This window comes from Physcomitrium patens, chromosome 7 (assembly GCF_059467195.1).
Source record: "Physcomitrium patens ecotype Gransden chromosome 7, ASM5946719v1, whole genome shotgun sequence".
In the NCBI taxonomy this organism is placed as follows: Eukaryota; Viridiplantae; Streptophyta; class Bryopsida; order Funariales; family Funariaceae; genus Physcomitrium; species Physcomitrium patens.
The window spans coordinates 3,245,456-3,371,620 of NC_143416.1; the positions used below are offsets into that span (position 1 = coordinate 3,245,456).

At 34.3% G+C, this 126,165-nt stretch overlaps 7 protein-coding genes, 2 long non-coding RNA genes and 1 pseudogene across 33 annotated transcripts; 6 read left to right on the forward strand and 4 right to left on the reverse strand.

Annotated features, from left to right (window-relative positions):
* Positions 1–856: 856 nt before the first annotated feature.
* On the forward strand, positions 857–5,287 carry LOC112285235 (uncharacterized). Of its 5 annotated transcripts, none has more exons than XM_024525930.3 (8): positions 857–1,143; positions 1,687–1,864; positions 2,306–2,547; positions 2,698–2,873; positions 3,088–3,229; positions 3,604–3,864; positions 4,025–4,130; positions 4,610–5,287. In XM_024525930.3, the coding sequence occupies exons 3-8, from the start codon at positions 2,320–2,322 to the stop codon at positions 4,942–4,944; spliced, it is 1,248 nt and encodes a 415-aa protein (XP_024381698.1). In that variant the 5' UTR covers positions 857–1,143; positions 1,687–1,864; positions 2,306–2,319; the 3' UTR covers positions 4,945–5,287. The 5 variants fall into 5 exon arrangements, with proteins under 5 accessions (XP_024381698.1, XP_024381697.1, XP_024381702.1 ...); XM_024525934.3 differs by having other exon boundaries at positions 886–1,143; positions 1,762–1,864; XM_024525931.3 differs by lacking the exon at positions 857–1,143 and adding an exon at positions 1,203–1,585.
* A 3,203-nt stretch (positions 5,288–8,490) lies between these two features.
* LOC112285121 (glutamyl-tRNA reductase-binding protein, chloroplastic) lies at positions 8,491–11,289 on the forward strand. The gene is made up of 5 exons (XM_024525664.3): positions 8,491–9,170; positions 9,784–9,864; positions 10,143–10,253; positions 10,380–10,529; positions 10,878–11,289. Exons 1-5 carry the CDS (start codon positions 8,670–8,672, stop codon positions 11,097–11,099), a joined length of 1,065 nt encoding a protein of 354 aa, XP_024381432.1. The 5' UTR covers positions 8,491–8,669; the 3' UTR covers positions 11,100–11,289.
* Positions 11,290–14,564: 3,275 nt separating this feature from the next.
* Positions 14,565–15,405, reverse strand: LOC141045603 (uncharacterized). The gene is made up of 2 exons (XR_016504087.1): positions 15,170–15,405; positions 14,565–14,982 (listed from the first exon to the last, which is right to left on the reverse strand). It is a non-coding gene; the product is annotated as an uncharacterized LOC141045603 (long non-coding RNA).
* A 168-nt stretch (positions 15,406–15,573) lies between these two features.
* LOC112285057 (serine/arginine-rich splicing factor RSZ21) lies at positions 15,574–18,187 on the reverse strand. Of its 7 annotated transcripts, none has more exons than XM_024525551.3 (6): positions 17,792–18,187; positions 17,153–17,241; positions 16,614–16,839; positions 16,399–16,443; positions 16,008–16,136; positions 15,574–15,872 (listed from the first exon to the last, which is right to left on the reverse strand). In XM_024525551.3, exons 1-6 carry the CDS (start codon positions 17,878–17,880, stop codon positions 15,821–15,823), a joined length of 630 nt encoding a protein of 209 aa, XP_024381319.1. In that variant the 5' UTR covers positions 17,881–18,187; the 3' UTR covers positions 15,574–15,820. The 7 variants fall into 7 exon arrangements, with proteins under 7 accessions (XP_024381319.1, XP_024381317.1, XP_090107832.1 ...); XM_024525549.2 differs by having other exon boundaries at positions 16,008–16,139; positions 17,792–18,186; XM_090251706.1 differs by lacking the exon at positions 17,153–17,241 and adding an exon at positions 17,005–17,093 and having other exon boundaries at positions 17,792–18,154.
* A 19,018-nt stretch (positions 18,188–37,205) lies between these two features.
* On the reverse strand, positions 37,206–43,354 carry LOC112284946 (uncharacterized). Its single transcript, XM_024525350.3, has 13 exons — positions 42,460–43,354; positions 42,241–42,340; positions 41,188–41,244; positions 40,513–40,568; positions 40,137–40,371; positions 39,722–39,808; positions 39,406–39,480; positions 39,186–39,269; positions 38,997–39,061; positions 38,522–38,789; positions 38,173–38,261; positions 37,764–37,878; positions 37,206–37,642 (listed from the first exon to the last, which is right to left on the reverse strand). The coding sequence occupies exons 1-13, from the start codon at positions 43,140–43,142 to the stop codon at positions 37,601–37,603; spliced, it is 1,956 nt and encodes a 651-aa protein (XP_024381118.1). The 5' UTR covers positions 43,143–43,354; the 3' UTR covers positions 37,206–37,600.
* A 7,256-nt stretch (positions 43,355–50,610) lies between these two features.
* On the forward strand, positions 50,611–55,468 carry LOC112284502 (importin subunit beta-1). Of its 3 annotated transcripts, none has more exons than XM_090251709.1 (6): positions 50,611–50,696; positions 50,970–51,037; positions 51,328–53,127; positions 53,500–53,736; positions 53,884–54,305; positions 54,608–55,468. In XM_090251709.1, exons 3-6 carry the CDS (start codon positions 51,361–51,363, stop codon positions 54,804–54,806), a joined length of 2,625 nt encoding a protein of 874 aa, XP_090107835.1. In that variant the 5' UTR covers positions 50,611–50,696; positions 50,970–51,037; positions 51,328–51,360; the 3' UTR covers positions 54,807–55,468. The 3 variants fall into 3 exon arrangements, with proteins under 3 accessions (XP_090107835.1, XP_024380113.1, XP_024380112.1); XM_024524345.3 differs by having other exon boundaries at positions 50,976–51,037; XM_024524344.3 differs by lacking the exon at positions 50,970–51,037.
* Positions 55,469–61,883: 6,415 nt separating this feature from the next.
* Positions 61,884–69,283, forward strand: LOC112284657 (NAD-dependent malic enzyme, mitochondrial-like; annotated as a pseudogene). Its single transcript, XR_016504326.1, has 20 exons — positions 61,884–62,024; positions 62,938–63,161; positions 63,514–63,608; positions 63,726–63,846; positions 63,994–64,137; positions 64,368–64,496; positions 64,790–64,850; positions 64,988–64,995; positions 65,281–65,387; positions 65,753–65,837; positions 65,875–65,976; positions 66,091–66,190; positions 66,514–66,579; positions 67,044–67,116; positions 67,206–67,292; positions 67,423–67,471; positions 67,764–67,835; positions 68,195–68,257; positions 68,602–68,722; positions 68,927–69,283. The product of XR_016504326.1 is annotated as an NAD-dependent malic enzyme, mitochondrial-like (transcript).
* Positions 69,284–84,405: 15,122 nt separating this feature from the next.
* On the reverse strand, positions 84,406–90,031 carry LOC149988523 (uncharacterized). Of its 4 annotated transcripts, none has more exons than XR_016504093.1 (5): positions 89,595–90,031; positions 88,150–88,324; positions 87,681–87,771; positions 87,207–87,311; positions 84,406–87,010 (listed from the first exon to the last, which is right to left on the reverse strand). It is a non-coding gene; the product is annotated as an uncharacterized LOC149988523 (long non-coding RNA). The 4 variants fall into 4 exon arrangements; XR_016504092.1 differs by having other exon boundaries at positions 84,406–87,019; XR_016504091.1 differs by having other exon boundaries at positions 84,406–87,019; positions 87,192–87,311.
* Positions 84,915–87,348, forward strand: LOC112284307 (uncharacterized). The gene has a single exon (XM_024524006.2). The coding sequence runs from the start codon at positions 84,915–84,917 to the stop codon at positions 86,172–86,174; it is 1,260 nt and encodes a 419-aa protein (XP_024379774.2). The 3' UTR covers positions 86,175–87,348.
* Positions 90,032–93,314: 3,283 nt separating the features above from the next.
* Positions 93,315–107,457, forward strand: LOC112284659 (uncharacterized). Of its 9 annotated transcripts, none has more exons than XM_073535103.2 (36): positions 93,315–93,470; positions 93,826–93,909; positions 94,182–94,253; positions 94,355–94,411; positions 94,507–94,758; positions 95,169–95,255; positions 95,358–95,651; positions 95,893–95,964; positions 96,440–96,619; positions 97,038–97,236; positions 97,415–97,513; positions 97,691–97,845; positions 97,987–98,047; positions 98,202–98,258; positions 98,580–98,761; positions 99,007–99,167; positions 99,312–99,588; positions 100,068–100,334; positions 100,554–100,823; positions 100,945–101,014; positions 101,148–101,260; positions 101,731–101,799; positions 102,000–102,119; positions 102,561–102,656; positions 102,854–103,033; positions 103,387–103,624; positions 103,727–103,818; positions 104,153–104,281; positions 104,366–104,459; positions 104,656–104,831; positions 105,042–105,177; positions 105,453–105,560; positions 105,690–105,921; positions 106,049–106,163; positions 106,331–106,432; positions 106,648–107,457. In XM_073535103.2, exons 1-36 carry the CDS (start codon positions 93,315–93,317, stop codon positions 106,969–106,971), a joined length of 5,376 nt encoding a protein of 1,791 aa, XP_073391204.1. In that variant the 3' UTR covers positions 106,972–107,457. The 9 variants fall into 9 exon arrangements, 7 of the variants coding, with proteins under 7 accessions (XP_073391204.1, XP_090107836.1, XP_090107838.1 ...); XM_090251710.1 differs by having other exon boundaries at positions 105,702–105,921; XM_090251713.1 differs by having other exon boundaries at positions 93,414–93,470; positions 94,512–94,758.
* Positions 107,458–126,165: the final 18,708 nt, after the last annotated feature.

Here is a 126,165-nt window from a genome sequence, read left to right on the forward strand (position 1 = left end):
ACTTTTTGTAGCATATTTTGTCTCATTAATTTTAAAAATGGCATATACTATTTTTAGTTTGTTATATTTACTTGGTTAATTTTTCGTTTTCATTGCTCTTATTCTTCCAAATATGTATTGTGTTTTGCACTGCTTCACAATTTTTTTAGAGTAAGTAAAATGTTTTCACAAACCTTTATTCTTAACTGGATTAACAAGTAAGCTTTTAAAAACAATTGTGTGGCTTCATCTGCAATTGAGTACAAGTTCAAAAAGAAATTGTCTTAAAACCGAGCAGAGATTCATTTTAAATTGAAACAATTGGAAACACAAGAAACATTTTCAATTTCAAGTGATATTCCACAATGTTTTGTGCCATTTCCAATTAGTATTCAACTGTTTCTTTTAAATATGACCTCCTTTTCAAAGGGCATTAGTTTCCTAAACCCTAAACCCCTCTCATAGTTGTTTTAATCTGCAATAAAAAAATACAAATTTTACAATAGTCAATTAAAAAATTCTTTTCATATATATAAAATAACCAAAAAATTTAATCATTACACTCAGATGAGAACTAGAAAAACATAAAACATTATAAGAAATAGATATAATTAATTAATTAAGTCCAATTATTGATTTGTTTCCACTTAGGGCAGTGGGTTCGTAGGTCTTAAGCTAGAACTGCACGTGGACCTTACAATCGCCGCACGCCCGCCATCTGTGGCACAGTCAGTGTGAACGGGGACATCAAGCTATTTGAAGTGTCAGCTCCGCAGTTTTGGGATCTGGTCCGAGGTCCCCAGGCAGGGAGGGTGGGGGGGGTCTTAACACTTGGCCCTCCCAAGTTAGGGTTCCTCCTCATGCGACACACACACTCTCTTCTTTTGTTCATGGTCCTCTTCGTCCTCGTCCCACCCCCCCCCCCCTTCACACTCATTTCTCCCGCATTTTGTCCTGTTTTTTTCTGAACTAGTTACAAAGCTGCTATTGAGCAGGACCTTTCCCTCTGCAAAATTTCATTGATAATTGTGCGTTTAGCTGTCAGATTGTTTGTTTGTTTGTTTATTTCTGTTTTTTTGTTTTTTGTTTTTGCCATTTTAGAAGACGGCTTTGCTTCCTCCACGAGCCCATGAGGGCGGAGGCGCGTGATGGAATTGCGAGAAGGTGATTTCTCCTTTATATATATACTCAGTTTTTAGTCTAGATTATGATACACGGTTCGGGTTGGACGAGTTGCGGGGACGGGGTGGGGCGACATCAGTTCATTTTAGCGGGTGTCTGAAATAGCAGGAGTTTCTGTTGTGTATTTCTTTTTCTTAGGTCGTTCAGCTGTGTGGCAATCATTTCTTTGGTTGTGTTTAGAAGCTGTTTGGCTGGGAGGTCACATTCACTATTCCTTTTTATTTTATTTTATTTTATTTTTTTAATCATCAATAGCACTCATTTTAAGTGCGCAAGGAAAATTGGAGGCGTCATGCCTAGAATTTGGCATCGAGATGGTGGTTGTTCTTCTATCGATAGCCGTCTTGTATCAGTCACTACTTATGGCACAATTCTAGCTTCCGTTTTCCTGTTCTCCTACAATTCTTGGACCAGCGGCCAACAGGTCTGGACTGAAATAAAAAGTGCTCGTAGTTGTTCTGTAGGTCTATTGATCTCGTGAATGATGATTCCTAAAACCCTCATATATGTACCTTGTACTTGCAGCTCAATGTTTAATTTTCAGTGCTTCTCACTGTGCAAGAAGTTCTGATGCAACGTCTGTGAATAATATCATTCTAGCGAGCGTTCTTTCAGTGGAGCCTTTCTCAAGACACTAAGGTGCACGTCGTAGGGATTGGGTATCTGTCCAGCGAGCTGATGTGAGACATTCTTTCTAAAGCAGGTGCAGTTCGTAATGCAGCTTAAAAGTAGCACATTTTCTTGCTTGTCAGAATGTTGTTCAATTTTTGAATTTCTGCTTTCTAGAGGAGATTCATAAGATGGTTTTACACGTATTGCCTTTTGTGGTAATCCTTTTTTTGCTCATAACTCAGGTTTACAGAACACCGTAGGCTCTGTCCTAGCAATAGGATCGGGATGTTCCTCTCAAAATTTTATTTTGAATTACTTTTGTTGGTTCTCTCGAAATACTAATTGGTTAAGTAACGTCCTGTTTACAATTAAATGCAGCGAGCTGTGAAATCCTCAACAGTTAGGTGATTCTGGAACGTTCAACTTAGAGGCCGGTGAACCCTATTTATCTATTGAGTAAACGAAAAGTATCTTATTTTAGTGTATATCATCTTCGTACGTTTTTAGCTGACATTCGTGAGGATATTGTCAGGAACTGGGTCTCAAATGTCATCCTCGATACGGGAGAGCTTTTCTTCCGGCAACGTGGTATTTGGAGGACTCGCTGGTGCAAATTCCGAGGGACTTGCAAATGAAGAGTTTGGCAGTCCTGAAGCCATTTCTCCTAGTAGAGATGGCACAAAGCTTCTTCGCACCGGTCTCCAACCGTTTAGCGTAAGTTCTGCACGAGCGATAGAGGGGTTCGACATACGATCACGACCTTGGCTTGAAGAGGTTAGCCTTCATCGTCGTATCTCCTTGTGTTTTGGTAGTCTTGTCGCTGTGGCACAGTAATCTTGTTCCAAAAGTTCGTAGTATAAGTTATGACTGCAAGTAATTTTCGATGGGACTCATAAGTTGATGAATTGTCAAGGCGAATCAAAGACCAGAAGCGGTGATCTCGATCTGGATAGAGGGGAGCGCGGTGGAGAAGTGGAAGTGAAAGTAGGCGCTGTGTCTCCGCCAGTCGAAGATGGTGATTTTGAGTCTCCTCCCACCACACCGAGGTCAACTACCAGTTGTAGTCCTTTTTTGGAGTGTCCAAGTACTCCTCTTCTCAAGTAAGTTTTTACAATTTGCACAAGTTGAGTTATTTACGCGTTTTTATTAATCAAAATTCGGGATTTCTGGAATTATAGCATTTAGGGTGATTCCTTTTGGAATACAGAGCGATAATGTTTGATATCGTCCTCAAGCATATACTCGTATTCAAGTTGTATAATACAGCTACTCAAGGTTGCTTCTGTTGTATGTGCCGTAACACACAATGTACAGGAGGAAACAGCTCTCTAGGCAGCAGAGTCTTAGGGACACCAAGTTGCTTCTGACTACACATCTTAAGAGAACGGCCAGCATATTTATGTTTGACAAGCACTTCGAATACCTTCGGGAAATTGGGCGCGGATCATTCAGCACGGTTGGTGGATTTTTGATATCCTCTATTTCATTTGATTTCAACTACGTGAGCGTAGGGATATGTTTACGTATTGTACAAGAATATGTCAGATTGTATGCCCTCAAATATTGATCTTTTGATCGAGAGGTATTAAACTTCTTGATATTGGTATGACGTACTGCTCTGTAGTACGCCGGACGTAGCGTTCAGCTCTGACGCCACTTGTAGACGAGTCCCTCATTCGTATGTCATCGCCATTTATTGCAATTTCCATATTCATCCTGCATGCTCACATCTACGATGTTTGGTATGTGTGACTAATCCACCGAGTCACTAAGCACGTTATTTGGATCATCATTGGAGGTCATTGGGATTGATTGATATGTGGATTTCAGGTTTATGAAGCTCGAGATAGGAAAGGTGGCGCACTGTGTGCAGTAAAAATGAGCAAAAGGGAATTTTTTAGTCGTGTGGATCGAGATCGATACATGCGTGAGATTCAGAGTGTTTCGTGCCTCCCTGAACATCCGAATGTAGTGAATTATTTCAGAGGTTGGCAGCAAGATTCCCACTTCTATATACAGATGGAGCTTTGTGAGGCAGGCAATCTTCGCATGCTCCTTGACGCGTTGAAAGAGCCTTTGGATGAACATCAGGTATGGCTGTTCCCTATGTGGAGTATTTGTTCAGGGTTCTTCACTTCAGCAATTCATTGGGTCGAAATTCTGTGCAGGTGTATCAGTAGCAATTTATACAGTCGAGGCCTCCATGAGTTGTGTAGGAAGTCGAATTGTATTGATGAAATTTTCCATGCAGGTGTGGGAGTACATAGGTCAATTGGCTTCAGCTTTGAGTCACATACATAAGCATGGAGTACTTCATCTTGATATCAAGCCAGAGAATATTTTCATAGATGGCCAAGGTAAAAACTGCCTTCCTGGTACAGAGTATTGTCAGTCCTGTGGATTTTAGCGTCTTCGTATTCGCCTTCACAGGTAGTTTGTACCACTGTAGAATAATGTAAGCTCAAGCAGATTTCCTTGCATATCGTAGTCTGCAACGTCTATAGTAGATACGTCTTAACCAGGATTACTGTAGCAGCAGTTGACAGATAATGTAAATTGGAGGTCGTGTTTGACTCCGTATGTAATGCTCTCTGTGATGAGTTAGTTGTAGTTGACAGAACCAGGATACATCTGCATGCATCTGTGAGATAGCTTTGCTGTCAGAATCGTTCAGGGTCGATTTCTATTTAGTTACAGAGCATACATTAGCATTTGGACGTTCATTTTGGTTATAAAGGTCGATCCATTGGTTGCTTATTAAGGTCGCTCTGGCATATTTTGACATGTAAATGCACAGAATACCGTTGGACTGACTACCTTCCTTTATTGCTTGTAGGAAACTTGAAATTAGGCGATTTTGGCTTAGCAGTACCATGCAATATGTGGGATTGGGAAGAAGGCGACGGGGGATACTTAGCACCTGAGCTACTTCAAGAAGAAGAGCCCAGTCCGATGGCTGATATTTACAGCTTTGGTGCCATGGTTTACGAGTGGGTTACAGGTTTACAGCTACCTCGATCTAGACCTGCTTGGGAAGATATCACTAGGATGCCATCCTGGCGGTCTGAAGCTCTTTGCAAATTGGTGCGAGCAATGTTGAATCCGGATCCTTTGAAGCGACCAAGTGCGGAGCAGATTATTTCATATCGAAAAAATCAACCTGCTGTTTAGAAAAATATTTGGAACCAGTGCATTGTTTGTGGGTGTAAATATTATTAGTAGAATTGCAGTTATGAACGGTGGGTAGGAATACTTGTAGTTGCCACTGATAGCTGCAGCTGTTAAGTATCCCAATAAATTAAATCGGCAGTACACTACCTTTTGACTACTGGCAACTAACTCTTATGCATTGCCGGCTTTACACTAGGGCTGAGGTTTGCAATTTACAATCTCAAAGATAGCCAATGAGATCCCAAAATTGTGCGTATCCTCAATATTTTTGTATACTGATTGGCATGACCGTGTAGACCCGAAAGGAATCGGAGTTCGACAAAATAGTTTGTCTTCGACTTGAGGAATGTTTTTCGAGCATAGATTGCATACTGGCAGCTGCCCTTCATGAAGCCCTTCGTGTGTATTCCTTGTTTTGGTTCATGGGATTGGAATGTCCTTTGAAATCACTGTGAACATGCCATTGATTTGTTGGTTCACTTGGGTTGAGTTGTACCTCTTTTACCTCAGTGCAATCAAATTACCCTTTCATCTCTATGCTAAAGCTCCTGATAATCCTTATGTTTCCATTAGATCCACACAGTCAGCAAAGATTCTCCTTGTAATAGGAGGTGAAACACACAGGGTGCGCATCACAAACCGTGAAGCTTGCAGTTTTAATTAAACCGATTAAGAAACCGATATTGCAAGCTTCTATTCTTGTTTAAAGGCTTAGAATGATCCTATATGTAATCTAATCACATTTGACAATATTACCACCTTAATATTTAACATTTAGAATAATTCTATGATCTTTTTATTATAGTATCAAAATTTATTATTGCGACATGTATTGTGGGGACTAGTAAAACTTTACAATGATTAAATAATAGCAACCTATACATGCAACACAAACCACAATCTATACTAATAACATATTTGATTTCTTAGTGACAATTATTTAATAATAATTGACATATTCAATAAACTTGTTTATTTAGTATTTAATAAACTTTACTTCCAACTTTATATCATAAAATTTAAGAATCATATTTTAAGTACTTTGGTTAGTTTGGATTAAGGTAAAGATGGTCTTTCTATACTTGTTCAAGTTCTGCAATTACAATACTTTATTATGGGCTTAATTGTTCTCAGTAGTATCTCCATTTTATAACATTTCTTGTAATGGACCTTTCTGCCTTATTTAGTATTTTTATTTTTAGCTATAGTTAAACATTGAAAATACAAAGACTTATACTTCACAATGATATTAGAATTGGCACTAATAATAAACAAAAACAACTCTTGAGATTTAATAGAACTCATTCAAATATATTAAATTTTAGTTGGATCCTATTTCTAAATTGGATATCAAAATATTTTAAAATAAAAATTGTCATGTTACCAATTTAAGACCAATCCAAACTACAAATAAAACAAAACAATCTTGCCTTGTCCTACTTCTTTTGGAACCTGGATAAAGATAATCCATAAAAATATAATGTTATGTGACTTTCTTTGACAACTATACAACATCTAACAAAAATAAAAATTGGAAGTATTTTCTCTCTGAATAATTTTATTTAAATGATTCTTATATTTAAACACGTCTAAAAAATTTGGATACAAATCATGATCTTTTCTTTCTAAGATAATTATTCTATTATTAGATTTACTTTTAGAAAACAATTAAGCCATCACTCTCTCATTATAATTTGATTTTTTAGAGAAAGAAGGCTCTACACATACCTATTTTTTATACCATTGTTAATAAACTACTTGTTTTAATTTCAGCATGGTCTAAGGAACTTATATTCCTCTAAAATAACAGCCATTTTAATTTTAATTTTTTTTTCCCCTACCCTAAACATTGGCTCTTTTGTGTTTTTATTTTATTAGATGTCCATTTAAGGTAGTTCTAAGTGTTTTATAAAATACAATCAATATTTTTATTGCACTTTAATTGATTAAGTTTTTAGAAGTCCTAAGAGTTATGTTAAAATCTGTTTATTTGGGGTCACAAAATTGTTTGTTTGGTATTACGAATTCATCTTAATAAAAAGCTGTATAGTACTCAATTCTACCAAAAAAAAATTTAAAATAACATGGTCATAGTTTATATCTATTTATTTTATATTATTGTTTTTTAAAAATATCTTTTGATATCAAATAAACCTTAATCAATGCCACAATTTTGTTATTATTGTTGTCTTTAATTATTGATTTCTACTTCAAAACCTTAAATTCATAACAATGAAGATAAAAAATTCAAGAGTTTCTTAACTACTAGGATAATGCAAAGATACTAGAAGGTTTATAATTGAGATAAAAATAAAACTCGAGAAAAGAATTAATAAGACAACATCTAGACTTTGTCTTACTTTTGTCTATACTATTTGTGTAGTTTAAAATATAGCCCAAGCATTAAATTTAATTTAAAAAAAAAATTACATTCTACGAAAATTAGAATTTTATATATGTAATATTACTTCTTCTAGAACAAGTTTAATAAAAAAATATATAATCTATCTATGTATCTATCTGTCTACATTAAAGATTGTGTCTCAAGTACATTGTCATTATGAATATTAATATTAATAAAAAAATAAAAATAAAATAACATTTAAAAAAATGATACTTATCATGACAGATTGAATCAAAAATATTTGTTATGTATTTTACGATAATTTTTGCATCTATTATAATGCATTTACAAACTTTGGTAACAGATTTTATGTCTACACATTGATATTACAATTGTGCTAACATGTTAAATGTTTTTATTTTGCATATCTTATTCTTAATCAATTATGATATTCCTCTAATTTTATATTATAACTTTAATCTTTTGATAATCTTACAATGTTAGATATTAGAAGACATGGAAATTTTATATTATATAATATACAATATCAGAAGACATGGAAATTCTCATAATGCAAAAAAGAGAGAATAAATAAAAGTCTAATAGGTGCAGCACAATAGACTAGGTCATATTTAATAGTAAGCATCATACAAAACCATTGAAACACTTTAACACTCAAAATCATGTTGATTGAGCAACATTCCAAACCCCAAAATTTAGTTAAATAAAGTGATTTTTTAAAATGACCCATGTATTTACTAAATCAACCCATCCATCATTATTGGTTGAAGATCCAACTATTTTTTCATTGGTTTTTGATCAATGCAGATCCAATAATGCAGACTTTTTTGATGGTGGTTAGAATGAGTGGGACGATTTAATAAATGCTTAGGTTAATTCAAAAATGCCCTAAATAAATTACATCACAGTATACTCTAGAACATTAAAAAAAAACAGACAATTGTAAACAAAACCAAGCGATTGATTATCCAAACGGAGGATATGATTGGTAGTTGACCCTTCATGCGATGACGTGGAACTAGGGGGAATCTACCAATGCGATCCCACTGGGCTGACAATCTGATGAACGAAAACATAGAAACATTCCGTTACCGAATCATTCATCCGCTCCAGAGCGGGGAGAGCGGCCCTGGAGGGATTGAAGGATGATGAGATGAGGAGGCGTGGTCCAGTCGATGAGCCCAGTCCGCGCACCTCGCACCCAATTCCTCGGGCCCCAAATCCTGGTCGCGCGAGAGATTGATATTGGCCACGGGCGTGTCGCGATTGAAGCTGTTACGGTAGATAGCATTCGGTAGAGAGAAAGAGAGCGATAACAGTGCGCTGTTCCGAAGCATAATTTGCAGTTGGAGCGGTGGTCATGGAGGTGGTGGCCAATCCCGCGAAGCTTCGAGCATGGCTGTCTTGTGGGGTCGCTGCCGTTGCGGAGTCCAAGCAGTTGGGTCGCTCCTCAACGACGAGAGTGGCGTCGAGGAGATTGCTGCCGGTGAGTTCCTTGATCTCGAAGCCGCTGCGGGAGCAATGGGCAGGCTCTTGGGAGACAGAGAGAGGAGGGAAGAGCAGGAGGCCACTGGCCGTGGCTGTAGCAGTCGCGGAGGGTGTCGTGGAGGAGGAGGAGAAGATGAGGGAGAAAGAGGAGGTGAAGAAGCTTTTGCGGCCTACCCCGGCTGAGGGTGCCAGGACCGTCATGGAGACTTGTAAAGAAGGGACGTTGTCAACGCTGTCCGAGGATGGATGGCCTTTGGGAACGGAAGTGAGGTTTGCCGTGGACACAGATGGAAACCCCGTTCTGCGCTTGCAACCTGGCGCGACGCATACCAAGCACATCTTGAAGGATAGCCGGTGCAGTTTGCATGTGCAGGTAAGTAGTTGGGCAGTGGTCATGAAATTAAATTACGTGAGTTATAACCAAGGAAATGAGCAAGGCGAAAAGTTGTCGATTATTTAGAATTTCGCTTAATTGCCTTCGGTAGAATAGTATTGTATGGCAATGACGATTGGTACGATGCTACGGCTTATGAGCTATATTCGACTGTCGTGAATTATTTTCGTGGCTGAGCCGGAGAATTTTATTGAGGCTCCAAATGCTGCGTCGAGTTTTCACGCAACAGTGGTCTATTTTCTTAGTATAAATAACGTTCGCTCCCGTTGTGACCTAAACTGCGCACCGCTGGGTTTCGAACTTTCCTGCTCGTAGCGTTTGCAATTCGAGTATCTCCGAGGCCAGTATTCCCTCAATGTGGAGGTTACGGAAACAAACTGTGGCTCATCATCAATCTACCTCCTGTGAGGATGTTGAGAGAATTACTTTTGGCGCTCTTATCTCAGCTATGTTGGATATCTTGCAGTTAATCAGGTCTTGGTACCAGATGATAAACCCTGGTACTATTATCTTGATTTTCTTGTGTGGAATCTTAGGGAAGTGATTTAGTTTTGCGCTCAAGCTCGTGGAATTTGTTTGTTGGGATGGGCAGTTGGAACAACCAGGCCGTCGAAAGCCCCAGTGTACATTGCAAGGTTTCATTCGCAAGATTGAAGACATTAAGCTGAAAGAGGTAAGTTGGCTTATATTGTATGCATACATTGACATGTTCGGGAATCGAATTCAAGTCTACTTTTATAGTCATAGTTTGAGTTATTGCATGTATTGGATTTTAATCTGCCACCGAGTGATGCTCAAGATTTAGTTCCAAGAATCTGTGTACCCAATATATTAGAGCGGATTAGGTATTTTGTCTTTCCAACCACTGATTGGAGTATTGTGCCACACTTATTGTTCTCGAGGCCGGCTGTGAAGCACTTGTTGATGATTTTGCATCTGCCTGTACTGTAGAGGCTTGAAATTGCTTGGGAGAGACGGTTTGCCTCAGAACAACATACCGCGGGTGACGACTTATATGTTATGAATGTTGAGCAAGTACTACAATCTCCGGACATGGGTGAGGTAATGGCCAACTTACCTTTTACTGGCATAGTTGAGAGTAACTGAACTTTGGTCAGATCGCTGATGAAACATGCCACACGCTCTAGCAACTGAAGCCCACGCGGCTTTGTGAATTACGGTTTTCAGGAGGAGATTTGGGTTTCCGGACCAGATTACTGGGCTGCTGCAGCTGATCCATTGAGGGAGGTTGCTAAGCGCATTGTGGAAGACATGAATAGGAATCATTGGGAAGACATTCGTCGATTTTGCAACGTATACGCAAAGCTAGATGCCGAGGTAAATGTCTTTTAGCTTGTATCCGGATGACGTCGTAACCATCTAATCGCACCAGAGAATTAAAAGTAATTGTTTCATGGTTTAAAGGTGGTTCGAGTCTGAAGTTCCTGTTCTGCAGTTGAAGAAGCACAGTTTCCCAGAGTGTTTGATTTGGTGTTTTAGCTATCTTCTGATTGTCGATTAACATTTTGTTGAGTGGTTGTAGGCGTTGTTTTTCATGGACGTTTTGTATAATACCCGTCATACTTAAATGTTACAGACGAAGGCTGTTGAGTGATGTCAATTACCCGAGAAATATAGATCTTACAGATCCAAGATTCTGATTTTTTTTTGCAAATAATGTTGCAGCTTGAGGAGGCAAGCATGACATGGGTGGACAGGCTTGGATTCGATTTACGGGTACTCACTAAATCACCGCAGAACATTCTAGAAATCCGGATTCCATTTACACGTGAGGTTACTGATGAGAGAGATGCAAGATCATCTCTTACAATTATGGCCCAAATAGCTTGGGAGCAGGAACGAAGTGTCACTCCCTCTGAAGTTGTATTAGCCACTGTTGAGTTATAGTTTTGTTTCTCCTCCCTCGGAAATTTTGTCCTGAAAGTATGCTTTAGTTAGAGATTTGAAACTGTTCTTGCGATTTCTATCGACCGTCTCCTAAGATTAAGAACCTTCATTATCCAATATGAAAGACTTGGCAAACGTATGCCATGTAGTACTGTCAATCAACAGAGTGTTGATTTCATTCCCCGAGCAATTTCTCACTATGCAACTATGAAATGAAACGAAGTCATTGAGTATCTGGTTCATTCATATCTCGGAAGATGCGAAGGACGACGCTGGCCGGCTTCAAGTCATTATCTTGGCAGATAGTGAAAGCGAAAATTATTGACATCCCAGTCGGCTCAAGGCAAGTGATGGTTAGCATATTGGCTTGTCTTTTGTTACCTTAATGACTTGATGTGGACTTAAACGCGTATACATCGGGCAGGCAAACCAAGGAAGGCCGCTGATGGGATTCGCTACAAACCGTGCCTCATTCAAGTGCCTGTGATGGAGGCTCTAGAATGGAATTGTTTCTTAACTGAGAACGCTGGACACTTCACTGGGATCTCTGGAACCGTTGCTCTCTAGATTCATTTTAGAATGCAGAGAGCAATGATTCAAGGATGTTCTGATCTTGCATTATGGTTTCTCCTTCGATACTTTCTGAAATACAACCCATTACCTTCCAATCTTCTCTTTATTTCCTTTCATCTGAAGCCGCCGAATCAAAATATACCTTCGTAATGGACTTTGTCTGCCTTCTATAGATTAATGCCTTACAATGCATCAGAGAGAAGCGTAAACCTGCCTATAATCCGGATTTTTGTTGTCTCAGTTTTTTAAATAGCGTTTTCGAATGCTGTACCTCTCGTACTATTAGTCCCCTCTTATGGAGACTTGTCTCCGGCAATTTCCTGTGTACCTTTCTCTGTGATTCTCTCATTGAGTTTGTATCACACATGAAAATGGCTTAAAATAGTGGAATGAGGATTTTGGAAGAGAATGTGTAACAATATATTTTGATAAACGTCAGTAGTGGAGCAATAGTTAAAGTGTTGTTGATGTCTTTTATTGGTCCTTTGAATTCAGAGCACCCATTAACGGCAACTTTCAGTTTCTTTTATTACTTTATTTTCTATATATGCAAAAATTGTCTCAAAACAAGGGAATGGTACCTAGAGAGGGTAACTTCAAGCAATGTGCTTGCTTTGAAGACCCACTCTTCAAGTTTTTAGTTAATATTCTTCAAAATGTATGCTTCATCTTTTTTCCATCTCTAAAGGATATTTTTTTTGATGGTTTCTACGTGTTGGCTCTCTTTCATTTTTTTTTTTATTTTGTTTTTTGATGGTTTCTGCGTTTTGGGTCTCTGTCATTTGTTTTTATTTTGTTGTTTGTTGTGCTAAGTTTGTATATTTAAACACCCTTTAATATAAGGGATCAAAATAACACAATGATTAGTAGATTTTTTTAAACATATATAAGAATCAATTGTGAATATTAAAACACAAAAATGATATGAAGAGTATTTGGAAAAAGAAACATATATAAGCTAATGAAGAAATAGTAGATGCATATAATTTTAATGCCATAAAATTATTTAACAATGTGATCTACATGTGATCAATGATATTTTATTAAATGCTCTAAACATAATAAATAAGCAATTGTTTTTAGTCCATCTGGTTTTGTCAATACAAACAACAAATGTTGTACCAAAAATATATTGCATTGCAAATTAATATAGTTCATTTCAGTTATTTTTATTTTTTTAAAAGATTGTTGTTTTGCTCATGATTTCATAAGTTTTGTGAACATCAAAGGTAATAGATTAATCTTTATGTTTAAAATTAGCATTCTAGGATTGAGTATTATGGTTGGATTTTTCAAAGTTAAAAAATATAAAGTATTTATAATTTATAATACTCTAATTTATCACTTTTATTTTTTCTTAATTGTAGCTTTTCTTGGTTGTGATAATATTGCTCTTGTATTAGCATTGCAAATTGATACCAATAAATATTTAACATTAGATAATATTGGATGTATTGTCATAGATATACCTATTTATACTAATAATTACTTAGATAATATGAATAGATGAAAATAGGTAAAAGTAGGTTAATTTGATAATATCTTATAGAAAAACTTCCTAAAAACTTCATAGACACAGTTTTACCTTTAGACATGTCTATAGGTGATTGATAGGTTAGATAATTGGTCAACAAATTAGCTACATGTTGTGCATGTTGGTACCTTGCAGTGCAAGCTAACCACATGGTACATGTATAAGAAACTTGCCTTGTAAGTTAAAACATGTGTCTTACAACTTGGACATGTATGAGAGGTCCTATAAAACGTGCCATGTAGCTCCTAGGTATTTACTATATATATATATATGCAAAGAGTGAAGCCTTCTTCACTTTTGTTATTTTCTTTCTTACTTCTAATCTAATTTCAAGGGTTTCTAATTTTCTTATCGTTTGGCAATAGCCATTCCAATTTCTTTCTTAATATATATATACATTTTATTAATTCTATTTTATCATCTTTCTTTGAAAAATTTTTTTGTTTACTTGCATTTATTGAGTTCTTGTCCTTGACATGTAGCTATGCAAGAGTTAGTTGATTTTAGAAGTATTATATCTTTGATAAATGTACATAAAACTAAATGCCTTAAGTTGGAGTAGATTTAGCTATAGTAGTGTGAATTAATAAAATCTATTAAAAATAAAATGAATACTCATGTTATCATCATAAATCACAAATTAGATCTACCATAACAAGTCAATATTTTATAAGAGAAACCAAGATCTTATACAAAATAATTCTTAAAAGATACCCAACAAGTATGTTGATGGAATTGAGGAGGAGGTATTGCATATAATTATTATTCTTAAAAAACATCTTGAGGTGAATATGATTTCTAATAAAAAGATATTTGAAAGTCTACTTAAATAACTAAATTTTTGATGGTCTCAATCACAATTTGACTCACTTCTTAAAAGATATAATTTACTTTGATTAGATTAGGAAATTGACTCTTGCATCATTGTGGTACATAAATGGGTTTGCATCAATAAAAGGTGGTATCACTTAATTGTGATAAATTGGTGCTCCTTCCTAAGTATATTGCAGACGTTATGATGAGCGAATTGTTTTGCTTGAAATAATTAGAAGAAAGCACAAGTAGAATCTTCTTATTTTCGTCTTATCAATATCGAAATTTGTTGCTACTTAAACATTGCGACTGAAGGGGCCTTTACAAACACACCGATTTCCTCTAGTGAAGAAGAAAATTATCCAACTTCTGGAACAACAGTAAGATTTTCGACATACAAAACCACTCTGATAGGAAGTAAGGTCCCTTATTTACAGTACGACATAAATGCAATCATTAAGTAATGTAGCCATCTAAAGATAATGTAGACCTGTCTTTCTTTTTTTGACTCATTAAATCTGATTAATAAGAATGCTCGTTCAGAATAATGGTAGAATTGTTCCAATAGATAGTCATGCAACTTTATATTATGATAGCAGACATAATAGTGAACAGTTCGAGTAATACGTACATATTCATGTATATTTGGTCAATTAACTTCGTAGTTTATCACGACTAGGTAGTGCAACCTAAGACACACCCAAGTAACTTCAACCCTAAGGAATGTACTCTCGACACAGCAGAAACGTAACTGGTTGGATAGAGCTTAAAGAAACGGGAAGGTTTGAAGTCAGTTCGTCAAGAAGAAGAGCAGACCTCCAAATAGACTGGCAAAGAAGTAGCTAAGCGTAGAGGATGCAGAACAGTTCGTGATGAGAGACTTCGAGTATCCTTCATGAAAACATCTCCTGGCGTGTTTAGTCCACGTAAGAGCATTAAGAAGAAAGAAATCTTCGTCCAGCCCTATTAATGCAGTTTTAGTACATTATTTTATTCCATAAACATGTCAGCTAATTCAGTGAGGGTTGAAGCAATGGTGAAGGTGAGAAGCCCAGAAATCTATGAGAAAAATCAGATGGTTTTCGCCATAGCTTATAGCCATGATACGAAAAGCCTTATTGTTACATATACGTGAAACAAAACAACTTACTTGGACTGAGAAGCGAGCTGGTGATAACAAGAAGCCACAAGCAGATTTCAAAAACCTTTCCAGAAGCACCAACATTGCCGGATGAGCCGAGCAGACATGTGATGAAAACGATGCAGGAAAATGACACCCAAAGGACTGAGGGAAATTTTGAAGTATATCGCAGGAGCCAGGAGGAAGAGCAGAGCAGAATAATGTCGTGCCATGCCGTTTCAGGCAACCACACCTCACAAAACACCAACAAATGGCAGCCTCGGTAAGTTGAACATCCTTATGTCTTGACAAAGAAGGATTTTAAACACTCAATGAGTTACCACAAGTTGAACCGACACATGTTCGATCCATGGACAAAACCAATAAAACAATGAAAACCACAGAAAGCATCCAAGGTTGGAGGCAGCTGAAGCTTTGACACAAGGTAGTTCAATTGAAGCAGCCAGCAAAATCAAAGGGAGGTCCAAAGCTTTTACATGCCTAATATCGTGAGCTCATGGCAACTCAAAAATTAGTATCAAGCCCACCTCAACACACGCTCTAGGACCTGCGAGGGCGTGGAAGTGCAGACACCAGATGCAGAAAAGACTTTTTCTGACAGAACAACTCCTCGACTTCAGGGGGGCATAAATTGCAGCATAAACCTTCAGATAAATATCTTCAAGGACTTCTGCTCCTGCTCCTACGGCGGTCACGGGCTGCTATCGGACTCCTGTACATGCGATTAATTACAGAACTTTAAATATTAGAAGCATATTCTATGTTAAATCGTATAAAATATAACAATAAAAATGTTCAATTTATGAAATGGTGAAACCTCAAGAAGACAAGACCAAGTTATACATACCCATTGGCGACCGGGGATCCGCGGCGGTCACGTCTAGGTGGGGGCGATCGACTGGGGCTTCTACCTCGGCGAACCGGCGAGACACTTCTTAGGCGTGGTGAGGATTTGCTCCTTCCTCGAACCTGCGGACTGCTAAAAACAGAGAAGAAACAATAAAATCAGACGCCTGAAATAGTAGGCACGACACTGTAATGGAAACAACCATTAGAAATCCAAAACACGCTACTGGAATAGTAGGCAGAACACCTGCGGACAACCAACAATGACTGGATACTACTAAAGCATGGTCAAAAAATTGAAGCAATAATAAATCGTATACAATGATTCGGTACTTGTATCACATCGAGGTAAAACAAGTCATCGATTTACTTGAATCATCGGCTCAACGTACCTCCGGCCACCATAGCCATAGCTTGGACTGCGACGATACCGTGGGCTAGAAGAGGATGTGGAACCATTGTTCACCGTCAGATTCAGATTCAACGAAAATAAAGAGGAAAAGAAAAGAAGTAAAAAGAAAGGAAGCAAAACTAGAACATAGGAACAGCAAATGACCTTCTGTTCCTTCTGATCTATTTGTCATACAAGTAAGAAGACTGGAGATACCTTCGGCCACCATAGCTTGGGCTGCGACGATATCTTGGACTGGCGCGAGGGCTTTTACCACGGCCTCCACTACCCAGACCTCCAGCCCCTATACGAAGACGACATTCTCTTGCAAAATGGCCAGGCTCTCCACATTCGTAGCATTTCATGTCATCCCCTCCACGACCACGAGGCCCACCGCCTCCGCCTGAACTCCGAGAGAGCTCAACTCGCCAACCATTCTTACCTATGAGGTAAAATCCACACATAAACATCACGATCTGCATGAAGGAGACCCATCACCATATTTTGCAATCGCTTTATTGCTCCAAATCCATCTAGAAGGATCAATGTCCTGCGCCTGCCGGGATCCCTATATCTCTTCAGAACCTCTACCTGGCTGCACGCTTACCGTCAAGAGCCCGAATTGCATCCCGTGCATCTCGTATATCATCGAACTCCACAAAAGCAAAACCCGCCGGCTTCCGGGCTACCCATACACTGTGTCACCAGATACATACAATGTATCAAAACCATGACAAGGCAAAACGTGAACATACCATTCAAGGCACGAATGGCATCATCTGCATCTCTTCGATCTTCAAATTCGATAAAAGCAAAGCCCGGTGGTTTGCGGCCGACCCATACACTGAAATCCATAAGTCAGACACGAGTAGCTTTCAGAAGCAAATTCTTAACATACAACATGAATACTCCATCTTGTCAGTGAGTTGAACTCACAACCATCGAAGAGTGAAGCGTAATTTATATCTTATATGAATTTCATTACTTACAAGCTGAGCAATACTCCTGACATTCGACTCATCAGCATCAATTTTTGTGACGCAGACCTTAATTGATTAAATTATGTAAAAATTATCTCAATAGACCTTTCTCTGGTGTGAACTTTTATTGCAGGTTGAAAATATTAGGACAGTCTAACCCCCCCCCCCCGCTCCTCGCATACCCTGAATATAAGAGACTCATAGAACTACATAAAAGTGTGCCATCAAAAACTACAAACAAACACGCAAAGCTCCACAACTCAACTTGCAGTAAAATTCTTATACCCGACAATAACGAAAAGGAAAAAAGAAAGGAAAAGAAATGCATCACCTCCTCCCAACCAAACCCTCGTCACTAAACATAAAAATAAAAACTAGAGACCACTTCTTTGCCAAAGAAACATCACAACAAACCTGCGGAGCACGCCGTAGACACGAAATTCGTCCTCCAGTTCCCTCTCGGTTGCCCGCGGATCCAGGTTGCCGACATAAACACGCGACATGATGCGCGAATCGGCCAACAGGAATGGCCCTGCTCAACGCTACAACCAGACTTCAAAAAACTCCAAGAACGGGGCGAGAGAGGGAGGCGGGAGGAAGAGAAGAAGAAGACGGCCTCGGTGGAATGGCCGGATCCGAGACAAGAGCCCGACGGCAAACACGAGAGATTAAGTCAGAGGGAGCAGATGGTTTCCAAAGGAGCAATGCAAGTGAGTGCGGGGCCGGAAATCAAAGGGCCGACAGGAAAGCAAGCGAGCAAAAGTTCGAGAGACGAGAAAGCCAAACCCTAACCCTCCATAACAAAACACAATCTGTCTCCCTCCAATTTTACCATAAAATTGAAAGTGGGTTTGTCGAGGCTTTACCGCGGTTGTGTGAATATATTAAAGGTCCCTTTTCACACTAGAACGAGGTCCGTCTTCTCTCACGTCTTTCTTCATTATGGAGAATAAGATTTCATCCATGTTTGGATGAATGTATAAATAAGGTTGCTAATTATTTGGATTTTGGAATAATGTACAATAGAATGTCCAAAGTTTTGAATAATCTCTTTTTTAAAATTGCATATGTCAAAATTCATAATTTCTTTGAAGTGATTTCTATTAATTAAAATTTGATATCAGTATTTGTGCATTTGCAAATTAAAGTTGACCTCAAATTAAAGCATTATAAAAAAAAATTACATTTTTATTTTGATTTTAATTATTTTTAGTTCTTAATTTATAGTAAATATCTTGTATGTTAAATTTGGATGGATTTATTTGTATAAAATTAGAAATACTTCATTCTTATCAAAGAAAAAAAATTATTCTTAATCTTATACTTTTGACTCTTCTTTTTCAAATATATAAAAATCTAGTAGGATTTTAAGCTATGTCAATAAAAAAAACCAAGCTTTGCATCAATACTCAATAAAATTATGTCTATTTAAAAATAAAAATCTTCTACTGTGGCAAAGAAGTCTTTATGTTAATATTTAAAAAGATAAAATAGAAAATATTAGAAAATATCTAGAGTTGCTTTTAATGACCAAAGTGTTGACATGTTATAGGTGGATAATAATATATGGATGATTAATAGAGAAGAGACAAGTAAATGAAGAAAATGTGGTTGACTTGTATCGATATGAACTGTGTTTGATCTTTTTTACTATCTAATAAGCCATTAAAATAAGATATTACTATTTTAAATTAATGATACTTCAAAGAAAATATAATTAATACTTGAAATTCGTTTTATTATTCAAAAAAATGGTTTATTGAACAATTTTTGTCTTTTTAGAAGTAATTTTTTCTGTGGTCTATATCGCAGGTTGAAATGTGAAAGAAAATTAAAAAAAATGTTGGCTTGCAAACTAATTTGTTTTAAAGAAAATCAATGGATATGAAGATGTAGATTTGTTTTTTTAAATATACATATTTAATATATAAAAAATATATTTTTATAAAATAAACAATCATTATAGTTTTTCCTAAAATCATTGATTTTAGATGTATTCTAAGGTGAATTTAATATATATATATATATATATATATATATATATCATTACAATTGATTTTAAATTATCATTGATCTTTAAAAATAAAAAAAAAACTAAGATAATACTTCTTAATTCATAACTACAACAAGAAAAAATAATAACAATAATGATATCACTTGCATAAGGATAAATAGAGATTGTAAAAGACTGTAAGATTAAAAAATAATATTGCTAACATAATTTTATAATAATAATATTATTAATAAATAAGGATAAAGCCTTGATAATCAATTAAAATTATAAATTACTTAATTAAAAAATGTCATAATTAAGTTGCAAATGTTTCTTGAAAAAATTATATATAAATACATGTGAGTTCATAAAATAATAATGCTTCTCAATTCTCTATATTAGAAATTTTTAGAATATGTCTACTCTTAACAACACTCTTTTAAGAGTGGTGGTATCATGGTCACAACTTCTATCCACTTACTACCAATTTCTTTTTTTAAAACTTCTTAAAACAATTTTTTAAAAAAATTTAGAAAAATAGTTATTTTTTGATATCATTTCAACATATTAAAGAGACCTTTGGAACTCTAATAGGAAATAAGATGCTTAAAGTTCAACAACATGGTAGGCCAAAGTTTCTCCTTCTAGGCATATTAATCAATATCGTAAGAAATAAATAAAACCATTTTTTGCTCTAGCACAATTCAAACATATTTCAAACAATCCAAATAGTAGTTAAGTTTGGATTGATTTGTCTTCATTAGTAAATCAAATATGCAACTCTTAAAACCATAAAAGATTGCTTTGGTGCATATTATAGAAATTAAAAGATTGAATTATGGCTAAGACAATTAAAAACTTATTTCTCAAATTCTCACAAATTTTTCTTTTGATTAGATGCTAACAAATATTGTAAATTCATTCATTTTTTGGATGAATAAATTTTGTATTGCTCTCAGAAGTTTATAATGTTTTTGAAAAATAATTTAAAAGAATTTTCAATAATTGATGCCTTAACCAAAAGAGCTATTTCTATTAGAGTTTGATTTGTGAAATTATAAAAGATAAAAAATCCACGTCAAATCTTAGATGAATATCATTTTTATTAATAATATACTTACAAGTTCTTTACCTTTTTTATACTTATAATATATGCTTATTTACAAAGAATTATATCTATTAATATAAAAATAACTATTTATGAGTTATATCTTAATTAGTATATAATATAATTATATATATATATATATAATATTTTTAATAATATAATAATTAAATATGTATAATATTAATCAACTTATTAATCTTTTTGTCTTTTTATATTTTTCTATTTTTTAAGACATCAATATTAACTTAATGAAAGTGACAACTCAAACTTTGTAGTTGGATATTATTTAAAGTAAAATACAAATAATGATGTTTGTATGCAAAATGCTTGTATACATTAATTTTATACTATTTTAACATCTTGACCATACATTTTTATTTCTTTGTGTAACATTTAATTTTTTATGTATAGCAAGCTAATACATATGTGAATTTTTAAAAATATTCTTTCTAAGATGCATATCAAATATACATTTTTTTGATACATATGCAAATAATGATATTTTAAAGGTATATTTTGATAATTATTTATTTTTTAAAATAAATATTTGTGCCAATGATTATAATGCCAATCAATTTGGTGGTGTTCTTGAGTTGAATTCACTAATTAAGATTTTTTTTAAAAAAATAAATTTAAATTATTATTATTTTTATTTTATAATAATATATTTAAAAAATTCTTTAAAACTATAAAAAGTCTTAGATTATTGAAAATTTATATATCAAATATAACTTCCAATTAAAGATGGATCAAAGTTATTGCCATAGATATATTTCTTAAAATTAATCCTACATAATTGATAAAGATATTGAAATAGGACCAAACTATCTCAAAAATCCAAGATCCTTCTAATCCACAGCAACATAAAGCCTTATTACAAAATAGGATAAAACAAATAAAAAAAAACTAAACAAAACTAAACAAAATAGGACATGAAAGACAAAACGGAGCAAATGGAAACAAAAACATATCAAAACAAAACTAAACAAAAAGATATAGAACCAAATTTTACTAAGAAAAAGGATCTGAAGCCATACTTGACAAGATGCTTTAAAAGGCCTTGACCAATCCTATTTATATCTCATCCTACCACCATGGACTTTCTAAAATATTCCTAAGTAGTTGACCTCATTTAGATAACCGCCTTAAACTCCTTTTTTAGAAGGTTCTATGGTGGACTCCATCTAGATAACCATCTTAAACTTTTTCTAGAAGGTTCCACGGTAGGTTCTATCTAGTCTATAAACCTAACCCCAATTCTAGAAACTTCCATGGTTCTAATTGTCTATACAATTATCTTTATCTATATCATATTACAGATATATTAAAAACAATCATGGTTAGATGTAATCATTGAGGCGTGAATTTTAGATTTAGAAAGCAAAGACATATTATCAAGGACATGAATTAGAAGTAATTAAAATCTTGATTCACTCTTATGTCATAAAAAAGAATAGATATTCAATCAAAAGTAGTATAATATTAGAATTAGAATGGTTATTATAAAAAATAAAAAGCCTAGAGACTCTTAAAACTAGACTAAGGACAAGAAAGGACTTGACAAGAGTGTTATTCTTGTTTCCATATATATTATCTAACTAGAAGCTATATGTCAATGTTTTGTAGGACCTTTTACACATATTTAGCTTCTACGACAAATTTCCTACATATTTGCCACATGACCAACTTTAACCACAAGTCGTTAACATGTGCAACATGTGGCTAACTTGTTGGCCAAGTTTTTAACCTATCAATCAACTACAAATGTGTATAAAGCCAAATTTTCATCTATAAAGTTTTTAAGAAGTTTTTTCATAAAATATTATTAAATCTACCTTCATTTATCTTCTACTTATTATTACTTATTTAAGTAATTATATATTTCTATGATACATTTGTAAATTAAACACACAATGCATATGTTTATCTTAAAGCAAAGCTTTAATCAATGTATTAATAGTCATTTTTTTGTTAAAAAATAATTTAATTTAAAAATTTAAAGTAATTTTTTTAATAAGATAATATTAAATGTTATCATAACTATTTGAGGATAATATTTAGAATTTTTACTTAGATAATTATATTTTTATTGTTGTAATAGACTATGTAAGAATATCACTAGAAAAATCTAAATTTAATTAATAATTCTCATAACAAAACAAATTCAATTGTATATTTAGATTCTATTGAGGATAATATAACATCTTTTTTCTTTTATCTAAAAAATAATAATAACTCAATATTAAATAATAAATATCTTTATTTTTAATCCAATCAATATTGAAAATACCATGGTAGTTATTGACTTGAGATGTATGTTGATATTTAATATCAAATTTGAATATTATTTTAATATATTATATTTTTTATTACAATAAGTAATTGTAAAACATCATACTTTTATATTAAATTTTTTAATTTTATTTTATTTATTTGGTTTCATATAAACATAAAAAATCATAATAAATTCATCATTCAATATAATTAATTTAAGAGAAAATTAAATAGATCTAGTTTTGTACTAAATCAACCTATTAATGATTAAGAATATAAGAATCATGATGAATGTGATTGATTTTTATTGGTTTTGGATCTAGTAGTGGAGAAATGAATATAGAAGTCATTTATTTTTTTTTTTAATTATTTTCGTGATGGTTAGGATGATTTTTTTTCCTAACGACCTTTGTATTTGGTTTTTTTTAAAACCTTGTTGTTGTGCAGATATAAAGTAGCTTCCACCTAAATTACTATTCCCTCGACTTGTTATTGTTGTTGGTGTTTTTCTTTTTGTTTTTTGTTTTTGCCTAACTCAACACATATAACAATGGTTGGTCTGCAACACACTCTTCAAAAAAACCAACTGAATACAACCTCGCACCAAGATTGCATCTATCTCCCGAATCAAAATAATCCAAATAGAGAATTCTGCTACTCGTTACCTTAATGTCGACGTATCTGTCCAAGATGCCTATTGATCCATTGATTGAATGTTGTTATCTATTCATTGTCATGTTCTTCACTTTAAGAGTTGATGTAGAACTTGTATTTTGTAGAATATTTGATAGTACAAATCGATAAGCTCGTGCAACTTTAGAAATTCCTACTTTTGCATACTTGAGATTATACGTGATTCTTATGAAAATGTTGTCTATGATATTGTACTTCCATAATATCTTTCTACTTTCTATTTCTATTGATAATGAGGCAACATATTTAAAATATTGCCCATAAGATTGAAGATGGTGCCATCTCAAACTTTTATGCATGTGGTAGAGTGGATTGCATGTGCATAAAAATTATTTTAACTTGCCAATATTTTAATCTATCTATCTATTTATCTATCTATACATACTTTTTAAATGGTGTATCATATTTAAAGATATAACATTTTATTTGTTTATTTTAGTCATTCATGCTTGTGCATCACTTTATTTTAATTTTCAAAGAACTATATAGATTTGGATATTATTGTTTATATAAAAATAATATTGCAAAAGAACTCTCAAAATCATTTCAAATAATTTAGTACAATTGAAGTTTATCTATATTATGATCTAATTATAATCCATTGACCACTTTATTAAATAATTATTCACTATTATTATAATAAAATAAATATTAAATACATGCAATCAAGCATGTGTTATATTTTTAAAATATATATTTTTTAAAATAAATAATAAATAGGTTTTTTATTTTTTATTTTTTATTTTTTGAAAAGTTAAAAGAAACATGAATTGAGTATTGAAAGTTGTAAGGATAATAATTGTCGTATAAATAAATAAATAAAATTGTCCAATTGAATTGACTAAGAGGAATGGCCCTTCTCAATGCTTCAACTAGACTACAAAAACTCTAGGAATGGGGCAAGAGAAAGAGAAGGGATGGAAGATGAAGCAAAGATGAAGACGAAAAAAATAATCAATTTTGTTTCTTATAGCTTTATGATTTTGTTTCTATTTTACAATGTCTATAGTTTGAGTCAAAGTTCCAAAAAATCTATTTTTAAAATTTGATTACTTAAAAAACCATAATTTCCTTGAAGAGATTTCTATCAATTAAATTTATTTTTGATATCAATATTTGTAGATTTTTAAATTAAATTTGGCCTATAATTAAATTTTTATTCACTAATATAAATATTTTGGTTTTGATTTTAATTATTTTTAGTTCTTAATCTATAATAAATATCTTGCTTATTAAAGTTGAATGTATTTATTTGTATATAAGATAGTTTTATGCATATCTGCATAAAAATACTTTATTCTTATTAAAGAAAAAAAAAAAAAAAAAAAAAAAAAACTATTCAAAATCTTATACTTTTGACTCTTATGTTTAAATATATAAAAATCCAATAAGATTTTAAGGTATATCAATAAAAAAAACCAAGCTTGCATCAATTTCTAATAAAATTCTATCTATTTTAAAAAAAGTCCCAATATGGCAAAGAAGTATTTATATTAATATTTTTAAAAATAAAATAGAAAAAATTAGAAAATAGCTAGAATTACTTTTATTGACTAAAGTGTAGATATATAAAAGATGGATAATAATATATGAATGATTGATAGATAAGAGACAAATATATGAAGAAAATGTGATTGATCTATATACATATGAGTTTTATTTGATCTTTTTTACTATCTAATGAGCCATTAAAATAAAATATCTCTACTTTTTTAAAAAACAATGATGATTCAAAGCAAGTATCTTTAATATAACTGAGATTTTTTTGTTTTTCAAAAAATGATTTATTAATTTATTTTTATTTTTTATAGAAGTAATTTTTTTATAATCTACATGGTATGTTGAAATCTAAAAATAAATTAAATGATTTTTTGCTTGCAAACTAATTTGCATTTAAGAAAATCAATGGTTTTAGTTGTGGCAAAAATTTTCACATATATACATTTAATTTATGAAATACATATTTTATAAAATAAATATTATTAATGTAATTTGTTCTAAAATCATTTATTTTAGATGTGGTTGTATTTTAAGTGAATTTGTTATTATTATTATTATTATTATTACTATATACATCAATTTGTTTTACAAAAATCATACTATTTATTACAATTGGTTTAAAATAATTATTCATATAAAAAAAACTAAGATAATATCTCTTACTTTATAATAATGACAAGAAAAAATAATATTAATAATAATATCACTTGACTAAGGATAAATAGATATAATAAAAGACTAACTTTAATGTTATAAAGTTTCAACATTCAATAAGTATGATAAAAGATATTTATATATATATATATATATATATATATAGAATACATATTTATTACTGTATACATAAAGAATGTAAGAATAGAAAATAATATTGCTAACATATTTTTATAATAATAATAATAATAGAAATAAGAAAAATATAAATAAAGTCTTGATATTTAATTATATTTGTAAATCACTTGATTAAAAAATGCTACAACAATTTGACAACTTCATTGTATTGGACCAATGTAAAGCAAAATAAACTTAGAATCATCATGAAGAATAGGGTGATAAATATTTAAATTATAGTCAATAATAGATATAATAGAGACTTATCAAAAAAAACATATCAAGTCTTATCTTAAATGATAAAATGCAATTATAATGATATCAAAGTCCAATGGATAGATGTTGCAAAAGTTTCTTAAAAAAACTACATATAAATATATGTGAACTTATAAAATAATAGTGCTTTTCAATTCTCCATATTAGAAATCTGTAGAATATGTCTACTCTTACCAACACTCTTTCAAAAGTGGTAGTACCATGGTCACCACTTCTATCCATTTACTACTAATTTCTTTTTCTTAAAGATTTCTTAAGAAAATTGCTTTAAATTTAGCAAATACTTATCTTTTGATATTACTTTAATATATTAAAGAGACCTTTGGAACTCCACTAGGAAATAAGATGCTTAAAATTCAGCAAAGAATGGTTTTATTCTCTGATAAAAATCTATGTCAAATTTTAGATGAATATTATTTTTATTATTCACAAAGAGCCACATCTATCAATATACAAACAACTATTTATGAGTTATATCTTAATTAATGTATTATACTATTATATATACATCTAGCACTTTTGCAAATATAATAATTTAAAATTTTTTATTTTTAATTTTTTATCATCCACTCTAATATATATATATATATATATATATATATTCTATAGCTAATATATAAAGGTTTAAGAGATGACATATAAATTATTTCTTTTGTAGTTTTTTTTTAATTATCATAATTATTATTTTTTATTGTTATAGGTAGTTAATGCTCTTATTTTTTAAAAACTTTAATGAAAATAATAGTTGATATTCTTAATTAACCCATTATTCTTTGTGTCTTGTATCCTAAATATTTTTTAATATGCTAACATTGACTTAATCAAAGTGGCAACTCAAACTTTAGAGTTTCACATTATTTAAAGCAATTATAAAAAAGGTGATGTCCCCAAGCAAAATGCTTGTGCACATTAATTTTACACTAGTTTAACATCTTGTACTATGGATTTTTATTGCTTTGGGTCAAGTTACTATGGATAATATGGAGTATATTCAAATTGTGGCAGAATTTGATTTGAATGCAAACCAACCTACTATGGATAATTTGGAGTATATTCACATTGTGGCAGAATTTGATTTGAATGAAAGTACTGGCGATGATATAAAAGGAAATTGAAACCAAAATTTGCCTTCAATTAGTGATGCAGAAGATGATGAGTTTACATTAGAAGTTAAACAACCATCTATTATATATTTAAATGTGGCATCAAATGCACACAGAGCACCATCACTTGTGCACCTTACTCTTTTGAATTGCAGCAACGACGACGATGACGACCTCGTCATTCCAGTCATCGTGGGCAAAACGACAGGGCATGATTGACAATTGGACTGTCTCCTTGACGACTGAGCATACAGAATGGACGCGTCGTGGCGACTTGGCGGGGGTGGTGGTTGTTGCTGGGTGGGTGGATAAAGGTGGCGGGAACTGAGTCGGCGGCGGACTTTGGTTCCGCATGTGAGTAACCCATGTCTGATTTTGGTTCTTCCAATCCCAGAGCCCATTCAATCTCGTCCCGTCTGTTGTTGTTTCCTGAGTCCTGGATTCTCTAGCTTGTGCAACTACACTGCTCGGAATCAAGTCCCAAAAACAAGAACAGCACAGTGTCGCTCTAGCCAGGAAAGAAGCTGAAAATGGAGAGAGCGATGCCTACACAGTATCCATGGAAACTTCTGAACACTACAGCGTGACCTCCGGTCCTCGAAGATTGCAGACCAGAGCGAGACGTGCCTGGGTAGCTTACCTCACAAATTCACTGTCTGGTCGTCGCAGCCGTGAATGAATCTCCGACTTAGCAGGGAATGAAGAACCAGGGTGGTGGGGTGGACTTATACCCTAGCAGCTACCCCTTGGTGCTCTTGAAGCCTCCGCTGTGGTCGGTGACATTACAGTTAATCTGAGGGGAGATTTCCGATGTGATGTAATGGATTTACAGATAAGCCATCAATCACGGCACGTTCCAGCAACAATCCTCAATATCTCCTCACCATCTGCTGATTTACATTTGCCTAAATAGAAAGAAAATATTGCGGAGTCATGCTGGAACATGGCGGGATTTTTTCGTTTTTTGTACAAATATAGAAATCGACAAGACAGAATGGCTATCAGATCATCTGTTGTACAGCCCAACTCCAGGACCAGTTCTGGATCATGAGTTGACGAGTGCTTTTTTGGATAGGCATCACAATGATTCCATACTTTCCTATTGTGCCTGGTGTTAGCAGGAGTTGGAGCAGGTGTGCTAGAAATCCCCTGTCTATTTAGGTGAAAGTACACACAAGCCTTACCATGTGAAAGTAAATTACACGTAATAGAATTTAAGTCTTCTATTCGGTACTAAGTTAATATCTAATATTCTAGAGACAGTAGTTGATTTTATTGTTTCTTTTGATTATGGGCAGCAGCCATATGGGTGCTTCAATGTGACCCTTGGAACTCAGAGAGCTGAAATTGTGGGGTCAAAATGACAGTAGAAAAGTAGTAAAAGAGGAAAGAAGGTGAAGAACTTTTCAACGTGGGTAGGGCCAGACTACCTTCTGTCAGTGTGTACATTATACAATTTATGGAGGTATTTGCATTATTCTACACAATAAGGAAGTCTTCTCATTGGCCGAAATCAAAGTAATCAGCAAACAGAAACCAGCAAATAAATCCTGCAGAACCTACGGAGAGACTTCCAAGTTAATATTGTTTCTGCTATTATATATATATATATATATATGTGCTAGATGAACCCATGTTGTTTACACGGATAGTTTTTGTTGTGGTTGATAATACTTGGAAAATTCCAATAAAATTACGTTATTCCAGAATTTTGTTCATAAAATGATATATGAAATGTACTAGAGAAAGTTCCCTGTGAGCTCAAACACAACACTATCTAATTTTTTACTAGTGACCACATTCTTTATCCATCTTGTGTCCTTTAGAACAAAGCTGTAACTATTTTATTTGTTTTTAAATATTAAGATCATTGCATAGAATTTTAATTATTTGCTAGAATCCAACACTACCAGAATTAAATAAAATGTGGTCTTTCAGCACAAATCTGTGTCTTAATAGACCCTATTCAACTTTCCTTTAAAAATTGATTTTCCTTCAATTGTACTCTACTCAAGAAGTTGCAATTAAAAGAGTTCCTCCCTTCTTTTGGAACAATCATTACTTAAAAATAGGATACATATTGCTATTTTAAATGTTGTTGTGCATAGTAGTAATTACACATTTCAAAAATTACACAAAAATTTTCTTATGTAATTTTTTGTGTAATACTTTGCAATGCAAAGAACAATGAAAATTTTGAAATGCAATGCAATGTAAATACACATAAAATTTTTGAAATTTTGAAATATTTAGAAATACTCTCATTCTATAATGCAAAGTTTGGTAATATGATTTAAAAAGAATGGAGAGCATGGTTTTTGAAATCTTTGAAGTTTTGTTAATTTTTTCTTTTAATTTAAATTGTAAACTTATTCTTGTTCTATACTCTCACTTACAAATTCTTTGACAAAAGCTCAAATATAATGCACAAATATCCGTGGTATAAAAAATAAAAACTTTTGATAGATGTCTATTGCAAGTGCAGAGTGCAACTTCAAAAAAATACAACAAAACTACAAATATGCCTTCTTCTCTATCAAGGACCAAACTTTACCTTCAATTACATTGCGTGCATACAAAAAACAACACATTGCTAAACTCGTCCTTGTTTAGTTAAACTCTAGTATATCACATTTTATTAATCATGTTTATAATGGTTACACCATACCATAGCCCTTGACCATCATAGCATGCTTGTGTTATCTCCAAGATTTCATTCATGAATTGATAATCTACAATTCCAAAATTCTTCCTTTCTAAAATGCAACATCCAATGATAATATCCTACAACAAAAATCATTGATATCAATATCCTAACTCCTAAGTTCTATACTACCTACGCCTTAAGTCAAAATCTACAACATCAATCTCAATAAGTAATACTTCAATTGACATAATTGTATCAAAATTAAAGTATATACAAAAATATGGTTATCAATGTCAAACAATAATTCGAAGGACTATGAAACCTCAAATATCCAAATTATAAGAGAAAGAAAGAGAGAGAGAGAGAGAGAGAGAGAGAGAGATGAAAGGAAGGAGGGAGGATTTAAGATCTAGTGTTAAAAAAAAGACATAGCTCTTAGAATTAAAGCTCAATAATTGGAAGAGCACCAATTCACTTGAATGCATGTTTTTTTTGCCACCGTAATTTATAACGCCATATGAACTTTGTGAACCTCCTATGATTGCCTTGTGATCCTCCTATGATTGCCTTGTCATCAATCGTAAAACGCTCTATAGACTCAAAACTTATGAATCAGATGTTAGCATGGAAATTTTCTATCTATGATGGTTGAGCTTGAAACTTATGAATTTTGCCTTGACATTTATACATGGTCAGCTAATGATCAAGATCAGCACATGAAGATAACATGCATGTACATAATGCCTTGAAATGACTATCTAACTCTACACTTCTCATGTAAGTCAATTAACACAAAAAGTTACACAACTTGATTTTTACTTTGCCTACATTGAAAAGGAACCATGTACTCTAAGACATAAAGAAGTTGGTACCTAATAAATTGCTTGATTTATAGTGAATACATCTGATCATTGAAATAAAAAAAAATAACATAGAAATCAACAAGAAGAAAGAATCAAATATAGCTGCAACTCATTGTGAATAATATTATCTTGATTTCTACCATAGGGGCAAAAATGAATAAAATGGCATTCACAAAGTAATGCACTATGGTTTCTCTTCCACACCTATGGTTATTTGTTAGTGGAAAGCTACCTATTTACTCTAAAATCTCTCAACTAGAAAAAAAATAAAAACAATAGATAACAATAACAATGATTGTTTGAAGTAATCCAATAACAACAATTGTTTGTACTAGTCCAAGAACAAAATATCTAATATTTCCTTACAAACTTTGCCATTAACATCACTTTTCTTCACTTCATTTACAATAAGTCAATCACTAAAATAAAATCTTGATTAGTATATAATAAATCTAATAAATGTGAATAATATGGCTTTGCCATCAATTCAATGGAGGGTAGAAAAATTTCCTATGAAATGTCTTGTAGAAGTCCTCAATCAATAGTAAAATGCAAGAATGAACTAAAAAATATGTTTTGAATTCCACAAAATATGAACCTTTTTGATAAAAATAAAGATCCATTTATGTGGTGAATAAGAGTTACTCCTTGTCTCCTTGAGCTATATATATATTTATAAATTGTACCATTATATAGCTATATTTTATATAATAATCATATTTTTAAAAATGCATTGATAACAAATGGATTAAGAAAAAGGATCAAAATCCACGCTGGATACATATTCTACAAAACTAGTATTTGCTTATCAGTCAATGTGCACAATGAAGGGCAGAGTAGAGAATTGTACCAAAGTATAGCTACACTTTGGTAGAAATTGGCATATTGTTAACATTTAGACTACATGCATGTCATTTGGCAACTATCTTGGAGTTTGATAATTGTCATTCTATCCTTGAATAATTACAATACAATGTTAGAATAAAATAGTATTTTATCATAACAATATTTTTTTACAATTAAATTATTATATTCTATTTTGATTTAATTTTTACTGATTTTGTTTATACATTGTAGATTTAAAATATATGAAAAAGAATAAAATGCTATATTAACATGTTTAAAGTTATTTTGATATATGAACCAATGAATTTCATCATATTCTATTAAATGTTTGTGCACATAACCTCAATCATAAATATATTATTATTCATAAAATGGTTAAAAAGAAGATTTTAAAATAAAAAACGTCCATTTAAAGCTGCAAATTTTATAAACATTCAATGACTAAACAAAAATTATGATCATATTTTCTAACTCTTAAAAAAATCTCTTATTTATACGACTTTATTAGCCATTGGGCATGCAACTTTACACTTTTCTATCATACTATCACATTTACATTTTTGTAAAAAAAGCACTTTATGTTATAAGAATATATATAGAAAAAAATTATAAATATATATATATATATATATATATTTAATACAATTATTTTATAAAAAAATTATTGCAAGTATTTTATTAATATAGTGAAACTATAAAAATACATAAAATTCAACTTTAATTTATTTAAGAAATTTTATTTAAAATTTGCAATAACTATTGTACAATCTATCATTTTAATAAGTGATGATGAATCAAATATGAAAATATGAAAATTATTTCTTATTTGACTAATAATTACTCCTTTCTTACAAAACTTTTTTGGCTTTATCTACTAGCACTTTGTACTCTTTTAACTACAAAAAAAAAAATTATAAAGGATTTTAATAATATCATTCCATGCTATGGATCAAATCCTTTAGTTCTTCAATTCACTAATATTGATATGGTATCAAGGACAAGAACTCGACAAAAGTAAATAAACAAGTGAGACTCTTTCAAAGAAATATGATAAAATAGAAATAAAGAAGTATGTATATTAATAATGAAACTAGAATAGCTATTGCCAAAAGACAAGGAAACTAGAGACTCTTGAAACTAGACTAAAAGCAAGAAAAGAATTGTCAAGAGTAAAGAAGACTTCATTCTTACTTCTATATATACTATCTTCCTAAGATCAATATAGCGACATTCTATAGGACCTTTAAAAACGTGTTGACTTTGCATGATATGTATTTTAACTTGCAAGGCAAGTTTTTTATATGTACACCACATAATTAGCTTGTTCTACAAGCTACCAATACATATCATACATAGCTAGCTTGTTGACCAAGTTTCTAACCTACCAATCAACTACAAATACATATAAAGTCAAAACAGTGTCTAAGAAGCTTTTAAGAAGCTTCTCTAGAAGGTATTATAACATTAACCTACTTTTACCTACTTCTATCTATTCATATTACCTAGATAATAATTATAGTAAATATATATATATATATATATATATTCATGACATATAGATAAGAAGTGGTGTTAAAAAGATAAAAATTTTAAAAATGACATAAGGCAAAAGATAGTATATTGCAAAAATTGACTTATAAGTTAATATACATTGCCGTCATCCTAACTTCTAATACAAACTTAAAAGACTATAGGACAATAAGTTAAATCTTTATATTTAATCCAACTTATATCTTCTTTGTTGAATTAGTAAAGTATTATTAATGTAAAAAAGTTTTAAAAAATAAAGTTTTTAAGTTCAATTACAAGATATAGTAATGAAACATTGCATGAAGCATATGCTAGGTTTAAAGATTGATTTTTTATATATGAGGTATAATAAAGAAATGAGTAATTTTATATTAATATAATATATTAGATAAAGAAATTGAAATCATAGTATAAAGTAAAGTTGTGATACTTAGAGTGTCACCAATATTGAGGTTTGTATTTAAAACATCTAAAAAAACTCAGATTAACTTATTTGAAATAAAATTTGTAATATAATTCTTAACCAAAGAATTTAAGTAGGTAGAAATATAAAAAAAAAGAAAGATGAATCTTCTATCTTATTAAAGTGAATTTCAAACCAAGTGCTTTAATTGTAGAAAATTAGAATATTTAAAGAGGAATTTTATACTAAATCAAAAGATAACTTATGTAGGATCATATTGTTTTAGATGTAGAATAAAAGAATGTAGTCCAAAAAAGTATTGAAGTTATATCTAAGATTAAAGTTCATTGTTCCAAGAGGTAAGACCAATTCCAAAGTTGGTTAAAAACAAACAACTCTTAAAGAATCCTTCAAAGAAAAAGATAATTCTTAGAAGGCTAAGTTTACTAAATTAGAAGCAAAAATAGCAACAAATGAGTGTAGCAACTCAGGACGGAAGCATTCTTTTTAAAGAACAATAGAAAATATCTCTAAATTATTTTGCAAAGGATCATGATTACATGTTATATGGTATAGCAATAGCAAGAAGCAGACCAAGTCTTTAAGCATATGCTAGGTTGATAAGTATATAGAAAAGCATTAGATTTATAAACACAACTTTTGATGTTAAGAACTTTCAAAAATTGGAGGTTTAAGGCTTGTTAAGGACAACTTAGAATTTTTTTTGTTAGACCATAAATACATCATTAGATGGAATAAAAAAAACTACAAGCATTATAAAGAAAAAACTTATTTTGGAGCATTAACAAGATGATATCATGGATGTTAGTTTTATGAAGGTAAAAGCAATATTTATGGAAAATAAGTCCTATTATATCTTAATAAGGGCCATTGTGATATATCCAGTGGAATTTCTCTTAGACTTTTGAATAGAGACCACCTTCTATAAGCCAAAATGGCAAATAGAAGATAGATAGAAGGCTCAAGTGCCAATTTAATTTATTTGAGTTCTTATTAATAATATGGTTGATATCTTTTGTTTTTTAGGACTTGTAAATAATAAAAAAACTTTAATTCAAAGAAATATTTTAACAAATATAATTTATTCTTAACACAATGAGCTAAATTGAGCACATTAAAATAAAAAAAAGAATTAAAAGAGTTTGATGACATGAATGTAGAGCCTTCATTAATAAAAAAAAATCTGCATATAGTACCATTAAAGATTTATAACATGTTGCTACAAACACAATTCAAAAGTTGTAGTAAGAAGTTGTATTTTTACAAAATAAAGAAAAAGATGACATTGATATAATCAAGGATATGGGGCCATCCTTGGATAGCTTTACTATATATTAGCAACCTTTAGAAGAAGGCATTACTCTATTGGAATTATTTAAAAAATCATCCATTGAATTAATAGCCATTTTTTAAGCTAGTATTAAAGTGAAATGATATTAACATATACACAATAATAGCTTAGTAAAAAGACTAGCCATATAATATATACACAATTTAATTAAGTGATTTCTATTGTTATTTCAAAGATATGTTAAAAAAATAAATATTATTTTATCAAGTCATATTTCTAGAAAAGAAATTACATGACATAGGTCTATTAATTTAATTATTTTAAGGTGGTCTTCTCAATGAATGTCCTAATGAAAATATTCTTCATCATTAGAACTATATTTTTTATAATAATATTTTTTAATATCATCATTTATTTGAATTAATATTATCTTAATTTTTAAATTATTTCAATCAATATATAATTAGTAAGATCTTCTTGGAATAAGTCTTTGTAAGATTTGTGCAATTACTAAAGATTTCTTCTATTCTCTAAAGATAAGTTTTTGCTCTTTATCTCATATCTAAAGTTGATTATTACTTATTGACATGGTCAAAACTATTGCATTTGCACTAAATATCTTTACAAATTTTCTATATTAGTTTTGAAGTCCCAAATATGCATGCAACCAACCTATATCATGTGGTCTTGATATATATAAATATATTATAACTTATTTCTTTTCAATTATCAAATCCAATCTTCTTTGATATATGATGTGTCCAATATACTCTACCTTATTTTTGTAGAATTAATACTTTCTAAGATGTAAATTCCATCCATATTCTTTAAGTCTCTTAATAACTTCTTATAATTGATTTTGAAGTTCCTTGTAGTTCTTGCTAACTATAATAATATTATCCATATAGCATTTTAGAAAATCAAAATCAATAAGAACTTTATCCATCATATATCAAAATTTTATAAGAGAATTTTTTTTTAGTCCAAATGGCAAGAATTTCTATTGGTAAATGTGGTCTTTTGCTTCTTATACTCTTATAATAGAAGTTGGTGGTACCCTAATTCAAGCTCTAAAGTGCTAAATAGTTTAGTTTGACCAATGGCTTCAAATATCTATTCAAAGGTGGACATAGCATATTTATTTTATTTAACATGCCTATTAACCTTTCTATAGTTTCCAAACATTTGTTTCTTAATCCAATTTCAATGAATTTTCTTTTTAGTTGGCAGGATTGTAGCAAATGTATATTTACAATAGTGAAGTGCAAACTGTGCCAATTTGGATTCAAATAACTCTTAAGTACAATCTCAAATCATCTTATTCTCTATCTTGCTATATTTATAAGGATTGCAATAGATAGCAGTGTTATTTGTGAAATGAATTTTCAGAATTTGATCTTCAAGTATATCCAAATTATGTAAATTGAAGCCAAATACTCTTCTTAATTAGAACTATATTTTGTGTGATATTTGTTCCATGGAATGGCATATGAATTGTTTTAATCCAACAACAGATTGGTCATGTTCAAAGCATGCCAAGATGGGTGGGCATTCAAAACACTTGATGATTCTCACTTAGATTATCTTTTAAATCTTGCAAATTGGATGTTTCAAGGTTTGCCAATGTGAAAAGGAATTCAACATAGGCAAAGAGGGCAAATAAATGGAGTATTTCCAATCTACTTACTATATTCTGTATATAATTGAAGTCTTGGGTATTTTATTCCTTTCAATGCATCTTCTTTGTTTATATAAGTGTGATGATGGTGTCTTACACATTTAGTCATGATGGCAATGTTGTAATAACCACAATTAAGTTACAGTTAAATACAAACATTTATATATATATATATATATATATATATATCGCCATTGTTAGTTGTCAACCATGCAAATTGCATATATAAGGTATTTGCTTTAATTGGTCTTCAGATTATCAGCTTTGGCTGTATAATGTGGTATTTGCACAATGTGTTTGCACGGTTTCTGGGCCAGAATCCAGTGCTTTAGTAATAAATCACGCTATGTACAGCCCAGAAACCACACTAAAGGTTTGAGGCATGTACAATAAAAAAGCACATGTACAAACTGCAAAATAATAATCTTTACATAATTTTCTCTCTAAAGCTCAAATCCAAAGTAAATGAAACGTAAGCTTTAAGAACATGAATAAAAACAAAGGGGGTGACATATCCACTTCCCATTCTTGATATATCCACTGCCTTAACCCTTTACCAACAACATTTCTGACGTATCCACTCACTAAATTCTAACTCATATCAAGAAGTGTTAATTTGCGCAAAAGTATTCAAGAGAGTTCACATGAGGTTTAGAGGAGATTGGTGAAGATCTTACTCGTTGAAAATACTTAGTTATGAGATAGACACAGTAAGTGATAATTGTTTCATACGAATTCCTCAAAAGTAATGCAACCTCTGAATACACGAAGTAAAATTCTAAATCCAAGTCATCAAAGTTACATTTCCACAATATAATGAGAAAAACTTGAAACCATTATAGTTCATAATAGAAAGTGTCTAAATTTAAAAGCACACTCTCCAACAAACCTGGAGCTCTTTCTACTCTCCAACATCTCTATCCCCATCTATGCGTTCCAGAATTGGCCACAATTGGAAAGAACATTTAACAAGATGCAAGTGCAACCAAGATACTCAAAACTATGTCAAACGTTTTTACTTAAAAGGTTGGCAAGTTATCAAATACTTTTCGGGCCCAATTCGGACGCAGATGCAGCGAAGTATTCAGGACACCACGCATGCTACGAATTCAGCATTCCTTGAAAGAGGCCATAATCGGGTCGCCACATCAATCACTCATGCTGATCTATCTGCTTTCAGGAAACTTCGTTTGGTATGCCAGTGCGCTCTGCGATCAAAAGCTCCTAAGGTTAATAACCATGGTCATCTTAACGCACTCCAAAACGGCAGCTAACAATCAAAACTCTGTCAAATCATCTCGCAACATGTCAATCTGGAAGAGGACTCACCAGGTATGTTGCGGTAATCATTTTACCAGCAAACCAACGCCCGTGCAAAGCCCGTTGAGCAGCCATTGCCGCGGCAATTGAATCAAAGCACAAGTAAACATGACCAGCGCTATTCCTGAACAAGATACCAACAATACAAGTCAGCCAACTCAAATATTCTCGACACACATGTAAACAGTGATATACGACCACATGAACATTGAAATCTAGAATATATGTCGTAAATGCTAATGATTATTAACACTCATAAATGCGATTCTGACTGCTAGTAGACGACGTGAAAAATAAAGCGATGACCACTGCATCTGAACAAAGACAGACCAAAAAAGTATACCACGAGAAGAATTATACGAGACCCTTCACAAGACCAGGAGTCAAAAGAAACAACTAGCGTTGACAAATGACTCACTTGTCAACAAAGATATGCTTCACAACACCAAACTTTGAGCACTCCTCTTGTACGTCATCCTTGATATCCATGTCAAAATCCGGGTCGGACTGCATGACAAGTACACATTGTTAGTCGAGATGATTTTAGAAACCTATCGATCCATCAGATCTATGAACACAATTAAAGGACACACACAACCACCGAGTTAGAGTTCGCATATCAAATTAAGAGCAGGTGTAAGCTCTTGATGCACACAAACAGCAACAAAAGAAGGTGATAAGTTTTTAAAATACACAAAGCATCGATGTCTCGTACAAGACTGAATATTTGACTCTCATTCACAGAACTGAAGCACAGTAGGACTAACCTCGGTGCTCGGGTCAAACATATTCTTGAGCAGCAGATATTCACTCGGCTGCCCAATCGCATCAACTGCACCAGTTAAGGAGGGCATTGCGAGGGCAGGTGAACTGAGAGCAGCAGCAGCCCCTAATCCCGGGGCAGCGCCTGCTAAGACCAGTGGATTCTGAACAAAAAAAGGAGGCCTCGCTAGAGGAGTTACAGTAGGAGGTACAGCTGTTCCAAGGAGGCCAAGAGTTGGCGCAGGCGCTGCTGGTAGGGTAGAAGCAACACTGCTAATGTGCACAAAAAATCCGTCGTGAGTGATATGTTGGATCGCAAGTATTCATGTACAACAATTGAGAAAACTAGACTTATACAATGATATGCGAAATGAAAACCACCACTAAATAAAAAGATGTTTTTAGAGTGAAACACTCATTAGAGTACCAAATACTGATTTCAGTATTAAAAATGCAACAAATAATGACATAAAATACTACCTCGTTCCAGTTCCACTCCGATCAAGCTTCTGCATAAGGAGAGCTCTCGAACGAGCATTCAAGGACTGCAAGGAACGTTGCATGGACACAGATAACATTAGACAACCGTCAGGAGCTCATAAATGCACAGTAACATGATGAAAATTGAGTGACAACAGATTTCAACGTTGCTACAAAACATAAACTCACCAGACCACCTCCCTCATCATCATCAAGTTCTCCAGGATGCACTCCCATATCCTCCATACCAATCTGGTCTGAAACGGCTGACACCTGATGAAGAATCACATAATAAATTATCAGGATTTTGAATATTGTAAAAGATGAGACGAAGGGCACAACATATATGTTCTTTAGCCCAACAGAAAACCAATCGAAGATTAACACTTATCAAAGAATAAAATGTGACCTTGATTGGACGTCCTGCAAGCTCCAACCCGTTAAGATTCTGTTGCGCTGCACGAGCATCTTCCAGCCTTGCATACTAGCAAGAGTCACAAATATCAAATAATTAGTGCTTGATAAGGTTCTACGAGCTGCTTTACCAAAAGTGCGCAGCCAGTAATACACTACACTTCCATAAATATCTAAGAAAGAGTGAACACTGCCGAATATAGGAGAACGTAGTGCTCAAAAACCAAGGGTTGCAACATGTAGCTACATTAAACTGTAAGGTGCACGATGATTGACTTGCGGCTTTGAATGATATGACGAAACAAACTTACTTGTACGAACCCATACCCTTTACTTTGCCCCGTTTCAATATCCGAAGGTAGCTGCACAAGCTCCACTGGACCAAAAGGCTCGAAAACCTGTAAGAAAGGACATGCAATCAATGTGATCTCGCGAAAGAGAAAAATTACAACGGTGATGAGAATTACAGGTCTTAACTTAAAATGAACACATGTGATGTACCAAACTCTGAGTAGCTACGAGCTAACAACAAATATATCCACTCTCGGAAGCAATAAATCCATTAAAAAAAAAAAAAAAAAAAAAAAAAAAAAAAACCGCGAGTTGTGAATCTTCCTAAATTTACATAACGATCAATTAAATTCCACCCTTCATAAATCATCTTTCAATAACGTAGACGAGATGTTCACACACTAGACACAGTGCTAATGATAAGAAAATCCATACCTGACGAAGCTGATCCTCAGTCATGTTAAAGTGAAGATTTCCTACATAAAGCCGGCGGGCGCCTCCTGAATACGGGCCAATGAAGCTACCAGCAACTCCCGGAACAACGGTTGTAGATTGTACAAGGTTCTTCTCAGCTTCAGAGGGTTTCACCATGACCGGCTGATTCAATAATAACTGACCTGATAAAGCAATAGCCATCGGCACTGACATGGCGTCATAGAACTCTATATACCTGTTACAAGACATCACCATGTTGACTGGTCAGATACTCCAAATGCCAGCCCTAGAAAAAAAGACATGGACTTTGGAGGAATAAGGATAATCAAGAAGCACAAAACAGAAGTCGGCGATATAAGAAATGAACAGATCTTACCCAACTCCTTTCGAACGCCTCGAATTCCGGTCCATGATTAGCCGGACATCACGCACCTAACAAAAAGTCACTGTTAATTACTTCGCAGATTCTGCTGCACTGCGAAGTAGAAAGGAGCAAGAGTAGAAAAGGATCCAACCCATGGGACCTTGACAGCACACTGACATGCTCATGGCGCTCAACCTCGCATAGCTGAGGAAGTGCCCCAAAGAAGCTACTTACGTAAGTAATTCAGTTTAGCGCTCACCACAAGCTCCGGTCCAGAATCACAAAGAAGGCCACAAGTCTGACCTCATTGCAAGCAAACTCAGGGATGTGCACTGCAAAGAAGCAGAGGGTTTGATTCATACTCATTATGTAATCAATGAACTCGTTGTGTTCCACAGAAGACTACAGAGTAAGACACCAACAGCATCCTAGTGAACCGGTCACCTTGTTCTCCAGACAAACCCAGATCAGCGTTTGTGACGTAGGGTATGAAACAAGATATCAATTACTAAACCACACACGTACACTACCCAACAGACCACATGTACCATGATTGCGAGTACAGTTGAGGACTTTGGCAGGCCTCTATCTCCAGACGTGTCCACTGACCTTACAAACTTAAATTCTGCGACTCTCTTTTCATGAGGACTACATGCCCAGAAGGTTCGACAGAAGGTCAGGTCTCACCTTTCCTGCCCGAGAGAAAAAATCGTAAACATCACGCTCATCGGCCTTCAACGATATCTGCATCATAAACATGATGGACCACGGGTTAGTCAAGTACCGTGGAAGACAGTGAGTATCATTAGATGTACGTTAGACTCCACATACATGGATAATTCGATGCAGCATACGATATTAGGTCAACGAATGCAGCATATTGGACACTGTTAGACATACTCCCCAATTATGTCAACCTCTGGAACCCAAGAAAGCCAGAGATGAATCTCAGCAACTCGGACAAACATGAGGGGGCCGGTTCGCTTCCACGTAACTGCTGAGTTAACACCTGTCTGTAGCAATGAAGGTTCCTAAAAGGTCTCAAGCAGTTACAACAGGAAGTGGAAGCTTACACTGCCTGAAGCAGAGCTAAGATTATTTGACCAATTGAATAAACCTGCATGACCAGATCCCCCCCACGGTCTCATTGTTGTACCCCTAAAATATAATCTCCTGGGTGCAAGGACCCCTTAAGTTCAACTCAATGTGACCACAGGCGCAAATTATTCCCAAAGTCACAAAGATCGAGTCCTGCATTTACATGTTGGGATAATCCACTACCATCAGTTTCAGGGCAACCTGCTCGCCTTAAACAGAAGAAACTAACACCTACAAACGAGCTGTATATTTTAGCATAAAACACTTCAAACTGTTCCCTTCCATTTCATGGTGCTAGTTGCGGGAGTTCTGTATGCAAGGGACTGTAATGCAGACTAGAATCACTGCTGTCCCTGTCATCCGTCTATGGCAGCGGCTTATGCACTATGACAATTGCTGACAGTTCAGAGGTAGTGATGCAAGTAAGCCGACAAATCGATTTGGGCAACCATTTCAAAAAATATGTATACATATACATCACGTAACGGCTGGAAACAACTCGGTTACAGGTTGTCCAGGAAAAAATCTCATAGAGAGAACACCATGGTGTTTGGATTGAATTCTAATAGCTCGGGCACTGTACATTGAGGTAAAACATAGAGCTACAATAAAATAAGTAGGTGGATTAATGATTCTGTTCACCTGATATGCAAAAACAGTTCTTTGATCCCGCTCAGGGTCAGCCTCCGGTTCATTAGCCACAATCTCTTCCTTACGATCCTTGAGCTCTCTCGACCGTCTCCTGTAAATTTTAATAACAACATTGTCAGAAAATGTCACGTACCCATACAGGAAACTTCAAGTCAAGAATGTAATGCTTGAGAAAGCAACAAAGTAGGAAATCAATGATTGGAAAATTACCGATGCTCTCTTTCGCGCTCCTTCTCTCGCTCTCTCTCCTTCTCCCTATCCTTCTCCCTATCCTTCTCCCTCTCCCGCTCCTTTTCTCGCTCCTTCTCGCGCTCCCTCTCGCGGTCCTTTTCCCTGCTGCGATGACGATCACGAGATCTGTCCCTCTCCCGCTCCCTTTCCCGTTCCTTCTCCCGTGACCTCACCTTCTCCGACAACTTCTTCACACTCGACTCTCGGCCCTCACGCCTAGACTCCTTCTCCGCGCGATCACCGTCACCTCGCTCGCTCTTGTCTCTGCTCTTCTCCGACCTGCTGCTCCTGCTCCCTCGCTCTTTCTCAACATCCTTTTCTGACCCCCGTTCCTCTCGCGCTCGACCAGGCGAGCCGTGACCAGCGACATCCCGCCCACTCCTGGACCGATCGCGTTCCGACCTCTCTCCACCTCTCTCTTTCTCCTTCTCTCGGTCCTTGTCCACCCGGTCTCCACGCTCGCGCTCTTCATCGTCCCCACGCGTGCGCTTGCTCCGGTGGTCGTGTGCGTCGCTATCGCCACTGCGACGCTTGTAGCTCGCATTTCGCCGGCCCCGACCGTCTCGCTCATTCCCGTTGCCCCCTTCATGATTGTTGTTCCCCTTAGCGTCGCCGCCACCCTCCGTCATCTTCTCCAGGTAGTCATACTCGTCGAACTCCATGCTTTCGGCTCCGGTCCTCCTTCTTCGCCGTGCCAGCAACAAGGCCGTGTCAACACTGCCGTCGAAACCGCACACCAACACAGGCCGGCGCTGAGCAATGAACCACAACCAAACCCTAGTCCAGCAGCAGCAGCAAGCCCATGTCCATGCTGAGTCCAGAGCCCAAGCACCACGACGAACGTTCAAAACAAGAGAGTAGAGAGAGAGAGAGAGAGAGAGAGGACCTCACCTTCTCTCTCCTCTCTCCTCTCTCGTCCCTTGGCTTGTGAGGATGTATTCTAATATCATCCATTCCACTTCTTCCTTTTAGTTCAAGTCACTTTCATGAAAAATATTAATTTTAAATAAGATCTTAAAGAAGTGTTTTGTATAAGTTGGTTGATGTGATTTTTATTATGTTTCATATGTATGTTTGTAAAGAAATGTTGTGTATGAAAAAGAAATTTGTAGTAATCATAATTAGAATATAAATTCGTTCATTTTATTTTATTTTATTCAATAAAAAATTAATTTATTTTATTTTTAAGAAATTATTAAATAGATTCATACTTTTACTAAATAGACCCACCCTTGATGAAGAATATGGTAATCATGGTGATTGATTTTTATTGGTTGTAGATCAAATACTAGGAAAATAAATTAAGAAATCATAATATTTCTTTATGATTGTTAGGATCAGTGGACCAATTTAGTAAAAACTTAGGTCTATTTAAAATTATTCTATTTTTGATGAGCTAAACATGTAAACATGAAAAAACATATATACATAATTAATAGAAAAAATCCATTTTGTGAATTAAATAATTTTCATAGTCATTTAGTATATAATATTTTATATGGAACTACAATTTGTATTTTTCTATTTCACTAGCAAATAGACTTTGTCTTTTAACTATTTGTGAATTTTTTCCTTAAATAAATTATACCTCTTAAAGTGTACTAACTAAGGAATCATAATTTATCATTTAAAGATATTTGATGGTATTAGATTTAAGGTTTTGAAGATTTAGTAATATAATATAACTTTTATTTAATCCCAACCTTTTATTTATTCAATCTAAGCATCTCAAATAAAATTTATTAAAACTCCAAATAACAAACATATTTTTCTTTGTTTTTTAAATTTTAAAATAATAAAATTATGTATTAAACATATATATATATATATATGATATTTTTAATAAAATTGTAATCTATATATATAAGACATGATGCACCTTATATACAAAATAAAAACTCCAAATATTATAGCAAAGAAAGTGATGTATATCCATACAATCATCACAATTTTGAATTTTTTTAATTAATGTTATGTAAAACAATTTTGCAGAATTAGTCAAATTTTTACAAGCTATGACATGATAAAAAAATTAATTGATAAATTTATTTAAATCTTAAAATTTGAGTTAAGTTAATGGTTTTTTTATTAAATGCAATAATTATCTTTTTTTTGAATTAAACTAAAAAGTTAAATGTTAATTCATTAATGCCTTTAAACTTTTGCAGAAAATGCTTTAATTCATCCAAATATATAATTAAATATAGAGATCATTTATAATTATGATAAATATTTTGAATACCTTACAATTTAAGAATTTATTTAATAATAATACAAAAAATAATAGCTATATTATAAAAAAAACATAATATAATACTTAATTTTATTAAATAAATAAAGAGTAAAATTATAAAAAAGAAATAATATATTAATAAAATAATGTGTTCAACAACATCAGTGATTGTTAGCTTAAGAAATTATAATAAAATAAAACTAATATTAAAAAGGTGTATTATAGAGAGGTGGGAGGAAAATGGATTAGTATGAAAGAAGAAAAAGAAAAAGATTGGTATAAAAAAACTACTTGTAAGAAAAAATCTAAATAGGGTTAGAAAAACATAAATGAGTGTAAAAAGGCAAAGAGATTAGCCACCTATGTGTTAAAAGTTTAGGTGGTTAGAACCATGTTTGATAGTTATGGTAGTTAGAAATAATTACAAGATAAAATGAAGATATGGATGTTTGAAGACTAGGTTGACGAAGATGAAGACAAGAAGAAGTTAATGAAGATATAGATGGTTGAAGCAGAAAAAGACAAGATGAAATGAAGATATAGATGTATGAAGAAGATGAAGACAAGAAGAAGAAAGATGGTTGAAGAACTAGATTAAAGAAGACAAAGATAAGATGAAGTTATGAAGATATGAATATTTGAAGAGTAGATTGAAGAAGATCAGATGAAATTAACAAATAAAACTAACATATAAATTGAAAACAATTTTCAGATTGAATTATTTGACCACAACTTTGACAAAACCAAGAGCCATGAAAGATAAGTATTTGGATAGTTTCTATGTTGAAACATAAAAGAGATACTTGAGATTCTTGATATACAAGAATATAGGTGTTCAATGATCATGTGGCTAGATTCTTGTACATAATTATTTTTTAAAGGCCTTAAAGAAGCTTTCAAATCTTTTCTTTGTATTTTAATATAAGTTTATTTGAGATCTAAAAACTCTAGTATTATCACTTTTATTATTTTTGACTTTTGTGCCTTTGTTTGTTTTTTGAATAGATATTTTGTTTAAAATCATAAGGTATTGAATATACTAAAAGTCAAAATTACATGTGTAGAAGTTATTGATAATGAATAATGTGATTTAAGAAATAAACTTGACAAAATCCTACATATAGAGGTGATTACAAAGGCTCATATAAGACTAATTGTATGTAATATTATAAAATTTCTAATCAATTTGGTTGATTTAAGATTTTTGTAGTTAAAAAATATATAATCCTTAATTTTAGATGTTTTATAATCTTGAATTTATTCTTATTTAATTTAAAATGACGATAGAAAAAAATAAGTCTTATTTCTAAAAAAATTAAAAAATATATTTTTAAGAATTAGAGAATTTAAAAAAGACATAAAAAAATATTTTTCATTTATGAAGCATAAATCTTCATTCAAGTCTAAGCTGCAATAGAATCTCAAAGCAATATAAATAAAATTAAGATGTATTTAAAAGAAAATAGACTAATATATTGATATAACACCAATCATGTGAATCTACAATTGACCTTTAAGAAGGAGCTTAGCCACTTTTTAGACCAATTTACAACTTATTGCATATTTGACTAGTAATTTTAAAAGAATATAGAAAAAATTAAATGTACAAAAAGATTTATAACTTTTTAATAAAATTCTATCATATTTCTTTAAAAAAATTATATCTTTAAGAGTATATAATAAAACTTTAAAATTTGCAAAAAATCTTAATAAGAGGTTAAAAACTTCTACAAATACATCAATCATCTTTATAAAAAAAAATAGATTCTTAAGAATAGAAGTAGCTTATCATAGTTTTGATAGATTGATTATGAAAAATTGTTATCTTTTGTTTATAATAATAGAGTTATTTGTTCAACTAAGTGAAGTTCAAATCTATATTAAGATAGATCTATAACTAGTCTTTACTCTATTACATATAATAGAAGAAAATAAATAGAAGATTATTTTCCATTATAATAAGATGATTTTATTTAGAACTAAACTTGTTAGATGTAAAAAAATGCATTAATCTAATTTCGTATAAATTATAATTATTGCAATTAATAAAGATTTATCATAAATTCAATGTGTATTTTTTGAACTTATATTATAATAGACATATTAGGAAAAAAAACAACTATCATCACTTTCTAGTGAAATAAATAAAAAAAAAATGAAATGAAAGAAGTTTTACAATTGCAGCAATATTATAATAAATCAAAATATCTAATATATTAACAAGATTTAATATTACTAATTGCATATAAGAGCTATTTTTATAAACACATCATATAATATTTATTTTCCTTTTTATGTTATTAATAATATCTATTAATACCAAGAATCAATTATTGATAATAAGATGAAATAAAATATAAATGAATGAATCAAAGATTCAAACCTTATAATTTATTTTTATAATATGAAAGCAAAAATTAGCAAATTCATCTTGAGAATTGCCATTTGTAGAATTTTTAGATGTAATATTGTAATATTATACCATAGCAAGTTAAAAAAAAACACAAAATTTCTATTAAAAGATTATATTTTGTAAATTTGGCAATAAGAGAAAGATACTATTAGAGGCCTTTGTTAATCCATGTTAGAAGCCTACAATCATTTGATTACTTAAAAGATTGTTGAAAAAATTTCTCATCTAACATTTAAAAACATGTGTGCAACATTAGAATTGTTTGAAGATGACAGAGAGTTACAACAATGTTTATAGGAGGCATTACACAAATAAAGTGGATCTCAAATGAGGGCATTGTTTGTTTTTTTGCTACTTCACAAAAATCAGGTAAATCCAATAAATCTATAAGAAAGGTTCTAAGGAAGCATCTTCAATGATTTTAATATTTTTTTGCAAAAAAAACATAAAATTAGCAATCTAACAAAAGAATAGATCAAAGATTTGGGATCTTTTTTGCTGGATAAGATTTTATAAGACTCTAAAAAAATAATTATATAATTTTATTTGATATCATTTCTAAAAAAAACAATTGAAATGCAACAATTGATAGAAATTAATTTATTACTAAAAGAAGCACATATGTCATTCAACAATTAGAAGCAAATTTGGAGCAATATGTTCTACAATTAAATCTTGAATATTGTTGCTTCCATAAAGGAAGAATATAGATATTTTTTTATTATTTTGAACAAACTTATAGGAACTAGCAAGACATTTTTCTACAATACTTTGGCAATTAAAGTTTGATTGATGTAGAAGATTGTCATATAACAGTGCATTATCAAGAATTGTTGCATTACTACTTGATAAAAGAAAGACTACCTATTCTATGTTCAGGATTGCACCATACTATAACAAGGATTTTTTTTGTTCAATTAATAAGAATTTTGACCATATTGAGTTTATTTGCTAAACTTCACTCATTATTTAAAATGAACTTCTGATGCAACATTGTTATTGTCTTAAAAGAGTTGACTGTTCTTTTAGAGATATTTGAGATATTGATTTTCCATTTGGAGGAGCTATAGTAGTCTTTGGTGGAGATTTTTTTCCAAATATTACCAATGATCAAGAAAGAAATTTAAGAAAACATTTTAGCAACATCTTTTCAACGTCCAACACTTTACCCTAAGATAAAGATCCATATATTAAAAGAAAATGTGAGATTGAGTTTGAAATTACTTGAAGCAAATAATAAGTTTGTTGGTTAACTTTTTCAAGTGTAAAATACACATTGATATTGCAAATAATGGTGGTGCATTTGTGTTCTTTATGGTTATATTATGATTGACTAATATTTCTATTTGTAACTCATTAAATCAAAAATAGTACAAGCCTTTTGCCTAATAATATAATTATAATTTTGAATCATAAGATTGTCAATCATTAAATAATGTCATTAGTTGATATTTTTTATCTAAGTTTTTGCAAAAGACGTTGTAAGAGATGATGGCTTTTTAAGAAATAATAGGATTTTATTAGCACAAAATGATGGTGTGGAAGATATTAATCAAAAAGTTTTGGCCATCTCTTCCGTAGAAGAACAAAAATATCTAAATGTTGATGAAGTTGTCATCAAAAATAGTATCAACAACAATAATGTTTATTTAATCAAATTTATCAAGTTGCTAAATCCATCTAGAATAGCCAGATCAAGACTTTGTTTCCAGATTGGATTTTTAGTGATGCTACTAAAGAATATTTCTCCTCTCCAAGGACTTCACAATAGAATCAAATTGGATATTACATGACTAATGGATTGAGTTCTTAGAGCAAGAATTCTCAGAGGCCAGTTTCCTAAAAACTTAGTGTTCATTCCACAAATTACAGTAACTTTGTTAATAAAAGAACTTTTGTTTATTCTAAAGAGAAAGAAATTTCTAATATGTATTGCATTTAAAAGAACAATAAACAAGTTCCAAAGACAATTAATGAAGCATATTGGTTTGAATTTAGAAGGAGTTATTTATTTTTTTTTTTCCATAGTCAACTTTACATACCACTTTTTTAATGCACTTTTTTTTTATTTTTATTTTTATTAAGTTTCTTCTTTTTCTAAATGAGAATTAAAATTCCATGTTAAATATTTTTTTTTCAAAATTTGTATTAATTAGTTATTAATAATTTATTTTTTATAATTTTTATTTCATTTTATTTTATTCATACATAGTTCCAAATTTTGATTTTAGTACATCCTTGAATATGTTAATTCAATTTTATGCTTTCTATGGTTATGCTTTAATGAGTAGTTCCTAGAAAAAAATTAACTATTGTTTTTGCATGGATTCAACTACTTCCTTTTGTAGCTGAAAGTTCTATTGTATACTTTATTTCCTTTTTTTTTTTTTGAAAAAATTATAAAAAATATTTTTTGTCTCACAAACATGTCCTTAAAAATGACAAATGGCATGGGTTCAGCCAGGATTCAGCTAGTTTTGTATTAATTTCTTTCAAATATAAACCTTTGCATTTTAAACATAACATTGTTGAAGAATGTCATATATATATATATATATATATATATATATACTTGTGATAATAATGAGTTCATAATTTTTTATTACAATACTTATAGAAAAATATCTCTTCAATGATGTTAAGAATCTTGTCTTGTCCTAATTCGCACATTGTATTCAGACCTTCAAATTAATTTTTAAAAATAAATAAATAAAGTTTTTAAGATTAATTTTTAGTTGAAATTAAAATAGAGGAAATGATAAAAAAATTGTGTCAACCAATCTGAACGAAACTACGGAGACCAAAAATTGCAACATCTTCACGAGGACTCAGAGAGGGCAAGTTTTCCAAGAGCTAAGAAAATCTTCGACTTCGTGGCACTGGACAAGGCATCCATCCACCCATCCATCCACCCATCCATCCACCCATCCATCCACCCATCCATCCACCCATCCATCCACCCATCCATCCACAGAGTGGAGCACACGGCAGAAACGCGGGGGGAGGGGGAGGGGGGGGGTCCAGCTTGCCAATCAGGAGACAAGTTACTCGCCGACGTGGACCGAGTGGGTCGGTGACGGGATGCTACGATCTCGAACCGAACCACTCATACCGAGGCGAACCCGTGCTTGGCTCGGCCGCGACGAACCGGATCGGTCTGGACCGGGCCAGGAGCTCTCTCCTGCTGGGGCACAGTGACCTACTACCCCGGCGGCAGCGGGCCGCAACGACGCCGCGAGGACAGGGACGGAATGTTCTACAGACAGGAATCGGATCAAGAGGGGGAAGGGGAGTGGGGAGGGGAGGATAGGGGAAGAGGAGGGTTTTGCCTCCCTTCTACACTACTACTACATTCGTCTGGTCTTGTGCGGCAGGTTCTGGGTTACCTAGTCTCTCGCACCCTAATTGTAAAATCCCTCATCATCCCAGTCAGGGCTGCTGCTACAAAGCCCCGCCCACCTCTACCCCCTCTGTCCTTCCCCCCCCTTCCCCACCTCCTCCGGCGCCACTACTGCTGCTTCTGCTGCCGCTGCCCTTCCCCATTGATCGCCTCGCCTCGCCACGCCTCAGGTACCCATCTCACCTCTCTCCCTCTTCCCTCACTCCCTCTCGTCTCTGCTATCCACTTCCCTCCTTTTCTCTCCTCTTCGCTTCCTCTGCTGCCGACTCTCTCTTGGGTTCTTTGATCTCTTCCTTCTGTTTTATTGTTTTCCCCCCTTAGGTTGTGACCACTCTTCCCTTGCGTTGATCGCCTCGCGGATCATACTGCGTGCCGCGTATTGGGTCTCCGACTTCCCGCGCATCTTCTTATTTAATCTCGCTTTTGGGTTTTGTTCCGGAGAGGTTTAGATCTCCAGCTCGCGGTTCCGTGCCTGCTTCTTTTTCGCGGAGGTAGATCGCGTTGGGCGGTGGTGAGATCTTGCTCTGTGTTGGGTTCAGGTTTTGTTTTGTTTTGTTTTTTGTTTTTTTTTTGTGTTTCTAGAGTGGGATGCGTGTTGCTGGATGCTTTGTTCTGTGAGCGCCGACTGGTGCTTTTGGCTAGTGTCTGAAAGACATTTACTTGCTCGTGTCGTTGCCGGAGTGGTAAATGTCGTTGAATATATGTTTCGTTCGGTTTCATGGGATGTGGTCTTAGCAACCAGTCGTCAATCCCGATTGTGATTGTGTGGTGATGTGGATGAGGTGTTGGTTTTTCTTCCAGTGAAGGTAGGGAGATATTAACAGCGGTGAAAATATGGCGCTGGAGGTGACGCAAATACTGCTTAACGCCCAGTCTCCTGATGGGACGGTCAGGAAGATTGCAGAGGATAATCTTAAGCAATTCCAGGAGCACAACCTTTCTGCTTTTTTGGTATCTCTATCTCATGAACTTGCCAATAATGATAAACCTCCCGAAAGCCGAAGGCTTGCCGGTTTGATACTTAAAAACTCCTTGGATGCTAAGGAGAGTGCTCGAAAGCAAGAACTTGTGACGAGATGGGTGGCGTTGGATCCAAGCGTGAAGGCGCAAATCAAGACTGCTCTTTCTCAAACCCTTGCCTCAGTGGTTGCGGATGCTCGTCATACTTCCGCGCAGGTTATTGCCAAGATTGCTGCTATCGAGCTGCCTCAGGGCGAATGGCCCGAGCTGGTTGGGTCATTGTTGGCAAATATGGGAGGTCCTCAAATGGAGCAACCCGCGCATCTGAAGCAAGCGACACTAGAAGCCCTTGGGTACGTATGTGAGGAGGTTTCAGCCGACATCCTGGCTCAGGAGCAGGTGAACTCAATACTGACTGCCGTTGTCCAGGGCATGAACTCGTCCGAGACTAGCAACGATGTCCGACTTGCTGCCACACACGCTCTGTATAATGCCCTTGATTTCGCTCAAACCAACTTCGAAAACGATATGGAGCGCGACTATATTATGAGGGTGGTCTGCGAAGCTACTCTCTCACCAGATGTCAGAGTCCGCCAGGCTGCCTTTGAATGCCTGGTCTCGATTGGATCCACGTATTATGACAAGCTTGCACCGTACATGCAAGATATTTTCGCAATCACGTCCAAAGCAGTTAGGGAGGATGAGGAGCCAGTTGCCCTTCAAGCTACTGAATTTTGGAGTTCCATCTGTGATGAAGAGATCGAGATTCAGGAAGAATACAGTGCTGATTTCTCTGGAGATTCGGAGGTGCCATACTTCCAGTTCATCAAGCAGGCCTTGCCTGCCCTTGTCCCACTGTTGTTGGAAACTTTGACAAAGCAAGAGGAAGATCAGGACTTGGAAGAGGGAGCTTGGAACTTGTCCATGGCCGGTGGGACATGTTTGGGTTTGGTGGCTCGCACCGTCGGGGACGACGTTGTGCCTCTTGTTATGCCTTTCGTCCAAGAGAACGTCTCGAAGCCTGATTGGAGGTGTCGGGAAGCAGCTACGTACGCCTTTGGATCCATTCTTGAGGGGCCATCTCTAGACAAGCTAACCCCCCTTGTGAATGTGGCCCTCACCTTCATGCTGAACGCAATGAAAGATTCGAACAACCATGTTAAGGATACTACTGCATGGACGTTAGGAAGGATCTTCGAGTTCCTTCACGGTCCCTCAATTGAAACTCCAGTTATCAACCAAACCAACTTGCACTTGATACAGGCTGTTCTTCTCGAGAGTATTAAGGACACTCCTAATGTGGCGGAGAAAGTCTGTGGAGCAATCTATTTCTTGGCACAAGGCTATGAGGAAAGTGGACAGACATCCTCTCCATTATCTCCTTTCTTCCAGAGCATTGTTCAAGCTCTGCTCGCCACTACTGAGCGGGAGGATAGCGGAGATTCTCGACTGCGAACATCTGCATATGAAACTCTGAACGAAGTTGTTAGAATCTCAACGGAGGATACTGCTTCGATTGTCGTGCAGCTGGTGCCTGTGATTATGCAGAAACTCAATCACACTTTAGAAATGGCTGTCCTCTCGTCTGACGACCGGGAGAAGCAGAGCGAACTGCAGGCTCTTCTGTGTGGTGTTCTGCAGGTGAGTGATGGTGTTCTGATCTGAGACATTTTATTTCTGTGACGACCAAAGGTTTGTCGTTGAGGGTTCATTTCTTATCGTTGGTTTTTTCATTCTTTTTGTCTTTGTCGTACGATTAAGTTTTACTTGTACTTTGAATGTGGTAGAGGCACACGTAGTTTAAAAGGGGTGAAGTTGGTTGCGGTGAGCATGAATAATTACTCGGGTGACGTGCACCTTTGTACACACGAAGAGATTACTGACTGTTTTCCATCATCTCATTTTTAAATTGTGTATGAATCTGTAGTAGTTGCTATCTTCTCTTCGCATTAATTCTTGTTTATGAAATCTGAAGCTAATTATTGCTCGGTTTGGTTTGCTTTTACTGTCCAGGTCATCATCCAGAAATTGGGTGCATCTGAAACGACCAAGTATGGCATCGTGCAGTACGCCGATCAAATGATGGGTTTGTTCCTTCGTGTTTTCGCTTGCCGCAGTGCAACTGTTCATGAAGAAGCTATGCTTGCGATCGGAGCTCTTGCATATGCTACAGGGGCTGAGTTTGGAAAATACATGGGCGAGTTTTACCGTTACTTGGAAATGGGTCTCCAAAACTTTGAAGAATATCAGGTACTTTATACATAGAAGACCAGTTGTTGACAGTTATGTTAAGTGCTGATGGTGCTTGGGACTTTGCAAGATGTTTTCATGGTTGGGCGCGATCACAAAGCTGAATGGAATTTTCAATTAAGGAGTTTTCATGTTTTGGTATGACAGGTATGTGCAGTAACTGTTGGTGTAGTCGGTGACATTTGTCGTGCTCTGGAGGAGAAGGTTCTTCCTTACTGCGATGGAATCATGACCCAGCTTCTGAAGGACTTGTCCAGCAATCAGTTGCATCGCTCAGTGAAACCACCCATTTTCTCGTGCTTTGGGGACATTGCCCTGGCAATTGGAGAGCACTTTGAGAAGTATCTGATTTACGCGATGCCAATGCTTCAAGGAGCTGCGGAGCTATCTGCTCAACCGTCAGGTAGTGACGATGAAATGATTGAATACAATAATCAACTCCGCAGTGGCATTTTCGAGGCTTACTCTGGTATTTTCCAAGGATTTAAATCTAACAAGGCGGAGCTGATGGCACCATACGCTGGACATATTCTGCAATTTATTCAGAATGTGTATCATGACAAAGACAGGTATGGATAACAACAGTACACACTTTGTTACGTTGTTTTAATTTTAATTTTTTCGTTGTTCTCCACCAATTCAAGATGTCCGTTCCTGAGTGGAACCGTGATTGACATATATTTTGGTTTATTGTTGTGCCAAGAATATGGTGGGTGGTTTTTTTGATGTAGAATGGACTGAGCTTGGGGTTAGCAACGTGAATTGATTTGTTTTTGTTTTGCTTGCCGATTGTATTTTTGTTGCGGTTTGAAGGTTCATGCATCATCACTTTCTGGATTCCGTTCTCATTCATGTGCATCGTATATCTCAGGGACGAAGTGGTAACTAAGGCTGCTATTGGAGTCATGGGTGATTTGGCTGACACTTTGGGGGCTAGCTCTGCCGCTTTGTTCCAACGTACAGTATTCTTCAAAGACTTTCTTGATGAATGTACTTCGTCGGATGACCAGCAGCTGAAAGAGACAGCGGAGTGGGCCCAGGGCACTATCTCACGCATATTATCTGGTTGATAATCCTTTCATGAAACTCTTGGATCAGAGGACGAACGCATCACAGTTGTTCTATATATGATTGGTTGAGCATTATTGCATAGATTTAGAATTTAGCGGAGGCATTTTGCACGGTAGTAGATGATAGTTTATCTACGGGGGTTTCCATCTGTTAACATACACAGGCTCGGACCCAGCGTTGTGTAGTTCGTATCATTTGAATCTCTTCTGACCCACGTACCTGTGCTCGTTTCTGAGAGGATATCCCTTCATTGAAGTTAGTGTTTAGAATGGAGAGGAGCTACCTTGTTTAAAGTAATTAATCTGGTCAACGTCCAGCAAAAGTAGAAATCTTTAGTTCTAAGTTTTGGCACAGGTAGAGGCAGGAGCAGTGCTTTTGGCTGTCTCCTTGAGGTTTGATTTGGAGTTTATCATCGTAATGCTAATTCCATGCATGTCTCGTACATGTGTGCGCTTTCAGTGTTCGTGATGCTAGCATATTAGCATGTTTGTGACATCCAAGACTGTTCCTGCTATTTTTACTATCAGCTGTATCGTGTAGCCAGGAACAGATGTCATATAATATGTACCTACGATGGACCCCAGCGGTTCAAAGGATGATATGTGGCAGTTGTTTTGTTCATACTGCATCTCTTGTTATAAGAAAGCCAAAGATTGAGTCATTTAGTACCAGTATGGAACTTCTTTATTCTTGGGAATTCTCTTCCTTCACTAGACTACTCCAGTGTTCCCCATAGCACTTTCCTATATGCTGTAATTGGCTGGCTCTGTGGGTTCATTAAATATGTATATACCCATTAAAAAATATGTAGTTTTGTCGTCAGAACCATTTGATTCGCATCGAATAACATCTATCTATCCAACACCAACCGTATCTATCGCATCTACCATATCTAATTCTGACATGCAGATACTTTTTAATGGGTATATCTTGCCAATCGAAATGTGCCTTCGAAGCTGTTAAGATTGGCTTCATTCTTAACATGGAATAACTAATGCTGGCAAGTTTTACCGAATGGCCATGAAATGTCGCGATTACTTTGAAAGACAGCTGTGAACAGAATAATGGGGAATTTCCTAAAATAATGTCTTTACTTATTACCGCTACACCAAGCAATATTCCGACTGTGCCAGTGTACTAATGTAATTCCAGAGTATTTTATATGGTTGCATGACTGCGTTGTAGTCCTTATCTAAGGTCATTAATGAAGAGTTTATACGACCTTATAGAACTACTGTTTGGTTGTTATCGAACTAGGAATGACGGTGATTTTGTGTTGCATGACATCAAGTTAATTCTTTTTCTAAATTCCACTTTGTACCATTTCTCTGTTTAAAAACGAACGTGAATTTAGTACTCTGAAACCAAAATTAAGTGAATTAAAATGACGTCTTTTTATCGTAATTTCATTAAATGCTATGCATCTACTATTATCATTGATTGATTGAAGTTTCTTCAACATATGTATATATATTTTTAAGGTAAGATACTAAGGCAGAGTGAACTTATGATTTAGGAGTATCATGGATTATTAACAATCATTTTTAACATGACATATATTGTAGGAAGATGTTACATATCCATTAATTCAAACATACATTTGAATATTTTTTTATGATAAAAATGTGAAAATGTTTTTTTATATTTTCAATGCATATGATATATATCTCTTGTAGGATAAAAAACCACAAAATAATTGAAAATAGTTATTTAAAGTAATTGGCCCAAGAATAAAATCACTTCCAAAAAAACAATTAATTTATACCACTCTTATTTAGATATAGATTTGTATTTAAACATCTGTAATGAGATGATAATATTTACCTACTATGATTTGTTGTATTCACCATTGTGAAACCTTTCTAAAAAAAGTTATTAGCCAATGTGCTAATTAAACAAGTTTGTCTTTTTTAGTTTGAATTTCACAAATATACCATTTGCAAAAATTTATTCTTACGAAATGATATGGATTTGGAAAACAATTGTATGGTTTATGAGCTTTGCAAACTTGAAAACCCTTTAGATATAATTTTTTTTATGAAAATATATATATATATATATATATATATATATGTTATTGCTACAACTAGAATGAATTTTGAAAATTATGTCTAAAAAAACTACTAATAAAAATGATAATAGCAACAAAAGATGTTTCTTCATTAATAGACATGGATTTACACACATACACACACACAGACACACACACAGACACACACACACACACACATATATATATATATATATATATATACATTTTAAAACCTTTGTTAGCATATTTTAGATAGAAGCTATAATCTGCAAAGGCAATTGCATATTTTGGCTTAACAAGTTTACTACTCTTATGTGAGATTTTTTTTATTCCACTTTTAAGACTCCATTTGGATTGAATAATGAAGCAAATATCTGCATCACAAAATAATCTAAGTTACAAATAGTGGTTCAAATTTCTAATTGTTTTTTTTTTTTTTTATCTACAATTTAGTTCCCATGATCACAAAGATAATCTTTGAGGTTGTGGATAGATTAAGACATGGTATTACTAATTTAATTGAGAAGTCATTTAGTAAAAAATTTGTTTATATTAGTTGTAAACTTTTAACAATGTTGTTGTTTTTTTTGTTTTTTTTTAAAAATTATTATTTTTATATTTTTTATATTTCTATATATATATATATATATATATATATACATATATATTGTAGAATAAGAACCTAAGTTGTCAATGCAAGCTTAGAATATTTTTTCTTATGAATAGCTATACAAAGAATATGCCTCATATTCAAATTGAGATAGAACCAAATTAATATGACTAATAAAAATATATATAGAGACTTTAAACAATATTTGGTTTATGCCAAAATAAAAATAGAGGCCATTTATATTTATAATGGTACACATGTAACTTACATTCTTGATGGAATTACTAAATTTGGATTAATAGATTAATATATTTAAAAGATCTAAAAAATACATTCTTCACTTTTTTAGTAATCAACAATAAATTTTAATATGTGTAACTTTAATTAAAACTAGTATACCTATTTATAGGTTGAATCTTTTTATATCATATATATTTTTTTAATAAAAAAGTAGAACCTCTTTTTGTATACTTGATATTTATTGATAAAAAAGTAATTAATAATAAACTTTGTTAAGTCGTTTTCTATTATTTCTGTTGATAGATTTTACAAAAAAATTACTAAATTAAAAGTAGGATCTTTCATAATGATATTACAAGCCATATAACATCGTTCATGCAACAAAACACAATTTGTAATAAAAGACTAAATACAATGTGTGACAAACCAGAATATTATAATTAAAATATAAACTAAAAAATTCTTCATTTTATAAATCAAATTAAAAATATCTATATAAAGCTTTTGTTGAAATTTTAAGAAAGAATTTATTTAATAAATAATAATATTATTATTATTACTAATTTATGAATCAACAAATTTTAAGTATAGGTAATTTGTGTCTTATATCTTTGTTTGCAAAATTTATATTTTTTTAATAAATTCTCTAAGTTTCTATGTTACAAGCTAAAATTATCCAAAATACTTTCTTATTTTTTAAATGAATGTGAAATATTTGTATGCTGAAATTAATGCTTTTCAATTTACTTTGTTCTAATTAAATCTAAAATCTTCATTTTTTTTTATATTTTATCATATACACATATATTCAAAACTGTATGATATATATGTATTAGAAAATTTACTATATTTATTGTTATAAATATAAAAATTATTAGAATTTAAATATTTTTTTATTTTTTATCATTAGATAGTTTTTTTTCTATGTAATACATTACACTTGTTCCGAATGCTTATTTTAATAATCATCGTTTTACAAATAATATGAGGTAATGTAAGTTTAATAAAATATATAGATTTCAAAATTGTATTTATGTCAATAAGAGTTTTATTTAGAAGTCTTTTTTTCATTAGAAAATTTTAAATTAATACAATATTAACTTGTGATTAGCTTTTAATTTTGTGCTTATTAGCAAACTTTTATCATGTTCTTATTTTAACATTTTTCTGACTAAAAAATCCAAACTTTATAAATTACATTAAGTAAGCAACCAATTGTTTTAAAAAAATGTTTTTTCTTTCTTCAAAGTATCTGAGTGACATATATTTTCACTTAATACAAAAAAAGAAAAAAAAAAAAAAAAAAAAAAAACAACTTTTATTATTCAAATGACTTTTAAGTAAATTCCCATTTTATGTAATAGCAGATCTTTAATTTATTAAACAATGATGCCTTTTCTGGCCATCATTTAATTCAAAGTAAATAGCATATGTAGGTTTTTCATTGATAATAATAAAAATCACAATAGCACACAATCTCAAATTCAATTGTAAAGCACAGATGTTGATGTGAAGTCTCTATTTTGTATTATATTGTTGATTGTCAATCCCTTAAGGAGTTCATTTAAGTGTATGTTTTCTTTCTTTCTTTCTTTCTTTCTTTCTTTTTTTGTTTGTTGTTTTGTTGTTTTGTGCTATATATTACAAATTGTGGATTACCAAGTTTGTAATAGCATATTCAATATGTTAATTGTACTTATCTTCAAACAAGTGAATGTTGCAATTGGTAACATTTGTGTACTCAAAGAGGCTCTTGTTAGCCATAACATAAATTATTTCAAATTAAATTACAAAAATCAATAAATCTTTCCAAACCCACTTTTGAAATTGTTATATAATAGTTTAAAAACAATTCAATACAAGGTTTTATAATATATTTATCTTTCTTATTTTTTTAATAATGCTAGATGAATTATTTCTTTCATTTCTTTTATTAATTAAAAAAAAACTTGATTATAAATTTTATAACAAAATAAATGAAGAACTTGTTATTATATATTTTGGGGAATGTTACATAGACCTAAGTTTTTACTAAATTGATCTACCTATGATAAGAATATGGTAATTATCATGATTGTGGCATTAGAAAATATTTTTTTGAATATAAAGCCCTAGGTTGGAATAGGGAGTAGTGCTTAAAGATGAAGGGTAAGCAAAGTTTTGAAAAAATATAAAAAAGGAAGCTGAAAATACTAAATTTCACGGACAACAAGTGTTTCAACATGCAAAAGAGAAGGCCCTTGCATAGGTTGAATTTCTTCTAATGTTGGTTTTTATTGATTTTGGATCTAATAGTGGAGAAATGAATCTAGAGTTTTTTTTTTTTTTTTTTTTTTTTTTTTTCCTTTTTTTTCATGATGAGTGGGTCAATTTTGTAAAATTCTAAATCTATTTAAAATTTTCCTATATATAAATATATAAAAAATAAATATGTATATATATATATATATATATATATATATACACATACACTCTATTATGTAGATTTAATTAATTTTCATTATACACATACACTCTATTATGTAGTTTTAATTAATTGTCATTAAAATTTAAAAAACAAGTTGACTAACAATGCATACAATAAGCTTTTCTTGTCATTTCAAGTTATTGATGAAGCAATTTATCTTCTAAATAGAATCTAGTATTAACTATAGAATGTATTGTGGTTTTAGGACCATTGCATATTTATATTGAATAAAAAACACTAAAAAAGGAAAAAAATATTTTGTGGTATAATTTGTATGCAGACCCCTGTTTTTATGTCTTCTTCCTTGGATCTGGTTGTCTAAGGAACCTCTCTTACAGGCATGAGTTTTGTTACTTATTCGATGCTATTATTAGTAAAAACATTAGCAAAAAAAGTAGCTAATAATATTAATATTCTTCTTATTACAAATCATTAATTTTTATTTTATTTTTCGAATTGATTTAACCACATTTTTCTTAAACTATTGTACGCTGATGCACTCAAAAGAAGAATGTTTTTCATGATATCTGAAACTATGGTATAGAATTCCTATTCAAGTACATAATGTATAATACAAAAAGAAAGGATACAAAAAAAATAATAACTTTGTTTTGAGTATGGAATATAATTTGCAACCACTGTCTATTAGTTCTTATTTTATCATAGTTTTAATAAATCTCTTGTAATAATAGAAAAAAGGATTTTTACATTTGAGGGAGAATTAATTGTGTAGCGAAATTTCATGAAAACTATCTCTGTCTTCTTCCTTTAATTTCACAACCAAGTAATTTAGTTTTGTGTGAGAGTGTCACATATTATACACTCATTAATAATTGAAATGCAAAGAGCACATGCAAGAGAAAGTTGATTGTTAATGTACCAAGCCCAAAATCGTACTCTCCTGGTAAGTTTAATATTATAAATCACTTGGATATAATTATATACTATTTTGATGAAGGTGAATTCTAATATTTAAAAATAGTTGTCCAAAATTTCCCAAGTTATAAAAATCTTGTTTTTTTAAGAATTTCTGTAATTAGAAGAATAATAGTCGAATTCAAAATACCAGAAAAAAAAAAACCTGATTAATTACAAATTTTTTAATTTATGTCAAGTAATCTTACGGATGAGAAGTCCATTCTTAGTACTTGATTCTCATTTTAATATTCGGAATTCAATCCCATGGCTGTACAATTGAAACTAAAGCCTATAACCGTGTAGAAGCATATAATAAAAAGCCACAAATAATGCAGAATTAGTTTTTGAACACATGTGTAAGTAAAACGATAAGCACATGAAAAAAAATTCTTAATAATATTATATATATATACACACACACACATATATATATATTCCAGTGAGAGAATTAAAAGGGACTTGGGAATCACTACCCGGTCCACGCTGGCATGGACCAGTTCCCGCACACGTTCGTAGGCACTCCATCGATGGGGGACCTTTTTCCACGTTTAATTCCACGTCAACTCCACGTCAACGTTAAGGCAGTGCCAGCTCAGACAATAAAGGAGAGTCGTCTCCGACATGGCCCGTCAGGAGGGAAGAATCTGCGGCGTTTTTTCGGCCCTTTCGTCGCAACGTGCAGCGAAGTAGAAGAAGCAGAGGAGGAAGAGCAGGAGTAGAAGGAGAAGGGGGAGCCATCGCAGCGTCGTAAGCTCGTTGCCGTCGTCACTGCCATCGCTGCTGTCCGCCATCGTCTTCTACTGCGACGTCTTCTTCCTGCGACTCAAACTACGTGCACCGAGAAATTCTCCTTTTAGGAACTGGCGAGAGAGGTGGAAGAACGAGCGCAACAGTGGCGAAGGGCCGAGTGGAGGTCGTGCACTTCAATCGCCAGGGACTGAGTGCTGTGAGTAAGAATTGCGGAACTTCGTCGCGGATGTGAATGCTCGGGGCTTAGCTTTTTCCGGCTTCGTTGTCTCGTGAGATTTCGTTGTGACGGGATAAATTTAGGCAGTGAATGTAGTTTATGGCGGTAAAAAGGATATGAGAACTTTAAGCTTGTAAGATGTGGAGCATCGTAGATGTGAGAGGTTATTTTTGAGCTTGTTGCTTTGGTTGAAGTGGCCTTCTTAGCTTTTTCTTCTATGATCGATTGCAAGTGTGGGCGTACTATGAGGAGTTATGTTGTGGACGGTGAGAAATGCTCTATCACGGACGTTGAAGCTCGAGTTTAAATTTGCTGTTTCATGCTAATTGTTCGTTTTAGATCTTAGATATTTAGTCGATCTAGCCAGTCACGTGGCTTCTTTGAGGAAATGTGGATGCAATGACCTCGAACTTCAAGGGTGTTGAGAATCGAAATGTTTTTAGTAAAACTCGTTGGTTTAGTCCAAGTTAGAGTTTTGTGTAAATAGTCGAGAACAGGATAGTTTAGTTATCGTAATACAACTGACTTTGCGAAGCTGATTTTTGATGCAATGGACGCTAGAAGATATAACACTGCACTATACGATACGCTTTGCTAGGGTGTGAAGAATTCAGATCTGTAGCTTCTTAACCTGTAGTTGGCTGCGGAACCTGCTCCAATTCATTCGATTTCAGTTGAAAGATATAGTAGTCTTTGTGTATGATGCATTCTATTGGCCATGAATTCCCTGTCAATGTGACCTCATTGTCCGTATGTTCGTGGAGTTGGGATCTCATGCTTAAATGTAACTACTATCTTCCCAACCCTTGCCAAGCACCTGTTCGTAGTTGGTTTGAGCGTCAATGGTGGGCAACGATGGCCATATTCAAATCTGATTTCCGCTTGTCCATCTGCAGGATTGTCGCAAGTCAAGGTAATGATCATTTGATCCTGCGCAATAGCCATGGCGCAATTCACTAAAGGGGGGCCATTCCAGAAAGTTTTAGCCAGAACTTTGCAGCAGTGGGTATGGTCTCCGAGTGTAGAAGTTGGCCGTCGGTCCATTCAAAAAAACGTAAAGAGACCCGTCATTGTGAATACGCGCAGCACAGACATCCTGCATGATCCCTGGTTCAATAAGGTAAATCATGCTATTGTTCAGCTGGTATCTTGATGATATTCAAACTGGTTTCTTAAATGTAGAGTCTATACTTGTGGGTAAAGTGTTTCAAATACATGTTGCTGAGATTGGGAATAGGGTGGGACTCAAGTACATGATGCGACCCGGTACAGTTACCTTGGGAATTGACGAGCTACTCAGGGCCAACGTGGGCTAGAAATGTTTCACTTGTTAGTCTTTTTGCTGGCGGCCCGCTTGTGGTGTAGTTGCTAGAGAATGAGAAAGACTCTCACACTTGGAATCTGGGCCGAGTTGGAACTTCATCTCTTTGTGAACTTACTGAATTCTTATTACTGTTGCATGGAGATTTCAGGGTACTGCATATCCGCTGTCAGAAAGAGATCGACTTGGTCTACGTGGCTTGCTACCTCCACGAATTATGAGCTTTGAACAACAATATGACCGATTCAGTGAGTGAAAGCTACCTTTAAAGCTACCTATAACATTTTCTTTTTAAACCCTCTTGAGACTCATGTTAAAATGTTCGGAGCATGACTTCTTCATCATATATGCTGCTGTTATTTCTACTGGAAATTTTCGGTCCTTGGAGAAACATACGAAAGATGGAGCTGAAGATATGACCGCACTCGCAAAATGGCGCATTTTTAATCGGTTACACGACAGAAACGAGACTCTATATTATAGGGTCAGTTTCTCCTATTTCTGATTGAGAGTGAGTTTCTAACATATTTTCCATGTTGAAAAGGCTACCTACGATTATCATAAAAGCTCGCGTTTAAGCTGGCGAACTGGATCTTGCGGGCTTATGTGATATTCTTTCCGTTTAGAGCAGGTTCTTATCAGCAATATTGAACAATTTGCACCGATAATCTACACCCCGACCATAGGATTGGTTTGTCAACGTTACAGCGGTCTTTACAGGCGGCCCCGAGGAATGTATTTCACTGCGAGAGATCGCGGCGAAATGATGTCAATGGTGTATAATTGGCCATCTTCCCAGATATTCGACTTGTTCTGTATTACTATATAATCGAATTCCAAGTTTATTATATTTTTGATGTTCCATTTACTGATGTGCTGCTGTTCATAGGTACATTTTATTTGTAATAATCCATGATACTATCTGCTCATTTCAGCCCGTACTTCTAAAACGAGGGAACTATTCGATTGTCTCTAACTACATGTCAAACCTCCTGCATCAAACAGGTGGACATGATTGTGGTCACGGATGGCAGCCGTATCCTTGGTTTGGGCGATTTGGTAGTGCAAGGAATTGGTATACCAATAGGAAAGCTCGACCTGTATGTTGCAGCAGCAGGCATTAATCCTCAGCGCGTAAGTAATTGGTGACTTGTGCATTCCTTGCGAATGCCCTTGATTATATCTGAGAGATTCAGCATCGCTTTGAACCATAAAAATCATAAAAAAATTGATAAAGCAAGTTCATGATCTGTGCACCCTTGTTGGTGACAGTCTTTTTGGTTTGTTCTTTCATGCGGTTTGAAGGTAGCATCACTCTCATCTACTTTTGGACCTCAGCCCCTTCCATCTGCTCAATTTATTGGAGGCTAAATAATCATATGAGAGGCACTGGATTTTTATGATTGTTTTACATTTCTTTTATGCAGGTCTTACCCGTGATGATTGATGTTGGCACAAACAATCAGGCTCTTCTGGACAATCCTCAATGTAAGTCAACTTCATGTGTCACCAATTTTTGCACCTTAAGAATCGTGTCTCTGGTCTTGTGTGCTTGTTGCTTTACTTCGTTAAAGAAGATGAAATTTGCGATTGGAAGTTACAACTGGCTCATTGATTGAATTAAGATTATGCTGTACTTGAATGAAGTGGTATCTTTTTCGACACATGAAGTGATTAATAGCTCACCAGGCTTCTCATGCATGATTTCTATTTTTCTCTATGAATTTGCTGTGTTACTATTGTTCTCTTTCTCTTGCCAATCTTGCGTCTGGCTATTCTTCTATTTTCAAAAAAATATCAGGATGTGTGCACAAGAGAAATTGTGTCTCCTTTTGTCTATATCTAGATTAGTTAGGGGCTTTCTAATCTCACAAAGTTGAAGAATGTTTTGTTGCTGATTATGCTTATGTGTCGTTAGGGGACTGCTGGAGTAGCACTTGGAGGTTTGCTTGGAGCAGTACGGGCGATGGGCAAACCTATGGAAGATCTCGTTAAGCAAAAAATCGTTGTCGTTGGTGCTGGAAGGTACACCGTCCTGCACCAAAATTGGGGTTATTCGGTTGGTTACAACCCACTTGGGATTCTAATGCAATCTTTCTCAAGATCTCCATGCTTATCTTTTGTAACTCGAAGCTGTTTTTTTCAACGGAGTTGCATTTTTTCATGACCTTTTGAACAAATTGTGCGATATGAAGTTTTGCATTTTGTGTGAAGCAATTAATAATATATATATATATATATCAGGAGTTGTTGTCAAAGAATGCGTGTTGCTATGTTCTTGTCTGCAGTTGTGAATTTGAGTGCAATTTCTTTGATGTGCATGTTCGATGGTTTTTTACCTTCGTCATCCTCCTTGTGGTGCTGGTCTTGGGGTCGTGAACATTGTTAAGAGCGCTATGCAGATGCTTCTTGGAGGCCATTCGGCCGAAACGCACAAAAAAGCTATTGACCAGTTTTGGATTCTGGATAAAGATGTAAAATTCCCACTCGCTGTTGTTTGGTTCTTTTCCAGTGGATGTCTCCCATTCTCGTTGCAATTCATCTTCTCATCTCCAAATTACGAATTCGTGGCATAAGTGGGTGCGTGAACTCACCAAAGAGGGGACGCTGCTTGGTATTCTTGCTTCAGAAATTCTGAATGGTTTTCATGATGCTTGAATTAATCAAAGTTTCATGGTGCTTATATTTACCCAGTCAGCTGCAATACCTCTTGTCATTTTTCGTGCAGGGATTAGTGACAGAAGCACGAGATGGTTTGGCATCTGATGTAGAACAGTATGCAAGAGAGATTGAGGAGTTTGAAAGATGGTGCAACGTTATTGGAAGTGGTAATTCACCAGTACATTCATATCCACGTTTTATCATTGCATAGAAATTATTTGATTAATTGGATACAAACCCCAGATTTCTTAAATTGTAAGATATCTACATCGTTGGCCCAAAATGTCCTGCTATTTTGTTACCTATATTTGGTGCAACTTGTCTTATTTGGTTATATTATACCAAGAGAGAAGACGTGATTTTGCACGGTTTGTAAATCAACTTCGATGCGTGTAAAAATTATCAAGTTTACAACGTAATTCTTTCTTAGCTTTCAATTCTTTTTGTTTATTAAACTCGCAGAACAATTTAAGCACTTTTCTCCTTTCAGGTTCAGAAAGTGAAACCGGATGTGCTTTTGGGGCTCTCTGGAGTTGGAGGCCTTTTTACTCAGCAGGTGTGCATTCAGTGTTATAGTAGCCTATTGTATTCTTCTAGGAAATTTTATCAAATAGGTTCACCATCAACTTGTGGAGAGAGGAAGTAAAATTACAGAAATTCAGTTAGTCTTATAAATGAGGACTTTTAAGGCGACCATGAAGAACTAACATTACAAGAGAAAAATAAATTGCAGGAGTCTGCCCACCTTGTAAACATCACCCTTTGCTGTTAATGCCTCCTCTGGAAACATCTACTCTCGTCTTTCACCTCTTGAGATACCTCTACCACGTCACAACTTTGAGGCTGTTTCAGGAAGCGTTTAAAGCTATACGAAGCGAAGCATGCACTGATTTATGCTGAGTCGAACGTAATTTATTATTGTGGAGTGTACTCTTGTTCACGACTGAGTGGTTTATCTTTAGGTTATGTGCTTGATATTGAGGTTCCCGAATAGAAGACATGACTTCGGAATGTTCGCAGGTTCTGGAGGCAATGAAAGAATCAAGGAGTCCAAGTCCAGCTATTTTTTCTTTGTCGAATCCTACTTCCAATGGTATTGTTTCTGAGTTACTTGGATGTCAAACCAGCAGTAAGATTGAATTTTCTGTGATTGATCTTTTCATTTTTTGGTTGGTTTTGCAGCGGAGTGTACAGCTAAGGAAGCGTTTCAACATGCTGGACCAAACATTATCTTCGCCAGTGGGTGCCCGTTCCGCGACGTTGATCTTGGTGTGGATTCATCACCTCTTAATGTGGAAGCTTGCTGATTTATACATGTAATATCACACATTGATCACCTGGAAACGACTTTCTCTCAGATTTCTGGTTTTAATGAACAAATTGACATGCTGATATGCAGGTGGTAGAGTAGGTCATTCGAACCAGGGCAACAATATGTACTTTCCTGGGTATGTCTTTTCCTGTCGAAAGACGTTTCTTCAGTCGTATGCTGGATTTGCAGCTGTATAGTCGTCGTGAACATCCTCTCATTCATTGATTTGAATAATTTGGTCGATCAACCTTCTGATTGTGTTTCTTTGTCCCTCATGTTGTCCTGTTTTGGTTAATCAACAGTTTGTAAAATTACTTAATTTTTGCTGTTCATTATAGTTAGACTAAGTTTGTTTGCGTTTCTTGTGACTGTTCAGCTCATCGGCTGGAACGATCTTCTGAATAAAGCTAATATTTGAAAATCTGCAGGATTGGTCTTGGTACACTCATGGCAGGCGCTCACCACATCTCAGATGGTATGGTCCATGCGGCAGCAGAGGAGTGAGCATAAATCTCTTTGTGTTGCTATTTTCTCTAACTTTTAGCCTGAATATCTCTCTATTTTGAATATTTGCGCGTAGGCATTGGCAGTTGGTGCTCTTGTTCTGTTTCACAACTCGTACTTTTACAACCATAATCGGACCATGATAAGATTCCAGGTTTAATGTTGGAAATGTAAAGCGTTTTGAGTAGGTATAGAATGTGCTAAATTTAAGAAAAGGGTATTTGATTGGACTAGCTTGGTTTTCATTCCAAATCTAGATGGAAGTTATGTCTTTTCCGTTGATTGTTCTAAAAAGAAGGGAAGTATCCAAAAATTTCCACACAATGATTGAAATGGAATGTGGGTACTGCAACAGGCTTGCAGCAATCATGACACCAGAGCAGTTGCAAGAAGGGATCATATTTCCACCTGTATCCAGGTAAGCTAGTACTTCGTGCACAAAATGTTTCTTTCAATTTATTCACTTGCAAATGCTCCTCAATATACAAGCGATGCATGTCGCTGATATGATGGTTTGAACATGTTTATGTAGTGCGTTCAGGAATTAGTATATACGATTTTGTACTCTTGACATTGAGTAATAAGTTAATCATACCTTGAAAATAAATCGATATGCTTCAGACAGTACCTGTGGCATGTGGAGTGGATCTCTTGGAAATTCGCTTGTGATACAGACTGGAGATAATTCATCTTTCCAATATAGTTTTGCATATTTCATCTCAGCATTCCTCCTGATTGGTGATTCTATCTACATATGGACAGGATTCGGGAGATAACCGCTCGTGTGGCAGCAGCAATCGTTAAAGAAGAGGTGAAAGAGGACATTGCTCAAGGTTACAAAGAGACTGATATCAAAGAACTCAAGCGCATCGTTCAAGATGATGTGCGGGTCTCCTCTTCAGCCATATCGTACACAGTGCATGTTGTAAACAGAGACAGTCTTTGAAACTAGTAACTTTACACAGTTTTTTCAATTCTTTCTGCATACTAATAGAATGAATGCATTGTAGTATTGGCCTTAATATCAGAGTGGCAGGATTCAACTCTCCCATCTCAATGAACCGTTTCTAAGCCACTCCTTTTGCAGAGCGAGTTGATGAAGTATATCGAAGGGCATATGTGGATGCCGGGTGTTCGCCGCTAGTATACCCGTTTGGGCATGTCTAACTTATTCAATGACTACAACACCCAACAAGAAATATTTGGATTACTAGGCGAGGCTAAGATCCAAGAATACATCCAAGGTATCATCTTCGCTCGGCTTCAGATTTATAAGTATTCATATTTCTGAAGTACATTTTGTTGATAGCCGTAGATGTGTGGAGTGGTCCAGCCATACTGGCTAGTTTCCCTTGAATTGACCTCACAAGCGCCTAGGGGAACTGAGTGACTGGTGGATCTTTTATAATAACGACAGCTTTGAAGTGGCTGTGATTTTAGTGTACTTGGTTATCTATGATGGTGTTTGATTCTATTGTTCACTCTCAAGCATCCTTTTGTATCCAACAATGTTCAAAGTATCAAAATCTTTGATGTACAAAACTCAATTTATTCATTAGATCTAAGGATGTCCTTTAGAAGGCATCTCTTTTATGAGTTGATATGTTATTGTGTCAATTTTTGAGGTTTTATAATTGTACTTTATGAACACTTCACTAAAGGTATGCCAACTTTGATAGTTGGTCCAATGAAATTAAATAATGTCTTGAAAGTCTAATCAAATAAATATTTTAATTATTAAAATTGTGTGTAATTAATTTGTAAAATTATATATCTTAAAGTTGTATACAACATAATCATTTATCCAAAATTGCAAGTATGATATTCTTTTTGGTTTAATTATGATTTTGTGTAATATTATGTTAAGCTTTTTTTAATATATTCATTGGCATATTAAAAATTTTAATTATCAAAAGTTAATTTTTTTTTATAAGCATTTGGAAAACAAAAAATTGTATATATAAGAAATTGTTAAATAGACCTAAGTAATAACCAAATTGATCCATCTATCTTAACCATCATCAAAAAAATTCTTCATTGCAAGATCCACAATGGTCAAAAATCAATAAAATAATGGTTAAATCTTCAACCAATGATAATGGGTGGATAAATGTAATAAATATTTGCATCAATTTAATATATATATATATATATATATATATATATATATATACATGTATATACAATATTGCTAATATTATTAATATTTTTGCTATTGCCATCTTATTCTTTCACCTATTTTATAAAGTTTTTTTGTTTTTTTATTCCAATTACAATTTCTATCAATATTTCTAATATGTTTTTTTTTTAATTTATGAAAAAAGTGAAATTAAATTAAATTAATAATTAATAAAAAATTAATAAAATATCAGATATTATATAAATATATTTCTTATCACAATAAGAATACATCTTAGAATAGAAATTTCATACAAGTATATTATTAACTCAATGTTGTTTAAAATATCTTAGAGATCATTCATAAAATCCATGAAGGTGCTCAATTGCCACCAATCTATGTAGAAAATTCACATTATTGCAACATAATCTATAAAAAAGAGAATAAAGATGTTGATAGATAAGCAAATGTCAAATTAACTTTAGGCTAAGAGATGCGCAATAGAATTGTGATTACACTAATTAGTATTGTACATGTGTACTTTTTAGACTTACCTTTTGTTACTTGGAATCTTTATAAAGATAAGTAAATTCCTTCCATTTAGCATATTAATGCAACTTTTGTTCCTTGTTTATAGATAATGAGATTGTAGGTGGTTTTTATATTTGCTATTCAAGTATTTGAAGTGAGTAAGATATATAGGATATCTAATAAGTTGTCAAATAGTAGGCACCACATTATGCAAGACTTTAGTGTTTGGAGCAAAGAACCAAAGGACAAGCTTTAAATCTACACTTGACAAGATACCACTCAATGTGACCCAACTAATTTGGTAAAGATGGTTTAATAGTTACATGAGTTTGTAAAATAAGAAATACATGTGTGGTGCATGAAGTATGTATGATAGAAAGATGAGTTGAAAAGTGGAAGTGACTTTGTAAATCTGGAATTATGTTTAGATAGTTTAGATGTGACATTGGTATAGAAAGAATTGAGGTTGCAAAGTGGAGTCTTGGGTGCAATTGGTGGTAGAGAAGCATAAAAATATTTTTCAAGCAAAACTCGATTTGGTGTACTTTCTTATGGCAAGTTGTGTGAGTGATGGTTGTTGGTGTTTGGAAGACGACAAGGTTGCATTGATGCATATGTTCAAGTAAAAGAGGTAGCTATGATAGGAAGAAACACAAATTTCTAATTATTATTTGCTTTTGTATATCATAATTGACACAATTGCAATTTGATTTACATAATGAGATTTTCAACATCATTGGTTGTGAGATAGAAATAGGTTTGGAGGTATAGAATTGAAATGATGGTTCTATGATGAGTATTGTAACTTTGTTATAAAGTAGTGAGTATGGATAATGAGTATATAGATGCATGTGGGTGCATAATTTTGACTATTAAAAAAGTATAGAATAGTAGATTGGCATAGTGCACTTTATCTCAATTGCAAGAAGCTGTGATAATTTTTGTTGAATGGATTTAATTCATTTGCTTCTATGTGAATTTAAAGAAAGGATGGTCCTACATTTGAGTTGGATTGGATCACAACTTCATTTCGGCAAGGCATTATCATATTACGTGAAGTCTTGCTTGAAAATACGCTGATCACTTGGCTATGGAAGGTAATAGAAATTTGCAACTACAAATCCTAACAACTCTAATAGAATCATATATAAATTATAATTAAAGCTTAACAAACATAATCATATATATATATATATATATATATATATATTTTAATAAATCATAAATAAAACACAAAGAAATCCTAAAGAATCTCTAAAGAAATCATTATGAAATAATAAATAAATTCTTAAGAAACCTAAAGAAATCTAAAAAAAAAAAAATCCTTAAAAGAATTTTAACAAAATATAAAAGAAATCCACAAACCTTAAAGAAATACTTATAAAATCCTATAGAAACTCTAAAGAATTTAAAAAGAATCCTATAGAATTCCTAAAAAAATCTAAAAGAAATCTAAAAAAATTATAAAAAAAGAAAAAGAAAAAAAACAACTTTTAAAAAATTCCAAAAGAAATCCAAAATAAATCTTAAAAAAATCACTAAAAAATTCTGAAGAAATCCTAATTCTAAATCAATCCTAATTAGATCCTAAATCCTAAATCAAATCCTAAACCCTAAATTAAATCCTAATAAAACAATAAATCATAAATCAAATCCTAATCAAATCTTAAATCCTAAATCAAACTCTAATTAATTCTTAAACAAATCTTAACCAAAATCTAACCAATTCAACTAACCCTAGAACAATTTTAGGGCCTCAATATCTCTTGATCAAACTATTGATCTTGCTTAAAACTTTATATACCTTTCAAATTCTTAATTAATAACAAGTATTACAAATTTGAAGAGATTTGAACTTACAAAATAGGAGAAAAACATCATAAACCACTTTGGCATGGCTCAGCCTCTATCTTTGATCTCAATATTGATCTTCTAGCAGCAAAAACTCCTAATTGAATTATTAACTTTCTCTCAAATTTTGTATAAGTGCTAAAAATCAAGTCAACTATTAGCTCCAAAAAAAATCATAATCTAATTGGAAAATTATTGCAAATCCTAGATAATCTTACTAGACCTAAAAATCTAATTTAAAAACCCTAATTCACTTGAACTTTAATAATCTCCAATCCAATTATTTGATTAAGCTCAAATTCACATCATAATTTTAATACAACTATACTTACAATTTCAAAATAAAATATGTATAGATTTGCTATAAAACTCACAATTTTGTTTTTTAAAATTTAAAATCCTATTTTATTTTATGAAATCTAGAATTATATAAAACAATCTTGACTTTGTAAAGCTCTTACAAAATAATTAAAAATTTAAATCACTTAAAAACCAACACTTTAGAAAATCTTATGAAGTCTCCTGTCAAATCTTAGACTTTGATTTACAAAAGTATCCTAGAATTACCATAAGTGTGTAATTCTGTACCTCAAGGTCTAATTTTGATCCATATTGACAACCGGTCTTCTCCAAATATTAATTTTTGTCCCCTTAAGGTAATTTTTGCTAAAATCAACTCTTAACTCTCTCTTTCATATGCCTATATCCTTTATTTTTTTAATATTTCTTATTTTGCCTCATTTATGATCCTATAAAGTAAGTAGAAGATCACTTTGCAAAAAGGCAATATTTTTACTTTTAATGTATTATCTTTTGATTAATATCTATATTTCTAAGATAATTTGCTACAATAATTTGAAATAAGATCTTCTAAAATATGATATTTTTTTTATTCTTTTACATATTAGCCATATTGCATCACAACAATATGAGGCGCAAACTATGAGTAAGGAAGAATAATAGACACTGAGCCTTACAAAGCGCATATCTAACTCTAATCTTTGACTATGCCAATGAAAACGTAAATGGGGATGAAACATGATCCAACATATGGACTAGTAATGCAAGAAGGTGTGAATGGAATGCACACAATAGCAAGTAAGGGATATATAAATGCTAATTGCTTTGCATAGTGTGTAGTTTTTAACAACATATTTTTTGTGATAACAACGTAAATTCAACTAGTATACATACAATATCTCTCATTAACATAAGACTTATAGTATTAAAAACATCTAACAAGAAGATTCATAAAATATTCTTAGAATATTCTATTAAGTTCTAAAAATTTCTAAAATATTTTTAAAATATTTCAATAGAATATTCTAAAAAAAATTTAAAAAAATTCTAAAAGATTCTTAGGATATTTTAGCAAATTCTAGAAATTTCTAAAAAGATTAAAGAAGTTATTTGAAAAGCTTTTTAGAATTATTTTATCTTCAAGCAACATAGAAATTTCTTAAAAAACTTTTTAAGACCTAATATATATTAGAGTTGAGGTTGAGAGAATCTTGAATCTCAAGAACACTTCTTTTGGAGTTCTACCTCATCTCTTTTGATATTGATCTTGTACTCCTTTGATTTAATTAAGTTCTTGTTAGCTTTGTTGTTGAAATTCTTCTATTTAACTTCTTAGTTGGTTTCATATATAGTGTATCTATGACAATTTATTTAGATTATTCTCTTATCAATACTAGAGCTTGATTCTTCTTAATAAAGAGTAGATTATCCTTCTTCTTGAATGCATCTATATGCTTTAGAGATTGCTAAGTATCTTTTTTTAAACTAATATTATTTAGAAACTTTCTTTTTTTCTTTTAAGATAGCTGGAAGTAAAGATGTTAGTACGGTTGAGTCTCTCAAGTTTAAACTAGATGTTATTATGAATATGCTAAATATTTTCATGATATAACATAGCTAATGATTGTAAGAGAGAAGAAAATATTATATTATAAAAGATCTTATTTTAAAATATCATAGAAAATTATCTTAAAAATATAGATAATAATTAAAAGAGATACTAAAACTAAAAAATGATAATATTACTTTTTTACAAAATAGACCTCTATTTACTTTGTAGGTCTATAAATAAAGCAAATTAAACTAGATTGGAAAATAAAATGATATAGGCATATGTAGAGAAGAGTTAAGAGTATATTTTAGCAAAATTTATCTCAAGAAGCCAAGAATTGATACTCAGAAAAGACTGATTGTCAACCTGGATCGAAATTAGACCTCGAGGTACAAAATTAGCCACCTATAGTGATTCTGGGGTGCTTTTGTAGATTGAATACTGAAATTTGAGGGCAAACTTAAGTAAAAAAATTTAAATATTTTTTTTACATAAATTAGTAACAAAATTTAGGTTAATTGAATAGTTAGATTAAAGTATATGAGGATTTTTATGGGTTGAGGTCTCAAAAATTGGAGTTTAAAGGTTAGTAAGTGTTTCTAAGATCTTCACCAATTTTTCAATTAGATTGAGTGATTTTTTTTTTTTTTATGGATACTAGACTTGATTTCCAACATTTAAGTGAAATTTAAGAGTAATTTAATAGTTCAAGAAAGAGATATTGGTGTTGAAAATTTAGCATTTAGATTGGAGTAAGAGGCCGCCAAAAACTTGATTGGATTATCTTGCATTTTTTTCAATTAGTAAGTACAATTGATTTCATCTTTCTTGCACTTATTTCTAACTAAGATATTAAAAAGCATACAATTTTTGATTTGATATCAATGGTTTGATTATAATTTTTGAGGTTCCATTTTACTATAAGATTTATTGAGAATTTCTTTAAGATCTAGGATTTGATTAGGATTTGGTTTAGGATTTATCTACAATTTAATTAAGGCTTAGGATATGGTCTAGGATTTGGTTAAGATTAAGGTTTGATTTAGAACTTTATTAAGATTTGATTAGGATTTTTCTAGGATTTTATTAAAATTTAACCTAAGATTTGGTTAAGGTTCAATTAGGATTTTAATTGAGATTTGACATAGGATTTGGTTAAGATTCAATTAAATTTTTAATTAAGATTACATCAAAATTTCTATTTTTAATATTTCTTTGTGATTCTTTTTTTCTTTAAAATTTCTATTTTAAATATTTTTAAAAAATTATTATTATTATTTCTTTAAAGATTTATTTTTATATATTTTTTTAATATATATATATATATATATATATATAGAGAGAGAGAGAGAGAGAGAGAGAGAGAGAGATTAAATCACGATTTCTTTATATTTCTTTTGTGACTTATTTTAAATTTATTTTGATAGATTAAACTTTGATTGGATTTATTAAATATTACTTAAAGTTTATTTAAGGCTCTATTAGACTTAGTAGAATTTTTGTTGCATTTTTTATTTAGCTTACACAATTAGGTATCTAATATATTCTCAAGAAAGAATACATGTAATATGACATTGCTTTATCTTGTGGAACACTTGAAATTGAAAGATTTTTTATAAGATTTCATAATGATGCAAGATTTGAAGCAGTTTAGCCTATGATGGAACCACTTTCTTAAGCTACTATATCCAAGGAGGTGGTGGCACCTGTACTTTAACAAGAAAATTCAACTATTCAACAATGTAAGGAGCCTCGGATTAGTCTTTGAGACTAGTTTGCTGGTTTATGCTCTAAGTTTCAAGGATTTATTAATCAAATTTAATGAGTAACTTTTCTATAACTTGAGTGCTATTTAAAAAAGAAATTGCGTATTAGTTTAGTTGAAACCTTGTTTACAAAACAAACCTTATTTTGATTTACTTATTTATTTGAGAAGAGATCTCTAATCTTGAGCAACTTTGAAGCTTTTTTAGAAGCATTTGTAGTGGCATTTGAAAAACATGAGAAGGTGTAATGGGCAACAACAAAGATTTGCTCATCAAGTCAAAGATCTTGCTTGATATCAATTTATACATCTTATTTTAGATAATTGACTTATAATATTAGTTGGAATAAATAAGTTCTTATGTGTCAATTTTATTGGAGATTAAAAAATAATATGAAAGACCTATTATTATCATTATTTGATCCTCAAACATTCAATAAAGCTATCAAGTAAGCTATGAGGTGAGATAATTGATTATTTCAATGCCATCAAGATCAATATTGGTAGACTTTGGCAAAACAATGCATTGAAAATTTGTATTGTCTTACTTCAATAAATACATTACTTCCACACTTTGAAACTAAGAATATATAAATTGATGCAATATGGCTCAAATTTTTTATAGAAAAAGAAAAAAAGAATCAATTTGAACAAAGTGTATGCTCCCAAATATAATTGGGACCATACAATTGGGCATTTTAACATCTCAAATTCATCAATGTCTCTTTTTTTTTTTTTTTTTATCTAATTTGCTTGTTATTTTACTATACCTTTATTTCTTGGTTCACAAAAACTTCAAAAAAATGCTTTATTAGATTCAAGAGCATTTATTTTTTTTAGATGATTTTTTTTTCAAAATTCATAAAATTTTTCTAATACAAAAGTCAAAATTTGTATATATAGAAGTAATAGATTTTTTTTTTTTTTTTTTTTTAATAATATTCAATATTATTAAAATCCTATTTAATCCTTTAATTCTAGGACTTTTGTGGTTGATAAATATAATTTATCTATAGATTGGAGGTTTTGTAAGGTTAAATTTTCTATAAAATTCTTTTGAGAAAAACCTATTAAGAAGTCATCAATAACAAAGCCCTTATTTCTTGAAGCAATGACTTTTATGAAGACGTTTAAGAAAGAAATGCCATTTTTTATTTATGCAATTCTAGCTTATAAAGAGGTAAGCTTTGTAGTAGCTATCCAATTGCAATATAAAATTTTTTAAGATGTCTCTAAATAGAAAAATATTGATATATTGCCAAAGCATTGATTATATGATTGTGCCATTCATCTTCAAGAAAGAACTCAACTACTATTTGATCCAATCTATAAACTATGACAAAATAAACTTTTGGTATTGAAGAATTATATCAATAAAAAACTTGCAATTTTTTTTATTTGGCATTTCAAATCTCTAATACAAGTACTAATACTTTTTTTGATGAAAAAAATAGATCTTTGCAAATGTATCTTGATTATTACGGCCTCAATAATATAACAATGAAGAGTCATTATCCATTATTGTTGATATCAAGGCTTTTGGAGAAATTCAATTAAGGTCTATATCAAAATAGATCTCTATGGAGCATACAATTTGGTTTACATTAAAGAAAGAGATAATTAGAAAATAACATTTCAAACAATGTATGGACATTTTGAATATAATGTCATTCTTTTTAGATTGACAAATGTACCAGTTATATTCCAACATTTCATGAATGTTATTTTTTGAAAATTCCTAGATAAGTTTGTTCTCTACTATCTTTATGATATCTTAATTTATTTTAAGATTTAAAAAAAATATTAAGAATATGTAAAATTAATCTTATAAAAGTTACAAGATACAAGATTATATGCCAAGTTGAAGAAATATATGTTCCATTAGCCAAAATTAGAATTTCTTGGATATATTATATCCAATGAAGGCTTGTTAATAGATTCAAAGAAAGTTCAAGCTATAACAGAGTAAATAACTTCAAAGATAGTATAAAATGTACAATATTTTTTTAGTTTTACTAAATTTTATCAAATATTTATCAAGAATTATTCCCAAGTTGTTGCTCTTTTGACTTGGTCGGCATCTAAAGACAAATTTGAATAGCTATAGAAATCAATTATGAGATTTATAATAAAGAGCTTTTTGCAATTGTAGACACTTTGCAAGCTTGACATCATTTGCTAGAAGGCAGTATACATCTTGTGAGTATATGTATAGATCATAGAGACTTTGAATATTGCATGTTAGTTTGGATTTTGAATCATTGCCAAGCTTATTGAAATATGTCATTATCTTATTTTGATTTTGTAATTATATATCAATTAAGGAAGTAATAAAAACTATCAGATATTTTATTAAAGAGATCATATCTTATTCTAAAGGTTGAAGAAGTAACATTTAATCAGCAATATATCACTATTTTGAAGCAAGAATAGTTTTGTATTTATACTACTTCTATGATTATACTTGTCAATTCAATTTTTTTTGAACAAATTTGTGCAGCATCAATTAAAGACTCATTAATTTGTAATATCAAGTAATATCTTAATAATGATAAGTTTAAGTTTGTAGAAGATCTTTTGTATTGTAAAGATTATTTATATATTCTAAAAAGATTGATTCAATTTTGTATTCTTTAATCTTATCATAATTTTTTAACTACAGGATATTTTGGATTTAACAAAACATTGGAACTTATCCTTTAAGATTTTTAGTGGCTTCAAATGTAGAAGATTATAAAAAACTTTGTTCTCTCATGTAACATCTGTTCAAGATTAAAGAATTCTTATCATCACCCTTTTAAACTTCTACATCCACTACTAATTCTAAAGTAATCATAGTCTTTAGTATCAATAGATTTCATCATTGATCTACTGCCATTAGCTACATTTGATATCATCTATATTATTATAGATTGATTTATAAAGAATGAACAATTTATCATATGCAAAAAAATAATTTTTGAAGGAGAAATAACAAGATTCTTTCTTAACAATATATATTAATATTATGGACTATCTAATGGCATCATTTTTAATTAAAGACCTTAATTTATATCAAAGTTTTAGAAATTATTTTTTGAGATATTAAAAATGGATATGAAACTTTTTTCTACCTTCTACCCTTAAATTTTTGATCAAATAGAACAAATCAATCACGTTTTGGAGCAATATTTGCGATGTACCATCAACTATCAACAAGATGATTAGACTTCATATTTATCTTTAGTAGATTTTGCTTATAATAATATTCTTCATGCTCTGATTTAAAAAATACTATTTTATACCAATTATAGTTACCATCCATAGCTTAATATGTTAGATATATCAAAGGATGAAAACCTAGCAATTGAAGATCTTACAAAATAATTCTCACAACTCCAATCAACTTTAAAGCCTTATTTATAAGCAGCTGAAGATTCTTACAGAGCATCTTCAAATGAATTTTAAAAAGTATCTCTTACTTTTCAAGTTGGAGATAAAATATGACTTTTTTGACAAGATATTAGGATTAATTGGCCTTACAATTAGTTGGATTACTAAAGACTAGGGCCATTTTGTATTCAAAAGCAAATCAATCTAATGGCTTATTGGTTGGAACTACCAACATCTATAAAGGTACATCTATTCTTTTATGTTTTTCTCTTAGAGGTTTATTTAGAATCAATTATTTTAGGAAGAATATAGCCATCACCTCCTTACATTGAAATACATAATCATGTGAACCATGAAGTGGAAAAGGTCCTTGATTCTTGGTGAAGAAGAGATAAGTTGGAGTATTTTATTTATTTATATAGCTATGATATCAATGAGCATATGAAGGAATCAATAAAAAAATTAATTAATACACCACAAAAGGACAAGAGTTTCACTGATGCTATTCTCACAAATCTAAATCTATTTTAGAATGTTTTTTTTATGAAGCTATTGCTAGAATGTTGTATATAATAAAGAAAACAGGTATTGCTCACAATATCCTCTAAATTTACAATATCCAGTTTATAATCTAATATATTGAATTGGAGAGTATTTAAAGAGTCTCTAGTTCATTAATCACAAAGTAAAGCCAAAGTGGGAGCTTTCTATATTACTACTACAAGATCAATCATTCTAGCTCTTGTAACATTTGCAAGATCATCTTTGAGATGAAGTTGTACCTTCTCAAAGAAAAAAACACCCATGCTACAATCAACTCAAATAAGAAAACCTTAAAGATGATGCTTGAGCTTTGGTTATTTTATTGTAGATATGAAACCAATGTTCCTTGTGGAACTCAAAGTTAAAAGAAGAGGTGATATAATAGACATTGAACAAGAAGCTTTTTAAAACATTTTTAGAATATTCTATTAGGTTTTAGAAGGTTCTAAAAGATTTTAAAAATATTTCAATAGAATATTCTTAAAATATTCTTAAAATTTTAAAAAAGATTCTTAGAATATTCTAATAAATTTTAGAAAGTTCTACAAAGATTAAGAAAGTTCTAGGAAGATTAAGAAGGTTATCCAAGAAGCTTTTTAGAGTTGCTTTGTCTACAAGCAATATGAAAACTTCTCTAGAAGCTTTTTAGGGTTGCTTCATCTTCAAGCAACATGGAAACTTCTTGAGAAGCTTTCTAGGATTATTTTGTCTTCAAGCAATATAGAAACTTCTTGAGAAACTTCTTAATATATAGTATATATTGGAGTCAAGGCTAAGAAGATCCTCAATCTTGACTACACATTTCTTGAAGCTCTAGCTCACTTCTTTTAGTATTGATCTTATATCCATCTGGTTTAATCAAGTTTTTGATAGCTTTCTTATTATATAGTATTTGTTTGTAATTTAAAACTGATTTATATACAAGAGTTTTAAATATGAATAAAAGAATATTATACAACCTTAATTTTAGTGGTTTTGTAATTGACATGAGATTTTTTTTTTTTTTTTTTTTTTAAATTCAAAATATTTCAAATATATATAAAATAAAAAATTTCATAATTTTAAGTTGATGGTTTAATATTTTATATATTTATAAATGTGAATTAACAATCATACTTAAATTTCAATTATTTTTTTTATATTAAAATTCCAAAATTATTTAATGCACTAATTTAAATTCATTTTGATTTAAAGCCATTAGTGTAGATATAATATTTTTACATATATTTATGTCAAGAAACAATTTAATCTGTGTATAAATGGTTTTTCTTACAATGCAAATTTGCTCTAACAGAATGTTTGAATAACATATGTTTAAACTTTATGTGCTATTAGAATTTTGCACATATACATGTGTACACATAAAATAAATAATAACAGTATATGAATTTGACGTTTAGAAAAGAAAAAAAAGCAACTAAGTATGTAAAATACTCACATTTTTTTATTTTTAGAAAATGTCAAGAAAGTTTGAACAATATTTGAGAATTTTGTGTAGAATTATGATAAAGTGATTATAACTTAATCTAGAAATAGTTTATTTTGAAAAAACTTCGTGTTTTTACTACTTGCAATTCGACTTTACAAATATATGTGTATGTACTAATATATATATATATATATATATAGAATGGAGTAGTCATGACAATTGGTGCACATTCAAACAAAAGAAAGTGATCGCAACCTGCAATTAGGTGTGAAGAAATAGATATGAGATGAATGAGTCCAGTTTCCTTCACATAGAAAACGCACCTTCTCAGGAACTTTCAGAAACACTAACTATCTTCAAATAAAAAATTACATGGATGAAAACGGCACAACCATTTTCGAGCAAGGTTTACCATGCAATCGCTGCGGTCGCGGAGAAGTTTATCAACGGAGGTGGAACTACTGCGAATGACCGCAGAGCCTTCGATAAGAGAAAAAAAAAACTACAGCCAGAGAGCAAAGCTAGGACTAGCTCGGGGACGAAAAGCCTGGACCCCCACCCCCGCCGCCCGGTCCCACCATGATGGCCAAGCATGCGTTCGAGGCCGGGGCCGTGCATCCCGAGAGCAGGGCTGGGCGACCCGGTAACCCATGCCTGCGCCGGGGCTGCACGGCGGGAAAAGGCAGGGTAGGGTGAGGACGGGGAGGGGGAGGGAGCACCGAGGCAGGCGTGCGTGCATGGGTGGGCGGGGTCATCGGGTGGTCCTCCTGCTGGGTAGGGAACGGGGGGGGGGGGGGGGCTTTGATTATTCTGAGGTGTGACATCCATCCTCCCCCTCCTTGCTGTTGCTGCTGCTGCGGCGGCTGCTTGGCTGTGCCTGGCTTGGCTGGGCTGGGAATGGGCTGGGCGGAGTGTACCAAGAGCGGGATCGGTGCCCATAGTGGACAACGACGATGCATGCGGGGAAATCGTATGCATCGCCGCCTCTGGTGTCTGTTCACGCATTCCTTCCCCTTTTGCAGCTTGGGGGGGGGGGGGTGTGTGTGCTCACAACATATCTCCGCCTCCCAGACTCAGAGCATTCTTCTTCATTCTTCTGCATTCTTCTTCTCGAGTGATGAGTGAATGGGAGAGCCGGTGGTGGTCGCTACGAGTTGCAGGTGGGTAGAGAGCACTATACGACGGTATCGAGCTGTTGCGTCCGGCTGGCTGGCTGGCTGGACGTCGTCGTGTGTGGTCATGTGGCAAAGCACTGAGGCGAATGGTCGCAGTGGGTTGCTGGATGGTTCGGAGCTAGGCCGGGGAAAGATCCATCGCGGTTCCTCACCATGAACGCTTGATGATCCTGAAGCTGGTGCCGCTGGGAGTGGGGAATGGTTGTGGTTGGGCTCGGAGAGTTAATATTCCATGAGCGTGGATTTGTCGTTGTGGTAAGTGCTGGGAGTTCCTCCCCGACCCACCCTCCGGGCGGAGTTCACGACGTGTGTGGTGGGGCGCGGTCGAGTATTGACGTTCCTGAGCACCAATTTGAGCTGGTGATGCGAGTAGTCTAGAGTGTGAGTGAGTAGATCCTTGGTTTGGTTTGGCGGAGAGATGGAGGATGGAGCATTTGGTGATGGATGTGAGGGTGCGAGTGGGAGACTTGTTGATGAGATTGTAGTTCTGGGAAAATGAATTCGTCGGGTGCGCAGGTAGCGGTAGTGCGGGGGACAGCGGCTTTGGAGGAAGCGCAGGAGAATCATCAGGTAAATGTGGCGACGGCAGTGACGGTGTAGGAGGAGGAGGAGAAGAAGAAGCTGCTTTGGGAGCGGGGTTGTTGAGATGTCGACGTCATGAGTGTTACAGGTGAAGTACCACGTCAACACTGAACTTGACAATCTTGACATTACCCTGAGCTAGCTTTAGAACTAGTACCCACCGTGATAGTTACCTGTAGTTTTCCGTGGATCCCTTGATCGGTTTGGGAGGGAGGGACGTAGGAAGAGAAGGACCGGCTCTCAGGATAGAATTTTTGTTCCGTAGTTCTTAACAGGAAGTATCCTATATAATTTGGATGCATACCTCGATTCACTGCACATTGGACATCGAGTACGTGAAGCGTGCAAGAGTGCAAGCGTGCAAGATCAATTTTGTCTTCGAGAGGACCTTTTATTTTTGAAGGACTTGGGGTCCGGGTTTAGAAGGTTTTTAGGAGCAAATGGTTAATGAGGTCGGAATTTTTGAATACCTGCAAGTAGAAACTTCGTAAAATATTCGTACTTCTTGGAGCGGTCAACTGATTGAATTTGCAGCCATGATGGGCGACGTGAAAGATACTAGAGTCGGTAGTTACCGAGGTGGATATGACCAAATGCCCCGCCATACTTATTTTAAATATTGATGAATTGAATTTGACGTTACGTACAGCATGGTTCTCGGGTATGAGTGGAAATTTTGGACACACAGAAGTACGAGCACAGAAAGCATTAATTTCCGGCTGACGTATTGATTGCAGGGAAGCGATCCACGAAAGGGAGCGCCAGATCGAAGTTAGTCGATATTAGGACTCAGTAGTGGTCGAGCAGACACTGATCTGGATGTATTTCCCAGTTAAATTAGGGAACGCATGTCATGGTCAATAGCTTGTCTTGTGTTTGAGGTCAGTACAGGACGAAGCAGCTGATTGCGGAAGATGGTTGTATTTATATATTGGGTTTGATTTCAAATCTGGAATAAAATCTGTTATTCATCAGGATGACAGTATCATCTCTAGTTAGCAGGGGCGAGGTGCGAGTACACACGTCTTCAACACTCAGAAACCTTTTTCTTCAATGGTAGTGAGAAGAGGTGCCAGGGTATGATTTTGATTCCTGTGGATTAAAAAACGAGGGACTGTTTAGAAGAGATAATCTCGTCTTTGCTAGTGCGATGGCCGCCGCTGTTAACCATAACATTTAGCTAGTGTAGAAGAGTAAAACCCGCAGAGATATTTTTTCGACTCCCACAGCCAGGTCCTGCTAATGGGCAAGGCCATAAAGAAGAGGTTGCTCTTCAGGATAAACAAGTGTCTGCAGTAGGTTCAGTGTAGGAGGATAGCTCAATGTAGTGATTTAACTGAAGCAGTATTACGACGAGCGAAGTTTGAAGTCTGGATGTATCTGCTACCTTCGGGGAAGGTGGGGAAGAGGAAGAGCAACATCGTCTACTCTTTTGGGAAGCAGACCCAGCTGGAGAAGGTCAGCAGCAACTGATACCTGGCTACGAACGATCAGCCTCTGCCACCGAGCATCCAGGAAAAGTGGAAGGGCAATCCAAACGAGGGGGTGGTGAGGGAACATCCAAGGAGAGGAGAGTGCGTGCGCGAGCAAGTGATCCCTCCGGCAAGAAAAGTCCTCCAGAGGCCGAAAGAATCCGACCAGCCCGAGCTGCACGATCCTCTGGAGGGAAGGACCGACACAGCAAAGTTAACACAGCGAAAGGACCTAGGGATCGAAGAGTTCGGCTTTCAGTCCCCACTGCTGTACAATTCTACGATGTGCAAGACCGGCTCGGCTTCGACCAGCCCAGCAAAGCAGTGGAATGGCTGATCAAGAATGCCAAAGCCGCCATTGATGAGCTTGCACAGGTTCCGCCCATGCGACAGGAAGATCCTGCAGTCCCGGCCGAGCATCAACCCCAGACTACAAGCTCCACCGTCTCCACCTTCTCAGCCTGCCCCCCCGAGGTCCCCGCTGCCCCCTTGTTAGAATCCCCAGGCACATCTTATGGGACTTACGACAGTCATGGGCAGTCAGCAATGGTATCCCCCTTCGGCCACACTAGTCACGGAATGGAAACAGCCATGGAGCTTCACCATCAGCACCACCACCTCGGAGGCCATGGCGGCTACGGTCCGAATTTGGCACGAGAACAACAAGCTGGATTGTATTGGGGAGGAAGCATCAGCGACGTTCATTCAGGAGGGAGCTCCGGCGCTGCCCGCGTGGAGTCTCGAGCCAAAGCTCGAGAAAGAGCTCGGGAGCGAGCTAAGGAGAAACACATTTCCGAGAGGGATCCAGCTTCAGGAAGAATCCCTTCAACTTACGTTCCCCATCACGGACCATCATCCGCATCTGCAGGGGCGCAGCAGCATCCCCATCTCGCGGTGCAGGGTCAATCACTTTATTCGAATCTCCCATCGCAGGTGACCAGCGCGCTCCAGCATCCATTTCAAGCATCTCCTGCCTTCCAAGCTGGTATCAATCCACCCTTACGGCCACCTCCTCCCCCTGCTGCCCCTCCTTACAACGCACCCAGCTATAATTTACCTGAGGCTTTTTTTGCATATGGTGGGCATTACAATCCTACCTCTTACAACCAAGCCGAGCCACCCTTGCAGCAGCAGCAGCAAGGCCCATCGGTCTCCCATTATTTTGTGGAAAATCCTCTACCACCCAGCCGTTTCAGCATCGCCTCGCAGGGAAGCATTAGCACTAACTCTATGATGTTCTCTGGGCTAACTCATGTCCCTGCATCCTCTCTCCGAGCCAGCCCTTTCGGCAGCTTAATTAGCGAGCAGCAACCTCTCAATTATTCCAGCAGCAGCTTTCCATCCCCAACAGGGTATCAATTTCCACCCTCTTATGTGTCAAGTTCTCACCGGCCACCGCCGCCGTCCTCTTCCTCATTACTAGGTCCACCCCCCTTGGGCAGCAGCCTTCGTCTATCTCAAGGCACGATGGAGTACACCCACTCGAGAATTCGACTTGGACAAGGGCAAGCTCAGGGACATGGTCAGTTCGAGCACAGGAGCTACAACCAGGCACCTCATAGCTTAGACCCCAGCTTCTACACACCTCAGATACCTGCCAGATTACAGGGGCTTGAGGAGCTTGAAGAGGAGTTCAAGCCTTGAGCTTGAGGAGGAGCCTGGAAGAGGGCCTAGAGTTTTCGAACAGGATTCTCTGACCATGCCAGCAAGTGTACATCTTCAACCTCCCTTACTCGTTTGGAGATCCACTCATGAAAAGGGATTGTCGATTTACTGTCATTCAATAAAATCCCGTAGATTTTGCAGTTATAGAGCTGCTTTAATCAACCGATCGACCTCAAAGGATGGGTAGGGCGAGTGGGGAGGCATATTGGTGGCGACCCAGTGATATAAGCTGCTGCAATAAGACTGACCTCAGATTGTGGGAGAAGCAATAAACAAAATCCAAAAACGGCTGTCTACATTGGATGCGCAGGCATAGCATATTGTTTTCGGGACTCAATAAGCTCAATAATCTTGCCTCATGCATTGCATGCGAAGGAATCAATCCATGTACATACCCGCGTAGAGACTCATTGTAACATAGCAATTGATGCTGCTGGGGGAGGAGGATGATTTCCCATTTGGTGTATGTTTTTTTAAACATTCTTTCAGAGTGGCCAACCAGGCTTTTCGCATCGCCTGCAGGAGGTTCCGGCACTACAATTCGCAGAGCCAGGCCAGCCCAGCCCTTATCCCCCTTTCCATATTGTCTAGGTGCTTGTGACAAGTCACACCGCCGCGCCCGGTGGTGCCGTTACAGTCACTTCTGTAGTCCTTCTCTGATGCCTTTGCTTGAAGACCTCGGGGTGCAGAGAAGGATCTCTCCTGGGTTTCAACGAGTGGAGCTCCCCAGATGCTTCTAGCTGCCGCGTCTTCGACGAGATGGGCTTGGCGGCGTCGAGGAGGATTAGACTGTCCATGCTTTTTATGGCCACAAACTGCACATTCTGTTTCAATAAGATAAAATAAAATAAAATAAAAAAAACAAGCTGTGACATGAGCTATCATGGATGGATCAATGGTGAGAGGAGGTAAATGGATCCTAAGCTCACGACTCCGCCGAAGCCTGCCCGAATCATGCTTTCATACTGAGGCTTTAGGTGTTGCTAGAAAGCTCACAAATTGATAGGTCACCTAGAATTTCACTATCTGGATCAGAGCCCTTTTTTCTTCCCTTTCTTTTCTTTCTTCTGTTCTTTTTATTGTTTGCTAGCTTTCTTGTACATCACGTCATCGGCGCTGCGCTTTGAGCATTGGAAGAAAATCATTGTACGGTTACATGTTTTGTTGCATTCAGATTCTTTCTATGTTTTATTTGATATATCAATACGTATCTATTTAATCTCGGTTACTCAGATCAATCGACCTGGCGTATACGTTAGTACACATGAACTTGTACTGGTATTCATCTCATTCATCGGAACACATTTTCTTATACATATATATATATATATATATAATATTCTTATGAGGAAAATCGTTGATAATCAAATATATATACATACAAACCAAAATTACAGTTATTTCGAACCCAAGAAAGACAGTAGAAACCCAATATTCTAGATTTTGGGTTGTAACGTAATCATGCAACGCGAAAATGATTCGTACACAGATCATTTGCATATCTCAGCATGGTGGTCGCATTCCAGATACATGCATATAATGGAGTATATTTGTGTAGATATTTGCAAATATCAGACTGTGCAAGCTCGAACACATGCATAACAACACAACAGGATCAGGACCAACTTCCACCCCAGCCTTGCCTACAGAAAATGGATACCAGACATGCATTTTCAGGCATGAAGGTGAACGTTCGACAGGAAAATGGCCTTGAACATGATAACTAGTCAGAGTGGAAGCTCCATCCGCATGCCCATGTTGAAAATAGACTCGGCAACCGGCACTGGTAGGCGCTGATGAAAACTCCGGTTCACCTCTCCCGCACAGAAGTCCAAAGTTAATGAACTAGGCTTGATAGTATGACCGCGAAATCGAATCAGTGAAGCCAAAAAAAGCAAAGCATCTAGTGCAAGAACTAAGAAATATTTTCTAAAGGTCTCATCAAAAACGCAACCTGAAAACTGCTGCTGAAGTGCTTGCCATGCAATTCGTGCAGCTCCAGCTCGTGGCAACGTTGCCCTTGTTTCATTTTCCCCGTTACTTTCTTAATTTTTTTCGTTGCGTCTTCTAGCTGTGAGGCAGACGTCAGCAGCAACTCAAAAACGACCTCTTCTTTAAACCAGCAATATCTGTGTACATAAAAGGGAAAATTAACTTCCTGATTTTACCTTTGAACCACGCATAATAGGCATTTCTTTCACTTGCAATATGTTGGGTTGTCATGAACCATTCGTTATTGTATAGATCTGATTTTTATGAACCTTACATTTAGATAATTGATTTGGATAACATGAACTCACCGAACAGCAGATTTACATTCCACGTTATAGAACACAATAAACAGAGCTGCACCAGGGTAGGTTAGAACTCTAGAGGCACAGCCTTTAAACATCTCGGGTATCGTGTAAATCAGTGCACTGATATGGACTAACCATCAATTTGGCAGCAACGACCCCGAACAAGCTGCCAAAAGGTGTGGCAAAAAGAAGAGCCAGCTTCAAATCTGTCTCTATTAGTGGTACAAATTTGAAAGATGCTGGCATGGAACAAGACAACGAGCAGGAATAATTGAGGAACAGTCTCATGGATATGAACACAGCGATTTTCTCCCCATCACATGCATAATTTCCTCCAACTACCTTTACTATATGATTCTATTTTCAGAATTGCTGAATTTATTGAACCTTTTACAACATTCGTCCGTTAAAGTTCATAACGAAACCTATCGAACGTTGATTATTGTTAGAATCCAGATTCGGGCGACAGGTTCTGGCCATGAATCAAACTTAATCATTGCTCAAATGATCTCCGTACGAGCTCAAATTATTCATCTGATTTATGCCACCCGACCCCAAATGCTTTACAACAGACCGCTCTGCATTATGGTTTTTATGAAACCGTCCTCCTCAACGTCTTCAAGATAAACAGTTCGGCGAGCATTTTTTTTCATCACGTTTCAGTGATAATTAAAACCAATCATTTCGACAGTTCAAAAGCGACACATCAATATTCCAGACAATCTGAATGATAAATTGAGACACGAAGTTGCATAGTAGTCCAAAAACTGACCGAATCATGAACACTATTCCTGACTTCCAGTACAGTTATGGGGTGATGAAATCAGAAAACTGCTATCAAAGGTCCACAGACGCGGTGGTTATGAAGGAGGCAATGCACAAGCACAAGACGAAGGTTCGAAGCATGCAATTTGTGGGACCCAACAACGGCAAATGCATTACCAGATGGGAGAGACCATCATGCACTTCTTCTGGTGGTCTGAGTATGGGAAAACTCCTATTCAAGTCGCACACCCTCACAAAACATGCAAGAAGCATCTTCCTAAGCCATTGCAAAGCACCGAGAACCCAACACAAGGAGGCACACGAGTGGGAGTTCCACCTTATCCCCGAAGTTCCTGATGGACTTTTTTCTTCAAGTCCAGCATTTGGTAGGGCTTGAGCACCGAAACTCTACATGGAGGTTAGTCCAGCTACATGAGTTGGGCATCGCCAACCAACACCCAGCTGCTCATAGTCCCCAAAAACGGATATGCTTGGGCTCACTTTGCGGCTGGAAAACCTTCACAACCTGGATCCTTGCATGTTCCAATGAAGCATGAAAAACGCACGCATTTCTTCGCAATAAGTTCACAAACCACAATGTAAAAAAAATCTCCACAGGCAAATAGAATCACTCTTCTTATCAGCATTAGCACTGAGAGCAAACAGAGTGGGAAGCACATCCCCACAACCATTCAAATGCAGAGCAACACCATTCCAAATTCCCCCTCCAAAGCCAAATGCATTCTCCAGCCAATGTTGATACCCCGCCATCTTGTCAAGCAGATAATATCGATACTCCGACCTGACCCACTGGTCGGATAATAGCGGGTACTGGCGGGTATGCATAGCTGGGAGGGTTGTCGTTCGGTATTTTCGTTTGTATGTATACAAAGTCACTTCAGTTTGTGATGATTTGAATATGAGTGACTTTTTAATAAAAACACTTGTATTCATAAAAATATGACAGATGTTAAATATCAAATTCAATGAAAATTTTGGTTTTTAGTGTCTTTTGTAAGTTTGTACATATCAAATGTAAGAAGTGCTTCCAAAACTTATAAATTTATCAATAGAAATTTTTGAACCTTTAACTTATCAATACTTTTCACAATCACAATTATTATAAAAAAATAATGGTATTTTTTTAAAAAAAATTATAAATTAGATATACAAAAAAAGACACATAAAATACCATATATTAAATATATAACAATACACACAAACTTATATATTAAATTATTTTATTTTTATTCAATTTTGAAAAATTCCTCAAATATTGGATGTTGGAAGGTAAATCTATATTTCAATTTAAAAAATATTAAATATTAAATTTTTATTATAAATAATAGTATTTTTTATTAAATTTTTTAATAGAAATAAACATACATTTCTTACTTTAATTTAAAACACATTATTGCTTTATTATTTATTATTTTATAAAATATCAGATTTAGCATTTAAAATAAATTAAAATAAATAATATAATTTTTATATAAATAATTTTACTACTAAATAATTATATTGTATTCACAAATGTAACTATCTTGCATACACAAAAACACCACTATCTTTGATATATACATATATATATATATATATATATAGAAATATATTTGTCTATAGTACAACATCAATGAAGTTCCAAAGTAATAGAAAAATTGTTTTGTATGTTGCTTCCTTTGGAATTGCAGCACAATTTTTAAATGGTGGATGGATTGCACATTCTATGTTTAAAATTTTGCTCTATTTTAATAAACATTTTTTTTGCAATATTGCAAAGAAGGCAAATTTGTTAAGAAAGACAATTCTTATCATTTGGGATGAGGTACTAATGCAACATTGCCATTCTGCTTAGGCAATGGGTAGAATTGTCTAAAACATAAATAGCACTAATAAGTTATTTGATGGAATTGTTACAGTCTTTGGTGCAAATTTTGGCAAATTCTTCATGTTATTCTTTAATGCTCAAGAAAAGAGATTGTTGATGTTTCTTTGCAACATTCAAATACCTAGTGTAATATTAAAGTATACAAGTTGACCAAAAATATGTGGCTAGAAGGTGTATTTGATAAGAATCAATTATTTGCTGAAGAGTTCTTGAAGGTATTTATTATATAAGACTATTACTTTTGAAGGTTTTTTTTATGATACAATATTTATATTTAGTATAAATAATAATAATTTTTATTTGCAAATTGGAAATAGATCAATAATTGCAGATCCATTGCAAAATACAATGATTCTTCCAAAACATATAAAAGTAGGTCCAACATCAAATGATTTGATTCAAGCTGTTTATTTGGTATTGGATGATGATGAGACACTTAGAGACGAAAATTTCGTCAATAAATCTATTTTATTTGTTTAATATTATGATGTTGATGATTTAAACAAGCATGCTATATAGAGATTTCCTGGAGTTTTTTTTATGTTTAACTCATCACAAAAGTAGCAATTATAAAAGATGGTTGTGATAATGATAATTATCATCCAACCAAATATATGCTAATAATGATAATTATCAACCATATAGATCGGAACTCAAGATTGGATTGCCTATTATATTGTAACAAAATGTTGCTCTGCATCAAGGACTTTGCAATAGATCACACTTGGTCATTATTTAGCTGACTGATCAAGTTATAGAGTCAAGACTTTTATCTAAAGACTACAAGAGACAATTAATATTTCTTCTAAAGATTATATTATGCCTATTATTTGTAAAGATTTTATTCAAGTTGTAATATAGGCAATTTCTAATAAAAGTGGGATTTGCAATAACCATTAACAAATCTCAAGGATGATTGTTGAATAAACAAAGAGATCTTAGACTCCCTATGTTTATTGATAGACAATTGTATGTTGCCCTTTTACAATGCACTTTTCCTAATATTATCAAGTTCCTATATCCTGAAAATAATGAAGACAAAAATGCTACCATAAATTTAGATTATCTTGAAGTTCTTTTAACTTAATTATTTTAATTGTTGTTTACATGGAATATGACAAATTACATTTCTTAATTAAAATGAAGAAACATCAATGGTTCCATTGTTATCCATATATATATATATATATATTTTGTCTTTTTTATTAGTCAATATTTTTTAGAAGTGGTCAATTTGTGACATAGCAACCATAAATGAAGATTTTACAACTTTTTTGTGGCCAATGGCATGGATTTCCACCAATTAATATATATATATATATATATATATATATGTATATACACTATTACATTTGTGTATCTCTTGTCATAAGCTTTTGGAAATAATATTAAGATACACAACTAAACATGCTTGTTTTGGAATTCAACCTTGATTATATTCAAAAGAAATTAAACATTTTGGAAATAATATTAAGATACAAAACTAAACATGCTTATTTTGAAATTCAACCTTGATCATGTTCAAAAGAAATTAAACATTGTAAAAGCATAATGCTACACAAACACAAGAAAATGATTTTACTTGATTTTTAATTCCTCATTGCAAAGTGAGAGGCCCTGGGCACCTACTAATTCATATATATATATATATATATATATATAAACATTTATTTATTTTATTTGGATTGGTAGTATTATCCATGCAAAAGTGCACATGGCAATGGCATCGAACAAGTGCAAGCTCTAGTGTTGTTGCATTGCGAAGAGGACAAAGGGGATGGACGAGGTTTTGTCGACGGAGGCAGCGGTTATTATGGTTATGAGCTAGCTTCCTACAGCCACCGCCATAGCCAGAGCTTCGTCTCATCGCCATCGCCCTTGCCTTCACTCCATTTTCCATGTCCGATGCTGCAACCACGTTGCCTCTCTTTCTCCTTCTTCTTTTTCGTGTTCCGCATGTTTGGAAAATGCAGTCGTCCTGTAGGTATTAGGGGAGTCCTCCACTTCAGGCCTTGGTTGATGATGGTTCCTGGATCACTGCTCATTTTTGGAGCAGCAGCTGCTCACCGTTCATGCAGACTTGGAAACAGTATTTGGTTGAAGATCTTGAGAAAGCAGGAGACGAGGAAATAATTTGTTTTGGACGGTGTGCGTTTGTGATTCACTGAGATGGCAGGCGAGTACACGCGGGAGATAGAGAGTATTGAGGAGAATAAGAAGAAAGGATGGATGATGACGGGGAAGAATTTGATCCAGAGACGCACGACCAAGCAGCTCATCGAGGATGCGCTTCTCACGCGCTTCCATGTCCAGGAAGAGCGCCAGGTTTTTTTGTCCTCGAGAATTGCTGTGAGCCTGTTGTGATTTGTAGTTGGTAATGAGGCACCAGTTCGTAGTATCTGTCTTCCATGTCAGCCATTGTCGAATTGTAATGGTTCACGTCTGGTATCTAGCGTGATGAAGATGACCTAAATTCTATGATTCATGAAGAAGTGAAGAAATTTTTTCCTCTGCTCAGGTCAAATTTGTCCTAACTAGCGAAGTTTTGTGCATTATCAAACTTCCATGTGTTGTAGCAGGTTATTCAGGTGGCTGCTTCATTCTCAAGTGAAGATTGTTTCCCCTTGCTCGTATTCACCCAAATTGAGTGTTTTAACGTCTTGCCACACGACTTTTGCAGGAAAAGAATCGGAGGGAGTTTGTCGCCAAGAAAGTGCAAGAGCTGCTAATTTTGCGACGGCAACAGCGAGACTTCATCTTCGAGGCATGTGCTGGAGTCTTTCAGGATATCAGTGTTCTTTCTTTTTTGTTGCAAAAACCAAGATTCACTCTACTTCTACTAGCACAATCTGATCATCTGAATACGTGAGAAAATTGCCGTTGTACTTGATACCTGTGCAATTTATTCTCGATGATGAGTATCTTTAAAAGTTTATCGTCAACTGTTTAGAATGGTACCATTTTTGAGCTTCATAACCTTGGCAAAGATTTCAGCAGATGCTTATCCTTATTCCATAATTGCACCTAATCGTGCAGAAATTCCATGCTTCAATGCACGCAACAAAACTGAAGGAGCAGTATGCTTCTGCCATGCAACGGGCTCTGCGGGTATGAAGATGAGACCTTTTTGTGCAATTCTTGAAGAAACAGTCTTTTGCTTTGACATGTTCAATGTATACTCACAATCTGCCGTAAGGGGATGAGTGCAGGCTTCGTGGCACAACATTCTGGGTCTGGAGTTTATTCGTGAACAGAAAGAGGACAAGGTGCGCATGAGTATGGTTGCTCTTCCAGCTTTGCTATGATGCACAACACGCTAGCACGCGCTCAAACTTTTTAAAAGAGCTTATTTTTAACGCAGGACAGCGAGGTCGCAACGCATTTTAATAAATACCAGAGTGAGGAAGCAGCAAAGGACATTGCAGAGTTTGAAACTAAGACTGGCTTTGAACTTGGAGCAGAAGTAGCTTCTGCCCCTCCATCAGGGGGCAAGAAACCACCACCAAACCAAACGCCGAAGAAGAAAATGAGTAAAACTGTTCAACCTGTTGAAGAGCCCCCTTTCAAACTCGATCCTAAATCTCTGGAAGAGAAGCGAAAAACTGAGGAGAAGGTATCTTCGTTTAACTTGGTTTTGATTTCGACGGTAGTGAGCAGCCTTCAATTGCTTAAGAACCTTGAACATAAAGAGGTTCACAAGGTCTATGCATCTTTTGCTTAGATGGGAGGCCTTGTCTTGCTATAATTGCATGCCATTGCTAATGCAAACCTTGATTAATTTGATGTACGCAATCCTGGAGCATCTACTCACTGATCTTGTAGAGTAACTTGGATAACGACATACCTTTATAGAATTAGTGGTAATCATCAAGTTTTGTTAAGCTTCAAATTTAAGTTTCGTTCTTCTCAAGAGGAGATGAACCTATCCGAGTCCATTGTCATTCAATCAATCTTCGTTGAAGTATTTTGGGCAACTTGGAGGTATCTGGATTGAGTTTTTCTGCTTGAAAATACTGTTTGCAGGCAGCCATGGCCTTAATATTGGAAATCAAAAACCGAAAATTTGAAGAATTCGCTTATAAGTTGGAAGCACTAAAACAATTAAAACATGTAAGTTCTATTTTTGTGTAGCTTCACCATGTACAAATGTTTTAAGTTACTGACTCGTGATACATTCTCATCAGGGTTTTGATTAATGGTGAGGTTGAACAGGAGGAACTTGAGGCACAGGAAGGACAACGCATGATAGATGAAGAAGAATCCATGAGGTACGCTGAAGAGTATGCTACTGTTCGGGCAGCTCAAGAGGCAGAAGAGGCGGAGAAGCAGCATTTGCTCAAGGAACAGGAAATGGTGGCACAGGATACATGGCTTGCTCAACATCAAGAGCTTGAGAAGAAAAATCTGGCAGATCTTGCTGTGATACGAACTCAGGAACATGAATTATGTATGATGTATTTCAACGACAAAGCTGATGAAATCAATGAAGAATACAATCGATGGAGGGTAAATTTATCTGCTAAACTAGTTCTAACTTTCATCCTATATGTTAATCTGAAGTGTGTAAGTAGCTTAGACTTGAACTGAAGCCAGGAAAGTGCAATGTTAGCTGATATCACTAAAGTCTTGGTTATCCATTTGGATCACACTACTGGATGACTTTAATTGTGGGTTTCGTACTTAGGACACCTAGGTTTTAATTTTTATTTTCAGACTTTGCAATATTTGATGATTATGATGCTTGCAGGTGGACATTCAAGCGAAGCGTGAAAAGAGGTTGCAGAAACACAGCGACTTCTGTTTTGACATAGTTCTCCAGGTCCTCAATCTTCGTGCATGTTCTTACGTTGACGTCAACTGTTGCTACCGAATTTGAGCTTTGTCGGAGTAGAAGTTTGCGAAATTTGGAAATTTAACTAATTTTTTCTCCTAAGTTGTTGATCTCTTGGTAAATGTATCAAAGGGAGTGTACCTGGAAGGCTGTAGGTTTCCTTCCGCTTGAATTACCTCAGTTGAGCTGCTAATTTGGAGTGGTAAATAAATTACGAAGAACGAAAACAGTGCATTGACCTTAGTGTCTTCGTCTATCTAAACGTTCTTGGTCTCTATCCTTGCTTGAATCTCCATCTGCTTCCATGATCTCACTATTCCTACTCTATAATTGGGTTATGATCGTGTGGATGGGATCTTTTTTATATTATATTATATTATTTTATTTTAAATCTAGTAGTGTGCATAAATGTTGCTATACAGTTCTTACTTAATCTTCTATAACTCGAACAATGGTTGCACAGTGGGTTAGTATGGCAGAATGTATTAACGAATACCGGCTTGAGATCGGTAAGCGCTTGCCCGCTCATGAGTGGAGAGAATGGAAGAACTTATTCATCAAAGGAGCTATCCTCCCAGTAGTTTTACCACGTCCTCCAACACCAGCCGAGCCTCCCAGTGAAAAAGAACTGAGGCTTGCCAAGGTTGTACTCTGCTACGTACTTCAACTCCATCTCCTCACTTATCACATGAAACTTATTCCATGCATTATCGTAACTCTGCAGTTTTTTACGGTCATTTACAGTTGAAAACTCATTCTAATAGCACGTTCTTAACTTATTACCGATGGGCAGTTATTTTGGATCTGCCTAAATTACGTTATCTTCGGTAGTCTGCCCCTCTTTTTCTGACCCATAATCTTAGCCACATATTAGGAGGTGATTTTCATTCGACACAGTTCAACGACACTAAATATGTCAACAATCCCTTTCTCCATGTTCCTTTAAAGATCAGCTCATGAGGTGCTTGGGCGATTGGCATTCCCATTTGGAGCATCGTGGGGATGAGACCCTCTTCCTTGAATTATCTTCATGTTATTGAACTGTTTCCTTGAATTTGTAGGAAGAGTTGGAAGCGTATCTGCAAGAGAAAGGAGACTATGCAAATGCAGAGGGAATAGAACCTATTGGCAAAAATAAAGAGTTAGGAAAGTTCTTGGTAGACATTGATTGCATGGCTGAGAGCCTAGCTGAGCCATTCAAACGCCCTGACCTATCAAAGTCCAGTCTCATGATTTCTGTTGTAGGGGTTCCACATGCAGGTATTCTTGCATTACTTTACATTTTTCTTAAGGCTAAAATCTGTTTCCTGCTAGATCATGACCGTGGTCTTGATTACACATTACTAGCTTTGTTATTACGTATCTTGATTAAGAAGATCAATTTTAGCTCTCAGCATGGAGGTGCTGCTAAATAAGAGACCACGTGGCTGATGGTTAGGGAAGACAAGCGTAGCACATCATTTGGAAGTTTCGTATGGTATTCTGCTGATTGAATGGAAGAAGGTGCAAGATTTGGCTATAAATTATGCAATAGCTGGTCCGTTCTTTCCCTTTCAGTATTTTGTGTTACAATCATAATTCAGAAGAATTGGTACTGCTGACGTTCTATGCCAAATTCTCTGATGAAAGTCATAAATAAGTTCGCCAATTACAGTGGTTCCTCACCAAGCCTCGCTTTTCCTTTTCCTTTACCTTCCTTTCATTGTTTCTGTAGAGGAAGAAAGAATCAAAGCTGAATTGGCTGCTCAACCTCCACCTGATTGGAGTGAAGGAGAGAAAGAAGGTGAAATCAAAGTTTCGCCAGACAAGTTATCAGAAAAAGCACGGTTGGGGTTACAAGTCAAAAGTGCCATAGAGAACAACTCTCATGTATGCAGTCTAGTCTTGGGTCATGACCTATTTGCATGATACAGTAGAGAAGAAATTACTATACCGGTTCGGTGTTATGAGTCTTGGCATAAAAAATGATCATCTAATACTAATTGACTTCATATGGGTATTTGTTTACAGGTGCCAGATGACGTGATAACTCGTTTGATGTTTTTGACAATGCTTCATCCCGAGGAGTATGGTATGTTCTTGAATCTGCAAGAAAATCATTGAGCTATCCACTTACTGCTGAAGTGATGCACATTCAAATGAAGCAAAGGACGTAGTTGAAACTTCTCAAGCAACCTACAATCATATTATATTGAAATTTTATGTGGTTTGCGTGATTCGAGCAGTACCACTTGTCGCACCAGCCCCAGCTGCCGCCGCCCCTTCAGCGAAAAAGAAGTCCAGTTGAGCGTCTCAATATGTCATTTGGAACCAATTCCACTTGTTTTGAAATATAGCTTGGTAATACATATGCCAAGCCCAATTAACAGGCGTATTATGAAGAGTTTTACATTTTAACTAAGAATTAATTGGAGTTTCCAAACTCTCTAAATCCTTACAGTTGTGTCATTCATGATTATATGCTCAGCTAGTTCACGGTAATTGCATCGCCGAATTTGGTGACTTAACAATTGTAAGAATACTTATAGCGGATCAATGTGATTTCGCGTGGTATATGTAATTTTCATTTCTGACCACTTACCAAACGCGACTGTAACACACAGCTGCGGCAAAAGGGACAACCCCTGGAGTAGGAAATCTTCACCGAAATGGCTTCGTGTTGGACGGTTTTCCTCAAACCAGCGGACAAGCAATGGCAATGGAGAAGTGCTTGACAGGCATTGATTTCGAAGCACAGGAGGCCAAAAATGCCAAAGCTTCTAAAATTGCCCCTCCTCCTGAACCTGTAAGTGGGTTCCTGAAAGGTGATTTGTATTGAAAGTGCTTTGTCTCAGATTTGACTGGAAGTGGTTGGTTGTTGGTTAAAATTGTTCGAGAGTAAATATATGAAGGTGTTGGAATGACAAGTTCCAGGCTATCACAATTATGGCAGTGTCGTGTTGCAAGAATAATAGCTTGATTTAAAGAACTGTTGTGAATTCGCTTCGTGTTGTGAATTGAACTATGTAAGGTTTCAAAATGATTGATCAGGGAGTTCGACAGCTAGAAAAATCAGGACTTGATGCTTATCTTGTAATTGAATCACCTCCTGAGGATGAGGTCTTAAGGAAATTGTCAGCCAGTGTTATTGACCCTGCAATAGGATGCAATTATCATCCACTGACAAATCCTGTACCTCCAAATGATAAAACGTAAGTTACAATTGCTCTCTCTATCAAACATCTAATCAATGAGCTATGATTGTAGTCAGGATTACCCCCACTTCAAGTGCACTTAAGAATTATTTTTTAAAAATTTCGAATTAAACTGAGAATTGACTCGTACCTGTCTAACAGTGGGATTGTGGAGCGCCTCCAACCAGTGGAATCTGTGGAGGTGATTCGTGCAAAACTTGCTACTGAAGCTGAGATAACTCGAGATTGCTTCAAGATCTTGCGCAGGTTTGACAATTTGCTTAACGTGCCGCAACATCTTGGTGAGAACGGAATTATGACTCCAGAAGTTGAGCATGCAATGGCAGCTATTAACATATTAATCAACAGCAAAGCTAGATATAAGGCAATACAAAGTGCAGCTGATGCTGCAAAATCGGCGGTCGAAGTGGCAACTCAGGTGATCTTGCTTAGCTGTATTTAATTGTCTTTATGTGGAATTTTTCTCAAATTAAGAATGTTCAGAGGTGTGAGCCTTGAAATGGCACGTGAATTTTTTTGGTTAACAAGAGCTTCGATTTCTTGTTAAGCTTTGATGTCTAAATAAGTCAGAAAATAATGCGGCTGTAAACAAAATAATAATACATGATTTAATGATTTTGAATAAGGTAATTTTTTTTTGGAATTCATTGAGGGATAGATTATTTTGACATTATGTTATGCAATGCTAAAAGTTTGAACGTCCCTCTGAAGAGCACTTGAATTATAGCGTTGAGAGTCTATAAAATGTGTTAGTACACTGAAAGTGCAATCGTCTTCTGAATTGCACTTTGCGGAGTGAATATGTGATTCAAATTCTCAACTCATCTTCCAAAGAGTTACCGAATGCATGCTTCCATGATCCTTGTAGTGTTGATAATATTTTAAATCGCAATACAGGCAAACCAGGAAGTTGAAACAGCCAGCAATGCAGCGAAGGAAATGGCTAAAGTTTTCTTCAATGCAAAGCTGGCAGAGGTGAAGGCAGAGGTGAAGGCAGAGCAAGCGATCGCTGCCAGAAGTGAAGCGCCATCGATTACAATTTCTAGTGAGGCAGCTGTAAAAATGCTTGATGAAATTACCAAAGCTGTGCAAGGGGCCCAAGATGCTGCAGCAGCTTCGTTAGCCGCAGCTGAACAGGCTCAGAACCACGCTCATGATTCTCAGGTAACATACAATCAGGCATTGAACTTGTAAATACCTTCGTGCTGATTAAGAGAATACGTGTAAATGTAGGGTGATGCGCTCTACATTGCAGTCATTAACGGCATGTCGATTGCATTTGCTGTAGCATTGTACAAAAAAGATGCATTTGTTAGTTGACAAGGTGTGCGTGAATCCGTTTTACTATGTTGTTTTTGACACAAGCTGTTTGAATCTGAGTAGATGATTGAAGGGGATCCTCAGGCATCTAATATTTCCCAAGAAGAAGCAGAGAAAGCACTAGCGGTTGCCAGAGCGGAAACAGCTAAGGCTGCAGCTGCAAGTGCAAACGCTTCTGCTCTCTTAGAAAAAGCTAAGGCTATGGCTGCAAGTGCAAAGGCTTCTGCTACCTTGGTGAAAGCAAAGGACAAGGCTGCAGGCTTTCGACCGCCAGCACTTCCTCCTTCGAATCGACCACCAGCAGCCGCTCCGTCGAATCGGCCGCCGCCGATGGTAAGCTTGGATGCATCTCGTCCAGAATAATTACGACATTCATGGTGAGTATGTCCAGAGTTTTACTGATCCACCTATCCTATTTTCTTAACAACTTACTATCTGGGATGACATGCTACAGAAAGAATCACCTGAGGAATTTGTGAAGCCTCCACCAGATCCAGTTCTGGTTGAGAAAGTGAAGAATGCAGGTAGAGTGTTTGTCTATCTGATTGCATTATTAAATTTCTAACAGTTCAATTGTCGTGAGAATATATTAACTTGTAAAGATATTGGATGTGGATATGTGATGCAAAATTTCATGTGTGGGAAAGTTTTGTGCAGAGTTGGTTCATGAGATCTGGGAAAAATTAGAAAAGAAGTATTTGGAGACAATACAAGAGGCATTTAGGCTCTTGATTTACGAACGTGAGCGCACAATACCGTTGCTTATTGAGGTAACTGTATTTCTCCTTCATCAGAATATGTATATCTTTATCGGTTGATATACTAACGCACCGTATCTTTACTCTTGACATTAAATAATTGATTGTGTCCATTCATTCCAGAGTTGGTGTATTTTCTTCCTTCAATTTGCGCAGTTATTGTGATTGGAAAGTTGATATATAGCTTCACAGTGATTTCATCGTTCAGAGAGAGCTAGTTTGAATTGTGGCAACACGCGGCGATCCATGAAGTCACTGTCAGGTCGTTACTAGGAGTCATCAGCCATCTCTCTTTAAGGTGTCTCGGTTATAGACTGTTTTTATGATTTGGGTGGTTGGAAATACAGTGGTCCCAATTTTTAGACTTAAGTGTGGTATGAACAGCTTGAGAAATTTTGTGAAGAACAGAGCTACATTGGAAACGTTTGAACTGTTTAACCATCTTTTATATGCATTTGATCAACCGCCTGAGCTGCCTACAGGTGAAAAGGAACTTCATTGCGCTGTTACAGCAGGATAATGGAAAGCAGGATCTCTTCGACGACTTTCAGGTTTTGTCTACATGGTTCCGTTTTACATCAGCTTTGAGCACATGCATGCAATATTTGCTGAGTTGCTTATATCAACTTTAGGTCATTGATGTGTTTGTGAAATAAGTTGTGAAATAAACTGATTTCATATAATTTGCTAGATACTTAACCTTAGCATATGTCCTTTATAAAAATAATGAAATCATTTCTTTTTTTCATAGGGTCGGTGGAATAGGATTGAACTGGGCCATCGGCGCAACAAAGTGATGAGAGCGAGACTGCATGAAGAGGGAAGCAGATTTGGAGAAACATTGCGCTCGCTCGCTCGGGAAAGGCTTCAGGTCTACCCAGATTTCATGACTTACTTGGCAGATAATGATAGTTATCAGCCGAGTAATTTGGAGTGGAGAATACTGTGGTCACATAAGACACTGACTCGCTGGCCTTGGTAATTGCTCGAAGTATGACCAAAGGCCTGCACTAAATTTCGAGTCAGCCTTCATCGTTGCTATTAATTTCGTTTTAAACGCAGAGTAACATTTTGGTAGTATTGAGAAACTAGTGGGTAGGGTGCCATTGCGGCTGGAACTCAGCAAAATTAGATTTCTCTACAGATAATCTTGACGTGCAAACCTTATGGAGAGCAGAGGACACCTAAGCCCTGTGTCCTCATAAATTGAACGATGAGGTCATTGTTTGATCCTCTTATTGTTTTGCGCACATATCTTCTGTACTGGTTGCTCCCTAGCTCAGTGGGTGGCTGTCTGATTTCTCATGTGCAGAATGGAAAAGATCTTGAGCAGCGGTATCTCGAGGACTTACTGGATGAACGAACTGAAACTTTCACCTATATTTTTACAATGCTGGTACAAGCAGAGGTACATTTGAAAATAGTAATGAAATTGTTGTTTAATTCAAGGTCATGTATCATCAGAATGTTTTCAACTTCATATACGAAGACTCAATGAATTACATGGTTGCACCTTTTTCCCTGCTTGAACTGAATCGTCACTATTTTTGGGTTATTCAATTATGATGTTTTTTGACTAGACACAATTTTGGGTGCATAAAACAGTTGGACAGGCATATCGAATCTTGTGGTTTATTACACGAACACTATACAAAAAGAGTTGGCTCTAGTTTTTCAAGCCAGTTTCGGTGCAGCTTGTCAAGTATTCGCAGACCGCCGGACTGGAGAGTTGGGACTCCAAGATGGTTAACACCTCTCGAAGGTTCCTATCCAGAGTTTTACGTGGTGACTAAAGCTATTTGACCGGAAATTTGAGCATATGTGTTCTTTCTTTTACGTACATTTTGAATGGTATTTGAGAGGTGCTTGCCCTTGTTAGCAAAATTACACCGTGATGATCACATTGTGTTTTTCGACATTTTTTTGTCAATTTTTGGAGTTCTCATGTGACGAACTATATGATGTATCTTATTTACTATAGGATTTGCAGTTCAATAGACTCTGAAGAGCAATGAAATAAGAAATGATCGTTGTTTTTAATTTGACTCATGAGTGTGTTATTCTTGAAGCATCACTATTTGAATATTTTTATGAATAAAAAACTCACCTAAAAGTTGACAAATTGATTTTGCCTGCAGGTTTTGAGCGAGGCCTTATCCAAGGCGGGCAACCTGCTGGATGTGATTGCAGGTAGAGATGGATGGGGCACGAAGACACACCCGCGGAAGCCAGTGACAAGAAGAATGAGTGGTCGTCGCTTGACGTGGATGCGAGAAGTAAATCCCAAGTCACGTGAAGAAGTACCGCTTGAACTTGATGTAGACCCCGCTATTGCCCGCGAGCATCAAATTTTTTCCTATCGCGTGGAACTCCTGGGTAGATTACTGTTCTTCACCCCATGTGAATGTCTGTCCGACATATCGTTGTCACATGAACAAATTTTTATTGATTTTATCAATTGCACAATTGTTTTTGCAGCAAGGACTGCATGCAAGTATCTAGCGGAATTGCAACCAATTTGCGATGGTGCTTATGGTCATTTGGATGAATGGCTCATGAGGCGTTGTGATGTATGACTCTGACTCCATGCAGAAACCCAAACCTGAACTAGATGTTTAAGTTAGCATTGATTCTTCGTCTTTCTGATTGCTAGGGTTCCTTCCTGGCTCCTATTATCACGATAGTCTTTGTGGGCTGTGGTGGGACGAAAATACTATTAGTTTTCACAAAACTCTTATCTTAGCTGTTTCAACGTCCTGTTATTGTAACCTTGACCACTGGAATTGGAGAGATACCTGTAATTGAACAGGATACGATTTGAAGTTCTTCTTTCCAGTTTTTTTTATAACGAGCCTGTGAGATTTAACGTTGTTATTAATATTTTATCCAATTTTTTCTTATCAGCATGAATCTGCTTTAATTGAAGATGTTCGATCTGTTATTATCGAGGCTGCAGAGGAATGTATCCCATTGTGGTATCGAGTATGGATGGAAATTGATGAATTTAAAGTTGAAGAAGAACAAATCACCACTGTGAGTGTTATTCTATGACCTGACCAGGTTTTAGGGCTTAGGGTTTAGAGTGGCATTGATAATTTGTCATTTGTCTATTTGCAGATGGTGCATGTTCCTCCTGAGCCTATCATTGACCTTACACCTTGGCACATAAAAGTGATGGAATCACTTAGTAACAAATTCAAGGCGTTTAATGGTAACAATGTTTCACCAATCCAAACATCAATCTAAGGTTTTAACTCCATATTACAAGGTTCTCAAGACAAGTAAAGAATTTTTGTTGTGATCCTTAATAATGGTTTCTAGTGTGAATCTGCGAATAACCAATTTGAAAAACAACCTCAGCATTAGAAACGCATCCATTTTATTACTCGTGCTTCCTTGCTTTGTAGGAGACTTTGCTACAACGCAAGAGGTTACTCAATCAACCTTGTCTGCAATTGACGATGTTTACCAGATGTGGAGGAATCTTCCAGAACATAAGATCTATCCTCGACTTCCTCGGTATAAGAGTAGGCGTTACGGGCATTTTCAGCATTGGGCGAATCTGACTAATGATATTGTTGAGGTGCTTGTGCATCAGAAAACGTTCAAACTTGATTACGTTTAGAAATTTTCGATTTGTTGGAACAGAAGCAGCTAGAATATCCCTCGTACAGTGATGTGTCGATCCGTAGGTTCATTCTCATCTTGAGATGTAGACACTAACACTGTCGTTGAGGATTAATAGATTTCAGAAATCATAATAAATAGTTGGACTTATAATGTTGGTGTGCAGCAATCATGTGGAAATGAAGATCCAGGAATTTCAACTGTTATTCAATGGCAACCCTTCCTTGTATCTCTTGCGGATGCGCATTTTGATTACATCATTTCAGCAGCTACATTAGAAGATATTGTACAAGCTCGCACTGGTACTTGCCTTCACACTATCTCTGCTTGTGCTTGATTACCGCGATCCGCCCACAGGGAATTCTAGTGGTTGAACAGAAGTTTGTCTCTTTTTTTCAATTTCTTCACATTCATCTACCTTTGGGTGGTTCATAGCTGTTTGACATCCATAGTTTATCGTAATGTTACCAGTAACTATTTCTTAAGGATATTGACAATTGGAAGCCTGCCTGTAGCATATCCCTTTTAGAAAATGAATGTTGTGTTATATGACATAAATTGAGCTCATTTGTTTTAGATTTCTTTATGGTGGTGGCAACAAAGCAGCCAGGACATCCATCTGAAGGATGCATCACATTGGACGACTTTTTGAATATTAAAATGTGGTTTGATAGGGAAGACTTTGGTAAATGATGTCTTGCAAACCATATATGAATTTGATATCTCTAAAGGAGTGTCTACATTGATTTTGAACTTACAAGCAGAATTTATGTGTTGTATGCCACGGATGAAATTCTTAAGTATGTTTTGACAGATGAATACTCAGATTACGACACAAACAATGACGAGGATGCAGCCATGGCGGACAATTATAATCTTTCAAAATCATTAAAAATTTATATTTTTTCTGCATTGGAAAGATCCAACCAACGATACCAGTACAAGACTGTTGGTCTCCCATGGCAGACGTTACTCTTGTATCTTTGCCGAGATGCATGTTTGGAAACCGCACTCCGCAAAGTCTTCACTGTGATTGCCAGCACTATGTAAGGCAATTATGGTTTACTGCTCGAGGCACAATCTTTCAAGTTCTTAAATGACAACTAAATTCAGTTTGGACACAATCGCAAGACATTGACTTCGTTCTTGAAGTTCTCCGTTGTGCCAATGCAGGTCTCCGGATGAAGCACAATTGAACCCAACGGAGTTGATCCAAGCACTATATCCAAGTGGAATTGATGGTGCCATAGACGCTGGATGCATGACATGGACCATTGAGGATATTAAGGTACTTCATACGACTTGTAATCCATGTTGTACTTGTCTGCAAGACTTAAGTCGTAAGTAAGTCTAGAAATAACTTAGAAGTAGAGCATTAAGATTATTTGTTCTCCTTGGCTAGTACACAATATGCACTACATAACTAATGAATGAGTTGTGTGCGTGGAGCTTCAGGACGTCCTATTCAAAGCTGATCTCGAGAAAGCTACACCTGCCAAGGAGCCTCGGACGTTGCTGTCATATGTTAGCAGCGATACTACGCCAGCATATGAAAAAGTAATCTTTCCATTGCCAACCTCTTGACTTACACTTATTTTGATTCCACCCGAGTTTTATTAAAAGAAACCTTGATCGGCATCTGGTCAATAGTAACTTGGTATGTACGTGTTGAACCCACACTAGCAAATATAATCCTCGCCGGTGAAAGAGATGAGAATCTGGTGTGGACCCAACACTGACCAAGCCCATACTTGAAACTTGGCTTCGTGCAGGACACCATATCCCAATTCTTCGACAGTCGAAGCAGCAGCCACCAATCGCAGATGAGTGAGTTCGAGCAGGGTTGTACACGCGAATTTCTGTCGAACGCTATGCTGGATTCTGTATCCAGCAAGGAGGGAACAGTGACTCCATGGCAAGAATTGGAGGAGCATGAGCTCACAGACGCTCCGCCGCAGCAGCAGCCTATTCCTGCTCGGCTCACAGTGGAGGATTGTGTGAAGTTGAGTGCCACTGCTAAGCTATGCAGCTCTCTGGCTGCCATCTTTCGACAACATTCTGTGAATGTCACTCAAATTGCATCAGACCGAAAATGACTATACCTCTCTTTGTTTGATTTTGTGGTCACACCCACCCAACTTCGATCGTTCTGACGGGTATTGATATCTTCGTCTCCGATGTGAGGTTGGAAGCTGGATGTCTGTTGATTTATGTTGTTTTGTATAGTTTTGTGTAGTTTTTGTGCTTGTATTCCGGACTTGTGGTGGCTTTCATTCTCGCATGGCTCTCTTATGAGCTTGCTTTTTATACGATTCGTTTATGGGAAAGAAGATTAGATGATTTTTATAATTATGTGTTTTAGAAATCATTTGTATTTGTTGAGAATGTTTAGAAAGACACAAGAGTAATAGTAAGTCATACACACAATAGGATTTCTAAGGAGAGAGAGCTTCATACATAAAAATTCTATTGATGATGATAAACAATACTTCTCTACTAGACTCTAAATATTGTAGCTACAGTATTTATTGTAGTCTACAATAAATATTATGGAGAGCGTCGATTACATTTAATGATCTCAACACTCCTCCTCGCTTATCATAATATTTACATAATATAAAATTTGTATAGAATTATGATCTATACTTTTCTGTGATCTTTCAAGATCAACAATTGTTGCTTCATTAAAACCTTATCTAAGAAAATCTTATTATATTTAAGGACAAAACCATAGATGAAGGAAAAAGAGTACAACATCATTTTTTTTAATTATTTAAGGAGCTCATTAACTTTCTTATTCAAGAAAATCAAGTCACCGCATATCAATGCCATAAGTAAGTCGATGATGGTTGCACAATGGGAGAGCTTTGGCGAAGAGATTAGCAAGGTTATTTATAAATTCAATTTTCTTAATTATAAGTGTTTGATTAGTAATCAACTCATGGGTATAACTAAAATACTTTGGATCAATATGCTTAGTCCTGTTGCCTTTAATGAAACCAACTTGCATTTGTGCAATACAAGCACTGTTATCTTCATGCAAGATAGTTGGAGAATCATCATATGAAAATCCACAGGTTGTTTGAAGGAATTTATCAATTGATCGCAACCAAATACATTCTCGAGATGCTTCATGTAAGGCAATAATTTCTGCATGGTTGGATGAAGTTGCAGTTACTGTTTGTTTTACTGATTTCCATGATATTGTAGCTCCATGTTTTAAAAATACATATCCTGTTTGAAATTTAATTGTTGCAGTATCAGATTTATATCCTGCATCACAATATCCAACCAATTTTGGATTTACTGATTGTATGTAGTATAATTTCAAGTCTTCAGTACCTTTTAAATAACGTAATAAATATTTGATGTCATTCCAATGTCGTAGTGTTGGACGTACACTATGTCTTGCAAAAATACTAACTGCAATTGCAATATCTAGTCTTGTAAATGTAGTTAAATACAAAAGTACTCCAACTACTGCGAGGTATGGATATTGATCTCCCAATATTTCCTCCTCCTCCTTCTTACATGGACCGTATGGATCATGACCATCACGACCATGTCCAACCATTAGTGTGGACAATGGATAAGCATCAATCATATTAAATCTTCACAAGATTTGTCTAATATACATTAGTTTGTAGAAAAAAATACTACCATCTATTAGATGCATAATCTGAAGACCAATGATGAAAGTTGTTTTTCCTAGCATTTTCATTTCAAATTTACGTATAAGTAGGTTAGTAGCTGTAATACATGTAGATGTAGTGTCCACTAGGTTAAGATCATCAACATATACAACAATGATCACAAAACCAATTTTATCTCATTTGATAAACAAACTAGGGATTAGTGGATCACTTATAAAATTATTTATAATTAAATAATCTCAAAGATATTGATACCACATGCGTCCGGATTGTTTTAAACCATACAAGGCCTTACATAATTTAATACCACGATATAGTTCTGGAGTGGGTCGATGTGGAGTTCATGTTTCTAAGTCATGTGGAACTTTCATATAAATATTTGCATCAAGAGAACCATATAGATATGCAGTTACTACATCCATCAGATGCATCTCAAAGGTGGCATGAACTGTCATTCCAATAATATATCGAAATGTAATTGAATCCATGACTGGAGAATATGTGGATTCATAATCAATGCCAAATTGTTGAATAAATCCTTGAGCAACAAGACGAGCTTTATAGTGGATTATTTGGCCTTAAGCATCTTGCTTGCATATTAATACCATTTTATATCCCACAGGGCGAGATGTAAGAGTATCTACAATTAGACCAAAGACTTTCTTCTTACGCAAATAGGCATATTCCTCTTTAATAGTAATTTTTTTTATTTTGACCAATCAGAGCGATGCATCGCCTTCTCGATGGTTTGAGGTTCAGGATCGTCTTCCTTGGAAGAAAAGGCTTTTATAATCATATATGCAAATGATTCATCTACTGTAATAGATGGTCTATTCCAAATATCATTTGTAGTACAATACATAATAGATAATTCTTTACTCAAGTTGTTCTTATTCCTTCCAATTCCAAGATTGTTTTTCATAGGAATTGAAGGTACATTGTGCATGGATATATCATCATGAATTCATAGTCCCGCAAGATGACTGACAATTTCTTGAGAAATAATACCACAATTAGTCAATTTTATAGCTTTCTTCTTACGTGGTTGTTCTTCTCTTCCACGAATTCTTTTAGTTGTTGTTGTTATAACTTGAGGTATTATAGTCAATGACACTGCAATCTGAGCAGGTGCATTCTGAGCCTCATTAATAGGAACTCTTGTAATTCTAGGTACATCATTGAAGCCATCAGATGTTTCATCTAGGATCTGTTTTAGATGCAAAATCTTAGCAACTTCAATTTTTGCCAAAAATGTCCTAAGATCAAAATTCATTGTAAACGTTTTTGGTGCTTCAAATATGAGTACTGTATTTCTTTGTTGATTAGATACTCTTTCTTGAAGAGATGGGAATACATTTTCTTCAAAACGGCAATTTTATAAACATGCACGTAATAATGTGCCATTTGATGGATCAACAATACAAATAATGCTTGGTGAATCAAAACCAACATATATGCCTTCTTATCGATGAGCTCCAATGGTATGTCATTGAGGTTCTGGTATTGGAATCCAAGCACGGCAACCAAATAGTCGTAAGTAAGATACATTTAGAACACGACCCAAAATGAGCTCATGTGGTGAAACAATTTCAAGAAAAGAAAGGCAGAGGCGTATTAATGGTGTAGTATGTAAAACTGCATGACCCCACATAGATGCAGGTAAATTTGCATGAAAGAGGAGTGGTTGGATAATGAGTTGTATATGCTTTATAAATGACTCTACAAGTCTATTTTGAGCATATTCATATAGAATACAATATATCAATTCAATTCATGTTGTAATACAATAGTCTTCAAAAGACTTTGATGTGAATTCTTTTGCATTATCCATACATAATTTTTTTATATGATAATCAAGGAAATATACCTGAAAATAAATAAGCATAGATATAAGATTGGCAAACACCATGTTTCGAGTTGATAATAATCAAACATGTGATTGTTTACCTGATGCATCAACAAGAACCAAAAAATAACAAAATGGTCCTAATATTGGATTAATAGGACCACAAATATTACCATGCAATCTTTTAAGCATTGGTGGTAATTCTTGTGGAAGTTTTCAAATTGAAGGCTGAGTAATCATTTTAACTTGCACACATACACGACATAATTTCATAGAATCTACATCCGTAGGATTTAAATTGTGCCCAGTTATACATAGAATGATCTTTCTAAATAATGTGGATCCTGGATGTTCCAATTGTCCATACCAGAGAGAAACACGATTCTTTGTGATAGATGATGCAAAATCAAATATAATGGGAGGCCAAATCACAATTCGGTATAAACCATTTTGTGTAGCAAAAGCTTTTTTAACAACTTTATCCTTCTTCATAAGAACCAAAACCTCTTTTCTATTTAAAGTGACGGTCGAGAGGTGATAACCATTAATACATACATTTCAGTAGTTGATCAAACTCCGAGGTGCTGAGGGTGCAAACATCGCATGTTTACAATTTATGATGGAACCCGCAGGTAATTTTACCATCGTTGTGCCTTCTTGGAAACAAAATTCATTTGTTCCAGCCATGATCATCATATTTTTAGTTTGCCAAGTTGAAGATTTTTGAATAAAAAATCGTCTATCTTGTAAGATAGTATGTATTGTTGCAGAATCAATGAGTGCATCATTAGAGGTTTTGTCATTCATATAAGCCTCTAAGTCATCAACACCAATTGAATCCATTGACGCATCTATGGTATGAACTTCACGAGTCTCAGCTCATAGTTTCTTATTTTCTTGGAATATTTTAATAAAATATTCTGAAATACGGCATGGATGTGCTAAATGTCCAATCATTCCATACTTATGACAAGAACGTATCTCTGATTTTTATTTTCTACTATAATTAATAGTAGACCGTTTATTCTTTCCATATGGATAGAAATGGTCATGACTATGACTACCGTGATACTTATGAGCACGTTTTCCATGTTTATATAATTTCTTCTTAGACTTTAAAATATTAAGTGCATGAGATTCTGGAACTATAGTTCTAATAGGATAAGCTTCCGCATTGCGCAAGAGTAGCTCATTTTGCTTCACTGCAAGAAGTAGATAGGACATGAGATTAGAATAACTCTGAAATTTCATGTTCATGTATTGTTGTGCAAGCACAATAGATATAGAAAGAAATGTAGAGAGAGTTTTTTCAATCATTTCTTCTTCAGAAATGCTTTGTCTATATAATTGTAATCATAATTGTAAGACAATACTATACATTTTACTATTGAAAGCATTTAAATTTGGAAAATCCAAGACACATAAATGTGTCCAATTATAATGTGCACGTGGAAGAAAAATGGTCTTTTGATGATCAAAACTGGATTTAAGATTCTTTCAAAGTTCTATAGGATCTTCCATTTCTAAATATTGATGTTGTAATACAGGTACAAGATGACAACGAAGAAGAAGAAGTGCTTTCCAATGAATAGCAGGAGGTATAGAAATACTTATTGTAGGAGATTCTTCAAACATAATGGTATCCGAGAGTTGTTCTACAAATAAATTTACTTTTGCCATTTTTGTCCATAATAGATAATTGTTTCCATCCACAGTCAATGGTGGAAATAAAAGAGCTTGAAAATATTGGGATGCACTAGTAATAGTTGGAACCATAGTAGAAGCAGTTGAAGATGTTGAAGCACTCATTATAAATAAATGTATAAAGAAAATATAAGATCAAATAAAAAAGTTGAGTAAAATGTATCTTAAAATATAAAGTCAAATAAAATGATAAACTTGAACTTGAAAAATAAAATTATATATATTTATATATATATTTAGGGAGGTTGTGGATTAAGACAACAAAATAACAATAAGATGGCAGCAGTAGGCAGCGGTAGGGTGACAAGGTGGTAGCGGCAGGTAGCGGCGGGCGGCAGTAACAGCAGTGGATTTGATGGCAATTCAGCAGCTATTCGGTAGCAATTTGGCGGTAGTTTGGCGACTGTTTGGTGGCAGTTTGAGACGCAGCAGGGAGCAAGCTGGGATAGAGCTGGGTTGGATCAAATATTTTAAACAAGTATTCTAAGCAAGCAAGACAGAGAGTGGAAGAAGTATTCTAAGCAAGCAGCTAATGTGTGAGGGGCCAACAAGAAGAGCAACAAGATCATGAGACAGACACTAAGCAAGAATAGCAACAAGTTTGAAGAGTCAAGACTAGAGCAAAAAAAATTATGATAGTGTGTAGAAGAGAGTCGTATTGATAACATATTGAGAATGTTTAGAAAGATAGAAGAATAATAGTAAGTCAAATACTTACACAAGAGTAGTAGTAAGTCATACATACAAGAGGGTTTCTAAGGAGAAAGTGCTTCAAACATAAAAATTCTATTGATCTGGTTGTGTCTCGTATACAAGAAGAGAAAAAGGGAGATGATGAACAGTACTTCTCTATTAGTTTCTAAATATTATAGCTATGGTATTTATTGTAGTCTACAATAAATATTATGGAGAGCGCTAGCTACATTTAATGATCTCAATAGTATTCAAATCAGTAATCTGAAGATAATCAATCATTCTTTCAATATAATAAAATATCATATATCATTAATATCACGAAGGTCATAATTATTGTAATTAATAAAATAAAATAAAATCATTGCAAGTAATTCTACATTTACATATTCACTTACTTGGATAAAATTTGAGAATTTTGTTACACAATTTCATTGCATTGTATATGATTCAAATATTTTTTATATCTATACATACATATATATATATATATATATATATATATATATATAACACTAAGACGAAATTTTTAATTAAAATTTTGATTGAAAGTTTAATACAATAGAAATTTAAATCAAAGAATAAAATTTAAGTGTACCATAATTTTGATTATATTACTTCAATAAATATATCTTTTAAAGTATTGAGAATTAATTTATAAATAAAAACTTAGTTTATCAAAAAACTACAAGGATATTTTAAAATCAATACACAATATCATAATTTATAATATAATAAATATTCTAAAATTCATATTTATCTTAATTTAGTATTTGCAAGGAATTCAAAATTTTACTCTAAGATTTTGAATGTTTTGTAAAATACACAATATGTGCTAAAGTGTTCTTTATGGAAAGTATTACATTACCAATTTTACTTGTAAAAAACTCTAGTCTTGTATTAGTTCTTCCAAAAGAAATTATATATATATATATATATATATATATATACAGGAATGTTAAATAGATCTACGTTTTTACTAAATTATCCTACCCGTGATGAAGAATATGACAATCATGATGAATTTGGTGGATTTCCATTGGTTTGGGATCCAATAATGGAGAAATAATTGTAGCAATCATATTCTTTTTATAATAATATTAAATTTTATGATACTTTTTTAATATATTTTAATTAAAGTATAAATTTTAGTTTATAAAATAATAAGTTAATTATTATAATTTTTAAAAATAATTTATATGATATATATATATATATATATATATATATATATTACCTATATTATAATAGTTGATTTATATAAATAATAATAATATTGTGTTTGATATATCTTTTATAAGTATTTGTAAGATAACTTCTTTAATAGTTGTAGAATTGAATATAGGATTTTTTAAACTTATCCTAAAATGAAGTAATTTAAAAAATAAAAAAATAAATTATAATTTTAAATTATACATTTGGTGATATTTTTATTAAAATAAATAACTATAAATTTAAACAAATGTAATTTTAAAGTAATTAGTTTCAAATCAATGATTTATTGCTATCAATGTCTTTTGATGTTAAAAGCACACAATAATATAATAAATAAGTAAATAAAATGATGATGATAATAATAATATTATTATTATTATTGGTTTTTTTTAATAAATCATGTTCTCATTATTTTATAATTTAAAAAAAAAACATAATTAGTATTGTGATTAGATTTTAGAAACTACTTGTAAGTTAGTATAAGATAAAATAGTAATATTTCAATATAAGATTGAACTTTAAAAAAAATTGATGATAATAATTATAATTGAGTTTGACTTAGTAATCAATTTGATTGCTATTATAGCAAATAGACAAAAATAATGAAAAGAATCAAAGCTACTAGACGTACTTTCATCCTATATTTAAGTATTTTATTCCTTATTTAATTCTTTGGATTCAAAAAGATATTAGTTATTAAATTTTAATTTCTTATAATATTATATTTCAAAAAAAAAAAAATATAGTCTTTATATATATATATATATATATATATATATATATATATATATATATATATATAATTATTAAATTGATTCAAGTATTTATTAAATCAACCCACCTATCTTAACCATCATCAAAAAAAATTCTACTATTATATCTATATTGATAAAAAATGAATAAAAAAATGGTTGGATCTTCAACCAATGATGATGGATGAGTTGATTTAATAAATGCTTGGATCACTTTAATAATTATTTGTATTTTTATATACATAAAGGAGAATGATAAAGCAATTCAAATTTTTATTAAAACAACCTATCCATCATCACAATAATAAATAAATAACTATTTTTAGATTCATTTTTTACTATTAGATCTGCAATCAATGAAAAAAATTACATTCATTCATAATCATGATAATCTAATCTTTATTGCCACCATCTACAATAATCGTTATAATATTCTTTAATTATAGAATCCTAATCATTTGTTTAAATAAGTGAGGAATCTACCACAGATTTATCTCATTGCCTCACTTTCCATTGAAATGAGAGCTAGATTGGCCTATCCTACCACCTTCCTTTCTCTACATTGCTACCCTATCTTATTTGCTTGTTTGTAGTATTTGATATTGAAATCATCATTACAAGAATTTTTCTTTCAATCTGAAACATGCATGTTTTTGTGAGCATTTTGTTTGCATGAGATGTTTTTTGTTGAAGAGATTTCAAGATCTCGTTGAGTAGTTGGAAAGTTCTTAAATTTTTGGAGATTGCAGCAAAAAATTTGTCACACTTGTAATATAGTGCCTACATCTATGGATCAATAATTTTATATGGAAGAAGGCTATTATTGTGGAGTTTAATTATTATATACAAACCTTTTCTTAGAATATTTCATTTAAAAAAATCAAGTTTAGGAATGGTTTTGTGAGCCATGTGATAGGATTTGTATTGATATGTCACGGACACAGAATACAGACTTGATATCTACCAAGAAGTTCAAGAAGAACTGGCAACAACTAGATTAATCAGATGAATACAAGAACAACACCAGAGAGGTGAGCTAGAGCTCCAAGAGATGTATTGTCAAGATTGAAGAACTCTTCAGCCTCGATTCCAAAATATACTCCCATTTAGGAAGCTTCTCAAGCAACTTCTACCAACTAGGAAGCTTTTAGAAGGTTCCAGAGACTTGCTTCTAGAAGGTTCTAGAAACTTATCTCTAGAAGGTTCTAAGGACAATGTCCCTAACATCTTCTACCAACTAAGAAGCTTCTAGAAGGTTCCAGAGACTTGCTTCTAGAAGGTTCTAGAAACTTGTCTCTAAAAGGTTCTAAGGACTATGTTCCTAACATCACCCCCTCCTTTAGCTTTGAGGTCTCTGAGAAGCAATGTTGTTGTCAATCAGTACCAACGCAAGAAAATGAAGATCTGTCGCATAACGTCTGCTATGAACTCCAACTGTTGTTCACGAGGTAAGTAGTTCATCGACCCTTGAAGCCAATGGTAGTAGCCCACTCCTTCAACTTCTGACTAAGCATGAACTTCCATGTCTTCATTGTGAAATTGTCCTGCAAATATGCCTTCTGGTTGACCATCGTAAGCAGGCTCGGACTCAAATACAATCACCAGTGATCGGTTACTTGGTATCCTCCGTCGTCGTCATGGTACAGGTAGTTCTTCATCTCGGGGTCGCCTTCGTGAACTAGTTGGTTGACATAATCTGACTGGCATAGTACCTATCTCTTGGCTATCCATATCAGAAGACCAAACTATGGCTATTGAAAAAATTCTATTTTATCTTGGAGAAAATAACTACATCAACTACGAATTTTGGTGGTGCTCTCTCCTTTTCTTATATTCTTGGGTGAGCAAGCTTCAGAAAGAAGCTATTGTCGAACCGGCTTAGGTTTATGAGGATGTTGTTGATGAAACTCCTGTACCTTTTGCCGCGCATTGGTGTGATTTTCAGTTGGCTCCCTCGTTTGCTCATTAATGTCGTAGCCGCACCAATGAACAAGATACTCCAACTTGCCCCACCTTCGTTGAAAATCCAGCACCTTTTCAACCTCGTATTCCTCGTGGTTCTCGATCTCAATACTAGGTGGCGGACATTGCACTCTTCCAGGAAAAGATGACTCTCGATAAGGCTCCAACAAAGAAACATGAAAGACTGGATGTACCTTCATAGAAGCCGGTAATTTCAGATGATACGCCACTGGATTGATTTGCTTTTGGATGATAAATGGTCCCAATCTTCGATAGTCCAACTTATCACATGGTCACTTGGTCTTGATATTACGTCGAAGAAGCCATGCTTTATCTCCAATTTTGAAAGTAGGTGCTTGATTCCGAAATCTATCTGCAGACGCCTTGTAGGATTCTTGAGCGGATTGTAATTGAAGCTTCAACGTATTTTGAAGCTCTGATAGTTGTTTCGCAAATCCTTCAGCAGTTGGATTGTTATTTGTTGATGGACTCAATAAATCAAGCTTTGGATGATACCCATAGTTGGAAAAGAATGGTGTGTATTGAGTCAACGCATGGAGGGTGTTGTTATATGCAAACTCGGCTAGCGGCAGATATGTGGTCCAATCGTCTTACTGATAGTTGATGCTGCATCATAAGTATTGTTCCAAGACTTGGTTCACCCGTTCCGTTTGATCGTCAGTTTGAGGATGAAAAGCCGAAGAAAGCTTGATATCTACCTTCAGTATCTCAAAGAGAGATCTCCAAAACTTCGATACGAACTGGGTTCCTCGATCTGATACGATATCATCTGGTAGTCCATGATATCGATACACATTATCGAGAAAGAGCCTTGCTGTGACTTCACTGAACGATGTCTTCTTGCTAGGGACAAAGTGTGTCATTTTTGTAAGCCGATCTACCACGACAAAGATGCTATCAAATGAGTTCGATGATGGCAGGTCCGTGATGAAGTCCATGGAAATTGAAGACCATGGTCGACGTGGAATCGGCAATGGCTGTAGGAGTCCATAAGGGCGATGCCGAGGATTCTTGGATCTTGAACAGATGTCGCAGGAGAGGACAAAATCTTTCACATCCTTCCACATTTGGGGCCACCAAAAATCTCGAGAAATAAGCTCCAAGGTCTTGTTGAATCCAAAATGTCCCACAGCTGGAAAATTGGCAAGATTGAAGAACTCGAAGTCGTGCTGGTCTTTTTGGGATATATAATCGCTCTTCAAAGTATAAAAGATCTCCCTCCACCTTGAACTTGTCGTCGTTGGCACGCTGCTTAATATCAATGGCTATTGAATCTTCAATGGGTACGGCACATACCTGATTCAGGAAGTCATCATCAATTGGCATAATAGTAGCGCAAAGCTAAAATTGCTCTGGCTTCAACAATGTCGTACATTATTGATCAAACGCTCCTTCTCCAGCCTTTGGTACAAGATACAATCTCCTCGATAAGGCATCAGATAGTCCTTGCTGCTTTTCAGGTCGATAAGTGATAATAAAATCGAACCTAGATAGCAACATACTCCATCGAGCTTGACGTCGATTTAGAACTCGAGCCGACATGAAATACTCCAAATTCTTGTGTTCTGTGTATACGGTCGCTGGATGTGCAGCTCCTTCAAGAAAGTGACGCCATTCTTGGAAAGAATCCACTATAGCAAGAAGTTCCTTATCGTGGATCTCATAATTGATTTCAGCAGCAGAGAACTTTCGAGAATAGAATGCAACCGGATGGAGCTTCTTGTCTTCTCCCATTCGTGAAAGTACAGCTCCCAAAGCAAAATCCGAAGCATCAGTTTCTAAATAGAAGGCCTTTGTAAAGTCTGGATGTACTAAGATTGGAGCCGTAGTAAATGCGGTCTTCAGGTTTTGAAACGCCTTCTCTGCTAGAGGTCCTCATTCCAGCTTATCTTTGCATGTCAACCGAGTGAGAGGAGCAGCAACTTGAGAGTAATTCTTGATAAAGATCCGATAGAAGTTGGCAAAACCAAGAAAACATTGTACGTCTCTAACCGTCTTCGGAACCTCCCAAGACACAATTGCTTCCACCTTCTTGGGGTCCATCTTCAAGCCTTTCGTAGTCGCAACGAACCCCAAAAACTCCATCTCTATTTGGTGAAATAAACACTTCTCCAACTTGGCATATAGTTCTCGCTTGCATAGTTTCTCCAATACCAAACGAACGTATTTTTCATGCTCTTCCTCATTTTTGGAGAATATCAAACTATCATCCAAATAGATGACAACAAAATCGTCAAGGTACTCTCAGAAAATGTCATTCATCATATGTTGAAAGACCACTAGAGCATTGGTAAGACCAAAGGGCATGACATTATATTCAAAATGGCCATACCTTGTACGGAATGTTGTCTTCCACTCATCTCCTTCCTTGATTCGTACGAGGTTGTAAGCTCCCCTTAGATCAATTTTTGTAAAGATCCTTGTACGTCCAAGTTGTTCTAAGAGACTTGAAATCAAGAGTAACGGATAACGATTCTTCTTTGTTACTTTGTTGAGGCCTCGATAGTCCACGCACATCCGCAACGAGCCATCTTTCTTCTTCACAAATAAGATGGGTGCCCCAGCTGATGATTTTGAATGATGGATGAAGTTCTTGGCTAGATTCTCGTCAATGTACTTCCACAACTCCGCCAACTCTATCTGCGATAGATTGTAGATTGGGCCAAAAGGCGGTTGTACACCTTCCTGTAAGTCTATGGCACAATCATATGGTCTGTGTTTCGGTAGCATGTCGGCATTTTTCTTTTGAAACACGTCTTTAAAATCCTTATATTGCTCCGGTATACTTGCTGTCGAGATCTTCTCCCCGGTAGTTGGAGCCGCATAAATGACAAACGGTGTGCCTCCCTTGGACAATCTTATAAATGCTCTTGCTCCAATAAATAAGGATTTCTCTATTTGGGGTTTTCTACTAGGCTTGCTCTTGGGTGGTTTTGTGGGAAAGGTCATCTTCCGCAACTTCCAATCTATGGATGGGTTATGCTTTTCCAACCCCGAAAGACCAAGAATAACAGGATTTGATGGGATTCTAATAATATTGAAAATAATATGACTACTATGGTCCTTAAACGTCACTTCTATAGGTTCTGATTCATGGGTGACACTACCAGACAATAAAGGTCGTCCATCTATGACCTCAACGTGAACAGGTTGGGATTTTTGTACTAAAGGGATCTTATAACGCCTTGCAAATTCTTCGTCTAAAAAACAAGCAGATGCTCTTGAATCTAATAATGCTAAGGTTCTCAGTTTCTGAGGGCCAATAAGCAAAGGGATTGTAAAACAAAGGGCCGGTTGAGCGGAAAGAAAGGAACTTGATTGTTGTTGCGATATTTCACTGTCCAGCTGCACGGTTCCTATTGTGGCTGGGCATCTTCGTTTTCCTGAATAAACGCACCTCTAGTCTTGATAATACGTCGATTTTGCTTCTTGGGGCAGTTTCCAACTTTGTGGCCTTCTTCACCACAATACAAGCATAGACCTTCCTCCATACGCCGCTTTTTTTCTTTTAGAGTAAGAGATTTGACACGTATCGCATCAATTTGCATATCTTCTACCTCTGAATGTGAATTCACGCTGCTTGCCGACACAGTTGGGGTGTGGCGAACCGTATGTTGTCTTGAACGTTGGTCTTGGCGACGTTGGAATAGGCGGTTATCGCACTTCACAGCTTGGCTAATAGCTTCGTTGAGCGTTTGCGGATCAGGAAGAGTTAACAACAAATCCTTCACATCGTCCCTTAAATCCCAACAGAATTGACTCATCAACGCTTCTTTGTCCCAATTGATGTCGCATTCTAATTGCTTGAAGTCCGATGTATAGACTGATGTAGAACGCATCCCTTGTCGTAGTGACCGGATCTTTGTTGTAGCCCATCGAACCTTGTCGTGTTCACCAAATGCTTTCGCAAATGCCTCCAAAAAGGTTTCAAAGTTTTTTAGTATGGACGATCATTTCTCAAACAAAAGAGCAAACCATAATAGAGCTTGTCTTGTAAGTAAGGTTCCAACAAGCCCAACACGTGACTCCTCCGTTGGATAGCGTTCGGGCTGTAAAACTGTTATCAACTTGATTTGGTTGATGAATCCTCAAAACTTGGAACGTGTACCATCGAACTTGTCTGAAAGGCTAAGTCGAGGTTCCTTATGTTGTAGAACTAGCGGTGCTTGTCGAACCTAAGGCAAAGTTGCTTCTCCAAGTGTAGAAGTTTGAGGCTGGTGCAACCTAGATTGTGCCATCCCAGATGCTCCATCATTATGAAGTCTTGCCACGACTCTTTCAATCTCTGCAGTTCTTTGTGATAACATAGCGAGGGCATTCATGATAGCATCTAACTTGGACTCTAAACTTTTTGTCATATTAATGTCTTGGCTCCTGACCATTCTAAGAGAAGGACAGGAATGACTCTACAAGAAGACAATATTGGTTTAGAGGAGGGTACTCCGCAACCTCTAAAATGGCTTAAGAGCTTCAAGAAAAGGGATAATCCACTCTCTCCAAGAAGAATAAGATTCCAATATTGTAACAAAAGAAGTATCAGTTTAGAGGAGGGTAATCCGCAACCTCTAAAGTGCTAGTACACTTCCAAGCAGAGGGGTAATCCACACTCTAACAAAGAAAAAACTAGCTCTGATATCTGAGGTGAGTGAAGTCTCGACAAACTGTCACGGACACAGAATACAGACTTGATATCTACCAAGAAGTTCAAGAAGAACTGGCAAGAACTAGATTAATCAGATGAATACAAGAATAACACCAGAGAGGTGAGCTAGAGCTCCAAGAGATGTGTTGTCGAGACTGAAGAACTCTTCAGCCTCGATTCCAATATATACTCCTATTTAGGAAGCTTCTCAAGCAACTTCTACCAACTAGGAAGCTTTTAGAAGGTTCCAGAGACTTGCTTCTAGAAGATTCTAGAAACTTATCTCTAGAAGGTTCTAAGGACTATGTCCCTAACATCTTCTACCAACTAAGAAGCTTCTAGAAGGTTCCAGAGACTTGCTTCTAGAAGGTTCTAGAAGCTTGTCTCTAAAAGGTTCTAGAGACTTGCTTCTAGAAGGTTCTAGAAGCTTGTCTCTAGAAGGTTCTAGAAACTTGTCTCTAAAAGGTTCTAAGGACTATGTCCCTAACATGATAATATCAAAATGGTTGGAATCAAGAGTTGTAATTGCAAAGTTGTTTAATCGATTTATTTTGTGACCTAAGAAGGACTTTGCATTATTCTACAACAAGTTACTTTTCACATGAAATTGAATGACTTCTGCATCTTTATCACAAGAGAGAAAGATCTTAAATTTATTACTTTTTTATTGATACTTTGGCAAAAGGAGAACATGACTCTATGATGATATTGAGGAAAAGGAAATCGCAAAATGTAGTTTATATTTTGTGTAAGATTAGTAGAAGATCTTGATATTTTTAAAGGTATGCATTGATTTTTGATATTTTTTTATTTTTGGATTGTAGAGAAATGTACTATCTATCTCCATAGATTCTTATGATGTGATTATTAAAAAGACAATAAATCAGCTCTAGTCATGAATCTTTGAAGCAGTTATTGATCAATGGACACTAGAATGCATTCTAGTTAATAATAACAATGTAAATTTCTACTAAAATATACTTAATATTTGCTTAGGTTTTAGTTTTTGGTATTTGGTACATTACATCTTATGTATTTTTTTGGAAGATTTTTAATAGAAATTTGAGTTGAGTTGTTGTTATTTTTATTTTTATTTTTTATTTTTTTTTGTTTGGTTTTAGAGGTTGAGTGATGTATACAAGACAATAGAATCATAGGCCAAAGTGAATTTAGGGCCTCCAAATATAATAGAGCTTTAAAATGGTGTTGCCAATGGAATAGCAATATTACCTAAAGGACGTTATTATTTCTATATACCTAGTCTTGAGTTGCAGTCTGTCAAGAAGAACATCAATCACATGTTGAAACTTAGCTTAGGATTGTGGGTCTTGAAATTTGTTCTCAACATCATTACCTTTTACTTAATGGCATCTATAAAACAAAATATTACAATTTATAGCTTTTTTACTTCATACATATGAGAAGTCTGAACTTCATAGCCTTATATGAAATGAACCATGTGAATTAATCATCTCTATGAAGCAAAAATCTTAATATATATATATATATATATTTAGAATCTAGTATTTTATAATTAAATAATTACTATTTTTAATATTTTAAAATTATAATATATTTCTTTTGAAAAAAAATCAATCACTTTAAGTGGATGTCTTGGTCCTATTTCTATTGCAATATCTAATGTCACGTAAAATACCTTATGTCTCTTCTATAGAATAAAAGACTTATTTTATAACCTTCACCAATATTATTTGTTCATTGTTTATATTCTTTAACTTCTATACATTTGGTTTAGAAATTAAGTACAATGTATATATATATATATATATATATATATATATATATACATTTTTTTGGAAAAATAAAAAGAAAGAAATTTAGTTTTAGACATGTCTATGAATTAATCCAAATGTTGTTCATTGAAAGATGCAAAGTAGGATCTTGTTTTGAGATTTTAGAACTATCAATCTAAGGTTTTGGATCTTAGGCAAAGAATGCATAAATAGTTGCAAGGTCTTTGTTGATTGTTGAGAATACAGAGGACATGTACAGATATTATGTCCCATTGATTTATAGTTGCTGCAAAGGTATCTCTTTATTCTTACTTTTATAGTTTTGAATTGTGATGCAGATTATTATGTTGATTTTTTTACATGCATATTACTTTTGGTTCTATTTCTTGCTCCTTGTGGCCTGTCCTTCAAGTGATGCACTTATAGATTTTTTAACTGCTCTATTATTATTAGAAGCTAAATCAATCTTTCACTTAGATTTTCTTATTGGTGAATAGATAAAACATCAAAAGTTTGATTAACAGTAGCATAAAGTAGATATAAACTTTCAAAAGAGGATGGCATTATAGGTGGTATTCAAATAAATTGGTTTGGAATATTTATTAAGTAGTATTGATGATAAAAATTGCTATATGACAAAATATCTCTTCTTTTCAATAAAATTTTTATTTGATGCTTACATGCTAGACTTAATGTATTTATCATTGTCCTTGTGTAGGATTAATTAAATTTATTAATTTTTACTTTTACTTATTTATATTGCTCAAAGAAAAGACTAAAAGCATGTAAAGATACATATTTCACAATATTGGTGAAGAAACCAATATTATATTGATGAACAATATCGATTTATTGTAAAAAATTTTGAGTCTTCAATTTTCTTATTGTATTTTCAAAAAAGTAAAAAAGAGAAATTTGAGCTTCTTTAAGATCTTTAGTAGAGACTTTTAAATAGGATTTTAATATTGAATGTTGATCTTCTATTCATGATATAGTAACACTTGCAAGATGAAGTAGGTTATTTGTCCAAGCTTTAACAAATCTCTTCTTATGTGGTATTTAAGTGTTCTTTAAGTACTTAATAGATGCATGAGAAACGATAGGAATGTATTTATTGCAAAGATTAATCCATTCCAAATTAATAAATTCTTCAAAACATGCAGTAATCACAATGGTCCAATTTGCAAGGAATGTAGACCATTCCAACTCTACTTTGTTTAAAAATTATTTTTTACAATTTATTAACATACTTTTTATATATATTAAATATATAATAATATATTTGAAGTAGAAAATATTAATTTAATAGTATTTATTAATACTAAATTCCTATTAACACCTATGCAAATGGGTTGAATTTCTCTATACACTTCTTGAAGTTGGATTAATGTCCAACAAAAGTAGAATTTTATTTCTTCTTGGAAAAAAGCAATACCAATGATAAATGAGGTATTGAAACTTATCATCCCTATAATATGTAATATTGGCATTTTAAATCCATTTATTTTATGTGTGTAATCCGTGACAATGGAAAAATAGTACCTTTTTGTAAATTTAATATAACTAGAATGTGCAAAAAATAAAGAAGTAACTTTATCTACTTGATTATAATAATAAATAAAATGATAATTAGCTCTTTATAAAGTTTATATACGACATATAATAGGTCATTTTTTAAAAAATACAATGCAATATAAATTTTGTCGCTCAATGTGAATAGTTTGAGCAATGATTTTGCTATTAGTATCACTCTCATATAAGGCAATAAAAACATTTTTTAGTAGGATGCATGCAATTAGCAATTATAAAGTTAGTTTTTTTTTGGCTACTTGCAAACAACAAGCAAATATGTAACAAAGCATAGATAGGATGGTTGTATTATTTACATATAATGATATGTAATTGGAGTCATTTTTGAGAAGCATTTAGAATTGAAGTTAAAATAGTGGTTCATGTAAAACCTACCATAGAACCTTCTAAAAAGACTTGACTTAAGGCAGTTATCATGGTGGAATTTACTTCTAAAATCTTTTAGAAGTATAATTATATTAGTAGGATCCACCATTAGAGATATTCTAAAAAGTTTCAAGATATTTGAATAAAGTATAAATATGATTGACTAAGACCATTTGGAATATTCAATCAAGTATGATTTTATATTCTTTCCTCTGATAAAGTTTGGTTTTTTTATTTCATTTTATTTAATTGTGTTAGATTTTTTTTATTCTATTCTCTTTTATTCAGTCTTATCTTTTATATTCTATTTTATTTAGTTTTTTTTTTATTTTTAGTGTAATTGATCTTATATTGTGTTGAGATCTTTTTTGTTATGGATTTGGTAAGATTTTAGATCTTAGAGTATTTGGTCTTATTTCATTGGTATGAGAGCAAATGTTAGTTTGTTCTTTGGTAGTGTATAGATAGCCACCATTTAGTTGGAAGCCAATTATTGTAATCACATTGGATATTATTTTAAAGCTACAATAAGCCACTTTAAGAAGTGAGTTGGAAGAAGAAAAGGCATTACAATAGCAAAGTTAAATAAGAAAATTATTGCATAGGAGATGTGGCAGAGCAATCTTAGATGGAGACTCAGATACAATATCTCTTAGGCTAAATAGCTACTCTACAAGGGCAAATAGAATCTTCTAAGATAAAGGAGTTGACATTTGCTAGACTTAAATTGAATAAGTGTAATACATACTTAGAAACCTCAAGGCAAGAAGATGTATGCCAATGGCTCTTCAACATGTGACAATACCTCTAATTATTTGGAACAAACATGAATGAAGGAATTATATATGCTTCTAGTTATTTGAGAGGTGTATCAGTTGTTTGGTGGCAATATCAAGCTGAAAGCTATGGAACTCTAGGCAGTGTCATATTACGTATTGTCTTGCTGAAGAATGCACCAGATATGTGGCTATAGAAGGTGAGATTGTATTTTACAAGTAGCTAAGAAACTCTAATAGATTTCACCCATAGGAGAAGAATATCATCTGAATTTTAATTCAAAATTCCTAAAAACATTCTTTTTAGTAGTCTTAA

Coding starts and splice junctions, on each gene's coding strand:
- LOC112285235 (XM_024525929.3), top strand. Junction 2,874..3,087: donor CCAAGTACTCCTCTTCTCAA/GTAAGTTTTTAC, acceptor CACAATGTACAG/GAGGAAACAGCTCTCTAGGC. Junction 4,131..4,609: donor TATTTTCATAGATGGCCAAG/GTAAAAACTGCC, acceptor TATTGCTTGTAG/GAAACTTGAAATTAGGCGAT.
- LOC112285121 (XM_024525664.3), top strand. CDS start 8,670: ATGGAGGTGGTGGCCAATCCCGCGAAGCTTCGAGCATGGCTGTCTTGT. Junction 10,254..10,379: donor AATCTCCGGACATGGGTGAG/GTAATGGCCAAC, acceptor TACGGTTTTCAG/GAGGAGATTTGGGTTTCCGG. Junction 10,530..10,877: donor ACGCAAAGCTAGATGCCGAG/GTAAATGTCTTT, acceptor ATAATGTTGCAG/CTTGAGGAGGCAAGCATGAC.
- LOC112285057 (XM_024525549.2), bottom strand. CDS start 17,880: ATGTCGCGTGTTTATGTCGGCAACCTGGATCCGCGGGCAACCGAGAGG. Junction 16,444..16,613: donor CCAAGCTATGGTGGCCGAAG/GTATCTCCAGTC, acceptor ATCCTCTTCTAG/CCCACGGTATCGTCGCAGTC. Junction 15,873..16,007: donor GGATCCCCGGTCGCCAATGG/GTATGTATAACT, acceptor TCGCATGTACAG/GAGTCCGATAGCAGCCCGTG.
- LOC112284946 (XM_024525350.3), bottom strand. CDS start 43,142: ATGGAGTTCGACGAGTATGACTACCTGGAGAAGATGACGGAGGGTGGC. Junction 40,372..40,512: donor AGGCGTTCGAAAGGAGTTGG/GTAAGATCTGTT, acceptor GTCTTGTAACAG/GTATATAGAGTTCTATGACG. Junction 37,643..37,763: donor TGATTACCGCAACATACCTG/GTGAGTCCTCTT, acceptor TTTTGATCGCAG/AGCGCACTGGCATACCAAAC.
- LOC112284502 (XM_090251709.1), top strand. CDS start 51,361: ATGGCGCTGGAGGTGACGCAAATACTGCTTAACGCCCAGTCTCCTGAT. Junction 53,128..53,499: donor TTCTGTGTGGTGTTCTGCAG/GTGAGTGATGGT, acceptor TTTACTGTCCAG/GTCATCATCCAGAAATTGGG. Junction 54,306..54,607: donor GTGTATCATGACAAAGACAG/GTATGGATAACA, acceptor CGTATATCTCAG/GGACGAAGTGGTAACTAAGG.
- LOC112284307 (XM_024524006.2), top strand. CDS start 84,915: ATGCGACAGGAAGATCCTGCAGTCCCGGCCGAGCATCAACCCCAGACT.
- LOC112284659 (XM_073535103.2), top strand. CDS start 93,315: ATGGCAGGCGAGTACACGCGGGAGATAGAGAGTATTGAGGAGAATAAG. Junction 97,237..97,414: donor TGTAGGGGTTCCACATGCAG/GTATTCTTGCAT, acceptor GCTGATGGTTAG/GGAAGACAAGCGTAGCACAT. Junction 103,819..104,152: donor GGCTCATGAGGCGTTGTGAT/GTATGACTCTGA, acceptor TTTTCTTATCAG/CATGAATCTGCTTTAATTGA.